This window comes from Brassica napus, chromosome C4, assembly GCF_020379485.1.
Source record: "Brassica napus cultivar Da-Ae chromosome C4, Da-Ae, whole genome shotgun sequence".
In the NCBI taxonomy this organism is placed as follows: Eukaryota; Viridiplantae; Streptophyta; class Magnoliopsida; order Brassicales; family Brassicaceae; genus Brassica; species Brassica napus.
The window spans coordinates 61,449,627-61,584,134 of NC_063447.1; the positions used below are offsets into that span (position 1 = coordinate 61,449,627).

General features: G+C 34.0%; 29 protein-coding genes, 1 long non-coding RNA gene and 2 pseudogenes across 38 annotated transcripts in view; 20 read left to right on the forward strand and 12 right to left on the reverse strand.

Moving 5' to 3' along the window:
- The first annotated feature begins 1,225 nt into the window (after window positions 1–1,225).
- Window positions 1,226–5,206, forward strand: LOC106392197 (protein NLP8). 2 transcript variants are annotated; one of them, XM_013832992.3, is made up of 7 exons: window positions 1,226–1,487; window positions 1,864–2,759; window positions 3,005–3,043; window positions 3,325–3,900; window positions 3,976–4,096; window positions 4,188–4,457; window positions 4,532–5,206. In XM_013832992.3, exons 2-7 carry the CDS (start codon window positions 1,989–1,991, stop codon window positions 5,071–5,073), a joined length of 2,319 nt encoding a protein of 772 aa, XP_013688446.2. In that variant the 5' UTR covers window positions 1,226–1,487; window positions 1,864–1,988; the 3' UTR covers window positions 5,074–5,206. The 2 variants fall into 2 exon arrangements, with proteins under 2 accessions (XP_013688446.2, XP_022557304.2); XM_022701583.2 differs by lacking the exon at window positions 1,226–1,487 and having other exon boundaries at window positions 2,115–2,247; window positions 2,343–2,759.
- Window positions 5,207–7,285: 2,079 nt separating this feature from the next.
- On the forward strand, window positions 7,286–11,288 carry LOC106424020 (protein NLP8-like). Of its 2 annotated transcripts, XR_007322693.1 has the most exons (5): window positions 7,286–7,423; window positions 7,565–8,847; window positions 8,989–10,137; window positions 10,233–10,506; window positions 10,581–11,288. XR_007322693.1 is itself a non-coding variant. In XM_048755263.1 (4 exons), the coding sequence occupies exons 3-4, from the start codon at window positions 9,864–9,866 to the stop codon at window positions 10,736–10,738; spliced, it is 801 nt and encodes a 266-aa protein (XP_048611220.1). In that variant the 5' UTR covers window positions 7,286–7,423; window positions 7,565–8,847; window positions 8,989–9,863; the 3' UTR covers window positions 10,739–11,288. The 2 variants fall into 2 exon arrangements, 1 of the variants encoding a protein (XP_048611220.1); XM_048755263.1 differs by having other exon boundaries at window positions 8,989–10,506.
- Window positions 11,289–14,772: 3,484 nt separating this feature from the next.
- Window positions 14,773–15,476, forward strand: LOC106392423 (defensin-like protein 4). The gene is made up of 2 exons (XM_013833239.3): window positions 14,773–14,914; window positions 15,070–15,476. Exons 1-2 carry the CDS (start codon window positions 14,848–14,850, stop codon window positions 15,294–15,296), a joined length of 294 nt encoding a protein of 97 aa, XP_013688693.1. The 5' UTR covers window positions 14,773–14,847; the 3' UTR covers window positions 15,297–15,476.
- Window positions 15,477–18,091: 2,615 nt separating this feature from the next.
- Window positions 18,092–19,096, forward strand: LOC106394511. The gene has a single exon (XM_013835071.3). The coding sequence runs from the start codon at window positions 18,404–18,406 to the stop codon at window positions 18,896–18,898; it is 495 nt and encodes a 164-aa protein (XP_013690525.2). The 5' UTR covers window positions 18,092–18,403; the 3' UTR covers window positions 18,899–19,096.
- A 4,095-nt stretch (window positions 19,097–23,191) lies between these two features.
- On the forward strand, window positions 23,192–25,437 carry LOC125585708. 3 transcript variants are annotated; one of them, XR_007322694.1, is made up of 4 exons: window positions 23,192–23,818; window positions 23,904–23,972; window positions 24,065–24,143; window positions 24,232–25,437. It is a non-coding gene; the product is annotated as an uncharacterized LOC125585708 (long non-coding RNA). The 3 variants fall into 3 exon arrangements; XR_007322696.1 differs by having other exon boundaries at window positions 23,194–23,818; window positions 24,103–24,143; XR_007322695.1 differs by lacking the exon at window positions 24,065–24,143 and having other exon boundaries at window positions 23,207–23,818.
- Window positions 25,438–27,776: 2,339 nt separating this feature from the next.
- LOC106391834 (defensin-like protein 2) lies at window positions 27,777–28,420 on the forward strand. The gene is made up of 2 exons (XM_022701585.2): window positions 27,777–27,865; window positions 28,019–28,420. The coding sequence occupies exons 1-2, from the start codon at window positions 27,799–27,801 to the stop codon at window positions 28,252–28,254; spliced, it is 303 nt and encodes a 100-aa protein (XP_022557306.1). The 5' UTR covers window positions 27,777–27,798; the 3' UTR covers window positions 28,255–28,420.
- A 186-nt stretch (window positions 28,421–28,606) lies between these two features.
- LOC106391833 lies at window positions 28,607–29,287 on the forward strand (annotated as a pseudogene).
- A 2,538-nt stretch (window positions 29,288–31,825) lies between these two features.
- Window positions 31,826–32,542, forward strand: LOC106391830 (defensin-like protein 197). Its single transcript, XM_013832550.3, has 2 exons — window positions 31,826–32,029; window positions 32,104–32,542. The coding sequence occupies exons 1-2, from the start codon at window positions 31,882–31,884 to the stop codon at window positions 32,313–32,315; spliced, it is 360 nt and encodes a 119-aa protein (XP_013688004.2). The 5' UTR covers window positions 31,826–31,881; the 3' UTR covers window positions 32,316–32,542.
- Window positions 32,543–33,231: 689 nt separating this feature from the next.
- LOC106391828 (peptidyl-prolyl cis-trans isomerase FKBP16-3, chloroplastic) lies at window positions 33,232–35,329 on the reverse strand. Its single transcript, XM_048755264.1, has 6 exons — window positions 35,125–35,329; window positions 34,641–34,873; window positions 34,436–34,519; window positions 33,875–33,924; window positions 33,638–33,761; window positions 33,232–33,534 (listed from the first exon to the last, which is right to left on the reverse strand). Exons 1-6 carry the CDS (start codon window positions 35,162–35,164, stop codon window positions 33,415–33,417), a joined length of 651 nt encoding a protein of 216 aa, XP_048611221.1. The 5' UTR covers window positions 35,165–35,329; the 3' UTR covers window positions 33,232–33,414.
- A 4,369-nt stretch (window positions 35,330–39,698) lies between these two features.
- LOC106394823 (PR5-like receptor kinase) lies at window positions 39,699–42,844 on the forward strand. Its single transcript, XM_013835377.3, has 5 exons — window positions 39,699–39,917; window positions 40,003–40,696; window positions 41,273–41,301; window positions 41,398–41,430; window positions 41,528–42,844. Exons 1-5 carry the CDS (start codon window positions 39,842–39,844, stop codon window positions 42,679–42,681), a joined length of 1,986 nt encoding a protein of 661 aa, XP_013690831.1. The 5' UTR covers window positions 39,699–39,841; the 3' UTR covers window positions 42,682–42,844.
- A 2,266-nt stretch (window positions 42,845–45,110) lies between these two features.
- On the reverse strand, window positions 45,111–46,477 carry LOC106391825 (endochitinase At2g43590-like). Its single transcript, XM_013832544.3, has 2 exons — window positions 46,138–46,477; window positions 45,111–45,695 (listed from the first exon to the last, which is right to left on the reverse strand). Exons 1-2 carry the CDS (start codon window positions 46,475–46,477, stop codon window positions 45,292–45,294), a joined length of 744 nt encoding a protein of 247 aa, XP_013687998.1. The 3' UTR covers window positions 45,111–45,291.
- Window positions 46,478–47,223: 746 nt separating this feature from the next.
- On the reverse strand, window positions 47,224–49,990 carry LOC106394862 (endochitinase At2g43610). Its single transcript, XM_013835415.3, has 2 exons — window positions 49,396–49,990; window positions 47,224–49,053 (listed from the first exon to the last, which is right to left on the reverse strand). The coding sequence occupies exons 1-2, from the start codon at window positions 49,844–49,846 to the stop codon at window positions 48,659–48,661; spliced, it is 846 nt and encodes a 281-aa protein (XP_013690869.1). The 5' UTR covers window positions 49,847–49,990; the 3' UTR covers window positions 47,224–48,658.
- A 6,506-nt stretch (window positions 49,991–56,496) lies between these two features.
- BNAC04G49110D lies at window positions 56,497–58,369 on the forward strand. The gene is made up of 4 exons (XM_013832538.3): window positions 56,497–56,656; window positions 56,785–57,037; window positions 57,603–57,857; window positions 57,936–58,369. The coding sequence occupies exons 2-4, from the start codon at window positions 56,825–56,827 to the stop codon at window positions 58,206–58,208; spliced, it is 741 nt and encodes a 246-aa protein (XP_013687992.1). The 5' UTR covers window positions 56,497–56,656; window positions 56,785–56,824; the 3' UTR covers window positions 58,209–58,369.
- Window positions 58,254–59,601, reverse strand: LOC106391824 (signal recognition particle 14 kDa protein-like). Of its 3 annotated transcripts, none has more exons than XM_048755266.1 (5): window positions 59,520–59,601; window positions 59,131–59,195; window positions 58,867–58,960; window positions 58,667–58,776; window positions 58,254–58,563 (listed from the first exon to the last, which is right to left on the reverse strand). In XM_048755266.1, the coding sequence occupies exons 2-5, from the start codon at window positions 59,131–59,133 to the stop codon at window positions 58,399–58,401; spliced, it is 372 nt and encodes a 123-aa protein (XP_048611223.1). In that variant the 5' UTR covers window positions 59,134–59,195; window positions 59,520–59,601; the 3' UTR covers window positions 58,254–58,398. The 3 variants fall into 3 exon arrangements, with proteins under 3 accessions (XP_048611223.1, XP_013687993.1, XP_048611222.1); XM_013832539.3 differs by having other exon boundaries at window positions 59,131–59,211; window positions 59,520–59,596; XM_048755265.1 differs by having other exon boundaries at window positions 59,131–59,581.
- A 152-nt stretch (window positions 59,602–59,753) lies between these two features.
- LOC106395809 (something about silencing protein 10) lies at window positions 59,754–62,623 on the forward strand. Its single transcript, XM_022700392.2, has 8 exons — window positions 59,754–60,037; window positions 60,119–60,172; window positions 60,284–60,591; window positions 60,671–60,737; window positions 60,830–60,898; window positions 60,985–62,102; window positions 62,203–62,443; window positions 62,530–62,623. The coding sequence occupies exons 1-6, from the start codon at window positions 59,834–59,836 to the stop codon at window positions 61,114–61,116; spliced, it is 834 nt and encodes a 277-aa protein (XP_022556113.1). The 5' UTR covers window positions 59,754–59,833; the 3' UTR covers window positions 61,117–62,102; window positions 62,203–62,443; window positions 62,530–62,623.
- A 4,738-nt stretch (window positions 62,624–67,361) lies between these two features.
- Window positions 67,362–68,110, forward strand: LOC106395881 (major pollen allergen Ole e 10-like). Its single transcript, XM_022700696.2, has 3 exons — window positions 67,362–67,519; window positions 67,619–67,859; window positions 67,945–68,110. Exons 1-3 carry the CDS (start codon window positions 67,388–67,390, stop codon window positions 67,974–67,976), a joined length of 405 nt encoding a protein of 134 aa, XP_022556417.1. The 5' UTR covers window positions 67,362–67,387; the 3' UTR covers window positions 67,977–68,110.
- A 1,839-nt stretch (window positions 68,111–69,949) lies between these two features.
- Window positions 69,950–72,706, forward strand: LOC106394194 (AAA-ATPase At5g17740-like). The gene is made up of 4 exons (XM_013834788.3): window positions 69,950–70,132; window positions 70,230–70,470; window positions 70,556–72,034; window positions 72,200–72,706. The coding sequence occupies exons 3-4, from the start codon at window positions 71,249–71,251 to the stop codon at window positions 72,626–72,628; spliced, it is 1,215 nt and encodes a 404-aa protein (XP_013690242.2). The 5' UTR covers window positions 69,950–70,132; window positions 70,230–70,470; window positions 70,556–71,248; the 3' UTR covers window positions 72,629–72,706.
- Window positions 72,707–78,016: 5,310 nt separating this feature from the next.
- On the forward strand, window positions 78,017–80,978 carry LOC106391821 (protein IQ-DOMAIN 14). The gene is made up of 5 exons (XM_013832537.3): window positions 78,017–78,310; window positions 78,758–78,829; window positions 78,989–79,082; window positions 79,193–79,888; window positions 79,977–80,978. Exons 3-5 carry the CDS (start codon window positions 79,008–79,010, stop codon window positions 80,820–80,822), a joined length of 1,617 nt encoding a protein of 538 aa, XP_013687991.1. The 5' UTR covers window positions 78,017–78,310; window positions 78,758–78,829; window positions 78,989–79,007; the 3' UTR covers window positions 80,823–80,978.
- A 207-nt stretch (window positions 80,979–81,185) lies between these two features.
- Window positions 81,186–85,701, forward strand: LOC106395637 (probable L-type lectin-domain containing receptor kinase V.3). The gene has a single exon (XM_013836035.3). It carries the CDS (start codon window positions 83,103–83,105, stop codon window positions 85,083–85,085), a length of 1,983 nt encoding a protein of 660 aa, XP_013691489.1. The 5' UTR covers window positions 81,186–83,102; the 3' UTR covers window positions 85,086–85,701.
- On the forward strand, window positions 85,264–88,976 carry LOC106394189 (annotated as a pseudogene).
- On the forward strand, window positions 88,567–90,178 carry LOC106392139 (protein FAM136A). 2 transcript variants are annotated; one of them, XM_013832916.3, is made up of 4 exons: window positions 88,567–88,691; window positions 89,026–89,370; window positions 89,537–89,674; window positions 89,828–90,178. In XM_013832916.3, exons 2-4 carry the CDS (start codon window positions 89,239–89,241, stop codon window positions 90,008–90,010), a joined length of 453 nt encoding a protein of 150 aa, XP_013688370.1. In that variant the 5' UTR covers window positions 88,567–88,691; window positions 89,026–89,238; the 3' UTR covers window positions 90,011–90,178. The 2 variants fall into 2 exon arrangements, with proteins under 2 accessions (XP_013688370.1, XP_022557308.1); XM_022701587.2 differs by having other exon boundaries at window positions 88,583–88,691; window positions 89,090–89,370.
- An 8,386-nt stretch (window positions 90,179–98,564) lies between these two features.
- On the reverse strand, window positions 98,565–100,094 carry LOC106394185. The gene has a single exon (XM_013834779.2). It carries the CDS (start codon window positions 100,092–100,094, stop codon window positions 98,565–98,567), a length of 1,530 nt encoding a protein of 509 aa, XP_013690233.2.
- A 240-nt stretch (window positions 100,095–100,334) lies between these two features.
- LOC106395806 (jacalin-related lectin 24) lies at window positions 100,335–100,935 on the reverse strand. The gene is made up of 2 exons (XM_013836158.3): window positions 100,741–100,935; window positions 100,335–100,646 (listed from the first exon to the last, which is right to left on the reverse strand). Exons 1-2 carry the CDS (start codon window positions 100,933–100,935, stop codon window positions 100,335–100,337), a joined length of 507 nt encoding a protein of 168 aa, XP_013691612.2.
- Window positions 100,936–101,065: 130 nt separating this feature from the next.
- LOC106391818 (cysteine synthase, chloroplastic/chromoplastic) lies at window positions 101,066–104,063 on the reverse strand. 2 transcript variants are annotated; one of them, XR_007322697.1, is made up of 11 exons: window positions 103,615–104,049; window positions 103,359–103,468; window positions 103,226–103,283; window positions 102,884–103,147; window positions 102,679–102,816; window positions 102,543–102,594; window positions 102,370–102,449; window positions 102,179–102,238; window positions 102,003–102,083; window positions 101,245–101,440; window positions 101,066–101,153 (listed from the first exon to the last, which is right to left on the reverse strand). XR_007322697.1 is itself a non-coding variant. In XM_013832533.2 (10 exons), exons 1-10 carry the CDS (start codon window positions 103,846–103,848, stop codon window positions 101,348–101,350), a joined length of 1,170 nt encoding a protein of 389 aa, XP_013687987.1. In that variant the 5' UTR covers window positions 103,849–104,063; the 3' UTR covers window positions 101,195–101,347. The 2 variants fall into 2 exon arrangements, 1 of the variants encoding a protein (XP_013687987.1); XM_013832533.2 differs by lacking the exon at window positions 101,066–101,153 and having other exon boundaries at window positions 101,195–101,440; window positions 103,615–104,063.
- On the forward strand, window positions 103,918–105,147 carry LOC106391819 (molybdopterin synthase catalytic subunit). Its single transcript, XM_013832534.3, is given in 3 exon segments — window positions 103,918–104,130; window positions 104,315–104,688; window positions 104,691–105,147. Coding segments are annotated over 2 exon segments (576 nt in total). The 5' UTR covers window positions 103,918–104,130; window positions 104,315–104,351; the 3' UTR covers window positions 104,930–105,147.
- An 18-nt stretch (window positions 105,148–105,165) lies between these two features.
- Window positions 105,166–107,183, reverse strand: LOC125586239 (probable polygalacturonase At2g43860). The gene is made up of 5 exons (XM_048756099.1): window positions 107,070–107,183; window positions 106,691–106,980; window positions 106,386–106,611; window positions 106,107–106,304; window positions 105,166–105,414 (listed from the first exon to the last, which is right to left on the reverse strand). Exons 1-5 carry the CDS (start codon window positions 107,181–107,183, stop codon window positions 105,166–105,168), a joined length of 1,077 nt encoding a protein of 358 aa, XP_048612056.1.
- On the reverse strand, window positions 105,891–110,967 carry LOC106395894 (probable polygalacturonase At2g43860). The gene is made up of 4 exons (XM_013836221.3): window positions 109,977–110,967; window positions 109,598–109,887; window positions 109,293–109,518; window positions 105,891–109,208 (listed from the first exon to the last, which is right to left on the reverse strand). The coding sequence occupies exons 1-4, from the start codon at window positions 110,442–110,444 to the stop codon at window positions 108,960–108,962; spliced, it is 1,233 nt and encodes a 410-aa protein (XP_013691675.2). The 5' UTR covers window positions 110,445–110,967; the 3' UTR covers window positions 105,891–108,959.
- A 918-nt stretch (window positions 110,968–111,885) lies between these two features.
- On the reverse strand, window positions 111,886–114,317 carry LOC106395774 (polygalacturonase). Its single transcript, XM_013836136.3, has 4 exons — window positions 113,463–114,317; window positions 112,874–113,163; window positions 112,421–112,649; window positions 111,886–112,330 (listed from the first exon to the last, which is right to left on the reverse strand). The coding sequence occupies exons 1-4, from the start codon at window positions 113,892–113,894 to the stop codon at window positions 112,115–112,117; spliced, it is 1,167 nt and encodes a 388-aa protein (XP_013691590.2). The 5' UTR covers window positions 113,895–114,317; the 3' UTR covers window positions 111,886–112,114.
- Window positions 114,318–118,375: 4,058 nt separating this feature from the next.
- Window positions 118,376–120,322, forward strand: LOC106395608 (polygalacturonase). The gene is made up of 4 exons (XM_013836011.3): window positions 118,376–118,883; window positions 118,974–119,263; window positions 119,344–119,572; window positions 119,663–120,322. The coding sequence occupies exons 1-4, from the start codon at window positions 118,440–118,442 to the stop codon at window positions 119,879–119,881; spliced, it is 1,182 nt and encodes a 393-aa protein (XP_013691465.2). The 5' UTR covers window positions 118,376–118,439; the 3' UTR covers window positions 119,882–120,322.
- Window positions 120,323–123,219: 2,897 nt separating this feature from the next.
- On the forward strand, window positions 123,220–126,132 carry LOC106391816 (polygalacturonase-like). Its single transcript, XM_022702107.2, has 4 exons — window positions 123,220–124,631; window positions 124,754–125,043; window positions 125,129–125,357; window positions 125,441–126,132. Exons 1-4 carry the CDS (start codon window positions 124,185–124,187, stop codon window positions 125,657–125,659), a joined length of 1,185 nt encoding a protein of 394 aa, XP_022557828.2. The 5' UTR covers window positions 123,220–124,184; the 3' UTR covers window positions 125,660–126,132.
- Window positions 126,133–126,145: 13 nt separating this feature from the next.
- LOC106429312 (probable thiocyanate methyltransferase 2) lies at window positions 126,146–128,581 on the reverse strand. Its single transcript, XM_013870062.3, has 8 exons — window positions 128,377–128,581; window positions 127,938–128,068; window positions 127,708–127,794; window positions 127,530–127,630; window positions 127,355–127,454; window positions 127,225–127,271; window positions 127,006–127,084; window positions 126,146–126,310 (listed from the first exon to the last, which is right to left on the reverse strand). The coding sequence occupies exons 1-8, from the start codon at window positions 128,471–128,473 to the stop codon at window positions 126,272–126,274; spliced, it is 681 nt and encodes a 226-aa protein (XP_013725516.2). The 5' UTR covers window positions 128,474–128,581; the 3' UTR covers window positions 126,146–126,271.
- A 4,542-nt stretch (window positions 128,582–133,123) lies between these two features.
- The window catches only part of LOC111215419 (probable thiol methyltransferase 2), a 1,565-nt gene continuing 180 nt past the window's right edge, over window positions 133,124–134,508 (reverse strand). Inside the window, exons 1-8 of the mRNA XM_022718905.2 lie at window positions 134,501–134,508; window positions 134,281–134,411; window positions 134,107–134,193; window positions 133,884–133,984; window positions 133,705–133,804; window positions 133,583–133,629; window positions 133,399–133,477; window positions 133,124–133,321 (exon numbers count right to left, since the gene is read on the reverse strand). The exon at window positions 134,501–134,508 is cut by the window's right edge and continues 180 nt beyond it. Coding sequence (XP_022574626.2) covers window positions 133,262–133,321; window positions 133,399–133,477; window positions 133,583–133,629; window positions 133,705–133,804; window positions 133,884–133,984; window positions 134,107–134,193; window positions 134,281–134,411; window positions 134,501–134,508 — 613 coding nt within the window. The 3' untranslated portion in view covers window positions 133,124–133,261. The remainder of the gene's footprint in view (window positions 133,322–133,398; window positions 133,478–133,582; window positions 133,630–133,704; window positions 133,805–133,883; window positions 133,985–134,106; window positions 134,194–134,280; window positions 134,412–134,500) is intronic.

The window sequence follows — 134,508 nt, forward strand, 5'->3', positions numbered from 1 at the left end:
AGCTTTCGTCATCTTTATAATATACATAGAATATAATATGTAAGAGGAGAAATAGTCATTCGTGACGTCATCATAATAATAAAAAGTGCTTAAAACACATATATTAACATGCAATAATGGTTTAAGATTAAAAAAATGATAATTTATTTTTGATTAGGGATTAACAAATGGGTAATGTGTTCATCAATAGCTTTCCACATTGGATGAGATGTGAATACATGTGCCACCTCGATTTGTCATTGCTATAAAGACTGGTAATAAATTAATATATTCATCTCTAATCATGAGGGCTAATACATCATAGCTTTTTACATTTTAATACTCTTTCCATTTCAAATTAAATGATATAGTAGAAAATTTATGGTTTTTCAAAATATAAGATGTTCTGATGTTTTAAGATTAACTTCAATTTTATTGGAAATTGTTCAACCAATTAAATTTTACAGTTTTTTTTTATAATTGGTTGAATAATTTTAAAATTATATTCTTAAGTGATTTTTAGAGAAAAATAAATTTTTCAATCTTTGTGCACTAAACTAAAACATCATATATTATGAAATGGAGATAGTTTTTTTTTTCATTTTTAAAACATATATTAGTGAACTACACTTGAAAAGCGGATATTTTGTGATAATTTTTACATTTCTATTTATATGTGATTTTTTTTATAAGTTATTGCTGCAATTTTGTGATTATATATTTGTTATATATCTATTTATCAATAGTAAAATTTGTTTGGTGAAACATACAGTAGCACTAATATAACTAAGTGATGTTAGCTAAGTAATAAAAAGTAAAATTTGGAGTAATTGGTAAATTCGTCGATTTTGATTTGATCTCTGCTGTAAACTAAATTTCCGTTTATATGGTTGCATTAAAAACTAAAATACTTATTTGTATTAAATTTTTTAGAGATTACCCAAATATCCATAGTTATCAACCAAAAAGTACACCAAAAATATGATATGATACCTTTTTTTTTTGTGCACCTCATATGATATAATACCTAACCTTTCGAATTTGAACCGAACAAAATCAGCTAAACCAAACTGAACCAAAAATTTTGGTTTTCGGTTCATTTTTTATCTTAAATTTCGTTTACTTCGGAAGCTTTTGAAAATATTTTAGTCTTTTTGTGCGGTTCGATTTTTGATTATTTTGTTTTCGGAAAAATAAACTATCTAAAACAACCGAACCAAATTAACCAAACCAACTAACAAAGTTAAACCGAGAATATTATAACTGAAAAAAACCGAAACCGCATAGAGACCTCTCAATGATTCCTATAAAAACATCATCATCCTTAATCAAAACACGCATCTTTTTTATTGCATACGCAAGCACAAAAGTTTCAGAGAGAAAAACCGATTAGATTCCCTGTCTGAGTAGACTTTCTCTCCTTCCTTGCAAAGCTTACGACTTTAGATTTAATAGAATCTGCCTCTTATTTCACTCAGCTCACGTAGCTTCTTCTCAAGAGAACTCAAGTGTGTACGCCTCTTTCTACTTTTAGCATAAAGCTCAACTTTTTAAACTTTACTCTGTTTTCTCTCCGGGAACACCATTCGTGTAGTTGTCGTCTCTGTTTTTGTATTGTCTTAAGGTCTGTCTGTAACTCTGAACTTTACTCTCTTCTTTGTCTTTGCTTTGCTCTGTTTTCTCTCGCCTCATGATGTAGTTGTCGTCTCTGTTTTTGAATTGTCTATGGTCTGTCTCAAACTCTCAACTTTGGTCTCTTTACTATTAAAGTTTTGAACTTTTACAATTCTTGTTTTAACTCTTTTGTCTTTATTTTCTGCGGTGAGTTTTGTCTTCTTTGAAGTCAATTAGTGAATTGATTTTGTGACGTCTTCTCTGTTGTAGGGTACTTACTGGTGGAGGTTTGATTCATTAACTTTGCTACGTGTGGTGGGTTTTCAAGCATCTCCTTTTTGTAATCAAAGATCCTGTCTTTGATCTCAATCAGTTCGTATCAAAATCAATACGAGATGGAACACCCTTTTGCTTCCAGAGAAAATGGGTTTGGCTATCAAGAGCATATGGATGGTTTAACCATTGGTTCTGGTGTTTGGAGTTTCATCTCTGATGACATGCTCAGCTCCTCTCCCACCTCTGAGCTTATGAATTTCAACTCTTTCCCCACGTGGTGCAATATCCCTTTTGACACTGACATGTTGTTCTCCCAGTATGGTCAAGAAATGAGCTCTCGGAGTCATCATCACTCATTAGATATCGATGAGATAAGTGGTAAACGACGCAGTGTACTGAACTGTACTATCCCCAGGTCTTTGAGCCACTCATTAGATGAGAAGATGCTTAAAGCACTAAGCTTGTTTATGCAGTTCTCAGGTTCAGGAGACGGCGTTTTAGCACAAGTCTGGACTCCTGTCAAGACAGGAGACCAGTACATGCTCAGCACATGCGGTCAAGCCTATCTGCTTGACCCGAGGCTCTCTCAGTACCGTGAGGTCTCAAGGAAATTCACGTTTGCTTCCAAACCAAATCAGTCTTCTTATCCTGGTCTCCCTGGGAGAGTCTTCATCTCTGGAGTGCGCGAGTGGACATCAAACGTGATGTATTACAAGAAGGATGAGTATCTGCGTGTGAAGCACGCAATAGATAACGAAGTCCGTGGCTCCATTGCCATACCTGTCCTTGAAGCATCTGGGACATCTTGTTGTGCTGTCATGGAGGTTGTCACATCTGATGAAAAGCTCAATTTTGATGTCGAGATGGACTCTGTTTGCCGTGCTCTCCAGGTGGATTCTCTTTCTCTCTATCTCTGCCCCTCTCTTTTATTTCCATTGGCTTATGCAAACTTGATTTAGGGTCTGAGAATCTTTGTTGGCTTAAGAACAGCCTGAGTCCCCTCTGCCAAAGCTTCCCAAGGGCAGCTCTGAAGACAGTTTGTTGTGGTTGAAAGGTTACACAATGCAGTTACTGATTCCTTGTTTTGTACTAAATATGTTGAAAACTTATTGTATACTTTCTTTTTCTTCTTCAGGCTGTAGACTTAAGGACATCAGTGGTCCCTCGCCCTCAGGTAACATCTGAACCAAACAAAAGCTTAAGCTATGTGCAACCCATTATTTCTCGGTTAGGTGTTGTTCGTTTGTCCATCTGTCATCTCCATCTAGATGATCCATCTGAATGTTATCCGGGACTGTTCGTTTCTTCATCCAGATGGATCATCTAAATGAACTTTTGCTCGTTTGCTTTTTTTTTTTCCATCTAAATGAGTTTAGTAAACAAATGAATTATATATACATTTGTTTTGGTTCGGTATCTTTCAAGTAATGACTAATGGTACTTTCTTATTTCCAGTACCTTTCAAGTAACCAAAGAGACGCCTTAGCTGAAATACAAGATGTTCTTCGAGCACTATGTCATGCACACAAGTTGCCTTTAGCTCTAACATGGATCCCAAACTCAGGTGTTCTTTGCGTAGAGGAGACAGCTTGTTATGTGAATGATATGGACATGGAAGGCTTTGTCCACGCGTGTTTGGATCATCCTCTAAGAGAAAAGGAAGGAATCGTTGGCAAAGCTTTTGTATCCAACCGACCGTCCTTTTCTTCTGATGTTAAGTCGTATGACATCAGTGAATACCCTCTTGTCCATCACGCTAGAAAGCACGGTTTGAATGCTGCGGTTGCTATAAAACTGAGGAGCACTTACACTGGTGAAGATGATTATATTCTTGAACTTTTCTTGCCTTTAAGTTTGAAAGGAAGCTTGGAACAACAACTTTTATTAGACAGCCTTGAGGTTACTTTGCAGAGAGTTTGTCGAACTCTGAGAACTGTTTCAGATGTGGAGGCAACTAACTCTACCACAAGCATATTTTCTGATAAGTCCTCTGATAAAGATAGTACAGGATCTCAAGGCACTTGTGAGCAGGTATGTTGATGTGTGCAATTTAGTTATTCTGTAGATGTTTACTAGATTGAACATTGATATTTTTTTTGTTTATAGGATATGAGCAAAGCTAGAACAGCAGAGAGGAAGAAAGGTACCATAGAGAAGAATGTGAGCTTAAGAGTTCTCCAGCAACATTTCTCTGGGAGTCTTAAGGATGCTGCAAGAAGCATTGGTGGTGAGATTTTCAAATAGTCTCATGCATGGATGTGTTTTTCATTACCAGACAAGCTTTCTAAATCTTAACTAACTTGGATCTAATCTTGCAGTTTGTCCCACTACACTGAAACGGATATGCAGACAACATGGGATCATGAGGTGGCCATCTCGCAAGATTAATAAAGTGAACAGGTCATTAAGGAAAATACAAACAGTGCTTGACTCTGTCCATGGTATAGAAGGAGGACTGAGGTTTGACTCAGCAACTGGAGAGTTTGTTTCAGTTTGCTCTTCTAATGGTAACAATGCATCATGTGAGCTCTTGAAACCTGAATCAGTCGACAATACAATTAAGTTAGAAGATGATATCATCACAAACGGTGAGAATCATCTCTATAACCATAAACCTTAGATGGATAAGACTACAATCTTAAGCCACTTTCTGTTTGTGCAGGATCATTCATGGAGGTTAATGCTAGTGATCAGCAATGTGCTTTGAAGGCTGAACAGTCTGGCTTCAATGACAGCTCTCAGGCAATTGCAAGTGGCAATATTATCGAACCTAACCGGTCCACGTCAGATTCATCAAATGTCTCAGGAGCAGTTATGCTTAGAAGCTCATCTCCTTCTATGGACCATAGGAACCAAATGAGAGCACACAAAAGCAATAGCAGCGAGAGTGGATCAGCAACGCTCACTGTAAAGGCCACTTACAGAGAAGACACAACACGTTTCAAGTTCGATCCATCAGTTGGGTGTCTACAGCTCTACAAAGAAGTTGGGAAACGCTTTAGACTGCAAGAAGGGTTGTTTCAGCTCAAGTACTTTGACGATGAAGAGGAATGGGTGATGCTGGTTACAGATTCTGATCTCCAAGAGTGTTTGGAGATGTTAGTTGGTATGCAAAAACAGACGGTGAAGTTTCTTGTTCGTGATTTGCCTGCGCGTATAGGTAGTTCTGCTGGTAGCAATGGTTACCTAGGAGAAGGTTTATAACACCTACTGCTCAGTTATGTCTTCTCCTGTGAAAGAATGTTGTTGTTTTTTTGTCAACGAAAGAATGTTGTTTAGTTCTCGGTATATTAATTTGCTTGTAAAAAAGGCATGAGTGGGAAAGGTAATTTTGGTATTAGTGGATCATGAGATTGTAGATGATATTCCATCGGTTCCAAAAAAAATTAGAAAAAAAAATTGTTTCAAAAAAAAAAAAAAATATATATATATATATATATATATATATAATGTATTGTTAACAAATAATAACACTGATTATAAATTTCAAGAAAATTAATTGAGTTGGTCTAATTTTTATTGGTTTAAAATTATGAAAATAAACAATACAAAAATTATGCATTAAATATTAAAATTTAATATGCTTTATATATTAATTGATAATGACTGCAACATTTGAGGTACTCACGTGTCATCACTATGATGATAAAATTTAGACTAATAAGTTTGGCCCTTTAAACATATATTATATTTTTTACTAAACTAACTATCAAATTATTAGTAGTGTACAAAAGAATATTCTATATTTTTTCTTTAAACAAAAGTTACAAAATTAGCTATAACAATTAATGATTTTGAATAATAAGGATTTGATAACAATTATTGTATCTTTCCTCTTTTTGTTTAATTTTATATTCTTAATAAAATAAAGAATCACATTAATCATATAATAAAAATTAGTTTTTTATATGTTGTATTTAGATTTTTTTAAATGACATTAAATTACTAAAACATTTAAAAGTCTCACACTAAATTTTTTTTGATCAATAATTTAACTTTTTTGTTATAACAACATACAAATGATTATAAAATCATACGAAAATAAAGTCTCATTTAATAGATATTCAGATTAAAAATATATGTATCTATTTCAACATCATTTAAAATAAACTATACACCATATAAAAATACATAAATATGTGGCACTAAAAAGTATTGAGTCCTTAATATTTTGATTTTCAAAATTTGCATTGAATTTTTAAAAACGATTATAAATTTCTAAAACTATTAAAAATCTCAAATTGAAAATTTTGTGGTCAATGTTTAAATTTTGTTATAGTAAATATACAAATGTTAATAAAATAGGAAGCTTCAATTAATGAATATCCATATTAAAATATATTATATATCTATATCAATATCATTTAAATTTAATTATATATCATATAAATAAATAAAATAATTTTTTAATTTATTTACCAAAATATTATTATAAATAAACAAGAGGCATTGTTTTGATTTATGTACTCACTCGAATTTGACTATATACATATTAGTTATTCACTTCTCAATTATTTAATATATTTATTACTTCATAATACCTAAACGAATACAAAATAAATAATAATATGTAAAAAGAATTCGTATGCATAATGTTCATTTTGCGCAAAAACGAATCTTAATCTAGTGTTTTATTAGTTGGTGTGATAAAACTAAAACATGTATCATTTTGAAGAGAGAGAGAGAGAGAGAGTAATAACTTTGTATATATCAGAGAATAAAAGTTAGATGTTTCTTTTCCAAATTACTATGTAATCACCTGTTTAGTCTCTTTTCAAGAACTTAACAAAAAGCAAAAAGAGAAAGCCCTCTGCAAGGGAAATAGACTGTGTCACTTGTCCGTTTGATGTGCCATAGTGTTAAGAATGGATTTAAGGATCTGAGCAAGAGATTGTTGGATTGAGGTATATATATAGCTGAAGAGGGAACGTAGAGAGGTGGGATGCATTTCATCAGAATGATTTATGGTTTCTTGAAGAGGCATCTATTTGTGAGATGAGGGATGTGGAGAGTTACAGGGCGTCATGATTTGATGGTTTATTGAGGAGCATTGAAATTCCATCAGAAGCATTACGCAGGAGGAGTTGGAGAGACAAACAAATTCGGCCATGAGATGATTCAAGGTGACTAAGTTTACAGTGAAGATACTAGCTAGTAATAGAATTAGGGGTGAGCAAAAAAAACCATAAACTTTTGGAAATGGGTTGGCTATTTTGATCTGGATGGTTCAAGGTCCATCAGGTTAACATACGTGATGACGTGGTTAAATGATTGGATGAAAATATTTCAGGTGATGTGACACTTCTATAAAACTAGAGATTTAGTTTCTTTTATATAGCTAAATGATTGGATGAGAATATTTCAGGTGATGTGACATCTTTAAAAAACCAAAAATTTAAAGATAAATAACATAATACAAATTGATTAACACATACCTTAACTCAAAAGTAAAACAGAGAATTGAGAGAAGAAATATAGACAGAGAAGTTAGCCATGGATACGAAGTCACTTTCTTTCTTCGCCGTATTTTTCATACTCTTTTTGGTCATATTTGGTAATTAACTATCTCCATATATTTTCACAGATATTTGTTACGAAAAATTGTGTTTAGTATTATTAAAATGATCCAGAAAGTATTTCGCTAGTTGATTTCTATTTTCTCGTGTATTTATCTAATATAATATATACTGAGCAGAGGTGCCGGAGATAGAAGCTCAGCTGTGCATGAGAGAATACGTTGGTGAATTTCCCTTAAGCAACTGTTCCGTTCTGGAAATTCAGCTTTGTCATACAAAATGCCGTGAAAACAACGGAGCTAAAGGTGGGATTTGCTATGTGGCAGGAGAGGGAGAAGACGAACAGCGTACCGAAAGCTTTAAGTGCTTATGCAACTTCTGCAGCGAGTACTTCTGTCAGATCTAGGTGGTCTTTGAATAATCCTGCATGTGTCATGGTTTGTATGATAATAAAAATGAAAGTCGTCCAATTAATAATAAATATGTGAAAAAGAGCCGGAAGTACCTTAAGGCCCACATGGTTTGATCAACATTATATGGTTGGTATCGTTTTATTTAACTTCTTCACAACTTTGCATAAGCCATGAAGAAAATATCTACTCGTGTTTAAAATCTTTAATTTAGCATCTAGGTCTAGATATCTGACTGCGATTGACTACTCGATCTACTTGTTACATTTTAGATTTTCAATACACATTTATTTATCTCTTATTTTTGTCAATATGTTATTTGAGAATCAAATAAATTAATATTTTTAGTAAATCAAGTTAATTATATAATTTGGATCTGATTTATGAAATGTTTTTGAATCATATTTTATATGAAGCTATTTTCTTATTATGTATGTCGGTTAAAAATCATTTTATATTAAAGAAATCTACACAATAATAAAAATAGTTTTTATTAATTATTTTAAAGATTCAGAATTTAAAATAATTTTAATTTTTCTAAATAAAATTTGCATATATGTAATTTTATTTATGATTATTTTCATTTTTTGTTACATCATTTATTTGTGTCTCATACAAATATTTAGTTTCGATCTGCCTTCGTGGTGTAGTATTAGAATTAGGGGTGGATCACAAAAAAAAAAAACAAAAAACCTCTGAAAATGGGCTGACAATTTTGATGGATTTGGATGGTTCAAGATTCATCAGCCTAACATCCGTGATGATGTGGCTAAATAATTGGATGAGAATATTTCAGATGAGATGGTACCCTATAAAACTAGAGATTTATTTTTTTTATATAGCTAAATGATTGGACGAGAATAATTCAGGTGATGTGACACTCCTAAACCAAAGATTTAAAGATAAATAGCATAGTACAAGTTGATTAACACATACCTTAACTCAAAAGTAAAATAGAGAGTAGAGAGGAGAAATATAAACAGAGAAGTTGGCCATGGCTACGAAATCACTTTCTTTCTTCGCCGTACTTATCATACTCTTGGTCATCTTTGGTAATCAATTAACTCCGTATGCATTCACATATATTTGTTAAGAGAAATTGTGTTTCATATAATTAAAATGATCCAGAAAGTATTTCTCATGTTGATTTATATTTTCTCATGTATTTATCTAATACAATATATAATGAGCAGAAGTTCCAGAGATAGAAGCAGAGCCGTGCTTGAAACAATACGTCGGTGGATTTACCTCGGATTCCTGTTTCGGTCAGGCAATTCAGGTTTGTTATTGGAAATGCCGTTTAAAAAACAAAGCTAAAGGTAGAATTTGCTATTCGGGAGAGGGCGCCGATAACTATAAGTGTTTATGCGACTTCTGCAGCGACAATCCTTCATGTGTAGGTGGTCCAAGTCATAATGATTAGTCCTGCATGTGTCATGCTTTGTATGATAATAAAAATGAAAATCGCCCAAGTAATAATGAATATGTGAAAAAAAGAGCAGGAAGTACCTTAAGTCTCACATGGTTTGATCACATTATTATCTGGTTGGTATCGTGTTATATGCGAATATAATAATTATTTAACTTCTTCACAACTTTGCATAAGTCACAAGAACCCGATGCAAAGAAACTATCTACTTGTGTTTAAAATCTTTAATTCAGCATCCATGTGTAAGATATCTGAATGTGATTGACTACTCGATTAATTTACTGTCAATCGACGATCATAAACAAAACATAACTGTGGCGTGTGAACAAGTGATTTAATAGATTTTGTTCCGTTGACATAACACATTCTTTGGGTTGAACACACAAAAAAAAAATCTAATGGATGAAATGAAACACACAAAATGAACCTAACAGAGAGATACATCATATGTTGGTTGGTATAGAGGAAGACAATAACTTTCAGTCCCACAAGTAGAGAGACTCACTCACCGAATTAATTAAAAGTATTGCATCGATAATGTTGAAAATTCTGGTTTTGTAAACACATTAGACCATCCGACGTAGTTTCAACTGTTGAATATTCAACAATAAGATTGTTTAAATTTTGTAACATATCTAGATGGAGTTTAACCTTTGGTTATCAAGAACATATGGATGGTTTAACTACTCTTCCACCTTCGACTCTTTCCCCACGTGGTGTGACAGCCCTTCTTCGACTGATACCTTGGTCGCCCAATATGGTCTATCAGCCTCTCCCCCTACGCCCTTTGGAGTTACTATCACTTCATCTCATGCAGCTGCGCCGAGGGATTCTACTTGGTCAAGCTCTTACTATGGTCAAGAAATGAGCTCTCGGATTCCTCATCACTCATTAGATATCAATGAGCTAAGTGGTAAACGACGCAGTGTACTGAACTGTACTATCCCCAGGTCTTTGAGCCACTCATTAGACGAGAAGATGCTAAAGGCATTAAGCTTGTTTGTGCAGTTGTCAGGTTCAGGAGAGGGCGTTTTAGCTCAAGTCTGGACACCTATCAAGACGGGAGACCAGTACATGCTCAGTACATGTGACCAAGCCTATCTGCTTGACCCGAGGCTCTCTCAGTACCGTGAGGTCTCAAGGAAATTAACTTTTGCTTCCAAACCAAATCAGTGTTCTTATCCTGGCAGAGTCTTCATCTTTGGATTGCGCGAATGGACATCAAACGTGATGTATTACAAGAAGGATGAGTATCTGCGTGACAAGCACGCAATAGATAACGGTAAGTTTCATCTCTATGTCATAAAAGCTTAGGTGGAGAAGACTACAATCTTAAGCAATTTTCTGTTTGTGCAGGATCTAACATGGAGGTTAATGCTAGTGGCATGGATACAACAATCAGATGCAGTGGCGATATTATCCAGCCTAACGGTCCATGTCAGACTCATCAAATGGCTCAGGAGCAGTTATGCTCAGAAGCTCATCTCCTTCAATGGACGATAGGAACCAAATGAGAACACACAAAGGCAATAGCAGTGAGAGTGGATTTCGAACACTCATTGTAAAGGCTACTTACAGAGAAGACACTATACGTTTCAAGTTCGATCCATCTGTTGGGTGTCTACAGCTCTACAAAGAAGTTGGGAAGCGCTTTAGACTGCAAGATGGGTTGTTTCAGCTCAAGTACTTTGACGATGAAGAGGAATGGGTGATGCTGGTTACAGATTCTGATCTCCAAGAGCGTTTGGAGATATTAGTTGGTATGGGAAAACACACGGTGAAGTTTCTTGTTCGTGATGTGCCTGGGCCTATAGGTAGTTCTGCTGGCAGCAGCGGTTACTTAGGAGAAGGTTTATAACATCTACTGCTCAGTTCTGTTTTCCTCTGTGGAAGAATGTTGTTTATTTCTCCATATACTAGTTTGCTTGTAATAAAAGGCACGAGGGTTTGATTACCAACAAAAAAAAAAAGGCATGAGGGAGAAAGGCAATTTTGGTTTACTGGAGTCAGGATACTGTATATGATAATCGTTTTATATAAACTGAGAATCATCTTTCCAATCAATGTTACTTTTGTATTTCCGATTCCTCAAAATTTTAGAATACATCTGCAACATTTCCATATCCGAAATCTCAAATATCCGAAATATCCTAAATAACCGAAACCACCGCACCACCGAGAACCGAACGGATAATCGAATATATAAAAATATTAATTATACAAACGTAACTAAATATATATTTATAATTTAGCTCTTTCAAAGTGAAAATCGTTCCGGTGGCCGGCGTGCATCTCGCCGTCGGTCGCCATCTCTGTTTCTATTTTGTTTTTTGTTACCTTTGTATCATATAATCGATCTTTAGATCGAAATAAACTTCCGGTTAGCGGATTACCCTTTCGTAAGGCGACTTTTGTTTTACCGACCTGTTCGGGTTTCATATCATCCCTTTCACTGATCTTCATTTCAATTCCGATGGCTATTGATCTGATATCTTTTTTCATCGTTTCAACTTTATCTCTTCCTAAAAGAATCAGTCTTCACATGATATATCAGCCGTGTTCTATGTCGTCGAAGTGAAGCATCTTGGACTGGAAGAAGAGTGAGTTTGATGGATTTATTAAGTCTCTATGAAGAAGATTCAGCAGAGTTGGCGTTTGACAACGGTCCAACAAAGAGTCTCCTTTCATCCCGACTTGAACTTCCTATGTGTTTAATTAACGGTGAATCAAGGTCCCTCTGATCAGTTTGTCTCGGCTTGAGTGAAAGGCGTCTTCCAAGTGAGCACAAGCTTTAGTTGACTTGAAGTCTTGCGGAGGTTCTGATGGAGAGCTTCCCCGGCGAGCTACTCCTATTCGGTGGTGGAGCCAAGGTTGGTGGAATCAACAGGTGTCGAACATGCGTCCTACTATCTAGCCACGTAATGCCAACATATGGGGATCTGCTTACACGTGTTCGTTAGATTGTATGCTCTATTTTCAGATTGTTCACGTGTTGACTTTAAGTCTAATTAAATATTGTACTCATGTTTAGCCAAAAGGCTTAATGAAAAGTATGTTGACAAAGAAAAATATATATTTATAATTTAATAATCTATTAAAAGTATCAAACATTTGAAAAAAAATCTAAATTATTATAAAGTATTGAACTATCCGAAAGTATCTAGATATTTTTATCTAAAATAATCCAAAATATCCTACATTTTTATCTGAATCATCTTATTTAACCCGAATTACCCGAACTATCCAAAATAACCAAACCAGAATCGGAACCAAATAAGAATCTAATTTTTTTAGATATTTTTTTGTTCCTAGTTTTACTATCTGAACTGAATCGAACCCAAAATTATCAAAACCAAAAATGGGTTAAATAGTAAATAGATCTTTTAGTCCTTTACCTGAACTATTTGATACTCGAAATATCCAAACCAGACCGAACTGATACCTGAAATATCCTTACCCAACTAAACCAATCCCTACGCGAATGCTCCAGACCTAGTAAGGTCTTTTAGAAATATATTAGGTGGACGCCCGCGGTTTCGCGGGTTTGAATTTTTGTAACAATATATTTATTATAATTTTTTAAATTAAAATATGTTTTTATCATTATGTGTTTTTGTTAAATATTTTTTTAAGAATAATTGTTTAAAAAGGGATAAATATGACTATTTTAAATATTTTTTGATATTTGTTTCGATAATTGTACTAAAATTAGTTATGTATAATATTCATGATGCAATTTTTAATAAAATTATTTAATTTTTGAAGGTATATAATACTGAAACTTTTGGAATATTTTATATAGTTTAGAAATACTTGATTGTTAAAAATGATTTTATGAAGCATTATATATATTATATAAATCACATATTTAATTACCATAAATTATTTTGTGAAATATATTTATTGTATATGGCCTTATATTTGTATATAAAGTATTATAATAACTATTAATATCTAATAAAATTAATACATGCCAAATATAAAAACAGATTTTATAAATTAATTTTTGAGCTTGTATAAATAAATTAAAACCTCTTATCATAATTTAAAACATATGATAAGCCAATATAAATAATTTTATAAATGTATTTATAATTTTTATAAATGATTTATAAAGCATGTATGAATTTTATTAGATATTAATAGTTATTATAATACTTTATATACAAATATAAGGCCATATACAAATATAAGGCCATATAAAAATATAAGGATTTATATAAGAATATAAAATTATTATAGCGATTTAAAAAAACTTTTTTGTTTACTATTTTATGTAGTTTATAAATATATAAAAAATGATCAAACATTATTACTCTTTCTATAGTTTCAACAAATTAGTTACCATAAATAATTGTTTGTAATATTATGTAGATATTTGGCAAGTGATATTAACTGTTTATAGACTTATTTTTCTTTTAAATCTAATTAAAAATAAATAAAAATTATAAATTCTCGATAATCAATTTATAACAGTTCTTTAAGATTTCATAAATGATCGACACATAACCAAAAATCTCTTAAATGACTTCTCAATTAATATATAGTATGATATCTTATAACAAAAATCTCTCTTTTTTTCGATCCAGTTACTCCAATAGCTTTGATTTTAAGCCCTTATAGATGACTTACAAACTCTTATAATAATTTAAAAATATACAATAAGCCAAGATAAATAATTTGATAAATGTTTTTATAGATGATTTATAAAGCATATAATATGAACTTTAGGAGATGTTAATAGTTATTTTGATAATTTATATAAAACATAATGCTTTTAAATAAGAATATAAAATTATTATATTGATTTATATAAACAGTTTGTCGTTTATTATTTTATGTGTTTTTAAATATAAAAAATCATCAATTTATTTCCCTTTCTATAACTTCAAGAATAAGTTACCATAAATCATTATTTGTAATATTATTATGTAAATTATTTGGTAAGTGATGTTAATTGGTTATAGACTCGCCTTTTCTTTTTAGATCTAATTAAAATAAATAAAAATTAAAAATCATCGACCAATCAAATTGTAACAATTTGGTAAGAGTTCACCTATGATCGACACATAAGCAAAATTCACTAAAGTGAATTCTCAATTAATATATAGTATGATATGATAATTTATATAAAATATAATGCTTTTAAATAAGAATATAAAAGCATTATATTGATTTATATAAACGGTTTGTCGTTTATTATTTTATGTGTTTTTAAACGTAAAAAATGATCAATTTATTTATCTTTCTATAATTTCAAGAGTTAGTTACCATAAAACATTATTTGTAATTATTATGTAAATTATTTGGTAAGTGATATTAATTGGTTATAGACTTATCTTTTTTTTAGATCTAATTAAAATAAATAAAAATTAAAAATCATCCACCAATCAAATTATAATTAACAATTTTGTAAGAGTTCACCTATGATCAACACATAAGCAAAATTTACTAAAGTGACTTCTCAATTAATATATGGTAGAATTTATATTACTGATGGCAGCTAACTCTTAGAATGATAATTTATTACCCCCAACGAATAAGATAAATAGCTTAGTGTACGAGTTCATTTACAGACGTTAACTCCAAAGTGAAACAAAGAAAGTTGAGATATAGAGAGAATATGGACATGGCAACGAAGTCGGTTTCTTCCTTAGCTGCATTTTTCATCCTCTTTCTGGTTATCTTTGGTAATTAACTAACTCCGTATTTATTCACATATATTTTGTTTTTATTTATGTGAATCATAGCTAATTCAGTAAGTATTTCTCTCGGCTATCCAGTAAGTTGCATTATATATGTGATTTCTATTTTCTCAAATATTCTCTATATATAAAATGAGCAGAAATGCCGGAGATAGAGGCGCAGGATAGCGAGTGTCTGAAAGAATACGGTGGTGATGTTGGCTTCGGTTTCTGTGCGCCTAGGATATATCCGTCGTTTTGTGTCCAAAGATGCCGTGCGGACAAGGGAGCTCTAAGTGGAAAATGCATTTGGGGACAGGGCGGTAATGTTAAGTGCCTATGCAACTTTTGCCGCCACGAACCTGGTCAGATTCTAAGTGGCATTTGATCAATCCTGCATATGTGATGATGGTTTCTGAAATAATACTGGTGAAAATGGTCCAAGTAATAATGTAGTAATGTGTATGAAAAATAAAACCGCCGAAAGCATCTAAGGCTTACATGGTTTGATCATATTATATGGTTTGTATCGTGGTAGAGGCGACTAAAATAAGTATCAACTTTCATATTTCACAACTTTGCATATGCCAAAAGAACCCGAGCCAAAGAAAATCTAAAATCCTTCATTTAGCATCCGAGAGCGTCTTTATCCCTAAACTCCATTAAGGTTTTTTATTATTTTTATTTTTTTCTGATTTTTTTAAAAAATTAAAAAAAAACTCACTAACCTCAGGTCGTTATATGTTCGTGGGGTCCGCGAATATTGTAAAAAACACACAACACACGTCTTTTATTTTGTACACATAACATACTGTTTTTTTTTTTTAACTGTGGGTCCTTTCCCCTGAGAGACGCTCAAAAGTGAACGATAAAGATGCTGTAAGTGAAGATATTTGACTGTGTTTGATTGTCGGTCGACTAATTTATGGGTAATCAACCGTCAGAAATTGAATGTATCTGTGACGTGTTAACAAGAGATTTAAATAGATTTTTCCATCTCTAGAAAGTGCTTATGCGACTTCTGCAGCGACAAAGTTTGTGACCAGTTTACTAAGTGTCACTTGAATCCTGCAACAATATTTATAGTACTGATGACAGCTGAATGATTCTTCAACAATAATTTATTGCCCCAACGATACAAGATAAATAAATATAATACATGCGTTAACTCCAAAGTAAAACAAAGAGAGTAGAGAGAAAGATTGGTGAAAATGGTCCAAGTAACAAAGTAGTGATGAATATTTTTTTTTTTGAGAATAACGTAGTGATGAATATGTGAAATAAAAAAAAGCCGGAAGTATCCAAGGCTCGCATGGTTTCATCATATTATAAAAGGTTGGTACTTGGTATCGTGGGAGAGGCGAATAAAATTAATTTTAGTTAACTTGCATATTGTGTTCAAAAAAAAAAAAAAAAAAAGTTAACTTGACATACATCACAACCAGTGCAGGCCCTTGGTAGAAGCGAAGGAAGCACCTACTTCCAGCCTTTTGTTTTATCTGTTATTTTCGACCACATTTTTTACAAGTTCTCATTACTCTAGTGGTGATCAACAGTTGTTGCCAGGTCAAACAACCAAGGTTCGAATCTTTCAGTGGGCATTTTAACACTTTCTTTTATCTTACTTTTTCCCCTGTTAAAAAGTGGCCAAATTTTTGGCTTCTTGTCTTTAAATTCTTAGGACCCGGCTCTGATCACAACTTTGCATATATAAGCCCAAAAAGAATTCGAGGCAAAAAAAATATCTACTTGTCTGAAATCTTTCAATTAGCATCGACGTGTAGATATCTGACTGTCGTTCGTTTATTTATGGTTAATTAACGGTCAGAAACTACATGTAACTGTGACGTGTGAACAATATCGTTGACAGCTAAATGAGTCTTTGATAATATTTTATTTGCCCAACGATAAAGAGAAATAGCATGGTACGTGTTCATTTACACATACGTTAACTCCAAAGTGAGACAAAGAGAGTAAGAGTTATATAGAGAGAAGATGGCCATGACAACAAAGCCAGTTTCTTCATTCGCCGTATTTTTCATTCTCTTTTTGGTTATCTTTGATAAATTAACCAATTAACTCCATATTTGTTTAATTTTTAAAATAAACTATATAATTTAAAATTTGTTTTCATTAGTTTAAGGTAGTAAGGATTAATCATTGTTAGATAATCTAATTTTGTTATTTAATTTTTTTTTTTATAATTTTAAAAGTTAACATCAACAAATATTTAAATATTTAACATATGGAGTTATAGTATTACAACATTAAATTATATCTATTTAATTTATACTATCTATAAATTCAATCGATCATTTATTGTTTAAATCCAATTATTAATAGCCAAAAAAAAAATTTTATTGGCCAAAATTTACATAAGCCAGAGACAAACAAAATATTTTAAAATTTTTCATCGAGCATGCACGTGCACGTGAGGCATCTGATTGTCGTTCAATTAGTTAATTAACGGTTAATCAAGTTCATAATCAGATGTAATTAATTGTGACTATGAACAAAAAAATCATTTGAAAGACAATTTATACGCATATTAATAAAAATAAATACACATTTTATCTATTAATTTTTAGTTTTATTTTAAGGTTTTATTTTAAGGTTTTATTTATTTCCTAGTAAATTTATAGCATTTAGAATTTGATTTATATTCTATTTTAAATTAAAATACATTAATTAAAATCTAAAACATTAGTCTTTTAAATACAAAAGTAGAAAATTGAAATATCAGTCTCTTATATACGGAGAAAATAAATAAATATTGTTCGATATCTAAAGTAGATTTATACAGAATGACAAACTTAAAGATCAGTTTCTAAAAATCCAAATAATAATATGCGAAATTACTGTAGTGCAATTCTAATAATAAAAAAATGTATAAATACATATATGAATATATGCAGAGATTTTTGTTAAGGTAATACACAATACATATTTAACCGTTAAGCGTAAGTGTCAATTGAATCCTGCATGTGTCATGGCTTGTGTAATAAGAGTGAAAATGGTCGAAGTAATAATGAATATGTGAAGAAAAACATATAAAATAGTTATTTTAGTAGTATATGTTTATGAATGTCACAACCGTCAGATTAATTTTATGTCGCAAGGATAGGGCCTACTTGGCTTCATCCTGCTACATTGTCTTAAACATTGTCTCCATCCTGCTACTTTCATCCATGTGACCTTGGATTTTTATTTTCTAGTGGTTATTTCTGTTCTTATCGGCCTATGTGCCTGTCTTTCAGCCCTACTGAGTTTGCATTGAACTTTTGTTTTCCTTGTTTTTGCATGGTGTATGATCACCAATGCCTTACCTTGTATTTTGGCTTTTTGCGTTGGATGGAATTACTCAGTGTTAAAAAAGAAAAAATTACAGTTAATCCAACGGCTATGGATAAACATCAATACTGACGCGTGAACGACAGAAAATAATTAGGTTTAATCCGCACGTAACTCACGAGAAGAGTGGAGAGAGAGAGAGAGATGGGGATATCAGGTTCAAAGCGAGTCAAGACGACTCTATCCAACTCGCCCGAGTTCCACTCGGCTTGTGACTCAGCGTACGAGGAGTCTCTTTCTCTCGCTCAGCATGCTTTCGCCGGCGTTCGCCCCTACCAACTCCTCTCCGCCGCCGCCCACATCCACCGGAACCTCTTCTCTTTCCCTCTAATCATCAGGTGGGTCCCTTCTCCTCCGAGTCAGTCCCAAGTCGACTCAGCTCTCCGAGTCATCACCTCCCGAGTCACGGCGGCGGATATTCTCGGGCCGGAGGACTTCAAGGAGTGGGCCATCGAGGTTTTCACGGGAACCGTTGTGGGAAACGCGAGGAAAGCGATAGCGAGTCGGATTCCGTTAGGAATCGCCGGAATAGCTGGGATCGGCGCCGTGACTCGGTCAGGACAGAACCTGATCGGAGCCGCGATTGGTGTGTACGCAGTTGGAGTTGCAACTTCGGTTTTTCTCAGCCTCTCTGACTAAAAAAAAACATTAGTAGTGTTATGTTTTGTTCTTCGCACGTGGTTCTGTTTCAAGAAATGTACGGAGATTTTCTTTGTAAACTGGTTCTGACAACTGAAATGAGTTTGGTAATGAACTATGTGATTGTTGTCTTTAAATCTTCCCTTAAATCTTGTATATATCGGTACCCTAAATTCTTAGCAATCATCTTTCTCAGCATATTCATACATTTAACTCCCCAAACTTGGTAAAAGACATTAGGCAAACACTACTTTTTTTTGTCGGCAAAATGGTATTAACTTAAAATAGGATGTACGTTTTAAATATGTGTTGACTGCTCATATGTTGCAGAACTTTTTATATGGATTTGGGTTACAAGAAGAATGGGTTTGGCTAAACTCTATCACCTTTTTGATAGTTTAGACATTGGATTTGTATGAGTGCCATAATTCTTTTTTTTTTGGTCGGTTGTTAATTTATTATTCATTTTGAAGTACTCAACTTAGAAAGAATCTCAATATATGATTTTAAAATTTTGAATAGCTAAGTATTGATGTTCAAAGTATCTAATTATATAAAGGAGTGTTTTGCTAACTCCGTAGACTGCCACCTAGGATTCCAGCTCAGAAAGTCGCTGTACAAAGAGTCGATACGTGTCCCACCTGTCAAACGTCGCGTTTCATTAAAAGAATCAGCGATAGCAGTCAACCCTAATAGCACAATGTTCATCTCCGCTCTTTGTTCTTCGTCGTCTGATCTTCTTTTTCATCAACCAAAACGTTACCAGTTACAGATTCGTCTCATTAAACCTTTTCTTAACTCCAGCAACCATGATCTGGCCTTGAATGTGAACTTCTCTTCTGCGAGACGGTGTCATTGCGAATATAAGAAGTTAAACCTTCATCTTCTCAAATCCATCTTCTCGATCTGTTGAATCAACAAAGTAAACTTATTTTCTCATACATGGCTAAGGTCCTGTTCGTTTGCTCACCCAGATGATCCATCTCGCTGAAGATGCAAATCAATGTTCGTTTTGTGCATTATAATGCTACATCCAAATGGATCACCCAACTGAATTTTTAAAAACTCATCTCAAATTCTCACCAAAATGAAAGTGAGTCTTGATGGTGCATGGATGCAGATGCATCTAGTTGAGTCCAAAATGATAAATGACAAAAATAACATTTTAAAAATAAAATATTATTTTCAAACCCTAAATTCTATTTTTTGCATATACATTTTTCTGATATAACCAAAAAATGCATTTTCTCGCAAAAAGTAAAAAACACACTTTCCCGCCAAAATCGCAAGATGCGTTTTTCCGCAAAACAACGTAAAACACACATTTCCATAAAAACACATTTTTCGGCCAAACCAGTAAAATCGTACTTTTCGACCAAAACCGAAAAATCGCATTTTCCCGTCAAAAAAAAAAAAAAACATTTTCTCGCCAAAACCCAAAAAACACATTTTCCTGCCAAACTCCAAGAAGCATTTTCTGGCCAAAACCGCAAAAAACATTTTCTCGCTAAAATCGGAAAAACACAATTTTCTCGCCAAAACCGGAAAAACGCAATTTTTTCGCTAAAATCGGAAAAATGCATTTTCTCGCTAAAACCAGAAAACACAATTTTTCCGCCAAAACTGGAAAACGCATTTTCCCGCCAAAACCGGAAAAACACATTTTCCCGCCAAAACTGGAAAACATAATTTTCCCGCTAAAACTAGAAAACAAAATTTTCCCGCCAAAACCAGAAAACACAATTTTCCCGCCAAAACCGGAAAACACAATTTTCCCACCAAAACCGGAAAACACAATTTTCCCACCAAAACCGGAAAACAGAATTTTCCCGCCAAAACCGGAAAACGCATTTTTCCGCCAAAACTGGAAAACGCATTTTCTCGCCCAAAACTGGAAAAATGAATTTTCTCGTCGAAACCGCAAAAATACTTTTCCCGCCAAAATCGCGAAAAAACTTTCCCGCCAAAATCGTGAAAAAAAACTTTTCCCGCCAAAATCGTGAAAAAAAAACTTTTCCCGTCAAAAACACTTTTCCCGGCAAAACCGCAAAACACACTTTTCCCATCCAAACCACAAAACGCATTTTTCCGCCAAACACATAAAAACGTATTTTTCCGCCAAAACAACAAAAATGCACTTTTTCGCCAAAAATACATTTTTCCTCAAAAACCGCAAAAATATTTTCTGCCAAAACTGTAAAAATGCTATTTTTCCACCGAGACGTAAAAAATTATATTTTAATCATTTTATTAACAAGTCCACCTGGATGTAGATGGAAACTAAAAAATGAAAAGCAAACGAACATAGTTGCATTCAGATGATTCATCTAGATGCATAACGAACAACACCCAGATGGTCCATCTAGATGGAGCATCTGGATAAGACATCTAGATGGACCATCTGGATGCATCTTCCAAATGTACAAACGAACAGGGCCTAACTCGAAAGTTCTTCTCTCTGATTTGAAATCTAGTAAATGTTCCTCTCCGGTTGAGGTTAGGTTGATGCGGTGATTTCCTCTCCCTGGCAAAGGGAAACATGAACGGTTAGTGGCTACACTCAGTCGATTCGTCTGGACTTCTTCTTAAATCGTTATGGGCATCAATATGCTTCTCCTTGAAGCCAAGGTTGCTCCGGCGATTTAAAAAATAAAGGCCTTGTTCGTTTGTACATCTGGAAGATTCATCCAGATGGTCCATCTAGATGTGTTATCTAGATGCTCCATCTGGGTGTTGTTCGTTTCTTCATTTCGTCCATGCATCCAGATGAATCATCTGAATGCAACTATGTTCGTTTGTATTTCATTTTTTAACTTCCATCTGCATCCAGGTGGACTTGTTAATAAAATAACTAAAATATAATTTTTAACGTTTCGGCGGAAAAATAACATTTTTACCGTTTTGGCGGAAAATATTTTTGCATTTTTGAGGAAAAATATGTTTTTGGCGAAAAAGTGTATTTTCGTAGTTTCGGCGGAAAATACCTTTTTATGGGTTTGGCGGAAAAATACGTTTTTGCGGTTTGGACGGGAAAAGTTTATTTTTGCGGTTTTGGCGGGAAAACTGTTTTCGACGAGAAAAGTTTTTTTTCACGATTTTGACGGGAAAGTTTTTTTCGTGATTTTGGCGGGAAAAGCTTTTTCGCGATTTTGGTGGGAAAATTGTGTTTTCCGATTTTGGCGGGAAATTGTGTTTTTCTGGTTTTGGCAGGAAAAATCTGTTTTCCGGTTTTGGCGGGAAAATTCTGTTTTCCGGTTTTGGCGGGAAATTGTGTTTTTAAGTTTTGACGGGAAAATTCTGTTTTTCGGTTTTTGCGGAAAAATTGTGTTTTCCGGTTTTGGCGGGAAAATTGTGTTTTCCGGTTTTTGCAGGGAAAATTGCGTTTTTCTGGTTTTGGCGGAAAAATTCCGTTTTCCGGTTTTGGCGGGAAAATTGTGTTTTCCGGTTTTGGCGGGAAAATTGTGTTTTTCTGGTTTTGGCGGAAAATTTGCGTTTTTCCGGTTTTGGCGAGAAAATGCTTTTTGCGGTTTTGGCCGGAAAATGTTTTTTGGAGTTTTGGCGGGAATATGTATTTTTGGGTTTTGGCAGGAAAATGCGTTTTTTTTTGGAGTTTGGCGGAAAAATGCGTTTTTTCGGTTTTGCCAGGAAAATGCGTTTTTTCGATTTTGCCGGGAAAATGCATTTTTTCGATTTCGGTCGAAAAGTGCGATTTTACTGGTTTGACCGAAAAATGTGTTTTTATGGAAATGTGTGTTTTACATTTTTTTTTGCGGAAAAACGCATCTTGCGGTTTTAGCGGGAATGTGTGTTTTTCAGTTTTTGCGAGAAAATGTATTTTTTGGTTATAGCGGAAAAATGTATATGCAAAAAAAATAGAATTTATGGTTTGAAAATAATATTTTGATTTTAAAAAGTCATTTTTGTCATTAATCATTTTGGACTGAACTAGATGCATCTGCATCCAGATGCACCATCAAGACTCACCTTCATTTGGGTGACAATTTGAGATGAATTTTTAAAAATTCTGCTGAGTGATCCATCTGGATGTAGCATTATAATGCACAAAACGAATATCGATTTGCATCTTCACCCAGATGGATCACCTGGGTGAGCAAACGAACATGGCCAAACTCAAGTTTTTTCCTGTAAGATTTACAAATAACGTGATCTTAATTAGTTCCTATAATGTTTGCTTCTTCATTTTGTTAAGCTCCTCTGTCTTTTTAATCTGACAATGGCTCAAACAAATGCAGATGATGATTTAAAGTGAAAGTCTTTACAAGCTGAGTTTGGTGAAAAGGGGAGCTTTGGTCGTGGTTTCTGTATTACAGTCAAGAGATTGCCACGTATAAAAAAAAATTACTAATGCTCTACTTCATAGAAGGTATGAAGCTACATATGGGGAAATTCATTGATGGTACTGTACTAAGATAAAGTCTGCTTAGTATATTCAGACGAGAGTCTATAGTGGGGACAGATAAATCTCATATGTTATATATACCATTTGAGTCAAATATCATATGTTAATTTTTTGCTTGAGTCGATTTTAGTTTTCAACAATGTTTTTGTTTTAAAAAATAGATTATTGTATGATAGTTTTAAGCAATCTGCAGGATATTACTGAAGAAAACAAATCTCATCCATGCCCAACAGAGTGGTTATTCCGTGTTGATATTGTAAATAAATGGAAAGAGTCTTCAACGGTTTCAGTGCTGCTCAGATGTTTAGAGAATATCAAGATGTCTGATACGGCCTTCCTGGTGAGAAGAGCATTGTCTTTAAGCCAATATACTTTGTTTTAGGATCTTCTGGAGATTCTTTTGTGAAAAAGGGGAATAGAATTCTTTTGGTTCAATGGAAAATTAGCTCAGAAGTCCAGTGAGAAAGTGTTGAAGGATGCAATGAAACCATCACAAAACAGTAAGTAAATTGATAAGTTTCTGACAAAAACTCTGTATGAATCAAGAATAAAACTAAATATCTTTATGATTATATGATGTATCAGGTTCTGCTTATGTCTATGAAAGCTGGCGTCGAACTGAATCTAACCGATTCTTCACACGTCTTCTTAACGGTACTGTTTATCTTTACGCCTACGTTCAAGTTCTTCTTGATTATGAAGAGTTAATGGCTGCTCTGTTTTTTGATATGCTTATGATCGAGCAGTGGAAGAGCAATCAATAATATGAGAATTACTCGCGTAGGGCAGAAAAGAATGGCATGTGGAAGAAGCTTCATTGTTAAAGTAATACTATAAATTGCATTCTCATTGAGCTTCTTGCATCATAAGTAATATATTTCTCAGTAACATGGTCTGTTTTTGGATGATCTAGACCAGGTCACCTTCTACACTCCTGGGCATGACAAGTCAGATAATAGGAAACACAAAAGCTTGCCACGTGTCTCTCTAAGGTAGCTTTGTTTCTTCATGAACTGGTCTAAACAAGCAGAAGAAGAAGGCTAAGGGAAACCGGAACGTTATCTTCTGGTTGGACACAGACGGTAAACCGAATCAATATTTTAACCATCCAAACTGTTTTTTCTAATCAAACTGGTTCTACTTAACCGGGTTATGGTGTTGTTGTAATATCTTTAAGCGCTTGGAATGCATTTGATCGCTTGGTGCAAGCAAATTTTATGTCTAAGAAACAAGAGGAGAAGAAAGTGGCAACTAAAGTGATGGAAGATTTAACTCCATTAATGGAGCTAGAATAGGAGGAAGCTTTATGCTTGGGTCGACAAGTTCTGGAACCAAGTCTCCACCCATAAATGTAGACAAGACAATCAGTTTTTATATTTTTATTTTGCAATTATGATTTAATCCCAATAGTCCAAAAACTACGGTTGATATTGACGAAGCCTTTTTCTTTTGTATTTTTCTTTCACTATAAATTAAAATTTCAAATTTCTTCTTGATTTTGCCTTTATGTGACAGATTAAAACAATGGATTTTGTTTGGTATGTACAAGCAACTGTTACTTTTATGTTAGTTTCATTTGCGATTAGTGTTTGATGTTGTTTGAAATGTCAATTTGATCTCTTCCTTTTGCAATGGTGCAGCTGAAAAGTTTCATGCAGGCATAAAAGTATTCAAATCTGCTTTAAAATTTGTGGCCAATATAGTGGATATTTACTCTTGGGTTGCGATAGCTACTGTGATTCTCGATATTGTTTACGAAGGGAACGGTGGTACATGATCAAGCAACGGGCTATTGGTTGTCACGAGCCACAAGAGCCACGGTAGTTGCATAAGTGATTTTACATGTTCTTTCTGAATTGTGGTTTTACATGTTTTTCTGAAGATTAATATTACGTTTGAATCATTGAAAAATGGTAATAATTTTCATGAGATTAACATAGCATAAACCCATTTGAAATTAAGTTGTGAGGGTTTTAGGAAAGACTTATTTTTGGGTTCATTAGGGTGAACTTCTAGGTTCTCCTACCAATAGAATTTTGTTATTTCATATTCGATATATTTTAAAAAATGAAATAAAATATTGTCAAGTTATACTATGTTTTAAAAATAAAAAAAAGTAAAAAAATAAATAAAAAATAGTAATAGTTACAGATTATTTTTTTTAAATACTTTTAACATCGTCAGCAAAAAACCTAAACCCTAAACCCTAAATTCTAATCCCTAAACCCTTGGATAAACTCTAAACCCTTGGATAAATCTAAAATTCTAAATAAAAAAAACTAAACACTCAAAGGTTTAGGGTTTAGGATTTAGTGTTTTAGTGTTTAGTGTTTTTGATTTAGAGTTTATGATTTATCCAATGGTTTAGGGTTTACCCAAGGGTTTAGGGTTTAGGATTTTGGGTTTAGTATTTATGATTTAGGGTTTAGCGTTTTGTTGACGTTGTTAAAATTTTTTTTTTAAAACTTCTTTTCTTTGTAACTACTATTATTTTTTATTTATTTTTGTTACTTTTTTATTTTAAAAATATTATATAACTCGACAATATTTTATTTCTTTTTATAAAAGATATTAAATATGAAATAACGAAATTCTATTGGTTGTTGAACCCAATAATAACTCTTTAGGAAAATTGGATATTTAGTTCCAAAAATAGAGCAACGACATTAAGATTTTTTTTTTGTTAAAACAATGTTAAGATTTGTTATCATATAAAGATTTGTACTAATAGTATTGTCATATTAACATATGTACTTATAAAAAATCACTCTTCAAAAATGTTCAATTGTATCAAAAATGGTAGGATACATATTTATTTGTGTATGTACGTGACTTTTATCGTATCACCCTTCAAAATTATAGTATGCAATAATGCTGACTTTCATTTTACTATTGAACCCACTTCCAAAATGCGTTCCACTAAAAATTCTAACAATGTGAATTTCACCATTTATTTATAATATCCCATAGAATAAAATAATAAAATCAACAGGAACTAAAAAATATCCTAATAAACAATGATTTTAAACTCATTTTCAAACGGAGATAATGTTTCATAAGCTCAAACCAACGAAAAGATCTCTAATCTCACAAATATTTTTTCTTTTGTGTTACTAAACTCAAAAACCAAAAATTTAATATTAAAATTGATGGAAAAGCAAAATGAGCAATTATACATAATCAAACATATTGCTTAAAAAGAGTAAAATAAAATAAAATACAAACATCGACACACTTTTAAAGAAAGCAAAACGGCATCGTAACATCGTCTCTTGCACTTTTTAATTTAAGAAATTAATTGCAAAGTTTTGACGAACCGTATATACAAGAAATCTAAAAAAAAAATATGATAATGGATTACCTCAAATAAATCAAACAAAAAAATAAATACATCGTCTCAATAAAAATAAAATATTATATCATTCCAAGAATCACAATAATATAATTATGCAATTTGGTCAACAACAGCTAATTCAGCTCTCGATATCATTAGATATTATATAAACAAAGATCACATGTAAATAATGTTACACAAAAACAGATAATTATTATCTTGAAACTAAAAAAAATGTCGATCTAAACATTTAATTACGTCAAAACCCAGCGCGAACCCTAGTTAAATATATATTGATATAAGTTAACCAATATCTTCCTCTGTGTTTGTTCCTGTTCTTAAACTTCACCTGTCCACCATTTGTTGTATTTAAATCGCCTGAGGCATCACCGTTCACCAGCAAGCAATTTGTTTTATTTCTCTCTTTCACAACCAGCTTAGACTTTCTTCTCGTCTCCATAACAATAATTCTCTCTTTTAGTTTGGCCAAACTAAAAGACTTCCTCCAAATTGCAGTATAGTTCTTTGGTCTTAATTGCTTTCATGACCAATCTCATAGCCATATCTCACAGACATTAAAAAAAAAAAGTAATGGACAAACTCATGAGCCGTATAAAGTGGCTACAGTTTTGAATAATTGATTGAAAACAAAAAACAAAAAACAAAAAACAAAAAACAAAAAACAAAAAACAAAAAACAAAAAACAAAAAACAAAAACCAAAACAGTGAAGATTCACTTTTATGTTTTGAATAATTGAGAGTGTTGAATTATTGGCAAAACGTTTGTTCCCCCGTTCAGCCCAATGGTAGGGTTTGCTCAATTTTTGCCAAACACATTCTTTTATGTTACTCAGGTTTGCTCAATTTTTGGTTCAATACGGTTTCATCAATATTCATCTCTAGAATGTATTGGGCTTTTAAAACAACACTGGGCTGGGACTAAAAGTAACATTTTTCTTTCAAGAAATGACACTGACATTAAAAGAAAAACAATTTTCACGTTTTCTAATTAGGAATATGGAAAACTCCAAAAGTTGTTACTCTTCTTATCAATTATCACAAGCTGCATGGCCTCTTTATAACAAGATAAATATCATAGAACATTTACACACACTTTAACTCCAAAGTGAAAGAGAGAAAGAGAAGATGGCCATGGCAACGAAATTAGTTTCTTCCTTCACCGTATTTTTCATGCTCTTTTTGGTTATCTTTGGTAAATAACTATCTCCGTATTCATTCACATGTATCAGTTAAAAGTTGTGTGATTCGTAATAAAAATGATCCAGAAAGTATCTCTACGTGATAGTTTCATTATAAATGTGATTTCTATATTCTCAAGTATTCTCTGTATATATATCATGAGCAGAAGTGCCAGAGATAGAAGCGCAGGATACCGAGTGCTTGGTAGAATACGGTGGTGATGTGGATTTCGCCTTCTGTGCGCCTTTGATATATCCACCGTTCTGCTATACAAGATGCCGTGAGGACAAGGGATCTAAAGGTGGAACATGCGTTTCGGAGGGCAATAGAGGTAAGTGCTTATGCGACTTCTGCCACGACAATTACAAACCACCTTTTGATCAGATTCTAAGTGGTATTTGAATAATGTTGCATGTGTCATGGTTTGTGTAACAATCAACGTGGAAATGTCCGAGTAATATTGTACTAATAATGAATAAAAGTGAAATAAAAAAAGCCTGAAGTATCTTAAGGCTCAAATGTTTGTTGGCATCATGGTTAGTGCCGAATAAAATAACTCTCTTATCTACTCTGCCATCCATCCACTTGTAAGTAAGTTGTACATATGTTAATGTGTGTGACTACCGTCAACGGCTGTGGATGAAAATCAATAGTGACGTGTGAGCAACAGAGAGTCAGAGAGTAAACTTTAGGTTTAATCACATCACGTAACTCACGTAAAGAGAGGAGAGAGAGAGAGAGAGAGAGAGAGAGAGAGAGAGAGAGAGAGAGATGGGAATATCGGGTTCAAAGCGACGACTCTATCCAACTCGCCCGAGTTCCACTCGGCTTGTGACTCAGCATACGAGGAGTCTCTTTCTCTCTCTCAGCATGCTTTCGCCGGCGTTCGCCCCTACCAACTCCTCTCCGCCGCCGCCCACATCCACCGGAACCTCCCCTCTTTCCCTCTAATCATCAGGTGGGTCCCTTCTCCTCCGAGTCAGTCCCAAGTCGACTCAGCCCTCCGAGCCATCGCCTCCCGAGTCACGGCGGCGGATATTCTCGGGCCGGAGGAGTTCAAGGAATGGGCCATCGAGGTTTTCACGGAAACCGTCGTGGGAAACGCAAGGAAAGCGGTGGCGAGTAGGATTCCGTTAGGAATCGCCGGAATCGCTGGGATCGGAGCGGTGACTCGGTCAGGTCAGAACCTTATCGGAGCGGCGATTGGTGTGTACGCAGTTGGAGTTGCAACTTCTGTTTTTCTTAGCCTCTCAGACTAAAAAAAAAAAACATTAGTAGTGTTATGTTTTGGTCTTCACATGTAGTTCTGTTTCAAGGAGTGTACGGAGATTTTGTATTGTAAACTGGTTCTGACAACTGAATTGAGTTTGGTTAATGGACTATGTGATTGTTGTCTTTAAATCTTGTATATATCTGTACCCTAAATTATTAGCAATCACCTCTCTTCAGCATATTCATACATTTAATTCCCCAAAGTACAATAAAAATGAGATTTAAGACATTAGGCAAACTCTAAGCATGATATGGTATTTGTTTAATTTCTTTTGTCGGCAAAATGGTATTAACTTAGAATAGGAGGTACGTTTAAAACATGTGTTGGCTGCTCATAGGTTGCAGATTTCTTTTAATAAGGTTTTGGGTTACAAGAAGAATGGGTTTGGCTAAACTCACGTTTTTTTTTATAGTTTTAGACATTGGAATTGTTAGAGGCCATAACTATTTTTTTGGTCGGTTGTTAATTTTATTATTCGTTTTGAAGTACTCAACTTAGAAAGAATCACAATATATGATTTTAAATTTTTTGAATAGCTAAGTATTGATGTTCAAAGTATTAATATATATATATATTGATCAAGTTAACCAATATCAAGTATTAATATATATATATTCCTCTGTTTCTGTTTCTGTTTCTGTTTCTGTCCTTAAACTTCACCTGTCCACCATTCGTTGTATTTAAATCGCCTGAGGCATCACCGTTAACCAGTCACCACCAAGCAATTTGTTTCATTTCTCTCGTTCACAACCAGATTTTCTTCTCGTCTAGATAACAAGAACTCTCTCTCTTTTTGTTTTGGCCAAGCTAAACAACCCGCTCCGTGGGACCCAGGCTCACAGCGCTGCAGCGTGCCGACTCCAACCTCTCCATTATGGAACACCTTCCATAATTAGGTTGTTGGTGAGCGTCGAACCCACGACCTCACCCTTTAACAGCCTTCCCACAAGACAAGCTGTCACCAATTGATCTGCAGTTGGTGACAGCTTGTCTTGTGGGAAGGCTGTTAAAGGGTGAGCTCGTGGGTTCGACGCTCACCAACAACCTAATTATGGAAGGTGTTCCATAATGGAGGGGTTGGGGTCGGTGCGCTGCAGCGCTGTGAGCTTGGGTCCCACGGGGCAGGTTGTTACATAAAAGTCGACTTTTATTATGACAACCCGTCCCGTGGGACCCAGGCTCACAGCGCTGCAGCGCGTCGACCCCAACCCCTCCATTATGGGAACTACTTGCCCCATAATTAGGTTGTTGGGGAGATTCGAACCCCCGACCTCACCCTTTAACAGCTTTCCAAATTGCAGTATAGTTTTTTGGTCCTAATTGCTTTCATGACTAATCTCATAGCCATATCTCACAAAGACATAAAAAAAAGTAATGGACAAACTCATGAGCCGTATAAAGTGGCTACAGTTTTGAATAATTGATTGAAAAAAGCAAAAACCAAAACAGTGAAGGTTTCACTTTTACGTTGTGAATAACTGAGAGTGTTGAATTATTGACAAAACGTTTGTTCCCCCGTTCTGCCCATATTTTTTCTCTGCGGAAGTCAAAAATATAGTAACATTCAACTCTATTATAAAGTTATTTTATTTTAGAGAAAAAAATAAAAAAAAATATTGGAAATGATCTAACCGTATCTACTTCCATATGAATCGATAAATGTATGTGGACCATGTAATAATAATGTCCAACATTTTCATCGACCGTCAATTTCATCGACCGTCAACCACTGTCACTTTGTTTGTATGTGTTGTATCATTGTATCATTTCATGTATGTTTGGGTTATAAATTTATAACGATCCATTTGCTAAAATAACCATCTTCTTTTTATGAAGTTTAGAGTGGTTTCTTTTTCTTTCAAGATTATGGTTAATTACTACTATTATGTATGTACGTGCCCTAAATTTAGCATTAATCATCTTTCTCAGCTTATTCGTTGATTTAACTCCCCTAAAGATTATTCAGAATGTAAACAATATGCTAAAACCTTACTGTAGATTAAGTCCTTAATCTAGCCGGTTACTCTGGCGAATTGTAGTCAACACTTGGCCTTTTTTTTTGAACGGCTGTCAACACTTAGCCTTTTTTTTGAACGGCTGTCAAAACTTAGCCTTAGAGAGAGATTAAATCAAGGACATTTATTCTTCATTAATTCGGAGTCTTTTACTTCTATATATTTTTTTTTTTGAAGAACTTCTATATATTTGCTTCAAAGAGGTTCATGAAGCTTGTAACCAAAAAAATGTTTTGGTTTTTTCAAGTAGCAATGTGTCTAAATGATATCATGGTTGAATGGTTCTAATAACTTAAATATTGAATTGGCTATAGAGTGGCACATCTATATTCTTTTTGGTTGGTTGTTAGTTTTATTATTCGTTTTAAATTACTGAACTTATAAATAAACATATGATTTTTAATTTATAGATAGCTAAAGGTATCGAGCTTCAAAGTACCATTAACATCTTTTTAAACGAAAAAGTACCATTAGCAACCAAAATATTGAACTAAAAAAAAAATTATACATATTTCTACGATCGATGGTGCATACAAAATTAAAGTAATGGGCAAACTCAGGAGTTTGAAATATAAAGATAGTGGAGCTTAAAAAAATCACGTGAAAAATGTCTGTAACTATAAAGGCAATCATGATAGTACTCTCAGTCTCTTCTTTTTCTGATACGTCATAATATGGATGGACCGTTCGTGTCTCTAGATATTTTATTTAACACAGTTATATTATTAAAAAAAAAAGTGTATGAAAAAGAGGTCCAATCATTTGCATGTCACTATAAAACATCACTGGCAGATACATCTCCACACCACAATAAACAGTAAACAAAGCAAAATGAAGTCTGTTTACATCTTCGTAGCATTGTTCATCTTCTTCCTCGCCGTTCTTGGTGGTAAGTACATTATTACGAAACTACCACTCTCACAAGTCACAATTTATATAAGATTAACTATAATTAACATGCAGAGTCGCCGGAGAAGATAGGAGCCGACGAGAAGTTCAAATGCCTGGAGGAGTACGGCGGGGACGTAGGTCCCACGTTCTGTAACCCTAAGTTCTTCCCCACGTTGTGTCGTCAAAACTGCAGGAGTTTCAAAGGTGCTAAAGGCGGTAAATGCGAGAAGAAACACAAAAGCAAACCTATCAAGTGTTTCTGCGACTACTGCAAAGACGATTAGATATATTTCAAGAAATCATACACCGCTTATTATTACTGTTTAAAACGCTAAACGCCAACCGCTCAACCCGCTATATATTGCAAGCAAAAGACCCCTTTCCCCTAAGCGTTTTATACTTTGATATAAGTTTATGGTTGTATGTGATTCATGTCATAATGTCCGTAGACGTATAAGTATTATTATCCCCTTAATAAAAGCATACATGTATATGCTAATTTATGATCCAATGATTCCGAACTCGTATTAAAAACGCATTTGGTTTAATTTGATCCAGAGTTCTTCATTAATTTTGCCAAAATACAAACGAATATGCAGTCCTGCTTGGATTTTTGGCACACTATACTATAACATCTATAAATCATACTCAAGCCTATTATCTTCTTTATTTGGATTATATTGATAAATGACAATATCTTGATGGTAATCTTTTTCAACGACAAAAGATTTGGGAAGTTAATATTCTTCACTGAAATGAAGTAGAATGAGATATCATAGAATTTTGAAATGGTATTGCAGATTAAATTTTAGTTTGATTCATTTCTAAATACTAAAAATTTATGATGACTATTTACACTGGATAACAAGAATATAGTAAGCATAATTTGCAAAATAACCAAGAGAATATAAAGCAAATGATGAGCTTCCTTTTAGTCCCATACAATTCCAGGACTTGGAGGCGTTTTAGAATTTTGGCTGGACCAAACTTTCAAGATGAGGAAATATAATAAATAACACAACTAGTAGTGGATGAGAGACTACGAATGAGATTTTCATGTGGATAATGTTTGAATAAACTCTTTGTGATAATCACATATTAAAACATTCACTTCCTCACAAAAAATCTATAACTCAGACATCTCATGGAATTTAGAACATTCATCTCAAACTCTGAAAAAATGATGAGACTCTTGTAGTCTTGTGTTATCAAACATCATCTTTCTTCAACTATAGAAAACAAATAGAAAGTTTGGGGGTCAAATGGTGAAGGAACTGAAAAGCTTAGGCTTTTTTTACAACAAATAAAAATAGAAATGAGACACCATCACATAAAAGCATGTGTATGTATTTCATATTTTAATCTGAACTTTAATAAAGAGTTTCACTCTTCATCTGACTCGAGCCCTGGTATGTACTCTAAGCTCACATCAAATACAACTGGACTGTTTGGTGCAACTCGTGGCCTCCCCGGAGCTGAGACTAGACCCTTTGGAAACGCCAACTTATGATTCACAGAATCAAAATAAACATAAATTAGAAGCTTGGTTACCAATAAAGTCCATAGCAATGATGATTACTATAATCTTGATGAGAAAGGAACTTACAGGCCCTGGAATGTAGAGTCTGCGTTTGCCACCAGCTTTCATAGTCAAGAGTCCTTCATCAAGTCCCTTGATCACCTGGCCAGACCCAACTCGGAACAGATATGGTAGACCTTTCTCCAAAGAACTGCAAGTTAAATGAATGTCACCATTTGATGATAGTAGATTCATTCAGTATTAAAACATACAATCAACATCAAAGTGTTTTGTTTTATCTAAATATGTATTCAGCAAGATCACCTGTCAAAAATCTGCCCTGAAGGAACCATAGCTACATAGTTTGCAGCAACCTGCAACATTTGAACCGTTTTATCTCAGCAACAAGCAGGACCGGTCCTGAGCATAGGCCGGTGAATCATTAGCCTATGACCCCCAAAATTTTAAGATAAAATGTATACTTCCTCTATATCAATATAAATGATTTTTAAGGGTTTTGCACATAGATTAAGAAAATACAAATTTTTCTACAATTTACCTTGGTTAAACAAAAATATCATTAAATGAAACTAGTTTAACCAATAAGAAAAAAGACTATTTTGTAACTGGTCACAAAATTCAAATGCTATTAAATTATATCTAGAATAGCGAGAACATCGATTATTTTGCAACAAATTTTTTTTCTTTAAACCCCATTTAAAGTGACACGGAGGGAGTTTACTTTTATCAAATTGTTTATAGCCTCCAAAATTTTAAAATTTCAAAATTGTATACGGAGGGAGTATACTTTCTATAGTATACTTTTAGGCACTGGCAACAAGGTTGAGAATATGGTTTCATGAAAGCTTGATTCAGTTCCTTTACCTGATAACCAACAGGGGGACTAGGGCCTTTACCAACTTTGATATCTTTATACTGAAGCCCTGACTCTGTAGTTACCATTGGAACCTTTATTCAATCAAAAACCAGCAAGAGAATCCAAAGGCAGAGTCAATTAACAATGTCATGAACTCAAAAAGATTCTATGGAAAATCCAAAAGGTGGGTTTTGTGTTGTGATCTCACCATACATTTTCAAGCTCTTTCTCGCATTCAGCTTCACAAAGCCTCGGTTTATCCTCTGGAGGCAAACCAGCGGCATAAGCCGCAGGCAAGTAGTTCATTGAGAGTCCTGACACGCCGAGAACCAATAGCATTGCGTCTCTACGGCTACAGCTTTTGTTTCTTGTTTCTGAAGCTAGGATGACTCTTGTAGATATACATCTTGGAGTCTTGATGGTTGTACCGTTTCTAGATGCTGAACCTAAAATGCATAACAAGAATCTCAGATTCTCAAAACCCAACACACGAGTAAACATTACAATTGCATTTGTTCAAGCCATGGATGAAACCGGTTTAGTCTAAACCAAGAAAGGTGAGATCTTTCAATGAGATTAGGGACTTAGCATAAGAATCTAAGGAACTGAGACATTCAAAACTCAAAGTAGATTAAAAACAGAGGAATAAAAATCTCGTCTTGGAGAAGAACAGCTCAGAAAAAACAGAGGATCTTACCTAGTGGTAGAAGGAGAGATGGAGAAGAAGAAGCTGCCATTTTCTTTTTGGTTTAGCTCTCTCGATAGAAAAGATTTGAGGATTTGGCAATGTGGCAGAAGAAGCTAAGTGGATAACGATATCTCTGGTTTTGTTTGGTCTTTGCTGATTTGGCTCGTAATCCTCTTTGTTTTGTTCGTTGAGGATATAGGAAACATAAACGTCAGAGAGTGGAACATCCGTGAGCTAAAACGGCACGTATTTTGTTTTCCCACGATGGGATATAGTCCCTTTTCTGTAAACGGCGTCGTTTCATATTCTTTATTCATCTGACGCTTGTATTAGAAAAGCATGCATGCGTTCCTTGGAATTGTATCAATACCGATAGTTTCAATTATATACTATATTTTGATCCGCGCAATTGTGCATGTGTTTGTTTTCACTTTTCTATACATAAATTATTGTTTTTAAACATTAGTGGTATATATTTTTAATGTTAATCATATACTTAAATGTTTGTATAACTATTTCAAATACAATAATTTTATAATTTACATGTTATAATTAATCAATTGTTTAAAACCATATGTATTTTCACTTCTTATTATATATTTATCTTATTGTACTTGTATTTAGTTATTAAGCAAATTAATATATTCATGAGAAAACCTATTTGAAAACTATTTTGCATTTACTTATGCTAAATTCTGACTCGTGTTTCAAAGCTGTATTTCTTTTTACTAATATTTTTATGCTTCTTCATTTTAGATAATATATTATTGTATATACAAAAGTATAAGATATGTTAATTTTTAGACATGTATTATATGGTTTGCTAATTTTAAGCCATTCTATCATCATATTATATTTTTAAATAAATAATTTATATTTATGAAAATAAAATTTATTAATTTATCAATTGAATATACTTTTATCATATTTATTTAAGTATAATAATTGTATTTTAACATGATCATGACTATAAAGTAGATAAAATAGGATATAATTTATTTATTTTTCATTTTATAAACGATAACTTAAAATACATTAAATTATTGTTTATAAAATGATTGATTATGATTATATAACATATAAAATATTACATAATTTTTTATTTTTCATTTTATAAACGATTACTGAATTTATTAATGTATAATAATATTTTAAACTAATTTCGAAATTAGTGAAAATATTTAAATATAATTTCGAAAATGAAGATCTTGTAAAAATCTTTTAAAACAGATTTGTTAGAATTTTAAAATAAATATATCTTATATTTAAAATAAAAACATATCTAAAAATATTATGATTAAAGTATTTTAAAGATTCTATGTATTATTAGTCTTAATAAAATACATTTAATACGATTTCTAAGTGATGGTCCAAATTAAAAAAAAATTATACATGAAAGAAGTCATGAATTCGATTTTAATATATAAGATTTGGACGCTACCAAATGACCAATATATATCAATTAGGTGTAACTGATAAAATCATATTGTCAACTTAATTAAACGGATCCTTAATTGACATAAACAATGACATTGTGCATTTGTGCTCCTGCTCCATGAGGAAGATGCTTGTAGTATGATCCTTCGACATCTATGCTGTAAAAGATCAACAAAGATTTTCAAAAGCTATCTATAATCAATCATCAAAGACTATATATACTATATAATGTTTATCAATGATCATATACATCAATTCACGCTCGACCCAGGGGCGAATCTAGACATAAAATTTACTGGATGCATCAAGTGTATAAAATAAATTAGTGGGTGCAATAAAGAGAGTTTTCTATCGTATCTAATATTTTCTACCATTTTACCTTAAAAAATAAACCAAAATTAAAAAAATAGGGGGTGCACATGCACCCAGTGTGCTGGCCGTGGCTTCGCCCCTGGCTCGACCTTATGCATAAATGGAAATCGTTTCATTGCATTGTTACAATGACATTAGTACACTGGTATGATACTTTCTCTTCTTTGATTTCTTATTATTATATTGTGAATTTTTCAAATTCTTAGAAGACCCATCAACAAAATACGATTATATTTTATGTTTATTTTTAAAAACTGAAGATTAATATAATTTTACGTTGAATCTTTGATAAATTACCAATAATGATTAGTCTTTTGACGACAAAAAAATTAGACCTTTGTTGCCCAAAAATTAGACTTTTATAAGAAAAGCAAAACATCCGGGCGCTCGGGTCGGATTCGGGTAGGGTCTTGTCGGATCCGGGTCTTTTGGGTCTTGAAAATTTGGATCCATATAGATACCTATAATTTTCCGAGTCGATTCCGGGTCGGGTTTTCTCGAGTCTGGATCGGTTCGGGTCTATAATTTCAATACCCATAAAATACTTGTACTTTTCGGGTATATTTCGGATACATATAAGTTCAGGTATTTAGGATTCAAAAAAGATTCGAAATACCCGAATTGGACCCAAAAACTCATAAAATACCCGAAAACTCCATAAATACTCGAAGAACCGCAAAAATACCCGACAATTTACCAAAAATCAGACCAGAAAATCTAAAAGATACCCAAAATTTTATCCGAATAACCAAATTATAAGTTTTTGAAAATCTAAAATTTTACCCGAAATCTGAAATTATACCCGAAAATCGGACCTGAAAATTTAAAAAATATCTGAAATATCAAAAATACTCAATTACCTAAATATACCTAATATATACAATAAATTTCGGGTACTTCGAGTACCCGTTCGGGTCTCGGGTAGGATCCGGACCCGCAGGTCTATAAAAAAAAGATCCAACAGGTATTTAGCATGGATCTGGATCCGAACCTATATTTTCGGATCGGTTCCGGTTCGGGTCTTCGGGTCCAGATAAAATACCCATGCCTAGATGGACCCGTAAAGTATATGTTTTGTGTAAAACAAGTATATAAGCCACGAAGACATTTTAGTGTCCTGTTTGTTATGTTACGTAGAAAATTTCCAAACTGGAATAATTGTTATATCTTACATAAAGAGGCCTGTACATCTTATATACTAAAACAGAAGTCACAACTTTGATTCATTTGTGATTTTTTAAAAAATGGACTCTCACTAGAAATCATTTATCATTCATTTATCACTAATAATATGGATTAATAATATGTCATTCTTAATATAACATCAACTCCTAAAAACCCGGATTTGTTAACAAACTCACCTTGATTCTTGTGTGATATTTTAATTTGGATCATCATTTAAATTTTTTATTAAATGTATTTCCTTAATGCTAATATATAATCTTTTAACTACTTAAATCATAATATAATTTGATATCTTTTAATTTAAAATATAAATATATATATTTAATTTTTTTAACAAATGTGTTGAAAAACATTATAACAATATCTTAATTATCAAAAATTGTATATAAATATTTTCACTAATTTTGTAATTAGTAATGAAATTAATGTTATCATAAATTAATATATATATACTCAGTTATCTTTTATAAAATGAAAAAATTATATCAAATGTTACTATTTTATAGTTATATCTATAATTTTAAAATAAAACATTGTATTTAACTAAATATGATAAAATTATTTTAAACTAATAAATTAATATATTTTATTTTCACAAACATTAAAAATTTATGCTAGAAATATAATATGTTGGTAGAATGAGTTAACATTAGTAAATTAGATAATTCATGTTTAAAATTAACTTATCTTAAATTTATATATATATATATATATATATATATATATAGTTATTATCTTAAATGAATAAACATAAAAAATATTGATAAAGAAAATCTAGCGCTTTGAATTACGGATCAAAATATAATAATTGAATAAAAATAATTTAAAAATATATATAATAAAAAATACCAAATATATGTGATTATTTGAAATAATCAATTAACTTACAGCATGAAAACTATCAAATTGTTATATTTAAAATAATTATATATAAACATTTAAATATATAAGTAACTTAAAAAATATATTCTAATTATGTAAAAATATATATAAACACGAAAATTAATATCCGCACGGTTGTGCGGGTCCAAATCTAGTAAATTAGTTAAATCATTTTTTAAATGTCGACCTGTTAAATTAACATTCTTTTTCCAACAATAAAATGTTCATGGCTTCATGCACTTGGATGTGAATACAGATATATATATATGGCTGTTGGCTGTTGCTAATAAGTTCACAATGGTAAAAAAAGAAGAAGTTCACAATGGTTAATATACAATGAATAGATTTATACAAGAAACTAAAAGAGCTTCACAAGCTTGCCTTTATCTCTTATTCTTTCTCATTTCTAATTTTGTTTTATGATAGATAACAGAGAAAATTTCAACAATAGAGATAAATCTCTTTGAAAGAAGATTTGTGCATGATTCGCTAATAATTTTGCATGATTATTTTCAAGTCAAAGAAAATGCCGTGTTTTTGTTTCGTTTTGTCCTTTTGTTTTAGTTGTCAAACTAATTTGCCACTGATTATGAGTTTATGTCCCATTCGTATTCTAGCTAGTTTCCTCTTCCCACCGGCATTGAGCTGGTACATGAGCATTACTAGGGTACAGGACCGGGTCAGACCATGAAGCTTGATTTGATGTACACCTACCAAAACAAAGATCAAAAGAAGAACAAAATTCTCATTTTACTTCTTCCTTGGCAAGTTATATTTTTCTCCCTCGGAAGTTTCTAATTAATACCATGTATAACGTAGTTAGTTTACAATTAAATAAAGTTTTTATTTCATGTTCTTCATCTTTAACTTGATGGCACTGAGAATTGCGTTGCTTCTCTTCCTTGCTTCACATTTATCGGTCTCGGGTAGGTTACTATATACAAGTTAGTGAGATCTGGTTTAATATTAATCACTATCTGCTATAATCCATTTATTATTTGCATTTTCTAGTGACGTCGAGGAGCTTTACGATAGAAAACAAATGTGACTTCACTATATGGCCTGCGACCTACAACTACCAGGGCTCGGTCGACACAACCGGTTTCATTCTTGAAAAGGGAGAAAAACGTACCATCAATACGACGTCGTCATGGAAAGGTTATTTATGGGGTAGAACGCTTTGTTCCAGAGACTCATCAGCAGGGTATTTCTCATGTATCACCGGAGACTGCGACTCCGGCAATATAGAGTGCTCCAAAGAGGCCGTGCCTCCCGCAACTTTAGCCGAGTTTAACCTAGTTTCTGACGGTGGTAATGACTATTACGACGTCAGCGTCATCAATGGTTACAACCTCCCTGTGCTTGTAACACCGGAGAACGGATTGTGCAAAAGCATAGGATGTGATATTGACATTAAAAAGACGTGTCCGACGGAGCTGTGGATGCCCGACATAAAATCCAACGATCCATACGCATGCAGGACATCGTGTCAGAAAAACCAGACGAGGGAGCTTTGTTGTGTCGGACATTACCAGGAAGTTGGCATACCACCGCAAGAATGCAAGCGGACGATTTACTCGGAGACTTTTAACCGTACGTGCCCAGGCGCTTATAGCTACGCCTACGACAGTAATAGCAGCACGTTCACATGTCCGTACTCCTCCAACTTTGTCATCCAGTTTTGCCCTGGTCCCAACAGAACCACGTAAATTCACATCCCGTCGTCTCTATTTCAATTTTTAAAGAATTTATATTTATATCCATCACTCTCATCATTATGGTTTACAGTATTATATCTTTTAGTGTGTAAGGTTATATAAAACGCTGACAGTCGTTCTAAAGATAATTTTAGGTGAACTTTATCACTTAGATGCACTATGCATGTGTAGTTTAATAATAGTTGTAACCAACTTAGAGTTAATTTAGTTGATAAAACTCTTTGATTATCTATTAAGCTATAAGGAGTCATATGATCAAGTCCCTTTTAGAGAAATTTCCTCTGTAAAGGAAAGTGAATTTAAAATGGTTTGGGTATTGCCATGCGGTTCCAGAACCTCCTAATCATTAAAAATAGTTGTACTAAAAGTAAGTCAAGTTTGGTAGAACTCATAATGTTGACCCCAAGAAAAAGGCAACATTCATGTTTACTGGATCCATGTATACATAGTTACTAATCAATATATGAAATCTATAATGGGTTAATAGATTCTTGCACTAAAACAAATGGGTTGGTACTTATATGTATATTGATGCAAGTTACTTGTTGCGGAAGCAATAACAGGATCCCGAAAACTGGAGCAGGAGAAAAAGGTAAGTTTATTCATTATTCGACTTATGGCTCATTGAAAAGTTTGTATATACATTTTCTGTTAATTAATTGAAATCTTTATTTGGTAATTTTTGCAGGAAAATCTTTATTGAAGTTAATACTCATAATTGGTACACTTCAATTAGCCTCAACCGTGTGACATTACTCACCAATTTTTTACTTACTAATTTATGAAGTACCTAACTTTCGAGGCTTATTCTCTTGTAGGAGGTTCATCAGTTTTTGCTATGATCATCATTATTGCGATTGTGATAAAGGCGAAAGCAAATGATAGGAGAAAGAGTGATTGGGATGGGAAGAACATCGAAGCTGTTGTAATGTTAAAAAGATTTAGTTATGTACAAGTCAAGAAGATGACAAAATCATTTGCGGATGTTCTTGGGAGAGGGGGATTTGGAACTGTCTATAAAGGAAAGTTACCCGATAGCAGCCGAGATGTCGCGGTGAAGATCTTGAAAGAGTCAAACGAGAATGGGGAAGATTTCATCAACGAAGTTGCTAGCATGAGTAGAACCTCTCATGTTAATATTGTTTCTCTGCTAGGGTTCTGCTATGAAGGGAGCAAAAAAGCTATAATATATGAGTTCATGCCAAATGGATCCCTAGACAAGTTCATCTCCGATAAGATGTCGGAGAAAATGGAATGGAAAACGTTATACAACATTGCGGTAGGTGTGTCACGTGGCCTAGAGTACTTGCACAACCGTTGTGTAACGAGGATAGTACATTTTGATATAAAGCCGCAGAACATACTCATGGATGGAGAATCTTGCCCCAAGATTTCGGACTTCGGTCTTGCTAAGCTGTGCAAAAACAATGAAAGCATCATGTCAATGCTAGACACGAGAGGCACGGCAGGGTACATTGCACCAGAAGTGTTTTCCAAGAATTTTGGAGGAGTTTCTCACAAGTCGGACGTGTATAGTTACGGAATGGTGGTTCTTGAAATGATTGGAGCAAGGGACAAAGAAAAGGCTCAAAAATCTGGATCCAACAATAAGTCGATGTACTTCCCCGATTGGATTTATAAAGGTGTTGAGAAGGGAGAAATCATGAGTTTTTTCGAAGAACAAATAACTGAAGAAGATGATGAGATATTAGTAAGGAAAATGGTATTGGTGGGTTTGTGGTGTATTCAGACAAATCCATTTGATCGTCCATCAATGAGCAAAGTCGTTGAAATGTTAGAAGGAAGTCCAGAGGCTCTAAGGATTCCACCTAAGCCTCTTTTATCTATACCTGCAATAACAGTTCAAGGAAGTGCTGGTGAGGTTCAGGACACTTCGAGTCAAGATATTTCACTTTATTCCGAAGAAGCAGTTCAAGAGATTACGGAAGAACATAGCTTAAGATCTTCCTAAACCAAGGCCGGCAAGTAGGATCATGGAATCTTCTTTCCGGTTTGTTAATGTTCAAATTATAATCCTCTATATAATATTATTTGAGGATTTTTTTTAAAAAAAATGTAACCTCAACTTTGTATTAATTACATAATAATAAATTTGCCGAGGAGTCGATACCTAACATCATTTTATTGTTTATATGACAGTTTTAGAGAAATTTTGGACAAACCTCGTACTATAAATTTATTCTCTAGGAAAATTCTACTAATGTAACATAACCAGTACGCCTTTGTACATATTTATAAAACAAAATCTATATTAACGCTTCAAAGCTTTGTCACCATCACATGTAAACCCTAAAACCAAAACACATCGCCGTTATTATGATTTTGTGCATGTTTCCAAGGATGATATGAAGAGACCAAAGGTGAAGCGGGGATGAGACAGTGAGGTTAGTGAGGATAACGAGACGAGCGAGGTGGAGTCCTAAGAGCTCTTACGGCAACGGATGAAGGACGAGACGACGAAGAAGAAGTGGAGTGAGCCAGCCAGCCAGGGACACGAGGTCATGGGGAAGAGGACGTGCGAGGAGTAGGGGCTTTGAAGATTTCTACGGAGGATTTGTTTGGTGTTGTTGTTTTTTGGGTGGTACCTTTGATTTCGATTGCATGATGGACATCAGCATATATGAGATTGAAGTCTCTGTTATGGCTAAAGTTGATTGTATTTCGAGGTCTTATCTTTGTACTGAATGTTTCTGTTTATTTAAAGCTGAAACTGTTATGCAATGTTGATGAGCTTGAAAGTTTCAAGGTCTCAAAGACCTTAAGAGTTCAATCCACTACTTATGTGAGACTGCAGTCTAAATCCAGTGGCCTTAGTTCTTATCATGAGTTGCAAAAATGTGTTCTTGTGATCTCAAGGCAAAAGGAAACTCTTTGACCGTCTTATATATTGTGTACTGTGATTATAGAGTTGAAATTTTTAGGATTGTCCAGTCTTATTTCTCCATAATTCACTCTTTTTGTTTGTATAGTTCGCTGAGATGATACAACCCATTGAAGAAAGGATGTGTAATGTGCATAACTATGTTAAGGTAATTGCAGCATTCTTTGAGTTTTTCACAGAATGAAGATAGTTGAACATATAATTCACAACCCAAATCGTTCTATATGTATACATGTTTAATCTATGTATTGTACATTTTTTATATAATAACTAATAAACATAATGAATTAAAATATATATTAAATTTCATTATTTTCTATAAATATTCACCATGCGCCGACGGAGATCTATACATAGTTTGTTAGTATTCACCATTGATAATTCCTGTGGGGATAACACCCGAAAGTATTATATGCTATTAATAACAGGTGATCTTATAAAATGCAGACTTGAAATGATATATATATATATATATATCACATAAATACACATAATATTAACGACACTTCCAGTTGATGAGAAGGACTAAGGATCTGAATGGTGATAATGAATCGGAAGAGGCAAAACAAACAAATCTAGGGCTGGACAAAAAATCCGAATCCGAAGAACCGAACCGAATTCGACCCGAAAAAGTAGTACCAAATCCGAACCGAAATTGATTAAATATCCGAATGAGTTCAAAATTTGGATATCTAAAGAACCGGAACCGAATCCGACCCGAACCGAAGTATTCCGGGTACCCGAATATATCCGAAATTGATTTCTATACCCCCTTATATAAAAATATTTTAGATTTATTGTCTACTAAAAACATCCAAAATATATAAAATATTTTTAAATTATCCAAAATACTTGTTGAAAATATATACAAATAGTCAAAAGTAAATGTCTAAAATAGCTAAAATATACTCAAAACACCAAGAATATTTGAAATATCTATTGATTATCTATCCAAATATTCAAACCAAATCAAATTATATGTTAAGTTTAGGTATTTTGACATATGTTATTCAAATTTTTATGTAATATAATATTTTTTTATAGATTTTGAAAAAAATTAAAATATATAATGAATTTTAAAATTTTAAAAATAATTTTAATGAGTTATTCGAACCCGAACTGAACCTGCAAAAATCCGAACCGAACCCGAACTGAATCCGCAAAGATCCGAACCGAACCCAAACTAAAACTTAGAAATATCCGAATGAAACTGAAATCTTTAATCTCGAAAACCCGAAACCCGAATAGACCCAAACGGGTACCCGTTTGGGTACCCGAACGTCCACCCCTAAACAAATCAAACAGAATAATGGTTAATGTGAATCGGTCAGCTGACATAATAGTAAGTGTGATTGAAAAATATAGTATTTTTATTCACTGAAATTTCAATAAAGTTGATATCATAGAAATATATGGAAATTATTCACAAGTGACGTCTCATATTTATGCATATACATCACAAGTTTTGAAATATTTTTATATTATATATTATTATATTAGTATAACTCTGTTTTTTTTTTTTTGAAATGTCCACAAATATAATATTCAAATGAAAAGAGATGCTCTAGCAAACTAAAAATTAAACCTCCCCTTATGTAAATTACCATTTTTATTTATTAAATAATGACAAAATAGCCTAGAAAATTATGGTTCCGTGAAGAAAAGTCGTTGTTGACATTTCTAGCAAGCGATGTTGGCTCCTGGGTCCACACCCAGCTGTCTACAATAGTCTCTATAGAATCCCGTCCTTGCACTAACGGCACCCGAGTTCCCACCGTCACATTCCCTACCATTGATGGCTCTAATGGTGGCTCCAAATCCTTCCTTCAGTACCGGCCTTAGGCTCTTCATCCAAAACCGCAAACCCGTCCTGAAAGATACAGTTGAGTTGCTACCTACTAGTTCAGGCTGGCTCAGGAGGGGGAGTTTGAGAGTATCGCCACACTCTCCGTACATAGAGTTCCATGATAGTTGGATAGGACCACGACCGTAGTAGCCTTTTCCCGGTACACATGGGTATTGCCTGTTGCTCTCGTCGCAGTAGTCCCGTGACGTCCCATTTACCTCCTCTATGTAGCAGAAATCTAAAGGTGGAGAGACATATCAAGCTCATTATTGGTACCAACTGAGATCAATATTTCATATATATATATGTGTGTGTGTTTGTTTTTGTATATGAAATAATATATAGGAGTCTAAATCTTTAGATATTTCAATGATTTTTTTTTTGTCACGAGATATTTCAATGATTTATTATTGCAAATTTATTGAATTCTATACCTAGCCGCTTTCATCCCTAACTAAGACTATTTTTTTCTTAGAAATAGAAAGAATATTATGAAGATAAATTTTGATTTAAAAAAATTATTTTATCTCTAAATAAAAAATGTGAATAGTATTTTCTATATTTTTTTCTTAAAAATAGAGAAAACATATTACAATACTTTAATTAAAGTATATCCGAACAAACAAAAAAAGAAGAAGAAAGAGAAAAAAAACCTATTGAAGGGAATAGCTCTTACGCACGTTCGGTCTCGTGCGAAAAATGAGCAAACATGGCAGCGATCTCGAGCCGGGTAACAATGCTATTGAAGTTTAAGGTAGTATTAGCGGCGCTAAGAAAAGATTCACGAGTGTAGAATCTTTTTCCGGCACAGCCATTACGGGATTGGTTAATAATTCCGTCAAAGAATTTTTGAGTCACAATCTCGTCAACAGGTTCTCTACTTGTTCTGCAAGGACCTGATTGGCAACCGGAACCACAGTGCTGGTCGGTGATACCGCAATAACCATGTTGACTGCAGGTTTGGGAGTAAAAACCGAAGAGGCAGATGAGAAAAACTGATGAGATTTTTGTGAGAGCCATGTTTGTGGATGAGAAGAATGGGAAGAGCTTGAGATCGTTTATAGTGGAAGCTGTGTGGTGGTTTCTTCTTGTTTGGTCATTTAATTTGACTCTTCAGCCTCAAAGATTATTCAATCACTACAAGAAAAAGTTCCGAACTGCGACAAAGAGTTCCGAGACATTGAGTTCTCAGAAAATCTGCGACGGTTGACCGAGAAAATAACGAGGACTTGTTAAATTCATCGGAAAGTTGTAGGATTTTTCCGACAAAAAATGTTTCTCAGAAACTTGTCGTTAAAGTTCTCGGAATATTGTCGGATTGTACCGACATATAAGATTTCTCGGAAACTTATCGTTAAAGTCTTGGTTTATACCGACATATAAGATTTATTGGTACTTAGTCGGAGTTATCATCGGAAAATAGACAGTAAAAAGGTAAATTGTATTCCGATGAATTTTCATAATAATATATCCGATGTGTAGAATATAATAATCTCACTTTCTAATCCACGTATGTGGTCCAGTATCAATTACATGCGTTTTCATGTATGTAATAATTTTTTTTTTTAATATAACTCAGACCTCTATTTTTATTCTCTGCTATCTTCTCTCCCGCATCTCCATTAAAGAACAGATATGTTTTGGAATCGAAGAGCAGATCATTGTTTTCCTTTTCTTCTCCTCCTTTCCTCATCTTTTCATCCTTCATTTATTCCTTTTTTTCTCCTCTTTCCTTATTCCCCTTCTCTTTTTTCTTTCTGTATTTCTCAGATCTGTGATTTTTTTTGTAAGATCTGTTAAAAAAAAAAAGAGAAAGATGTAAGATCTGTAAATCTGTCGAAACACCACTACCACCACTCAACTCTTTCCAGGACTGCCGTCACCACCGCAACTCCTTTCACCGTCATCGGCACAACTTCACCTTCTTGCATCGCCACCACTGCAACTCTTTTCACCGCCGCCGGCCGTGCGCTCACACCACCTTCACACCCTACACTGACTGTCGGAGATACACCATCCTGAACCTTCATCGCCACCGTCGCAACTTACACCGATAGTAAATTTAGTTTATTTTTTTGTTTTAATTTTTATAGAACTTTTATGGTTAATTTATTTATATGTAATAGTATAATAAATATTTAATAGTAATTCAATATTATTTGATTTTTATTTATATTTCATTATTTTGTTTTTTTTTATTTAAAAACATTAAATTCTCGGAAGTTTATCGGGAAAGTATTCCCCAAAGTTCATCGGAATGTTCCGATATACTTTCGACAAAGAGTACCGACAATATTAGTAATCGGAATGTACCAACAAATTTCCGAGAAACCGTGATTTCCGAGAGTCAAACTCCGACTAAAATTTGATTGTCTGAAAATAATAGGAAATACTAGTTACCGAGAAACTGCCGACTAATATGGCTGTCGGCTATTATGCATTATTCTTGTAGTGAATGGTTTGGCAATTCAATTTTCATTTTTTCCTCGAACAAGATACATATGGTAAATATTCTCATTTTTGTATCATTACTGAATACTATATACATATTACTAGGATTTCCTGAATAAATCGAACAAACAAAAATTTTACATTTTTATAGCAAAATTATCCACTCATTAGTTTATATACACAAACATTTCTTACAAAGAATTTGATTCAGGCATTCCTGAGTTTTTATATATTAACGTAATGCTTAATAGACTACCACAGGTCCATAGTTGTTGCGTCCACACCACCACCACCATCTCGCCGCCTGGACCGTGGTCAACATCATATCGTTTCGAATTGGTTAACCTCAAAAATTTACCTTCGTGGTTCAAATCCAGCATTTTCTTATTCTTTTGGGGTTCTGCCTACTATATATTTTTGGATAATATTTCGGAATACAATATTTTTATTTTATAACATCAAGATAATTTCAATCGAACCATATTATGTATAAAATATAATCGGATCATAAGTGTTCTATTGTAGTCAGAAAAGTGTTTTATGTGTAAAAAGGAAATATGTTTATTGGATAATGACTTGTACAAACAACACATTATTGGATAATGACTTGTACAAACAACACAATATTAGTTACCTCAAGACACATCACATAGTGTATGACCTGTAGTCTCTTATTTTCTTTATTATTCGACACATGATATCTTAAAAACACACACACACATTTAAAAACCACATTGAGTAGTAGTGTCATCAACACTTGAGGTTGGTTCCAGGAGTGACCCCAAGCTTCTTGCAGAAATCCAAGTAATGGTTAACCCTGCTCTGCACTGCGGCTGGACGCCCACCGTCGCATTCACCACCGTTGATCCTCCTCGTGGTGGCTCCGAACCCTCTGCTCAAAACCGGACGCACATTCAAGTTCCAGAACCACATGGCACACTTGAAAGCGACGGTTGGGCTACGAGCCACCATATCTGGATCCTTCAAGAGAGGAAGTCCAAGGAACTTTCCAGCTGCACCGTAGTTGTAGTTCCATGTGATTTGGATGGGACCACGACCGTAGTAGTTCTTGCCCGGTTGACATGGATACGTTTTGCTCGGTGAGCAGTACCTTCCTCTAGCTATTTCTTCTTTGTAGCAAAAACCTTTACATAACCGAAGAAAGACATTTTTATTTCAACAAAACATGAAATGGATTACCAAAAAATTATATATGGAGTATGTTTTGCAATAAAGCTAGCAGCCTTATATTTATGAGGATGATTCCTGTGTATGTAAATTTCTGGAACTCTCGAGATTAGTCTCTAATATAACCAAAGGTGTTTGCATATATTTGCCTGGAATTTTGTTATTTAAAAATTAATCTCTACTAGATGATAATTTATAACTATAACTATAAATTATTTAAGACCAAAAAAGCATAACTATAAACTATCTATATAATATTTTCTGATGAAAAAATGATAAGAGTAAACGTTGAAACATACTTCCAGATTCATGAGAGAACTGAGCCAACATGGCTGCAATCTCACGCTTAGCGACGGTTCCTTTGTAGGCCGCAAACGATTGAGCGGCCGCAATGAATGCCTGGCGAGTGTAGAAGCCTTTGGCTGGGCAACCATTTCCAACTTTGCTCATGACGCTGTTAAAGAACGCTGGTGTGACAACGCTTGCTATGGTACCACGAGGACCAGCGTTTAGACCGCCGCTACCGCTGGGAGTAGGAGTAGGTTTAGGTTTTGATTTGCAAGGTCCACTCTGGCATCCCGTGCCGCAGTAGGCGTTTGTGGTGCCACAATATCCCCACCTGCTGCAGCACATGTTGCCTTTACATCCTGTTTTACCGCAGTTCTGAGAAAACGCGGTTTCTGCCAGGATGGTTAAGGTGAAGAGGGAAAGGATGAGGGCGTTTTTCAGGAGCGCTTTGTGGGTCGCCATTTTTATATATTTTTGATGGAGTGTTTTGGAGGATGAGTTGTGTGAAGAAATGAGGAGGGCTTGGGGACGTATTTATAGTGTAAAATTTGTGATATCGAATTATGTTTGGAAAAGTTTAAATATGTTTTATAAATAAGTGACCCATTCCTTTTTCTTGTAGTTGTGATTCAAATAATATGATCATTTGAATATGGACTTGGTCATAACGTTTAGCTGAATTAGACTAGGAGACGAAACTGGGGATAATCTTAAAAAAAAAATAAAATAAACAAGTACGGGATTGGGTCGGTTTAAATAAACTGACATCCTATACTATTGAAAAACAATTTTATATCTCGATATGTCTAACCAGGAACAAAGAATGTTGTAAATGTGTGCATTCGTATCCCTTATATATTATTAAAAGCATTACAACTTCTTTTTGTAGCCACATGTCATCACTAAAATGATTCTTAGAATCATTAGAGAAATATATTTGTCCATCTAATTATATAATAAGCTTTTTATTAAACTAACAATAAATTCATCATTAATGTACTTTATTATTTCTTTAAATAAAATTTACGGAATTGCCTAATGTGGCTAAAATATATATGGCAATTAATGATTTTGAATAATAAAGATTTGATAAAAATAGTGTATCTTCTATCTTATTTGTTTAATTTTAAGCTATTAAATAAATTAAACAAGCACAATAACCATATAATAAAAATTTAGATTTTTATGTATATGTTATATCTTGAATTTTTACAAACGGCTATAAATTACTAAAACTGTTAAAAGTCTCACATTCAAATTTTATGATCAATGGTTTAAAATTTTTGTTATGAAAAAATACAAATGATTACAAAAATTATATAAGTAAAAAGTCTAATTTAATTAATTAATAAGATTAATATATATATATATATATATATCATTTTAAATTAAACTATAAACCATATAAAATATAATATTTTAGTTTCAAAATTTACTTTGAACAATTTTTTTGATAAAAGTTTTGAACGATCATTGACAACTTATTTTTTTTTTAAATTACTAAAACTATTAATCCCACAATGAAAATTTTGTTATCAGTAATTTAAAATTTTTTCTATAAAAGATACAAATGATCAAAAAATTATATGAGTAGAAATCATTATTTAATAGACATTAATATTAAAAATATACTAAAATATATTATCTATGTTAGTATCATTTAAATTTAATAACATATCCTATCAAATAATTTTTTTTTTGGATTAATACAATTGATTTATATGTTCGCACCAATTTAATTATATTTTTAATAGTTACTGACTTTTAATTATTGAATATATATTTATTATTTGATAATATGTAAAAATATTTAATACATAAAATAATTTATATATATAATGTTGATCTTAACCTAGTATACAGTTAAACTGATTAGTTCAAAAGCCTCGATCCAATGATCCATTATTGTTTGACTAAAACTGAAGTCTAAGTTTCTTTTGTCAAATAATTCAGATGAAAAGTACTATAAATTTTACATCATACATGATTACCATAAAAACAAAATTTATATATAAAAGGTTGCTTAAAGATGTTATTATTACATAATGTATGCATGTGTTTGTAATATGTTCCTGCAGGTTCTACGATCGCTTGAGACCTCCGTATACGAACTTTTTCTAGTAAATATTACAAACAAAAAACTGTACATATGGAATTGTTTTTTTTGGTCTAATATGGAATTGTTTATGGTAATAAAATCATAGTTAAAAGAAACAATGGAGGGTGATGAAAATGACTAAGTTAAGAACATCAACCATGTTGGGTTCATGTCGTGGTATTTTTATTTAAGTGTTTAAGACTTACTATATATTAATCCTCTTTAATACATACGATGTTATCCAAAAATATATAGTTTTGTGTAAAAGTCTTTTTCTTCGGCGAGTAGATCAAAGCCATTGGAGTAAAAGATTTGTTAAGGTACGCATGCTGGTCAACTTAACTTTACGAATTCGCCAAATATTTATAAAATAGTTACAATTTAACCGCTAAGAAATAGAAAACCATTCTTTTCTGGAGAATTTCAAAACATCGAACCATATATTTCTGATTGGTTGCGTGGAGAACGTTCAATTCAACATGGTTAAATTATTTTTATAACATGAATACACGATAGATTGTTATTAGACGAATATATATAATGCTGACTTGCGGTGTACGTATAAAATCAAGGTATGTGATACGATTGTTTTTCAAACCTATATAACACGATTAATTTAAGTTTAAGGTACTTGAATCCTCATAATAATCGAAATCTATATGCATATTAGAGGCGAATATATCATTAGATTAATATAAGCACGTACAAGTAAATGATAATGTTAATGCTTCTTACGTGATGATAGTTAACATTCTAAATCAGCTTATAATATATGAATATCAAGGGGATTACTTCGCGAGTCACGACAATAGAGAGGTTTACTTAGCGCTAATTAAGGATCCTTGGAATGCGTTGACTTGGCCCTATCCATTGAAAGTCAACTCAAGCATGTCACATGCTCACATGGATAAACTCTCTTTTCTTTTGTCTGGTCAAGATGTAAGAACTTATTACTATTTCTTTTAGACATTCATGTGCTTTTTCTAAGAAAATAAGTTCCAGTCTTTCGATTCGTAATTTTAAAACTGAAAGTGTAATATTTACGATGATTTCACGTTACACAAATCATATATTCAAATTCGGATTTGACCTCGAGTGATCTTTTTTTTTGTAAACTGACCACGAGTGATCTTATTTGTTTCTTTGAACACATGCCATATAATGCCGTCCTGAATGGTACCGTTTTTATTTTATTTTAAGTTAATTATTCAACAGATTATTTGTTTACATTTATTGAAAATGATGGTTAAAACAAGAGGAAGAATACTAGCTAGTTTTCCATTTTTTCAGAAAAGGGTAAGAAGACTAGCTGATTGGGATCTTCTTCCAACCAACGGATTTCATGGAGTTAGATAATGTGATTTCATTTTTTTTTTGTTTTTGAACAACAGATAATGTGATTTCAAATATCGATTCAAACAACTTATTGCACGTAGTCATATCGTGGGCAGGGGGGCCAGTGGCAAACCCTATAGTCTAACTTATTTGCATATGTAAAGTACCTTGCCGGTTTCATTTTTTCAAGTCTATACTTTATATTTTTATAAATCGAATATGACGGGCCGTATTGTGGTCAAATTAGTTAGACACCGGAACTGGGACTGGAGAGGAAGCTGAAAAATATAAGTGGAGGTTAAAAAACAATGGAGCTTAAATGGGAAACTTCCAAGAGGATACATATCACAGGTATATATATATAAACTAGTAGTTTTCCTACGCCATACGCTAATATAAAATATTTAAAAATATTATATATAAATAAAATTTTCTATTTTTATATTTTAGTTTTATTAGTTTAAAAAATAAAACCATAATGTAATATTTTTTTAGTTTGATTTATTCAAGTTTACTTTGACCTTTTAATTTTGCATTATCTAACTTTTGACAAAAATAATTGAAAATTATAAAGTTACTTTATTATATTATTATTTATTTAATTACCATTTTTAAATATGTCTATTTGTAAATATATAAATTATTTCTACTAATATATACATTAAATAAAAATAACTTATATACATTGATAAAATATATTTTAAACTACAGTTATTTTAATAATAAAAATATGATTCATATATTGATGTAAAATTTTAATATTCGTAATTATTATTTATATATAAAAGCATATTATTTTAATTGATATAGAAAAATTATTAGGTATCATAAAATCTTACCAAAATGAATATTTACTGAGAAAAAATATTTTTGATATAAAATTTATTAGTTATTACTTTATTATGAAACTTTTCCAAAAATATAAATCCGTATATAGAAAATCATCATTATTATATTTAAGAAATCTTACCAAAAACATGAATCTAAATATATAAATTTTACATGTCACAATTAGATTTATGACATGTCATATTTCTATTAAGTCATATCATCATTTTTTTGTAAAAATTAACGCAGTGATGACACATATACAAATCACTTCTCAAATATAGTTTAGGGGACTAGAGGATATTTTTTAAATACAACACTAGTCGTTAGTAAGATATGAGATTTGCTTGGAACAAGACTTTTGGAAAATGAGAGAATATATCCTTAATTAGTTTTCTATTTGCAAAAAAGGAAAACAAGTTTGAAAAATAAGAAAATTAATATCCATATTTAAAATACTGAGAAGCAAATAATATGCGTGGGAGAAGAGTTCTGAACTGTAAATTAAGTACAAGAACTTAATTATGTAACAAATTATAGACACATAAACGTAGAGAGCAATAGAGAAAAACGATTATGAGAGTATGAAAGGTTTCAGGAACAAAGATTTAGGGATTGTCATCCCAAGAGGGTTACAGAACTTCTTGTAAATAGTTAAATGTGTGATTGCAAAACATTCATGTGTGTCTGCAGCAAAATGTGAGTATAAAACTAAGAGTATGCTTTAACATATGCTAATTAAATAATTTCGGCAATAAGACTAAAAAGTAAAAAATTAATGTGAAAATAGTTGTCTTTAGAGAAGAATCAACTCTCTAGAAATTTTAGTAAGGTATTTGTGACCACTCCAATTTTTTATTTTATTTTTTAAATCGAGGCACATCATTTCTCAGTGTAGATTTTATCAATCCCCCATTTTATTCATACACAGTTTTTTTTTAATAAAACTTCATAGATATGTTCATGTAAAATGTGATTTATTTTTTATTTAAAAATAAATGAAATAACTTTTTTACTTTCCATAAAACTTAAAAGTATCCTTTTTTTCTTTGAGCAACACTTAAAAGTATCCTTAATATATAAATCAACTCAAAAGGTTAAACATATGACTAGACATAAAACCAAATTCTTTCGGAACTTTCTAAATTTAAAGCACATGTCAGTGTAGAATCAAAATTAAACCGAACTTATACTAAAACGAAAACATCGATAAAATCAATTGAACCGGTTTGGTCCACCAACCCAATTTATACGACACAGTAAAATCAATTGAACTGCCTCGTTAGCTCACTGCCCCTTCGTCTTCTCCGGCTATTATTTCCCTTTTCTCTCGAATTCTCGTTCTAAGAGAAGAAGCATTGGGAAAAGAGATGAGTTTCGCCTAACGACGTCGTTTTCCACAGGGGTTTTGCTTCTTATTCGATCTCAGCTTCTTCTTCTTCTTCTTCTTCTTCTCCGGTCTCTCACGACTTCAACGTGACGGCGGCATCCACAATCTCGTAAACGAATTCTACCCTTTCACCAGGTTTTCTTCTACCCTTTTTTTAAATATAAATCTTCTACCACAATTTTTACATTTGCTGTTCATGCAAGGATATTGTATTTCCCCTAGTTTTATTTCTACGACGACATGCATAGTTTTATTTCTACGACATGCATAGTTTATTATTCAGTTGTTTAGTTTTGCTTTCTGCTGCAAGTTACCTCTGTACCTTCTGACACAACCGGAAAAATGGTAATAAATATCATTTTTCAAAAAAGAAAAAAAAAATGTTGTAGTATTTTTACACTTGCTGTTCATGCAAGGATATTGTATTTCCCCTAGTTTGATTTCTATTTAAACTCTTACTTGTTTTCATTTCAAATCATTTCAATCATTTTAATAAAAATCTTCTTTAGTGCTTAACGACAAGAATTGGGACAGAGATGAGCTTCACGAAAGCTAATTGTTCTCGACCATCCTGCTACTCTCCTGCTACAAGGTAGTAAGCTTGATTCTGTAATTAATTTATTCTATGAACCGAACCACGCTACACAGTGTTTGTCAGCTCTCTAATCGCATTTTCTTCTTTTTTTTTTTTGATAAAAAATATATTCTAATAACAATGTCAAATTAATGTGAAACCAATTTTTCTTCTTTTTTTTTATACAGAGTTTTTTTCGATAAAACTTCATCGATTTGTTCATGTAAAATGTTATTTGTTGTTTATTAGAAAAAATGAAATGGTCGTCAAAAAATAAAAATAAATCAAAATGAAAACTTCCCATAAAAAATATCCTTGATATATAAATCAACTCAAAACTCAAAAGGTTAGAAATATGAATATAGACACAAAACTAAATTCTTTCGAAACTTTCTAAATTCAATGCACATATCATCAGGTTCTTGATTCTTGTAACTAGCTATCTTTTACAAGAAAATAGTTGCGTTAGAAAAGATTCAACTCTAGAAAATTTAGTATGGTATTTGTGACCACCTCAAAACGTATTTTAAAATCCATGCACATTTCCCAGTGTAGATTCTATCAACCCCACATTTTACTAATTAATACAGAGTTTTATTCGATAAAACTTCATCGATTTGTTCATGTAAAATGTTATTTATTGTTTATTAGAAAAAAATGAAATAGTCGTCAAAAAATTAAAAAAAAAAATTAAAACTTTCCATAAAAATATCCTTGATATATAAATCAACTCAAAACTCAAAAGGTTAAAAATATGAATAGACACAAAACTAAAAATGCTTTCTAAACTTTCTAAATTCAATGCACATGTCAGTGTAAAATCAAAGTAAACCGAACTCATACTAAAACGAAACATCGATAAAATCAATTGAACCGGTTTAGTCGACCAACCCAAGTTAAACGACACCGTAAAATGCCTCTTTGGAGATGGATAAAAAACATAGGGATCGCTTCACCGTTGGCTCTTCATTTCACAGCTCTCCGTCTTCTCCGGCGATTGTTTCCCTTTTCTCTCGAATTCTCGTCCCCGTTAAGGCTTTCTACAAGGTACAAATCATCGTTTCTAGCGAGCGTTCTCATTGTTCTTACCCTCATCGTATTGGATTTGAAATAGCTTATTTTGATAGTTCTCGAGCTTCTGGTGATGCCCATTAGGTCAATTTTGATTCTTGCAGTTAATGCACTAAGAGAAGAAGAATTGGGGGAAAGAAAGAGATGAGCTTTACTCAGGCTAATTGTTTTCGACCATCCTACCACTCTCCTGTGACGAGGATACGTCGAGCTAATGGTGTCTCCACCAGTGTAACTGCTTCGGTGTCTACTCTGTTTTCGCCTCTGTTAAGTCACAGGCGTAGTGGGAAATGGAAGCAGAGTTCTGCTGTGTGCTTGTTTGGTGGGAAAGATAAGTCCAATGGTGGTGGTGACGAGGTCTGATATTCCTTTTCCTCACTTTGAAAAGTTGTGTTCTTTTGTGTGTGTGAATGATATTTGTAACTAGTTCTGTTCTTCTCTGTCTGAATGATTTTTACTTTGTAATTAGTTCTGCTCTTCTGTCTGAAGTGATTATGCTTTGTAACTAGTTCTGTTCTTCTCTCTGTCTGAATGATTTTACTTTGTAACTAGTTCTGCTCTTCTCTGTCTGAATGATTTTACTTTGTAATTAGTTATGTTCTTTTGTGTGTCTGAATGATTTTGCTTTGCAACTAGTTCTGTTCTTCTCTCTGTGAGTGATTTTAAACTTTGTAACTAGTTCTGTTCTTCTCTGTCTGAATGATTTTTACTTTGTAACTAGTTCTGCTCTTCTCTGTGTGAATGATTTTACCTTGTAATTAGTTATGTTCTTCTCTGTCTGAATGATTTTTACTTTGTAATTAGTTCTGCTCTTCTCTGTTTGAATGATTTTGATTTCACTTTCTAACTGGAAAGTGATTTCTTTTAGCGGCAGATCTTTGCTGTTCTGTTTCATTTTGTTGTGATGACTGTTTGACATCAGATATCACCATGGAAAGCAATAGAGAAAGCTATGGGGAAGAAGTCAGTTGAAGATATGTTGCGGGACCAGATTCAAAAGAAAGACTTTTATGATACTGAAAGCGGCGGCAACGTTCCTCCTCGTGGAGGAGGCGGTGGTGGTAACGGTGGAGAGCGTCCTGAAGGGCCAGGAGGAGGAGGAGAAGACGGTGGTTTCGCTGGGATTGCTGAGGAGACTCTGCAAGTTGTTTTAGCCACCTTAGGCTTCATCTTTTTGGTAAAAACAACACAACTTTCAAACTTGGAATATACAAGTAATCATGCGTTGATTGATCGAGTGTTATGTTTTTGGCAGTACACTTACATTATCAATGGAGAGGAGTTGATGAAGCTTGCGAGAGATTACTTTAGGTTTCTTTCGGGAAAACCTAAGACTGTTCGGTTGACCAGAGCCTTGGATGGTTGGAATAGATTCATGGAGACCATGTCGAAGCCGAGAGAGTATGACGAGTACTGGCTAGAGAAGGCGATCATCAACACGCCGACCTGGTATGACAGTCCCGACAAGTACAAGCAAGTCCTCAAGGCTTATGTCGACTCAAAGACTGATGAACAACAGTTCGATTAAACACCCCTTGTCAGTTTCGCTTTTGTTACTTGAAGAGATTCATAATCATAATTAAGGTTTCCTTTTTAGGTTCGTCTTCAGGTTTTTCAATAAATTGTCTTGTTCTTGAATGTCAATATCTTTTCAAAATTCAATTTATAAGCAACAATTGCAGATCAAAATGAGATTACATAAAAGAAAAAAGAGGAGATCAAAGTTTCTTGGGTTTAGTAGTGGTTGAAGAAGTGCTTTCTTTCTTGTCTGCTTCTGTTGATTTCTTCCGGTCTTTCCTCTCCCTCTTCTTCAAAGCAGTCATGTGAGCTTTAAGAATGGTAGCATATGGTGCTTGAAATCTCTGGTGATCCTTGGCACCAACCTTAAAACACGAAAGCATTGGCACAAGTTAGCTTCAGTGTGAACTTAAAGACATTATTAGTCTAAAATAAATTATTGAGAGATCAATGAGTAGAGACACATACCGAAGTAGAGATCGTTTTCTTAGCATCAGTAGCTCGAATAAGGCATCTGTACTCTATGGATTCTCCAGCAGCGCTCAGTTTCCTCTTCTGCAGCTTAGACTTCAAAGATGCTAACAGAACAAGTAATATATACATGAGATAAGATATCCTTCAGCTAAGATTTTTTGGAAAGAAGGTCCAGATGAGATTGTCAAGCTTACATCTTTTCAAAGTAAGCCACACAGAGCCTTTCTCTTTGCTTTTCTCGAACATGCTCGTGAGTTCATTCAGAAACGGATCCAACTGTAGTAAAACCTGGAAAAAAAAAAAACACACAAGAAGATATAAAAAAAAGTTTGTTCCTTCATCATTTAGTGCTGAATTAAAAATCCCAGCAAACACTCATAACACTCATAGCTAAGAGCGCAACACACACGGACACACTGTTTACAATTCTTCATATAGCTATGGGATCGAAAAATTACCATTGTTGAAAATCTCAGGTGGATACTTGTTGCAGATCCTCAAAGCACTGAAAAAGAAACTTCTTCTTCCGTTTTGGATCACTGAGGAGAACCAAAAAAACATAACCACAATGCAAACAAAGGGCAACAGTTAGAGATCTGATGCAAAATTGACTTTGCCTATATAACATCACAGTGAACCAAATTGCTCATAAAAATTCAGATCCTGATCGAATTCGAAGCTAATAAGACGGTAAAACGTAAAAAACCCTAAGATCATCAAAGATTCTGAACAAATCTACAACATGCAGGGAGATGGTAGAATTCAATTATTTTTCAAAATCAGATTGAGCTACAACGTTCCATTATCTGAAAACCTAAAAGATGTAAGAATCAAAAAATTCACGAACCGGAGACTAGACAAGCTGATGGTGTCTGCTTTCGAACACCCACCGGTCGGAGAAAACTCAAAATATATTCGGTAGCTGTAAATAAAAGAGAAGAATAATAAATAAATATAAAACTTGGTGTGAAAGGACTTGTGGGCCTTTAAATCCAGACTAATGGGCCTTTTAAGCAAACTAATGGGCCTTCTTAGCGACAACAAGTTCTAAAAACCCTAGCAAGAGGTTTAAACGCTGCGCGCGCTCTCTCTAACTCAGCTTTCTTCGTAGCTGATGAATAGAAAACCCTAATTTATACAACCTCAGAGGAAAACATAACGATGGGGAGTAAAGTGGGGCTTCCGAAGAGAGGTAGCGTAAGCACGAAGACACGCAAAGAAATCGACGAACACGAGATCGAGCTTCCACCAGAGTCTCTAGCGACAAGTATTGCTGACGGAACAGTGCAAAATGTTGTCAAAGAAGATGCGACCTCTTTACCCGTTTCTTCTTCAGCCGTTAGAATCACACAAGACACAGTCGAGGTATAAGTTGCACCTCACTTTGAGTTATTCTCTTACGAGTTGTTTGACGAAACTTCCTTTGTATCCTCTCTGTTGATACAGCCAGTTAAAATCAATAAATCGACCAGGAAAAAAGGAGACAAACGCAAGCACCAGGTGAAAAAAAAATTCATCCAAGTTCTTGCTTACTGCCACCGTTCCTTTGTATTTTTTTTTTTTTTGTCTGTTTAAGTTGAACTAATAATCACATGCTTTTCTTTGTAGCAGAATGATCAAGTTGATGTTCAGAGTGAGGAAATGTTGAAACTCCGAGCTGCTCTACAAGGAAAGTTAAGAAGCAATGGAGTTTTCGGTTCTACTGTTTCCAAGTCTGATAAAGCTCAAAAACGCCACAAGTTAGCTAAACGTAGAAAGATTGAGCTCAAAGTTTTGGCTGGGGCTGGTGTGAAATCAGAGGAAGATAGAAGGAATGAAACTGAGGTATTTGAATCACAAGGCTCAGAAGATGAGTTTTACAAACAAGTGAAGCAGAAAAAAGAAGCTAAACGAGCTGCCAAAGCAGAGATTTATTCAAGGTGTGATTTGATTATGTTATGCACTACTTTTAACCTTTGGCAGAGACCGTTACATATGATGTGTGCAATGCTGTTTCAGGGAATCATCATCCAACTTGTTATTATTACCAGAAAGTGTGGAAGGAAAACGTTTGATTTCAAAAGAGGTTAGAATGTTCCCCAAACACACATACAACAAGATCTTCTGTTTCATCTCTAAACTTTCCTTTTTTTTTTTATTATCTCCACCAAAACCTAGATTTTGAGTAACAGAGGATTGACTCGACATCGCAACAAGGACAAAAAGAACCCCAGAAAGAACTACAGGGTAAAATACTCTTGGATTGCTAGTTTGTCCGGTGTTAGTTAATTTGCCTCAGATGACATGTTTTGGGACCTTGGTTTTGTTTGCAGGACAAGTACACTGACAAAGTCAAGAGACGTGGAGGTCAAGTCAGAGAAATCAGGAAACCTTCTGGTCCATATGGAGGAGAAGGTTTAGGTATCAATCCTAACATAAGCCATAGCATCCGAATCAAGAATTAGCCTCTTCTTCCTATGTCATCTACTTCTTTGTTTTGTGTCTTTAATTGGATCTTTTACTTTGTGTTTCACTCTGCTTCATTACTTGAGAAAAGCATTGCTTTGTAAAACTTGTTTACCCTTCAAGCAAAGCTAGAGAGGAGCTATTTTAATGTTCATCCAATTTCAGAGACTTTTTTCTTTTTAGATTTTCAAATATATGATTATTAGATTGAAAAGGTATTGTACTATTAAAACTTGATTATCCATTTAATCTAATAAATAGTCTAGGATGTTATGAGTTCAAATGTGTTAATTAAAATCTAAGATATATAGACACTTTTGTTTAACAAGTAAACTTTTGTGAAATCTGGAAAACTAATAAGAACTCTAGTTTTTTCTTGACAAATGATAAGTTATATATATATATATAGTATACATAATAGAAGACATAAATACTTAATTATTTCGGTTTGTACACTTTCTAAATATTATAATAAAACATTTAAAGCTATCACCATAAAATATAGAAGTCTAAATTTTGTATTTCTATTTTACAGAAATGCTTAATATAAGCAAACTGAAAAACGTGGTTGTCTTTGATAAAAAAAAGATTAGGACGATACATGTTGCTGAAAATAATGACAGTTACTTTTGTAAAGTTTGGAAGATTATGTTTACATTCGGTAATTACTGTAATTGAATTGTCAATTTTTGAAAGGGATGCTTATTTTATCAATTCCACAAACAAATAAATAAAATTCAAAAGAAATAATTTCATTCCAAATTTGATCATGAGTAAATAGAATGAAATCTATTCAATTTTTTACATTTCATTTTCTCTTTATATATATAATAGAACTTAAATCTAACTGTAAATGGCAAAGCAGAGCTGTAGAAGAGTTTCCAGACGTCAAGAAAAATCAAATATGCCTAAAGCACACATAAGTCTTTGTTTCATCATCTTTTTATGTGTTTCATCTGAAATTTTCATGAGTGTAAACTCGCAGGTACGTGTTTATGATTACTCCAAAACAATTTCAAAATGTACAAAAACTTCACTCATATATAACATTTTTTTTTTTCATTTGAACTTGCTCTTTGTTGCAGAGCCAGGGAGATTGGTGTATAGCGAACTCTATTACGGATAATGATAAATTAATAAAGAACATAGACTTTGCATGTTCTAAAATCGATTGTGGAATTATTATGGAAGGAGGTTCATGTTATGATCCTAATACTCCTCTTAATCACGCTTCAGTCGCTATGAATCTTTATTATCAAGCCCAAGGAAGACACCTAAGGGATTGTTATTTCGATGGCTCTGGTCTCATTACCATTATTGATCCTAGTGAGTTGGCTTCTCTAAGAAATTATGTAACTCTTCTCTGTCAATCTTCAATCAAATATCTTATGATATTTTTCTCTTATTTTCAGGCTATGGGTGTTGCAAATTTCAGTATCGTAAGTAAAAGTATGCAAAACTTTGTATTGGTTACAAAATAAAAGGAATAACAAAAAACTTTTCATGTTTGATATCTAAAGTTTGAATGGTTCAATTTATAATATGCTACAATATTTGACTTTCTATCACAGTCATAACAATAAGTAAATAGTTTATTCATTTACAAAAACTGCTAAGCTTTATAGTTTTTACATAAAAAATCAATTAGTAATGAACTGAATGGTACATAATCTTTATGATTTACTCAATATATCATCTTAGTAATTTGAAACAACACTACACTAGTACAATATATCAGCCTAGCTACATATACAAGACAAAAAAATTTAATATTTATTTTTCTAACCAGAAAATGTAGAATGGAAAATAAGTATTCATTTAAAACATCTGAAACGACTATAAATGACAAACTCAGTTCAAAATATCATGTGACTACAATAAAAGAAATCCAAAGTCACACCTATATTCATAACAAAGAAAGTTATGCAAACTTTGGAAAACCACGAAAACATATACTAAAACCATTGACAAAGCCAAAGCACAAAAGAATGAAACAGAATATCCAAATAGAGTTTCATGGTTCATGGTCAACACAATTCATAAGCAGAGTAAGATTTTTTCTTGCTTCTTAGCTATGCTGCTTTGCTTGACACATGAGGAAGATATCAATTCAACACCACATCTCTATGCTTTTCATCACACTTGATCTCTATAAACTCTTGGATATCATAAATAACCTAAAAAAACAGAGAATTCAATAGAACTTTCATAGAATGGTCTTTGTATCCAATTGGTTGCAAGAGCATATAGGCAATCTCACAAATTCTACAAATGTTTTGCAAGAGTATATTCTATAGAGAACTTTTAGGAACTCAAAAAACAAATAATTCAATAGTTCAATGGTTTGCAAGAGCATATAGACAATCTCACAAATTGTACAAATCTTTTGCAAGAGTATGTTCTTTAGAGAACTTTTAGGAACTGAAAAAATGGAAAATAAGAGTTACGAAACTAGCATAAGCCAACCTGTGAACATATAAAATAAAAAATATGCAAACTTATTAATTAACATCGGTTTACAAATTTGTGCAGTTTTTTAAAACTTGCATCTATTATTTCTAGAATGAACAAAAAAAATTGAATATACTCTTGCAATTAATTGAACACAAAGACACTAGCTATTCTCTTATTTGATTCATCAAAATTACTAGATGTTGTATTGAATACAAAGTCATTTTCTCTATATTTTTTTCAGGTTATCCATGATCTATTCAATGGAATCAAGTTGGAATTAATTTAAGTTCAACAAGGTTGCCAAGAGTATAAGCACATACAAGTAAGTTTTTTTGATAAAACATCATAGATTTGTTCATTTAAAATGTTATTTATTATTTAGAAATAAATTAATTAACCTTATACTTTCCATAAAAGTATCCTTTATATATAAACAACTCAAAAAGTTCATAAAAAAGAGGGTGTTATTGGTCTATGTATTTTAGTGGATTTGAAAAGCTAAACCAGATATACATAAAACTAAATGCTTTTGAAATACTTTATACATCTAAAACACATGTTAAGTGAAAAATCAAAATTAAACCAGAAAACATCAATAAATGCAATTGCAAGCAGGTCAATTATCGGTAATCAATTGAACCGGTTTGGTCCACCAACCCAATTAAAACGTTGCAAGCATGTCAAGTATCGGTAATCAATTGAACCGGTTTGGTCTACCAACCCAATTAAAACGGCACCGTAAGCTGCATCTTTGGAGATAGCTAAAAACATAGGGATCGCTTCACCGTTAGCTCCTCACTTCACTGCTACTAGGTGTTTTCCTGCACCATGTGCAGTGAAATTTTTTTTTAAAATTAAATTATATTTAAAATAAAATTTATTAATATTATATATTTTATTATTTTTGACTAATATTTAATATAAAGTTGATTATTTAAGCATAAAATAAACAAATATAATAATTTTGTTTAGTTTAAATTACATTTAATAATATATCTATTTATTTTGGTTAAATGTATTAAATCAACTTGTATAAAATTACTAAAAAATCATATTAAAATTGTATAGTTATTAAAAATTATAACTAAATAATATTTATAAAATTTGTAGATATCTAAAAGAAATAATGAAATTACGATTAACAATTTATTAATATTTTAAAAAAGATGTAGAAAATTTTGAAAATATTAGTAATAAAAATTGTATAATTATAAAAATACAATTAAATAATGTATTTCAAAATTTATAATGCATATTTCAATATATTTATTTTAGTGATGATTTATGAATTATTACCATATTTTAAGAAGTTTACTAAAAATATAAATCAACATTAAATGTAATGTATTAGTTATTGTCATATTGTATAAAGTTTACCAAAAATATATATCAGTAATAAATGTGATTGTCCATGTCATATTAACTATAAGTCTGTCATCAATCTTGTTAACCATGTCATCATTGTTTTTGTAAAAATAATTATAGAAAGAACATATGGCAAAATCATTTCGCAAATATAGTCTAGGGGATGTCGTACAAATCATCGTTTCTCACTCTGTATTCTGGTTTCTAGCGAGCGTTCTCATTGTTCTCACCTTTTTAATCACCCAACCCTTGCCTTTCATAGGAGCTCCTGATTTGGATTTGAAATAGCGTATTTTGATTGTGCTCAAACTTCTGATTAGGTCAGTTAAGATTCTTGCAGTTAACGTCAGACAGTTAATGCACTAAGAGAAGAAGATGAGCTTTTCTCCTGTGACGAGGATACGTCGAGCTAATGGTGTCTCCACAGGCGTACTGGGAAATGGAAGCAGGGTTCTGCTGTGTGCTTGTTTGGTGGAAATTGCACCTTTCTGAAGATTGTGATGTATATTAATAATTTTTAATCCCGGATGTTACCAGGAAGCTAGAGACAATCGATGATTATGTGGATGATGCATCAGATGAGGACAATGAAAAGCATGATGATGATTATGTGGCAACACGTGACTAGTCTGAACCACTTCTGTATAATTCAAAAAAAAGAAAAGCATGATGATGACATGGTTGATAGTGATGGCAAATCAGAAGGCTCAGAAGATGAGTTTTACAAACAAGTGAGACAGAACAAAGAAGCTAAACGAGCTGCCAAAGCAGAGTTCTATTTTCAAGGCGAGATTATAAAATGACTCTGACCCTGTGCAGACCGTCACATGTGATATGTCCATCTCATTGACATGATTTGTGTCGTTTCAGGGAACCATCATCGACCTTGTTATTACCAGAAACCGTGGATGGAAAACGACTGATTTCAAATGAGGTTAGAATGTTTCCAAAGTTACATACAACAAGATCTTTTGTTTCTCTATCCTGCATCCGTCTCTAAACCTTCTTTTTTGATCTCCACCAAAACCTAGATTTTGAGTAACAGAGGATTGACTCGACATCGCAACAAGGACAAAAAGAACCCGAGAAAGAACTACAGGGTAAAGTAAACTCACTTGGATTGTTAGTTTATTTGCCTCAGCTCAGATGTTTTTTGGTTGCAGGACAAGTACATGGACAAAGTCAAGAGACGTGGAGGACAAGTCAGAGAAATCAGGAAACCTTCTGGTTCATATGGAGGAGAAGTCTCTGGTATCAATCCCAACATAAGCCACAGAATCCGAATCAAGAATTAGCATCTTCTTCCTGTGTCATCTTGTTCTTCTTTCTCTTCTTTGTTTTGTATCTTTTATTGGATCTTCTACCTTGCATTTCACTCTGCTTCATTGTTTTGTAAAACTCGTTTACCTTTCAAGCAAGCTAAAGAGTAGCTAGCTAAAATGTTCATCCAATTTCAGAGATTTTTTTCATTTTAGATTTTCAAATATATGATTATTAGATTGAAAAAAATAAAATCTACTATTAAAACTTTATTATGCATTTAATGTAATAAATAATTTAAGATATCATGAGTTTAGATTGCTACGACATTTTGTGTTGTTAAAAATTAATAATAACAAATAAACTTTTTTATGTGAAATCAGACAAGTTAATAAGCAATCTCGATATTCTTGAGAAATGATAGCTATATACAATAATAATCATAATTACATAATTTTGGTTTCATAAAGTTTCTAAATAGTATCTTAAAATATTCATAGCTATTAGCATAAAAATATAGGTCTTAAATTTGGTATTTGTATTTTACAGAAAGGCTTAATATAAGCAAACTGAAGAACGTGATTGCAGACAGTTTATATCTCCAAGATTAGGACGACACATGTTACTGAAAATAATAACAGTTACTTTTGTTTACATTTTGTTATTACTTTAAATTAATGTCTTCAACTATATTATCAATATTTGGAATGAAATCATATCAAAGTGCAACTGGAATATATTTTTTGGAATAAAATCTTGGTCAGTGCTTCATTCCTTTGTATTTCTTAAATTACTCACCAGTTAAAATGAAAAAAATGGAAACAGTATTCCATTTTATTACATATCATTCCATATGACTGCAGAAAAAATATTCCTTTGAGAAATCCATGTTAATTCTTTTTACCATTTGTAATAAATGGAATGAAATGCTTATTTCATCAATTTCACAAAAGAAGTAAACAAAATTCAAAGTAAATCATTTTCATTACAATTTTGATCATAAATAAATAGAATGAAATATATTATATTATTTCCACATTCCATTCTTTTTTAGTTCACTAGTTTCATTTATATTTACCATTTACAGATATATTACTTTTTTTTTTGTTCAAAACAAATATATTACTTAAATGTTATTTTTGGGTGAACGTCTCTGTGTGCATATATAAGAGAGCTTAAATGTAAGTGTATATGGCAAACAAGAGCTTCAGAAGAGTTTTCAAACGTCAAGAAAGATCAAATATGCCTAAAGCACACATAAGTCTTTGTTTCGTCATCTTTTTATGTCTCTCCTCGCAAAATTTCATGAGAGTTAACTCACAGGTACCTGTTTAAGATTTCTCTAAAACAAATTTCAAAATGTTAAAAAAGTCCGTTATATATATATATATATATATCCATCTGAATTTCTCTTTGTTGCAGAGCCAAGGATCTTGGTGTATAGCGAACGCTCTTACTGATAATGAAATATTATTAAAGAACATAAATTTCGCATGTTCACAAATAGATTGTGGAATTATTTTGGAAGGAGGTTCATGTTATGATCCTAATACTCCTCTTAATCACGCTTCTGTCGCCATGAATCTTTATTATCAAGCTCAAGGAAGACACTATTGGAACTGCCAATTTGATGGCTCTGGTCTCATTACCGTCATTGATCCTAGTGAGTTTTGCCTCTCTACACAGTTATGTAACTCATCTTTGTCAATCTTGAATCAATATCTTATTTTATTCTCTCTTATTTTCAGGCCATGGGAGTTGCAAATATCAGTATAAGTAAAAACATGCAAAGCTTTGTATTGGTTACAAAAATAAAATGAATAACAGATAACTCTATTTATGTAATTTCATGTTTGCTATCTAAAGTTTGAGTGGCTCGATTTATCATATTCTACCATATTTGAGTTTCTATGATTCTACTATCTTCGTCATAACAACAAATTAATACTTCATCCATTTACAAAAAAAACTGTTAAGCTTTATAGCTTTTACCTTAAAAATGAATTAATAATAAACTGATTGGTACATATTCTTTATGATTTACACAATATCTCATCTTACTTCTGATATGAGATATTACTTTTAACTTGTCTTCTCGAAATGATGATTCATGGCTTGTGTGTGCTTTAATTACTGCTTTATCGATTCGGGTTAGTGATCGATTTTTATAAGTTTATGATACAATCCACATATGAATTTAATGTAATGACATAGGTAGGGTTAATTAGGTGTTAATGCGGTAAAATCTAATCTATATATCTCACACACGAGCCAAGGTGGCAGCATACGTAGACGAATTATAATGGGAAGGGAATGTGGGAAGAAGACTTGGCTTGTCACTTAGATAAAACATTTTAATATTCTGGCTTGACTAGTTGAGTTTATATATTTGTTTTTATCAATTTGAATTCCAAAGTTACAATATAGTGCGTTTAAATTAGTAAAACCATTATTATTCAAGTTCTTAGTATAGTTGTCCATAGTGGAGAAGAGTTTGTACTCATTTGAGTAGTAATTCAAATGGTAAATAAGAGTTACGAAGATTGAAGAGAGTTCTTCTAATGTTGGTAGCAATTTTGTTTTGTGTTCTCATTTTGATCAAAAGAGTTTTTTTAAACAAAAACATTTTCTGTTTTGGTTAATAAGTTCTAAGATAAGCGAACCTGAACATATATAACTAAAACTGGTTATCTCAAGAGAAATCAGGAAACCGGTTCATATGGAAGAGAAGGTTCAGGTATCAATCCCAACGTAAGCCGCCCGTGCTTGAATATTGTGGACCCTTAAGCATAAATTTTTTTTTGCCCATAAATTATTAATTTCAGAAAAAAATGTTTAAAATCCTATAACTGTGTTTTGAACCCGCGACCCTAGAGTAAAAATAAGGATGGTTACCAACTGTGTTGTAAGCAACTCATGCAACAAAATTGGCCCCTAAAGCTATATTTCTGATTTTTTACTTCAAGCAGATGTTGACCAACCTATTGCCAGGCACGGCTCTGATAAGCCGAGGCATCCTAATCAAGAATTAGCCTCTTCTTCATATGTCATCTCTTACTGGATCTTCTACTTTGCATTACACTCTATCTCATTAGTTGAGCAAATCATTGTTTTGTATTTTTTTGATGTTTAATCTGTCTTCATACATTTGCATCTCAAGAAGAAGAAAAGTTGTTATCCTTCAGGCAAGCTAAAGAGTACTCTAAATGTTCGCCCCAATTACAGATATTCTTTTCTTTTAGATTGAAAAGGTAAATTGTAATTATTATGAGTTTAGATGTGTAACAAAATCTAAGATAATACGACAATTTGTATTGGTTGTTTTTTTTTTTTGAACAACCATGCTGGTTGTTAAAAGTTAATAATAACAGAGAAACTTTTGTGAAATCTGGCAAATAAATAAGAGCTCTAGTTTTTTTTCTTGACAAATGATAGCTATATATAAAAGTCTATATAATCATATAGACATAAATACTTAATTAATTGTTTCGGTTTCATACAGTTTCTAAATATTATCTTAAAATATTTATAGCTATTATCTTAAAATATAGAAGTCTTAAATTTGATATCTGAATTTTTCAGATATAAGAAAACTGAAAAACGTGATTGCACACACTTTAGTTTATATCTCCAAGGTTAGGACGACATGTGTTGCTGGAAAAAATGACAGTTACTTTTGTAAAGTTTGGAAAAGAACTTATGTTTACCTTTTGTAATTACTTCAAATTTATAATACTTAAATGTATTTTTTTTTAGGTAAACGTCTCACATTACATATATAAGAGAACTTAAATCTAAATGTAAATGGCGAAGCAAAGCGGTAGAAGAGTTCTCGGACATCAAGCAAAATCAAATATGCCTAAAGCACACATAAGTATTTTTTTGATCATTTCTGTATACCTTTCTTCGGAAAATTTCACAAGAGTAAACTCACAGGTACATGTTTAAGATTACTCCAAAACAAATTAAAAATGTAAATAAAAACCAGTTTTGTATATATATTTTTTTCATTTGAACTTGCTCTTTGTTACAGAGCCAGGGAAATTGGTGTATAGCGAACCATGTTATGGATAATGAAAGATTACAAAAGAACATAGATTTTGCATGTTCTAAAATCGATTGTCGGATCATAATGGAAGGAGGTTCATGTTATGATCCTAATACTCCGCTTAATCATGCTTCTGTCGCCATGAATCTTTATTATCAAGCTCAAGGAAGACACCAAAGGGATTGCTACTTCGAAGGCTCTGGTCTCATTACAGTCATTGATCCTAGTGAGTTAGCCTCTTAAAAAAAATATGCAACTCTTCTCTGTCAATCTTGTATCAATATCTTATTATTATTTTTCTTTTATTTCAGGCTATGCTTGTTGCAAGTATCAATATCTTAAGTAAGAGGATGCAAAGCTTTGTATTGGTTACAAAAATAAATTGAATAACAAAGAACTCTAGTTATGGAGTTTCATGTTTTGATATCTAAGTTTGAATGGTTCGATTTATCATCTGCTACAATATTTTAGTTTTCTATCATTGTAAGAACAATAATTACTTTTTTAACATTTATACCAAAAAAAAAAACAATAATTACTTTATCCTTTACAAAAACTGATGAGCCAGTTAGTAATAAACTGACTGGTAGTCTTCTACTTTGCATTTCACTCTGCTTCATTACTTAGCAAATCATTGCATTTTAATTTTTGATGTTTAATCTGTCTTCATACATTTGCATTTAACGGAAAAAAAAATTGTTTGCCTTCAAGCAAGCAAAAAGATTAGCTAGTTAAATGTTCACCCAACTTTTAGATTATTTTCTTTTAAAATTTTAAATATATGAAAAAGTAAGGTGGGTGTTTCAAAAAAAAAAAAAAAAAAAAAAAAAATGAAAAAGTAAGGTGTCTGGTTCGAATCCGAGTGAAGCCAGCTTTTTCGTTTGTTCTCTCTCTCTATATATATAAAAAAAAAAAGACTAAACCCTGAGACGATGCCCTAATCTGTTTAGAGATCTCCCTTGTTTTGCATCGACTTTCTCGGCAGCTGCGGTTTATATATCATAATGATCAAATTGATCAAATCAATGTTTCAGGCAATAACTCGTCCGATTCAATACCTGATCATCTCTTATCTCCGGTATGTTTCCGGATCTCCTTCATTGACTGATACAAAACATGATCATTACGTCACCACGCTTGTCATCGAACACTCATACAAGTTTGTGAGGGAAAACATCCTCTATTCCTCCACTCACGCTTATGTTTTCAATAAGCTCGGCATAATTCACCCGGTCAATTACCATGTCGGCGAACTCACATTAGCCGATAGCTACCAAGGGATCGAGCTCAGCTGGAGAATTTTCTATAATAAAAGTATCGGAAGGGAATCATTCGAGCTGAGATTTGACAAAAGACACAAAGACTTGGTCTATAACTCTTACCTACCTTACGTAGAGAGCACGGCAAAGGAGATGACGACAATTCCGGAGGTGCACATATATTCTCACTCCTTTGACACTTGGGAAACCAAGCCCCTCGAGCACCATTCGACCTTTGAAACAATTGCTATGAAGGAAGAGCTCAAGCGTGGCCTCATCCACGATCTTGATATGTTCGTCCGAAGGAAAGATCTCTACGATAGAGCTGGGAGACCTTGGACGAGAAGTTACTTGCTGTATGGTCCACCGGGGACAGGGAAGACGAGCCTGGTGGTTGCTATGGCTAAGTACCTTAACTTCGATGTCTACGACCTACAGCTCTCGAGAGCGGTGGAAAGCTACTTCAATCCAAGAAAACTGCTTTCAGGAGTCATGAACAACTCTATTCTCCTCGTAGAGGATATAGATGAGGTTAGCCTATTATTTTTATTTTATTTTTATGCATTACATTTATATGTCTTTTTCTTATACTTGGAAATCCCAAGCTTTGATTATTATATATATATATATATATATATATGTTCAAACTGTTTGGTGTATTTTTTTTTTTTTTTTCCTGGTGTGATCGATCGATAGGGATCGACGGTGTTGGTATTATCGAACCTGTTGAGTAGCCTAACACTAGGGACACCATGGGGAGAAGCACGCATCGTAATATTCACGACGAAAAACAAGGATATGATTGACCCAACATTGCTAAGTCGTATGAGTATGAAAATTTACATGGGACATTGCTGTTTTGAGGGCTTCAAAGTGTTGGCGTCTACCTACTTGGGCCTCTCTCATGTCGACAATGATGAGCCACACCGTCTCTATCCAGACATCAAGCGTTTGATTGATGGACAAGTTATCACACCAGCTCAAGTCACGGTGGAGCTTATGGAGAGCGAAGATGTTGATGTGGTACTCGAAGGTCTAGTGAGGACTTTGGAGAGTTTAACATCAGATAAGATTGATGATGATGAAGATGAGGAAAAACATTTGGCATGTTTAAGAGACTTATGAGCCAGTCATATACACTTGAAGCGAGTCTTGCTAATCTTCCACAACATCTATTTTTAAAAAAATTAATTTACAAGTAACCAATTTTATGTGTCTATTTTTAGTTTTTTTTTTAATTGGAGAAAAAAAATATAGAGATGTTTTTGTTGAATCTTTGCCAATTCTAATACCAAAAAATCAATGAACAATACAGTATGATGATGGTGCCAAAACAATGACCTAAATAAGTACCCTTCACAAATATTCCAAACAATGATCTTTGCCAATTCTAATACCAAAATATCAATGTACTATACAGTAATGCTGCTTTGAGGAACCACAAAGAAGCTGAGCGAAGAAGAAGAGAGAGAATCACTTCTCATCTTATTATAACAAGCTCCGTAACGTGCTCTCTTGTAATTCCAAGGTAATATAATTTTACCTAATTTTTAATTCATGCTAAATTGCTAATACTCTTTTCTATGGTTTATACAATAAAACTCTATAAATTAATAATGTTGAAGCTATGATATTTTATTAATTTACAAATTTTTTTTAGATTTTTATTTTTTGAATATATATATTTTTTTCTAAAATAAAAAAAAATATTTAATTTTTGTGTATATACATTAAATAAATTTTTGAAATTTGACATTCATATTATTTCTATTCAATTGTTTGGTGTATATAAAATATGTTTCATAGAGGTCAAAAGTGGTTTTATATATAATTTTCTAATCTCATCAAATATATAAAATGTTAAAAAAATATAAAGATAATTCTATTGTGAATTTAAATAAACAATATAATGGTTTGTTTATGCATATATAAAATGTATATACATATAAATTATTAATTTTGTAATTTTAATGGGACCATATATTTAGATATGATTTTCTAAAATTTTATTATCTTATTATCTTATCGATTTGTGTTATATTTTGAACCGGTCAAACTTGAGATCAGAAAAAAATTATTGATTCATAGTATTTATTAATTTATAGATTATTAATTTATAGAGTTTCTATTGTATACATCTTCACATGATTGCACACACTTATTTTATATCTCCAAGATTAGGACGATACGTGTTGCTCAAAATATTAACTATTACTTTTGTAAAGTTGAAAAGACGATGTTTACATTTTTTTAATTAATTTTATGTATGCAACTAGATTGTCAAATTTTGGAAGGAAATAATATGGAATGATCTATTCCATTCATTCCTAATTCCACAATTTTTTTTAACCATTTGAAATGAATATAATGGAATGTTTATTCTATCAATTCCACAAAATATAGAAAATTTAAAAGAAATCATTTCATTACAATTTTGGTCACTGATTAATATAAAATGAAATATATTACATTTTTCATATTCCATTCATGTTATTTCATTCTTTTTTAGTCCATTAATTCTATTTTATTTAGTAAGTTACCTATATAATACTTAAATGTTTTTTTGGGTGGACGTCTCTCTTTACATATATAAGAGGACTTAAATCTAAATGCAAATGGCTAAGCAGAGCTGTAAAAGAGTTCTCAGACGTCAAGCAAAATCAAATATGCCTAAAGCACACATAAGTTATTGTTTCATCATCTTTTTATATCTCTCCTCGCAAAATTTCATGAGAGTAAACTCACAAGTTCATGTACGTGTTTAAGATTACTCGAAGCATAATATCAAAATGTGAAGAAAAAAAATCAGTCTATAATTTTTTTCCATTTGAACTTGCTCTTTGTTGCAGAGACAGGGAGATTGGTGTATAGCGAACCATGTTACGGATAATGGAAGATTACAAAAGAACATAGATTTTGCATGTTCTATAATAGATTGTGGAATTATATTTGTAAGAGCACCCATATCAAAGAACCCCCTCTTGGGGTTCATCTTTTAAATTTTTTATTATTAAATTTTTTTTCTTTTTCTTTTCGATTTTTTTTAAAAAAAAAAAAAAAAAAAAAACTAGACCAATCGCGGACCGCCACGACACGTGGGGCCCACGCTACAGTGATGAATTTTAGGAGAGAGGAGTTCAGCCAATAGAGCTTTAGAGCACCCACATCAATGAATCCCCTCTTGATGTTCATCTTTTCAATTTTTTATTATTAAATTTTTTTTTTTCTTTTTGATTTTTTTTTTTAAAAAAAAAAAAAACTAGACCAATCGCAGGCTGCCACGACACGTGGGGCCCGCGTTACAGTGATGAACTTTAAGAGAGAGAGGTTCATCCCAAAGAGCTTTAGGAGAGCGGGGTTCATGGAATTGAATTATTTTATTATTTTTTTTTCTTGATTTTCGTGTGAACTACCCCCTTAAACTCTCAATGCGGGTGCTCTTAAGAAAAAGAGGTTCATGTAATTGAATTATTTTATTTATTTTTTTTATTTCTGTGTGAACTCCCCCATAAATCTTCAATGCGGATGCTCTAATACTCCTGTTAATCATGCTTCTGTCGCCATGAATCTTTATTATCAAGCTCAAGGAAGACACCAAAGGGATTGCTACTTCGAAGGCTCTGGTCTCATTACCGTTACTGATCCTAGTGAGTTAGCTTCTCTAAACAATTATTTAACTTTTCTCTGTCAATCTTGAATCAATATCTTATTATATTTTGTTTATTTTCAGGCTATGAAAGTTGCAAATATCAATATCGTAAGTAAAAAAAGAAGAATGCAAAGCTTTGTATTGGTTACAAAAATAATATGAATAACAGAGAACTTTAGTTATGGAGTTTGATGTTTGATATCAAAAGTTTGAATGGTTCAATTTATCATATGCTACAATATTTGAGTTTCTATCATTGTCATAGCAATAAATAAATAGTATATTCATTTACCAAAAAAACTTTTAAGCTTTATAGTTTTTACATTAAAAAATCAATTAGTAATAAACTGGCTGGTACACATTCTTGATGATTTACTCAATAATTCATCTTAGTAATTTGAAACAACAGTACACTACTACAATATATCAGCCTTAACGTATACAAAACATAAAATTTGTAATATTTTTCCTAACCAGAAAATGTAAAATGAAAAATAAGTATTCATTTAAAACACCTGAAACGATTACTATAATATAAAATCACAATAAATAAATGAATCATTGTCGCAACAGAAAAAAAGTAAAATTTCAAGGTTAACGTTGTATCAAATTTCTCAATTTTTACTTCATTTAGCACCATTCTAAATTTCTAACAGAACATTCTAAATTTCTGTTTTTTTTTAATATATCTTAACGTTGTACCAAATTTCTCAATTTTTACTTCATTTAACACCATTCTAAATTTCTAACAGAACATTCTTGAGAGTTAACTCTAACAAGGCACACAAAATAAAGAAGTACTAGGATAGGATAACACATGTGCCCTGCACAGGGTGAGTTTATTTGTATATATTATCGATAATTTCTTTTATATATTTGATCATTTTATTTATACATATACAATATTTTTTGTTATTATTATATAATTTCTTTCCGATGGATCAGATCAATTTTTATTAAAAATTATGGAACAAAACTATAATTAATATATCATGGGTTGATCGGATTGAACATTAAACAAATTATGACATAAAAACCTTATTTTTTCATCGAACACATTCTTGAAAAAAATGAACAGTATTTTTTCGACAGTTGAATTATTTTGACTTTTATCTTCCATATGGTTTTGAAAGCTTTCAAATCAACCATCAAATTGATATATGTCATTTTAATGAATTTAGTCGTGTATTTAAGGAAAACTTACATTTTTGTAATTAAAGTCGTTTTAAGAAATTCAAAATATAGCATATAAGAAAAAATCTAATTTTTTTTTTTATTTTATGGTTAATGTAATTGTTTAATTTTTTTAATAATATAAAATTAAACGAAAATGAAGAAGGATGCAATTTTTTTTATCAAATCTTTATTATTCATAATCATTAATTGCCATATATATGTAAATCATATTAGGTAATTCCGTAACTTTTATTTAAGGAAAGAATACACACTTCTTATATTTTAGGTTAATATAATGTTCTCTAGTGTTATATAATTATGAAAAAACGGGACAACGCTAGATTAAACTATAGTTTATATTAGGTGCTCTAGAATTCTTAGAAATAAAATTTAGAAGACATTTAGATGTGTCACATAAGCAAGAAGTTTTTTTTTAATTAATACAAAATTGAAGTTACATATTTTCAAATGCTTCTCAATTAATATACAAGGGATTGACAGAAACAGTTGCAATATAACATGTTTTTTTTGTCATTAGTACTAATGCGTTTTAAAAAGATCGATCTGAACTCAACATCTCCAAGACGATTGATCAATTATGATGAGAAAATTATGCAAAATTTTTAAGTAACATCTGTTTAAAAATTGTGCTGTTTTAATAAAAAAAAAAGTTACATCTATTATTTCTAGATTGAACAAAAAAATGAATATACTCTTGAAGTCAATTGAATACAAAGACACTAGCTATTCTATTATCTGATTTTCAATGTTCTGTAATAATCTGTTATTATGGATGATTCCTTCGTAACTTTCATCTTCTTTGCTACATCACTGACTTTGGTGGAACCGATGTGTTCTTGCACATCATTGTGAAACGGATTTCAAGTACCGCTAAGATTCTTATCTTCAATGATAGACAATTCAATATCAATATTGAAGAAGAACGAGCTCGAAGAGAAAACAAAGAAGGTAACCGATGAACTTCTGCATTGAAGCCGGAATCGTCGCATGGAAAATAGTTTTGGTTGTGACGATTTAGGCTATGATTGATGCACAGAATGAGTAAACATCTATCTCCAGAGGAAACATTCTCTGAAATTTTTCAGCGCGAGAGAAAATAGTTAGGAGTATTATATTTAGGATTCGATCGAATATGTTCCAATTAATACAAATAATTTTTTACTCTATATAATTTAAGTGGATAAACTTACTTATAAACATTTTAAAAACTTATAAGTGGATAAACTTACTTATAAACATTCAAAAAACGTACTTAGAAATGTAAACAGCTATTTTTTTTTATTTCTACATATAATTTGTACCATTTAGCATGATTATTTTACTTAAAATGTTAATTAATATCATATATAAACATGTATAAATTTTTTTAAAAATAAATAAATTTATTATCGAATATTCGTTTAGTTTATTTCTAGGAAAAGACTATTCTCCATATAAAACACTACCAAGTTTTTTTTAGTTGGCATAGACTATCAAATGATCCAATAAAAATCTACTAGTCTAATACAAATCCACCATACTATTATGTGTTACCGTTTGGTATACTAGTGAAGAGTTTTTGAGTTTGTGGTTACAATGAGGTAAAAGAAGTGGTAGGCCAAGGTTGAGTGATAAAGTGGCCAACTGTTCCTCTATTTTCATGATGATAATCGAGCTAATTAAAAAACAAAAAATCAAAAGGTAAGAGAAAATAGAAAAGAAAAAGTTTGAAATCATCCCTTAACCAACTAGTCCCAGATCCAAAGTTGCAGACTTTTCAACAATTTCAAAGTAATTTTACCCATAAACACAAAGAAAAGATTAGAAGACTAATACTTTTCTTTAAATGCCCATTATAAAAATACAAATTAAATAGTTTCCTACTTTGTATGTGAGAGCTGAGAGGAAACAGAGGAAAATCACCAGACCAAGAGTTTTTCTTCTCTGGCTGCTTCTGTGGCCTCCTCTCTCTCAGAATCGAGGTATGTAGTTCTTGTTGCTTGTGAATTATTTTAGTTCTCTTTGATTTAATATTCATTTTTTTTCACTTTCTAGTGTTCTGGATTGTTTCAAAAGATCTGTCTTTTCTTGTTTTTGTTGTTGTTGTCTTCATGTGTTTCACTAATACAATTCTCTAAGCAAAGTTTTCAACTTTCAATTTTGTAATATCAGCATATTAAATTTCAGAGCTTTTACACTTACAAAACTGTCTCTGTCTCTGTCTTCTGCATCAAACAAGCAATTTTTTGTGATGGTTTAGTCAGTTCACCTAATTTAAAGAGAAGATATATGGTTGGCCTAAGATTTGTCATAAAAGTTAAAACTTCCTTTTTCATGGAAGCTCAACAACTTGTAACATATCTCTCTTAGGCAGTTTTTGTATTGTGTTCTTGGATCTTTGTAACTGCTGTTTCATTTAAATCATGCAGGTAAGGCTTTTTGTTGTGGGGAGCAATCATGCTAACTTGCAGCTTCTTGCAACATCCTAGCCATCAATATATGTAAGAAACGTTTCTAATGAAATGTTTCAGTTTTAATCAAGTACACAATTTTATGCATAGATCTTTAAGACTAGCATAAAGGTTATTCATCCTTTGATGTGTCTGAAAGAAAAAAAAAGAGCTTCAACAAAGGTTAGAGTTATGTTTTTATTGTGACAGGTAAGGGAATGTTGGAGAAATGGGGAAGAAAGGTAGTTTGTTTTCTGCAATCAAAGGGGTTTTTACTCCACATTCCAAAGAGAAGCTAGTCAATGTAAGCTGATTACTCTCAACAAATGTTGGATTTAAAGAGTTTTTTGATGGTGCTTGTCTGCTTGATGATGAGATTACTTTGGCTCCTGGTGGGCAATTTTTTGGTAACAGGAAGCAGAGAGAAAGAGTGGCAAAGAAAAGAGGAAGAAAGGCTTTGGGAAGCTAAAGCGTGGAGAGAGCAGTTCATTTCTTCCCATCTTCAGAGAGCCTAGTAGTATTGAAAAGATTTTGGCAGATGCTGAGAGAGATCACAATCTTGTTTTCAGGCCTCCTACTCCTCCTGATCAATCAAATCCACCCTCAGCCTCTCCGCCACCTCCTCTGAGGCCTGCTTCTCCGCAGTCTCCTCCTCCTAGAGATATTGACCTTCCAAGATTGGATTCTTCAAGATCGCTTTCACTGAAGCCCCCTGATGAATCAAATCCATCATCAGCCTCTTCTAGTACTCCTCTGAAGCCTGGAGTTCCTTCCCCTCCCATAGTTCCTTCTCCAGAACCAACTTCACCAAGAGTTGTCTCCCCACAAGCAGTCTCTATAAAGCACCCTTCTCCAAGACCAACTTCACCAAGAGTTGCTTCCCCACAGGCTGTCCCTCCAAAGCCGCCTACTCCAAGAGAAGGCCAACTAAGGTTGGAACTACCTTCACCAAAGACTCCTCCAAGAGTAGATGCTCCAAAAGTAGAACCATCAACTTTGGATGCTCCAAGAACTGTACTGCCACTGGAGATTGTTTCTAGACCAGAGCCAACTCTCTTGGTCCAACATGCTTCTGCAGCAAAGATTCAAGCAGCTTTCAGAGGCTACACGGTACGTATACACACATTCTTGTTTCTGTTTTAAAGTTACACTAGCCTCCATATCCAGAACAAGAGAGTTGTTGATTCGTATGAAACAGGCAAGGAGGAGTTTCAGAGCTCTCAAAGGTTTAGTCAGGCTTCAAGGAGTGGTGAAAGGATACAACGTGAAGCGTCAGACGGTAAATGCAATGAAGTACATGCAGAAACTGGTCCGTGTTCAGTCCAAACTTCAGTCACACCGCATAAGAACGTCGGAAAACCAAACACAAGTTGAGAAAGACGAGGCAAACACAGGTGGTAATGATCATTGGGACGACAGTGTGCTGACAAAAGAAGAAAGGGATGCGAGATCACAGAGGAAAGCTGATGCAATCATCAAGAGAGAACGTTCCATGGCCTATGCATACTCTGACAAGGTAACACCCAAGTCTGCTCATGACGTTGGGCTCCCTCTATGGTGGAACTGGGGAGATCAACAGCTTCCTCCTGCTAGTCATGTACCGAGCCATTACATGCTAACACCAACAAGACTAAGCCCAAGATATTCAAGAGGAAGACTAAGAGGTGGTTCTCCTTTCAAGGATGATGACAGCCTCACAAGCTGCCCACCATTCCCAAGCTACATGGCTCCAACGGTCTCTGCCAAGGCCAAAGTTAGACCAAACAGCAACCCAAAAGAGAGAGTTATGGGCACACCATCATCGGTGAGAAGCGAGAAGAGGAGAGTGTCGTATCCACCGGTGCAACGAGGTGAAGATGTGTTTAGATGGAGCAAAGGATCATTGCTGATGAGCAAGAAAGGATGTCCTGGTTCTTCTTCACCTGGAGGTGTGGTGGCTATTGAGAAGCGCAAGACAGTTAAATCTGTAGGGAATTTGAGCGTTGATTCTACTGTCTCCATGCCAGCCACAGTTGGTAAGAAACGGTTTAACAGATATGTGTGATTTGTTTTTGATGGAACAAGTTTTTTGAATGTTACGTTTGCTTCATTTGTTGGTGGTGTTGGTTTTTGAGTGCTGCTGTAATCTTGATTATGAATTTACAGATGTAAACATAATGAAAAGGAAAAACAATGACAGAGGATTTGGTTTGAAGGCATATATGATAACACGAGAGCTGGTAATGATATTGATGAAAAAGATCAAAGATCAATACAACTATATATAAGCACACACAGTTTACTTAAAACTAGAAAACTTGGATCTTGTTGAGTTTATGTGATAAATACGTTCACTGCAAGTCCGAAAAGATAAGGGCTACGAGGATCACCATGACAAAGGCCACGGGTACCTCGAAAGAAGCCATGGAGAGAGCCATTTATGCCTACTGAGTAGAGTAGACAGTGGTGGTTTGACACTCCTTTATCAAATCAAGCAAGCGAGTAGGAAGTCCGTTGGCCCTTTATTTTTGTGATCTCCACTTACAATTTAACCACTAAAAACTGGGCAGAGAAATCAAGATATATTGAAGATATTAACATATTTTGTTACTTACCTTTTCCTTTTCTTGTAATTTCCTTATCTCACAGATTAGGTTAGATTTCTTTGTAACTATATATGCCTTTTAAGGCTAGTGAATAAACAACTTCTTCCGAGTAGAGACATTGGAGGGTTCAAGTGCAGAATAAACAATTGCATGATGAAGGATGCAAGTTTTGGATACATATTAAGAGACATCTACAACAAGTTTTCATACTACAAAGGCAGAAGTGTTACAAATCAAGGATGTTCAAGTACAAAGTAAGTTTTCATGAATTCTTTGAAGATTGGATTAGCTCTCTCATGTCTCTGCTGCCATCATTGGAGTAGTTTCCAAATGATAAACCAGCGGTTCATGAAATATCAAGAACTCGACAAGCAACAACCTCTCTCACGTGTACTCTCTAATCTTTTCATAAAATGATCAAAACCACAAGTCAGTTAAAAACAAACGTGTGCTTACGTGTTTATATTAAATTAAAGTTTTGGTCGCAAAATAAGCTTAAGAAAGTGACCAAAGTCGAATAAATAAGCTTAACAAAGTACATTGATCACAGTGGAATAAAAACGACGCATTACAAATAACAACTATAAAAGAAGAGTGCGTTTAGTTCAGTTCAGTTCATTCATCAGACAGTAGTAGAAAGAACCTTCTCAACCTGAAACAATGTGTCGATTTTAAGCAGTTCATCAAACCAATCAACTTTCCCCCAAATTTCACTAGTGTCACGCCGCCTTTCAAGCGCAATCTCGGCACACCAAATCTCCTTGTAATGGCTAGGGTAACTAACACCATGATCACCCAATCTAATAAACCCTCTATCACGAGTGATCTTAGGCAGTCCTACCAAACCCCGCAAACCTCTCCACCTTCTTCTTTTCTGAGTATCGTACCATTTGAACACTCCGTTAGAAGCAGAGTACCAAACGTTCTCTATCACGCAATAAGCATCTGAAAACATACACCCACCCATCCGATCCCCGACCATGTCCCATCTACCTTCCTTGGGATCGTAAGCAAGAACCTCTTTGTTAGTCACCACATGGAACTTTCCGTCAATAGAAACAGTATCCAGACTCTAGGTAAGGCGTTCTGGGACGTGGGCGTGGCAATACTGTAGATGTTAGAACCAACCGCCTCCAGACTCCTAAAACTCTTATTTAAGAGTCGGTTCTTATTTTTTGTAGTTCAAAGTTAAGAGACGGGTTCTTATTCCGATAAGAACCCCACTCTAAGAACCCCCAATAATCATGGTCTTAGGTTATCCCATGATCCATGGAGGACGTCCGCATAATGAACGCTGACGTTGACTCTGCAACATAGCTAGCATCATACTCTCCAACTCTAACAAACAAAAATAAACTAAATACAATAACAGTCTCTTTTATCTTTGCAGGTCTTGGCTTAGTTCATATGATCCTTGAGTAAAGTAACTAGTTTACTTTTTTCATGTTTATTCTTAAAGATACAAACTTGCTTAAAGTGTTGCAGGCATTGACTAGTTCTTATGTTTTCTTTGAGGGAAATCACTAGTTTACTTTTCATGTTGCTTCTTAAAGATATACACTTGCTTAATTAATTGGTTGCAGGCATTGACTTTGCAACATGTAGCCATCTAACTCTCTATTTTTAGTCTCTCCAGGTCTTTGACTAGTTCATGTGTTTTTTTTTTTTGTGGCTTAGTTGTCTTTCATCAAGCTCTCCGGGACATGAATGATTACAGAAACTAACTCTTCATTCCATCAATGATCATGTCTAGTAAAATCCCATCACATGTCGTTGTCTTGATCCTTGTTCTGTTCTCTTGTACTGAACATACCCACGGCAAGCTGATAATGCAGGGATCAGCCGGATTCGTCAAAGGTTTCAGAACGTTGACGAGCACCAAGAAGCACACATATGGGCAAGCCTTCCATGACGAGATACTCCAGTTCAAGAACTCCAACGGTACCATGACATCTTTCTCCGTCACCTTCTTCTTCGCTATCGTCCCTCAGCATAAGCGCAAAGGCTCTCACGGTATGGCCTTTGTGATCTCTCCAACAAGAGGAATGAAAAATGCATCTGCTGATCAGTACCTTGGAATCTTCAACAAAGCAAACAACGGGAACAGGTCTAATCATATCTTTGCTGTTGAGCTTGACATAAACAAAGATGATGAGTTTGGTGACATTGATGATAACCATGTCGGCATCAACATAAACGGCATGAGGTCTATTGTATCTGCTCCTGCTGGTTACTATGATCAAGAGGGGCATTTCAGAAGCCTCTCTTTGATCAGTGGAAGCCTACTCAGAGTCACTATCTTGTATAGCCACAAGGATACACAGATCAATGTCACTTTATCATCACCAGAGGAAGGTTATTACCCAAAGAAGCCACTTCTTTCTCTGAAACAAGATCTCTCACCGTACTTTTCGGAGAAAATGTATGCTGGCTTCTCAGCCTCTACCGGCTCCGTTGGAGCAATCCATTACATGTGGGTTTGGTTCATCAACGGCTACATTACTGTTCCAAATCTTGACTTAGGGATACCAAAGTTTCCATCATATCCCATAACAAAAACTAAGGTAGCTCTGATAGTTTTGGGGACAAGCTTGGCCTTGGCTCTTTTTGCTGCACTTGTTGCTTCAGCTTTGAGTCTCTTCTACTATAAGAGACATATGAAGGTTATGGAGGTTTTAGAGGAATGGGAGATCGAATGTGGACCTCATAGGTTTGCTTACAAAGAGCTTTTCAAAGCCACAAACGGTTTCAAACAGCTTCTAGGCAAAGGAGGGTTTGGTCAGGTCTTTAAAGGCACACTTCCAGGTTCCAACGCAAAGATTGCTGTGAAACGTGTTTCTCACGGCTCGAGCCAAGGGATGCGTGAGTTCTTAGCTGAGATAGCTACCATTGGTCGTCTTAGACACCCGAATCTAGTCAGGCTTCTTGGTTACTGCAGGTACAATGAAGAGCTCTACTTGGTTTATGACTATATGCCCAATGGTAGCCTTGACAGGTATCTCTATGGAGGATCATCAGATCAAGAAGAGCTTTCTTGGAGTCAACGTTTCAAGATCATCAAAGATGTTGCCTCTGCACTAGCCTATCTCCACCACGAGTGGTTACAAGTTGTGATTCATAGAGACATCAAGCCAGCAAATGTACTAATAGACGACAAGATGAATGCAAGTCTTGGAGATTTTGGACTAGCTAAGCTGTATGATCAAGGACACGAAGCTCAGACGTCAAGCGTGGCTGGAACGTTTGGTTACATGGCACCAGAGCTCATGAGAACGGGGAGACCGACGACGGGAACAGATGTTTACGCCTTTGGTGTGTTCATGCTTGAAGTTTCTTGCGGTAGGAAGCTCTTTGAGCCGCGAGCTGAGCCTGAAGAGATTGTTCTTGCGGATTGGGCGATTAACCGTTGGGAGAACGGTGATATCATAGAGGCGGCTAGTGAAAGAATCAGACGAGAGTATGATAAGGGACAGCTTGAGGTTGTTTTGAAGCTGGGAGTGTTGTGTTCTCACCAGGCTGAAGAGGTTAGGCCGGATATGGCTACGGTTGTTAAGATCTTGGAGGGAGTTTCTGAGCTTCCGGATAATTTGCTTGATGTTGTTAGGACTGAGAAGTTGGGGAGATGGTATGAGATGTATGGAAAGGTGCTTGATGTGGAGGTGACAATGGAGTCTGGAGGTAACTTGACGGTCACGGAACCGTTGACTTCTGTAGGACGGTAAAAAGTGGTTGGTGAGGGTTTAATAACATGTGAGACGGTGTTTGCTTCTACAATTGTTTTTGTTGTTGTTTGAATGCATCATTTGGTTTATGTGTTTGTGTGTTTAGTCTTATGTTGAAAGAAAAACTTGTCTGCATTTAATATGGGTTTGGGATATGTGAATTTTTTTTTGAAAAATAATGGACAATACTTTGGTTTTTCGGTTATAGAGAACCGAACCGAACCGATGACCAAACCGATTCATTTTAAAAGCATTGCCGATCGGTTCCTCTCCAATAACCGGACAATAACCGATTCCCCTAAGTGTCGGTTCGGTTCGGATCGGACCACTCGGTTCGGGGCAAAATCCCAGCGCTAATACTTAGCTTATTAAGGCTTAGAAAGGTTTAGGTTTCTTAAAGCATAAAAAGATAGTATCAAACGTATACAATAGGTGGTAATGGTATTGTAAATTTGGATTTGAAAAAAAAATCGCCAACAATGATTCTAAGTTCTAACAAATCTATATTATAACCAGGACCCGATCATTTTATTTATATATATACAATATTTTTTTTGTTGTTATTATATAATTTCTTTCTAATGGACCCGATCAATTTTTATTAAAAATTGTGGAACTAAACTATAATTAATATACATGGGTTGATCGGATTGGACATTAAACAAATTATGACACAAAAAATTATTTTTTTCCACCAAACATATTTTTGAAAAAAATGAACAGTATTGTTTCCACAGTTGAATTATTTTGACATTTCTCTTTCATATGGTTTTGAAAGGTTTCAGATCAACTATCAAATTGATACATGACATTTTATTGTTTTTACTCGTATGCTTACAGAAAATTTACATTTTTGTAATTTAAAATCGTTTTAAAAAAATTCAAAATATAACATATAAGACAAAATCTAACATATAAAAAAAATATAACATATAAAGTTTCTTCATTTTTGTAATTTAAAGTTATTTTAAAATATAACATATAAAGTTTTCTCATTTTTGTAATTTAAAGTCATTTTAAAAAATTCAAAATATTACATATAAGAAAAAATCTAATTTTTTATTATTATATGGTTAATGTGATTGTTTAATTTTTTTAATACAATATAAAATTAAACAAAAATGAAAAATGATACAAAAATTGTTATCAAATCTTTATTATTCATAATCATTAATTTTTATATATATGTTAATCATATTAGGTAATTCCGTAGTTTTTATTTAGGAAAGAATACACGCTTTTTAACCGTAGTTCTTCATTTTTGTAATTTAAAGTTATTTTAAAATATAACATATAAAGTTTTCTCATTTTTGTAATTTAAAGTCATTTTAAAAAATTCAAAATATTACATATAAGAAAAAATCTAATTTTTTATTATTATATGGTTAATGTGATTATTTAATTTTTTTAATACAATATAAAATTAAACAAAAATGAAAAATGATACAAAAATTGTTATCAAATCTTTATTATTCATAATCATTAATTTTTATATATATGTTAATCATATTAGGTAATTCCGTAGTTTTTATTTAGGAAAGAATACACGCTTTTTAACCGTAGTTCTTCATTTTTGTAATTTAAAGTTATTTTAAAATATAACATATAAAGTTTTCTCATTTTTGTAATTTAAAGTCATTTTAAAAAATTCAAAATATTACATATAAGAAAAAATCTAATTTTTTATTATTATATGGTTAATGTGATTATTTAATTTTTTTAATACAATATAAAATTAAACAAAAATGAAAAATGATACAAAAATTGTTATCAAATCTTTATTATTCATAGTCATTAATTGTTATATATATGTTAATCATATTAGGTAATTCCGTAGTTTTTATTTAGGAAAGAATACACGCTTTTTATATTTTTGGTTAATATAATGTTTCCTATTAATTGAATTTTGACCAACATTTTTTCAATTGATTTTTAAGTGACATCCTAATTAAATGACACCTAAGTAGTGTCTCTTTTAAATTAATACAAACTTAAGATTACAACTTTTAAAATAATTCTCAATTAATATATAGATCCTGAAGGCGACACATCAGGCGTCAGCATCAGATGGGTCATACTTTAAAAAATGTGAAAACGTCAGCATCAGGTGGGTCATACTTTAAAAAATGTGAAAAAATGTCAAGCTCATGATTCAAACCCGGATTATTGAAATACAAACACCAGAATTTATAAAACTAAACTAAAGAATAATTTGTACATTGATGACCGAAACTAATATATATTTATGAAGGTCGGAAGCCCTCTGCTCTCTCTCTCTCCGCTCTCTCTCTATGCTCTCTCTCTCTCCGCTCTCTCTCTCTCTCTCTCTCTCCGCTCTCTCTCTCTCCCTGCTCTCTCTCTCTTCCCGCTCTCCGCGCCCTCTCCCCGCACCCGCTCTCCGCGCCCTCTTCCCGCTCTCTCTCCCCACTCGCTCTCTCTCCCCGCTCGCTCTCTCTCCCCGCCTCTCCGCGCCCTCTCCCCGCGCCCGCTCTCCGCGCCCTCTCCCCGCTCTCTCTCCGCTCTCTCTCCCCGCTCTCTCCCCGCTCTCTCTCTCTCCCCGCGCCCTCTCCCCGCTCGGTCTCCCCGCTCAGTCTCCCCGATCTCTCTCTCTCTCCGCTCCCTCTCACCTCGCGCTCTCTCTCACCCCGCGCTCTCTCCCCCGCGCTCTCTCCCCGCTCGCTCTCTCCCCTCCCCCGCTCGCTCTCTCTCTCTCTGCTCTCTCTCTCTCCTCGCTCTCTCTCTCTCCCCGCTCTCTCTCCCTCTCTCCCCGCTCGCTCTCTCTCCCCGCTCTCTCTCCCCGCTTTCTCTCTCTCCCCGCTCTCTCTCCCCGCTTTCTCTCTCTCCCCGCTCTCTCTCCCCGCTTTTTATGGTGAAATGCATCTCCACTTTTAGCATTGAGATGAGATTCTTGAAACGTATCATGATGTTACGTCTGTTTTCTTTCTTTAAAGACATTACGTTGGACTTCACGCTTCTTATTATAATAGAGAGCTTCCTTGAGAAAACAACTGGCGTCTATGCATGCTTACTTCGTAGCCTCTCTCTCATTCACAGGATCCACGTACAGAGAACAACCCTTACCTCGACTTCATCTACACATCATTCCAAGAAAGAGCCACCTTCATCTCCCACGGCAACACAGCTCGGCAAGCCAAAGAGCACGGAGACCTCAAGCTAGCTCAAATCTGCGGGACAATAGCTGCAGACGAGAAGCGGCACGAGACAGCTTACACCAAGATAGTTGAGAAGCTCCTCGAGATGGCACCGTGGTGGCCTTTGCGGATATGATGAGGAAGAAAATCTCGAATGCCGGCTCACTTGATGTAAGATGGGCGTGATGATAATCTCTTTGACAACTTCTCTTCCGTGGCTCAGAGGCTAGGTGTTTACACTGCTAAAGACTATGCGGACATTCTTGAGTTTTTGGTTGGGAGGTGGAGGATTGAGAGCTTGAAGGGGCTTTCGGGTGAAGGAAACAAAGCGCAAGATTATTTGTGTGGGTTGTCTCCGAGGATCAGGAGATTGGATGAGAGAGCTCAAGGAAGAGCCAAGAAAGGACCTAAGGTTCCTTTCAGCTGGATACATGACAGAGAAGTGCAGCTCTAAGTAAAAGACTTAAAACTCTTTTTTCTTTCTGTTTCTCATTTGATATGTCTGTTGGGTCTAGTAGTGATTTAGTAGATTTGTTTTTTTTTTTTCTTCCTGTTACTTTATGTTTGGTTCTTACATAAAATTTCTAGTAGTGAAAGTCTGGTCTGTACTCAGTTTTGAAGCTGTGGAGTTTTGTTTCAGTTCAGGTTAGTTTTTTTTTTTTTTGTGGTTTTCATCTGTTTATAGAACAAGAAGTTATGTGGCTTTTAGCAGTTTTGAAGGTTTAAGAACAGGTTTTAGCAGAAGAGATGGTTATTGAAAAGTCTACACCTTTACTCCTTAAATGTAGATAGAAACAGAGAACAAAAGAAAAATCCTAAAGAAGAAGCTTCTCTTCTTTAACGACTCTCCAGGCCCAAATTCAAAGACTTTGGCCCAACCAGTTAGATACTGCCATGGGAGGCGGTGGAGGCTACAGACTATACCCAACAATGAACTCGGGGAAGGAGTAAAGATTCGAACTTTTCTCCTCTTTCTCCACATCTTTGGAAAGAAACAGAGAATGGATCCAATAGAGGTGGTGGAGGAGGAGAAGAAGGTGAGAGAGAGAATTAGACACAAAGTCAACCAAGTCAGTTCGGTCTCGCAGTCTCTTCTCTCTCCATTACAAGACCACATCAACTTCACCCTTCAGGTTACTTTTTAACTCTTTCTTTGTCGGAACAAAGTTAGTTTTCACATACCCTTTTACTCTGTTTTTCTCCCCTCTAGTTGCTAAACGGTTAAAGTTAGCTTCTTTGTGTATATTTTGTTAGTTCTGAGATTATGTAAAGATTATGTTTTTTTTGGGATTGGTGCAGAAAGCTTACTTCAAATGTGCGTACGAGTGCTTTGATAGGACAAGAACACACGCTGAGATTAGTCAATGCGCAGAGACTTGCAGTGTTCCCATCACAAACGCTCAGAATCATTTTGATAATGAGATGTCTGCCTTCCAAGTGAGTCTCTTAGAGATTGAAGTCTGAAACTTTCAGTGAAGATATTGTTGGTTGTTTGTCTATTGTTGATAATCACTTAGTTTGATCACTTAACTGATTCAACTTTAACTGATGAATGTTTTTTTTTTTTTTTTTTTTAACTGATGAATGTAGGAGAGGTTGAATAGATCACTTGTGGCTTGTCAAGATAAGTTTGAGGCTGCGAAGCTCCAGAGGACGAGGAATGAAGCTGTAGTTGGTTTGGAGCAGTGCGTGAACCAAACCGTTGACGACGCTGTGAAGACGCTGCCTAGTCTCGTGTCAAAGATGAAGAAGGCTTTGTCTGTATCAGACTGAGAAGCTCTGCAGATTCTATTATTTTTATCGTGACCAAGAAAGACTTTCCGATTCTATTATTTTTATCTGTTATTGATATTTTTGAACTCAACTCGGCCAAAATGCAATACCAACTTCTTCAGATTCTTTTTATATCTAGCAAAGAAATGAGATTATTGTTGAGACAAATGAGTCCAGGTTAAACTATTCTCGACGAATCCAAACTGTATGGCTGTTGCTGAATAATTGTCAAGTGAGACAATGATGAGCGAGATTGCGGTGCGGCCTGTCTCATCCCATTCATCTTCTCTCAAATAACTCGGGTCGCCAAGCGGTCCCATTCTCATCCTCCCCATGTATCTGAACTAAGGCCTTTAAGAAAAAAAGATGTTAGAGAGGAGATATATAAATAGGGTAAACTTTGTGGAGATTAAACAAGGTTCCGATGAGTTTTTTTTGTGTGGGAAGCAAGCAAATAAAAGTCAAACTGGATTTAAATAAGCCTGGAGAATTGTGCTTAAAATGACTCTTCCTTTGGAACTAGAACACTGTTACAGTTTCCTATGTAGGTCTGGTATGTAATAAACACAACTTTTAGTGTCTTTCTTGGTCTGTATAAACGAGCCAAGTTCTTGGGAATTGAGATTAAGAAAAAATAATAAACAAAGGGTTCCCATTGTGCCCGTGAGGCTCAAGTCTTGAGTATGTAACTTTGTATCAATTTCAATCAGCTTTTGGTCTTCAGTTTGTCCTATTACACCATGCCAAGATAACTTGCAGTGCAAGGTGCTGTGTTGGTGACAACATATGTATGTATTGATTTGAATAATATGTTCTCCTACTAAAAGATTTAGTTCACAACTGATGTATGTATTCTAAGATTGATTTCTCTTTATAGATGTCATTCTAACTTCATAATTGATAAGAGTAAAACTAGTATTCTCAACTATATATTGTGCCTTGCCACAATATGAAGCTTCTGATTCTATCACAAATGCACAGAGCTATTTCAATAACGAGGTGTTTGTGTTTCAAATCAGTCTATATGCTACGTTTAGAGTTAATAAAAAAGTAAATTTGAAAACTTAAATGAATACTGAAATATTAGTGATTGATGTTTGAAACTTTGGTTTTAAACGAGTTTATGAAGTTACCATGTGTTGTCTCTTGGATAATTGATATAAGAATAATTGCTTAGTTTAATTACTACATATCGGTAGACCATATTCAAGTTTTTGAATTTTTTTTACTTAAACATGTAGGAGAGGTTGAATAAATCTGTTGTGGTTTTCAAGACAAAGCGGTAAATGATTAGGAGCAGTGCGTGAAACAAACAGTTGCTGTTGAAAAAACAATTGACAATCACAGAGTAAGCTCTGTAACAAGCTAAGAGACACTTTGTGATCATTTTATTTCATCTCTTCTTGATCTTTTCAAAACCATTACAGCATAGCTAACAAAGACATAAAACCTGGAGTGATGTGAAAGTTGATAAAACATCAAAGCAGCAAAATGTAACGGCTTGTATGTTCATGTTATTTCCACTTTAATCTTGACATCAGTGTGGACAGGCCTTACATGGAAACCTATTGAGATCAATCTCAAACTGTCAAATGATCCAAAGAAACCTCCAAATTCACAACGTTTAAGGATACCTGAACGTAACTCTATCTTCTGAGGTTTTTGGAATTTTGAATCGAATGTCAAGTGAACCACTTCGTGTTTCCTTAGATTTGTATGAAACGTCAGAGAGGTAATATAACCATTGCACGTCTCCGCGCTTAAACCGGTTACAAACTCAGACTCATGCTTCAGCTTCACCTGCAGGTTTGTGTAATCAAACAAATATTATCTCACATTATAAAGCAAATAATAAGCTAGACATAATAATTAATGAGACTTACGATTCGGCTGCTATAGCCAACTGGTGATGGTCCGAAAGTTTTTGACATGGACAAAGCTCCATTGTTGATGTAACCGAACTGGATGGATCTTACTCCACTGTCGTCATATGAGACGATTATCTGTGAGATTACATTGTTCCTCATCTCATTCCATAAGGTTTTGCAAGAGTAAGTTATCCCCATTTTAATCGTCTCAACGAACTTGCTACTAAAAGCATCTCCAACCCCTAGCTATTTTCACCTCTATATGTTATAATAGAGGTAAAAGTGCTACATCCCATCTCTATTTCCACCTCTAAAATAGAGATTGAGGAAAAAATAGCATTCCTCTATTATATAGTCATATTTTTTTATTTTCAAAATAGTCCTTTTAACTTTCTAATTTTTATAGTTGTAACCAAAATAATTATATTTATAGAGAAATACAGTTTTTGTAGGAGTATAATAACATTTTTTATTTACATAATAGTCTTTTAACAAAATTTTAGTTTAAAAAAATTCATAAGTTTATGAAAATATTTTAAAAGTTAAAAATAAATAGAGTTAGTTATCAACTTTTATAAATAAAATGTATCTTTTGTAAAATTAAAATAGAATCTTTTGAGAATATTCCTTTATACAGGCAAAAATAGAGAAATACATTGGAGATAAACTCATCTCTATTTTAGAGATGCTCTATTTTAGAGGTAAAAATAGGGGAATACATTGGAGATGGTTTAAGAACTACGGTAAGAGGACATATAAATAGGGAGAATTTGTGGAGATTAAAAAATGACCGAGGAGTTTTCATGGAGTTGTGTGTATGTGGGAACAAAGCAACGCAAAGTCCCAAAGTGAATTTAAGAAGCCTGGAGAAATGTGCTTGAGATGACTCCTTTGAACTATTATGATTATTGTGATGTCAAAAAAAAAACTAATATGATTATTGTATTACAATTTCATTTAGAATTCTAATAAACATGTTATGGAAATTCTCTATTTATGTAGAACGAAACGAGCCAACTTCGTTGGGGGAGGACTATGCAAGAGATCAAGGTATCTTCATTGACTTGTTACTAATGGTGTTCATGAGAATTAAGAATAGCAAAGTAAAGTACCTTTATTTCAAAGCAAAAAATGAAGATAAAAGGACATATAATGTGGTTTGTCAATCGAGCATAGAGCTCAATATGATGTATTTAAATTAAAAGACCAAAACTTTCTTGCGAAAAAGACTAAAGTCTCGAAATTCACCAGCACAACGAATCATAAAATACTGGAATGCATTTGAAACGCATGAATCATGATAATAAAGGCTAAACTTCACGACGCATCGTGTTTACTCCTCGGAGGACAGGCTTAGTATAGAAACCGATTGATAACAGACGAGACACGTTAGAAGTACCAAAGAAACCCCCAAATTCACACCGATCATGTATCCCTGAATAAAACTCTCTCCTATTAACCTCCTCCTCAGAAACTGAATTGGAGCGAAAAGCTTCATGTACCTTCTCGTTCGTGTGGAAAGTCAGAGATGTAATAAAATCATAGCTCCACTCTCCTGACACCCCCGTCACAAACTCGGTCTCATGATTCAACCTCACCTACATATTTGATGTATATATTTTTCATTATTTTTTTTTTGTAACACATATTTATCATTAATAAGAGGGACGCAAAATTTACGCTATGAAGTATGAAAGAAAGAGAGAGAGAGAGAGAGAGAGAGAGAGAGAGAGAGAGAGAGAGTACAATTCGGACGCTGCATGAATACGTCTCAGATAAGCCATAAGGCTTAGATATGACAAGCTTTCCGTTCTCGATGAATCCGAATGAAAGGGAGATTACTGATGTTTCGTCGAAATAAACAAAGATGTGAGAGATAACGTTGCGCCCTTGTTCATTCCACTTGTGTCCGTGGCTTTCACCTAACCGTCCCACCACCACATAATCCATGATGTAAGTTGAAGAGCAAACAAAGCCCTAAACTTAACCCTAGTTTTATGTTTTATGTATATATATTGCCGGTGGAAAACAAAACCCTAGTTTCTGTTTCAACCATGAAAAAGAAGCTACTAGTATTGTTCGTAAATGGGCCTATATATGTCTTCTTACATTTAAGTCACTTCCAGTTTACAAAGCAAAAAAAGTACTTCCCAAAGATCAACCAGTCAAACAGAATCTCCCAATTGCTCTTGTTTCGAATATTCAGTGCCATGCCAATATAAATTGACAGTGCATAAAGAAGCGAGATCCAAGTGTTGTAGGTTAACTTATTTTGTTTCGGCTCTTTTCGGAAGTGTAAACGACAATACAATCCAAAAAGTACATAATATTGAATGATTTGTGTGATAATGATGTAACTTTTGCAGTGTTTTTGTAAGCTTTTAACACATAAGAAACATACTTAAATTTTCCAAAGGAAACTCGAAAGGAAGATTCTTTATTCAAATGGTGTAGCAAAACAAGAGTTCTGAAGTTGAAATGATAAAACTGCACCGATCATACGTTTTCCTGTTTTATAGTGGGTACACCCGAGGGGACAGGCCTTATGCAGAGACCAATGGAACTAAGTCCATCACTATCGAAAGATCCAACGAAACCGCCAAATTCGCAGCGGTCACGTATTCCAGAATGAATCTCTATCGTCTGATCTGGTCTCAATTTCGGTGGATTGAATTCTTTCTTGAATGCCACATGCTTTCTCTCGTTTGTATGAAATGTAAGAAAGGAAAGATATTTATCTCCGCTAATCCCAGTGATATACTCAGACTCGTGGTTCAGCCACACCTTACAAATACCATTCATTAATTTATACTTTCGAGATATATAATGTCTGAAGGAAGAGTGAAGAGACTTACTATGCGAGTACTATCCTCCGGTCCTTCAGAGCCGTGCTTCTTGGACAAGACCAGAGCACCATTTTCAACATATCCAAATTGAATGGAATTTACTACGTAGCTGTCATAAGTGACGAAAATGTGACTTATTGGGTCACGGCAAGTTTCTTCCCACTTCGTCTTTCCGTAGCTATAGAATCCTAATGGCCCAAGTTTCATTTCCAAGTTTCATTTCCATTATGCCAGAGATGAAACTTGCACTTCAAGTTGAGAGACTGAGGATAGAGAAATGGATACTACTTATATATGTAAGCGGGTTTTGGGGAGATTTAATGTGCAAGAAACCGAGGAGTCTCTTTGACTTGTTATTTATGGTGTTCGTGAGAATATCAAGCATATCAAAAGTCCCAATTACATTTAAGAATTTTGGAGCATAATTAACAAACCGGTCCAAGGCTTTTTAGATGGAATTTTGGGGTCGATCTCAACCAGTTTCAACTTTTCCACTTTATGGAATATGAAACTTGTGATGCAAATAGATATAATGCATATAGAGAAATTAATATATATATATATATATATATATATAGGCGGCTTTCGGGGAGGATTGCGCGAGAAATCGAGGTGTCTCATGAGAATCAAGCATAGCAAAAGTCTGAAATTGCATTGAAGAAACCTCAAGTCATGAGCTAAGGATGGGTCACTTACTCTTTGCTTTTGCGAGAATATCATATTATCATTTTACAATTCCATGCATAAGTCTAAGAGGTTTTAAAGAAGCAAGTCAAGGTGCACGGTTATAAGCAGATGCCGTAGTGAACAATCATTCAACCAAAACAATTAGGTTAACTTTTTTTTTTGAAACACAACTTATATTAGATCCCACTAACCAACGTTGGGCACAGCCATAAAGGCGAGTTCAGTAGATAATACATTTTTTGCCAATCCATCTGCTATACCGTTTCTCTCACCTGAGATCCAGTTAAAGGAGATTGATTCAAAAGAGGATGCAATAGAGTTAATATCAGCTAAGATGCCATATAAACCAACAAGAGGAGAATTTGCATTGATAGCTTTAATCAGGGTGGCCGAATCCGATTCACATCTGATCTTCGATAGTCCAATGTCCCTGCATTTCAGCAAAGCTTCCCGGAGCGCCAGACCTTCAGCTGCAAGCGGTGTAGTAACATGGTGCGCAATAGAGGAGAAGGAGGAATCCCTGCCTTGTCGCTTTGTCATCCATCCCAGTCCTGCAAGATTTAGAGATTCATTCCAGGCAGCATCTGTTCTGAGCATTAAACAATTAGGTTAACTGAAAACTGATTTTTATTTAAAAAATGAAAAAGATGAAAAACTCCTCCATTAAAGTACGTGGCTTCTAGTTCAAAGCACAGGAAAAAAAACTCAACAGTACCAAACGTCTTAGCAATGGACTCCACTCAACGCAGTCACATATTCCTCGTTTTCTAGTCTCACCTGTATATGGTTTGCCTTAATTTCATTAGAATACCAAAAAAAAAAAAAAAGTACTGTAAACATTCAACATAATCGGAAGCTTCCTGTTATATATGATATATTTAATGTCAAAGTGGAATAAATACTTGGTTTTATAACTAAGAAAGGAAAAAAAACTTACTCTTTTGATGTGTTGACCTCCGGAGTAACCATGCTTTTCAGACTCGACATGAACTCCCTCATGAAAATATATAAACTGGAGAGATTGTATGCCATAGTCGTCGAAAGTACCATATATATTAGAGATCATGTTTTTCCCCTTCTCGTCCCAACTCCTATCGGTACTAAAAGGAGTTGACCCCATTGGTTCCAATTTGAAAACAGTAAAGGCTCCGACTGGTGACGCTTTTCGGGAACACGAGGAACAAATAGGAAATGAACGTATAGGAATAAAATTGCAGGAATGAAAATGAATGCTTGTTCCTTATCAAATTTAACAAGGAATGTTTTTGTTCTATATTTCTCTACAAAAAAAGGAATGGGGAGGAACAAGAAAGAAAAACTATTCCTTGTGAATGGTGATTTTTTTTTGGAATGCTAAGGAATTCAGTGTTCCCTTTCGTTCCTTGGTCACCATTCAAAGCCTAAGTTTACTAAAATAAATCTTAATCTCTTCTTGTTCATTTTTTATTTTATTGTTAATGTATTTGTATCCTCTTTTATTTGTGCTTTCCTTTTTTTTAACCTTTAATTACCTATATTTATCTAATGATATACTGATATTATATGATACTAAACTATTTTTGTTTCCATTTTTTCTGCCGAGCTTCTTTGCAAACAAACCAAGACGCTGATTCTTTAGAAGATTTGTTGGGAGCAAGAGAAGAGCAAAGAAAAAAATCCAAGTAAATTCAAGAATTAACTCTCGAGACTCGAGGGACTTCTGTTTATATAAGACGACTTCCCTTAACTAAGAGTAAAATAAACAACAAAATCGAAAATGCTAACTATTGAGCGTTGCTTAGTTTATTGTTTTGAAAACATGTTTTTAACATCTTCAGTAATTTGTCAAAAACAACTCATAAAAGAAGAAACAAGAACCTTTTTATTAGTTGAGAGTTAAAAATTAAAAAGACAACATATAAGAGGGACTTCCCATAACTAAGAGTAATCGAAAAGGCTAACTATTGAGCGTTGCTTGGTTTATTGTTTTCATGCTTAACCACAGTGCCGGTCATTGGAGTAGGACTCACGTAGATACCAATCGCTGACAGGTGGTCACTATTGTAATTCCCAAAGAAACCACTAAACTCACTTCTATCACTTATCGCCGGATCAATTTCAATCTTGGAACAACTTGTATCGGAATCATCGCTTGAACGTCCAATAGGTCCGTGCTTCCCACGGTTAGTGTGGAACGTCATATTTATGATTCGCCCCGTCGTCCTTGATACAACTCCATTCAGTCCAGTTACATATTCATCTTGATTCAGTCTCACAACTTACAGTTCGAAAGCTTCCTTCAGAGAAACCAAACGTTTTAGACAAGACTAGGGCTCCATCCTCCAAGTAGCCAAACTGAACACATGTGATGTATTCGCTGAAAGAAACGAATATATGAGAGATCATGGTGCGTCCCTTTTCGTCCCATCGGGAGTCGTAAGATGGAACTTTGTATCCCAGTAGTCCTGCCTTAATCATCTCTCTGGTTAATTGTATTGTCTTTGTTTATCGGATGATGTGCTATTCGTATGAGCATGTCTATTTATATACCTTGAGATTTCCTATTCCTTATGTCTTTTGGCACAAGACATGCAAGTATTCGTAGAAAAGGAAAGTCTTCATTATAACTAATCACTTTATTTTAAATTAATAAATTTATGAAAGAATAACTAGTCCTTTCTAATGAATTGGTTCCCATATACAGTTCATAATGGGAATCATTTTTTTGTCTCACCTATATTAAAGGTAAGGTTTACATAATTTCTATAAGAAAATTCCCAAATCAACATATATATATATATATATATATATATATTATTTGAGAAGTCAGTTTCCTACGTGTCGCTTTCACGTTAACTCTCACAATGGTCGATTACAATGATACCCTTAATGAATCAAATATTAAATATATCTAATTGCTTTATTAAAAATATTTTATTTTTCCTTTTTATTTATTTTCCTTTTCTTTATAAAGTAAAGAATATTTATAATATTTTAAAACGAAATATAATTTAAATATAATATATAGTTCATAAAAAAAGAAAAATTTACAAAATAATATTTTATTTCAAAGTAAAGAAATAATCTTCCATTAAAAAGATTTTTTTTTTTTTTTTGTAACACTTACTACTTGCATTAATAATAAAACTGGCCCCAGGCCCATATGTTAGCCCATTAAGGGTTTGTTACAGACGAAACTGAATGATAGAGAGATAGTTTAGCGAGACAATCGGCTTCCCCGTTGAAAGATCGAGGGACGTGATTGAAGGTAATCTCGACAAACACAGAGGAAATTTGCTGTATATCCTTGACGATACCATAAATTTTCTTGATCTGTGCGTCGTTGTTGATAGCTCGGATGAGCGTTGCGTTGTCAGAGAGCATCTTGAGCTTCGGAAGCTCGAGAGTCACTGCGGAGATAAGTCCGGCACGGAGAGCTAGCGCTTCCGCTACCAGAGGAGAGTTAACGAGTTCGTGGGTCATGGATCCTTGCTGTAGCGGATTCCCCGAGGCGTCGCGGATGATCCATGCGAGCCCTGCTCGATTCGACTGTTGATGAAAGGCCGCGTCTGATTTGCATACTGGTAATGATTCCATCTCTAGCCCTGATCGATTTGATCTTAATGGAGTCGAAAGAGCACTATTTTTTTCCGGCTGAGACGGTTGCGCATTAATCCACTCTCTTGCTAATCTTAAGGCTTTTGTTGCAACCTCTGTAGGTGTGAAGATCTTCTTCTCAAAGATATGAGTGTTGCGTGCTACCCAGAGAGCCCAACATACCCAAGGGAGGATTGATGTTGTTATACCTGATGGCGGGAGGCAGATGGTGTTTCGAAACGCCACCACTGCCCTTTTAAAATCACACCCCGTAGCTAGGTGAACTACTTGTTTCAGAGGTATTGATTTCCAGACTTCCACTGCAAAAGAACAACTAAAAAATGTATGCATTGCTGATTCTCTTTCCTTACATTTGACGCACAGGGCCTCTGCTTGGATTCCACGACGTTGCAGAGCTTCTCCCAAGGGAAGGGCTTCTTGAGCAATCGACCATAAGAACAACTTAACCTTAGGTGAGCACTTCACCGTCCAAATATCCTTGATCCAATCAAAGGAGTCAGAAATATCTTCTCGTTGTGTTTTCCTCATTGATGCTGTGTAGTACCCTGATTTAGTTGTGTACTTTCCAGATTGGAGTGGCTGCCAAGCAAAGATATCCTCTGTATTTGTATTGCCTGGTTGAAGCATCTGGATTTCCATAGCCATCTGAGGTAGCAATTGCTCTACTCTACTCTTATTCCACTTCATATCCGACGTTAGGAGATCAGAGACTGTTAGGTCTAGAGCTGGTTCTGGAATAGGTCCAAAAGGTCTGATGTCCTTGTCCAATGCAATCCAGGAGTCTTTCCATATTTTGGTTGAGAGTCTGTTTCCTATCACCTTGCTTATGTTACCTCTTAGGAGGTCTCTACCATGTAAAATACTTCTCCAGCCATGAGAGCAGACCGTAGGGACTGTCACTTCCATAAATGACTTGTTGTGACAATATTTTCCTAGCAACACTCTAGCTAGTAAGCATTCGGGATTAGTCAGTATACGCCATGCCTGTTTAGCTAAGAGGGCTTGGTTGAATAACTGGATGTCCTTCAGACCCAAACCTCCTCCTGCCTTAGGTTTAGTAAGTTTGTCCCATGCCACCCAGCACATCTTCCTCACTCCATCAGATGAATCCCACCAGAAACGAGTAAGTACTGATTGAACTCTCTTCCATTAAAAAGATAAGCTTGAGTAATATGTCATATCATATGGGTCAAAAACAACACAAAAGATAAGAAATAAAACCCTTTTTATTAGTTGAGAGTTAAGAATTAAAAAGACAACATATAAGACGACTTCCCTCCATTTAAAACTAAGAGTAAACTAAACAACAAAATCAAACAAGGCTAACTATTGAGCGTTGCTTGGTGTATTGTTTTCACGTTTAACCAGCGTGCCGGTCATTGGAGTGGGACTCACGTAGATACCAATCGCTGACAGGTAGTGACTATTGTAAGTCCCAAAGAAACCACTAAACTCACTTCTATCACTTATTGCCGGATCAATCTCTATCGTGGAACAGCTTCTACCACAACCATCGCTTGAACGTCCAATAGGCCCGTGCTTCCCACGGTTAGTGTGGAACGTCAAATTTATTATTCCTCCCATCTTTTCCACAACGCCACTCAATCCAGTTATATATTCATCTTGAGCCAGTTTCACCTGCATGTGTTCAAAAAGAAAATAAAAAAAACTTCATTAGACCAAAGGAAAAGTAAAAAAAAGGATTTTTTTTTTAACGGATACAAAAACTTACAGTTCGAAAGCTTCCTTCAGAGAAACCAAACGTTTGAGACAAGACTAGGGCTCCATCCTTCAAGTAGCCAAACTGAACACATGTAATGAATTCGCTGAAAGAAACGAATATATGAGAGATCATGGTGTGTCCCTTCTCGTCCCATCGAGAGTCGTAAGATGGAACTTTCTTTCCCACTAGTCCTGCCCTAATCATCTCTCTGGTTGATTATTATACTGTCTTTGTTTATCGGATGATGAACTATTCGTATGAACATGTCTATGTTTTTTTTTTTGACATCGAGCATGTCTATTTATAATTACACCTTGAGATTTCGTGTTCCTAATCTTATCGATATTATGATTATTATTTCTCCTATTCCTTATGTGTTTTGGCACTAGACATACGAGTATTCATAGAAAAGGAAAGTCATCATTATAACTTATTTTAAATTAATAAATTTATGAAGGAATAATTACGCCTTATTGCATTTTTTTTATTAAATAAACACCAATTGCGTTGCACATTGTAAAATGCAAATATACAGTTTGACATAGTGAGAGGGAGAAAACAAGAAAGAAAAACAAAGAAGAGGTTCCTTGTAGGTCAAGAAACTACGAGAGGAAATTCAAATCTCAGGCTGCATTTTCTCGCACTCTTCTCGGATCGACTGGAAAAGCATTGTCGAGAGGTAACGTTCCCCAAAGCTCGGAAACACAACCTGGCAACAAAGATTCATCAACTCACACATCAAAGTTCAATCAAAATCTGTTCCTCATTCTTTTCACTCAAGAATAGCTAAAAATTTCACTTGGTTCCCCACTTTGGGATAATACTATAGACATCTAAGCTCCATGATCTCTCTTTTTTCCTTTCTGGTCAAAGGGCTAGGGTTCAGTGAGGCCCTTTCTGATCAAAGGGTTAGTGAGGCAAAGAGATGAAGCCAACACAGAGAGTAGGTATCTAAAGGCCTTAAGTGACTAGACGTGTAAAGTAAATCAACTACTTGAGAAAGAAAACAAAGCTCAAGTGCAGTAAGACTAGGCTAAGGTTCCTTCATGATTTCTATCTGCTGCTGTGTTGTACATAGATAATAACTCAATAAATCTATTTAATTAGTGGTCGGTCACAGAGACAGGACAAGGGTTTAGGTGAGGGAGATGTGATATGCCAAACAGGGAATCGAATCCTTCTGATGAAAAGACTTAACAAATCAATTCTTATCACCTACTTCCATCTAGAAAAGAAGATGAAGAGCAAAGATGGAAGCATTGAGGACTTACAGCTATGAGTTTCCCGGCATTTTCAGGTCTCTTTGCGACCTGGATTGCAGCTGCAGCAGCTGCTCCAGATGATATACCAACCTGAAAATAGTTCACTAGTCATTAGAGGGTTTCTCGTATGCATTCAAAAACTGTTTTCACTCTAGAGATATTTCAAACAGGAAAAAAAGACTAACCAACAAGCCTTCTTGTAGAGCTAGTTGCTTTGCAGTTTCAATAGCCTCATCACTAGATATCTGATAAGAAATCAAGGAAAACATGTAAACCTTTGAATCTCAAGACCGCAGCTCAGTAAATGACAAAAACTAACAAGAAAAATAGCACATGCCTTGTTTTAGAGAACCAACATAAACAAACAGATCATTACCGATATGTATTCATCTACAACAGACTGATCCAGATTCTTAGGAATAAATCCAGCTCCAATCCCTTGAATCTTGTGAGGTCCTGCATTCCAAAACACAAGACAAATCAATCACAGGTTCAGAGAATAATATCTCAGAGATGCAAGTAAGCAAAATGTTCAAATGCCTCTCTTACCTGGTTTTCCTCCAGCAAGTATTGCACTTTCCGTTGGTTCAACACCAATAACCTAATACACATTAAACATCAACTAAAATTAACCATAAGTTTTCATACTAAATAGTTTTTAACATCCACATCCTTTGCTAGGTACCTTGAGTTCAGGCTTTCTTTCTTTAATGAACCGACCAACACCAGTAATGGTTCCACCAGTTCCAATTCCAGCAACCAATATATCCACCTTGCCCCTTGTATCTTCCCAAATCTCAGGACCAGTAGTCTCGTAATGAATCTGCATTTTCTCCACATTAAAAAAACACTAACAAATACTTGCAGCTTAAAGAACAGGAACCACAGACCTTGGGATTGGCTGGGTTATCAAACTGTTGGAGCATGTAGGAGTTTGGAGTGTTCTTCAAAATCTCTTCAGCCTTCTGAATAGCTCCGGTCATGCCTTTGGCAGGCTCAGTCAACACAAGCTCAGCTCCAAACGCCCTCAACAGAACCCTTCTCTCCAAACTCATGGACGCAGGCATTGTCAAGATAAGTTTATATCCTTTCGAAGCAGCTATAAAAGCAAGACCTATCCCTGTGTTTCCACTTGTAGATTCCACAAGAACACTCTAGCAAAAAAAAAATATATATTAAATCAAATAAGAGGACTTACAACACCAAAGAATAATGAGGTTTTTCAACAATACCTTTCCAGGTGTGATAAGTCCTTTTTCCTCAGCATCAGTGATCATACTATACCCAATCCTGAAACCACCAAAACAACATAAGCTCAGAGTAAACATATGTGAAGATATTAACCCATAAATTAAAATTGGTTACCTATCTTTGACACTGCAACAAGGCTCCATGATCTCAAGCTTAGCAGCAACACTTGCAACACAGCCCTTGACTATATTGTTCAAGTACACCATTGGAGTTTTCCCAATAAGCTGAAAACAAATATTAGACAAAAGAAGTCAAAGTCAGAGACTTTATACTCAGTTTAGTTACTGTCTCCCCCCCCCACAAAGTAAGAAACTTTATCACCAATCTAGCTTTCCTTTCTCACTACTAATGAAGACAAAACACATCTAACCTGAGCAGCATTCTCGGCGATGTTGAGACCTTCAACCCCAGCTTCAACCTTTGCAGACACAGCCTTGCACACAACATCACTACACCTCTGGCTCTGGCTATTAAGCGTGAAAGCAGCCGCCTTTCTAGAGGATAAGGAGAGAGAAGCTAGCTGTGGAGAGTAGTTGAAAGGACGGTGGCGAGAAGTCAACGGGTTAAGGAGGAAACCAGAGGAAGAAGATGTAGCAGCAGCCATGGTTTGATGATCTTTCGTCCCTCACTCACTTTCCCAAAATTGTATCCACAAAGAGAGATGCTTCTCCTTCCTTTGAAGAGACGCTTCACTGTAGCTTCCGAAAACGACGTCGCTTTGGTAAAAAAAAAAACAGAGAAAAAAAAAAGAAGAGACTTTCACATTAAACGTTTGTGTTTTGTCTTAATCTGATTCTCGCTCACCAACCTATTAGTCCAAAGGAGAGGTGATTGTGGAAGCACATGCTCTTCTTCTTCATCATCTGTCCCTACCGAACCCCGAAAGGTCAAGTTCTAATCTTTGTTTTTTTCAATGTTTTGTTGTCTGTGTAGCTGTTAAAGAGAGAAAAGTATCAAACTTTCATTGTATTAAGATATCTCTGTGTGTTCTGTTCCATTAGATCTTTGACTAATTGTCTGATTATTAGCTTTCTTTGATAAGTAATGGTGTTTGTTGATTGGCTCTACAGTTTAGAGTTCGCTGTACTCTCTCATAAGAACTAAAAGATGTCTTCAGAGGAGAATAACCTTATAGAAATCTTGGAGGAAGGTCACAAAGTAGACATAGCCAAGTACTTTGACTACGTCAGCACCCCACAAGCCGGCGCCATAGCAACATTCTCAGGCACCACAAGAGACACATTCGAGGGGAGAACAGTTATGGAGCTGAGGTACGAAGCATACGTACCAATGGCAACAAGATACCTCAGCTCCATCTGCGCATCCGCTAGATCAAACTGGGACATCCACAAGATCGCTGTCGCCCACCGTCTGGGGCCAGTTCTTGTTGGGGAAACCAGCGTGTTCGTGGCGGTCTCGTCTGTTCACCGTGGGGACGGTTTAGACGCTTGATTGATGAGCTGAAGGCTTCGGTTCCGATATGGAAGAAAGAGGTGTATGCTAATGGAGAGGTTTGGAAGGAGAATGCTGAGTTTCTGGAGAAGAGGTTGGAGCTTGCAGAGACAAGAGGCAGTTTAGTGAAGAAACATGTGGCTGGAGAACATAAGAGAAGTTGCTGTGGAAGTAAAGTTAGAGTACAAGAAGATGAAGATCATACAGACATAGCAGGAGATAACAAAGAGTGATGTTTGTTTTGCTTTCTCTAGTGTTTTTAAAACCGGACCGACCGGTGGTTAGACCAGGTTCGACCATGAACCAATCACATAGTTGGGTTGGATCTAATAATTGGTTCGGTTCCGCTTCCGGTCCGTTTTTGAAAACATTGGTTTTCTCTCAATAAACAAAATGTCTTAAAGCACATAGTTGAATCTAAAGACTTTAATTCAAAGTTAGTTGCAAAGCTTTCACAGGTTTAAAACTTTCAGATCTCTCCCAAGAAGATATCTTTGTCGCTACTGCAAGAACCAACGATAGGCTCAGTAGGGTGAAACACACACTCATTAACAGAGCCTTTATGTCCCAGGAGCTTATAGAGAATGCGCCGAGTGGTTGTGTCCCATACATGAACCATACGGTCCGCGCTACCAGCAGTGACTTTAGCACCATCAGGCGACCAAGAACACTTCCGCAGATTCTTCTCAAAGTTCTGCTGATGATACCCTTCAAATACCTTCACGCACCGATCAAAATACAGTAAAACCTCAATAAATTAATAATGTCGGGACTTTGAAAATTTATTAAATTATAGAGATATTAATTTATAAAAAAAATTTTATTTAGATTTTTTATTTTAAGATATATGTATTCTAAATTAAGAAAAATATTTGATTTTACTGTATAGAATTTAATTGTTATTTTTTGAAATTTGACATTTGTATTAATTTTATTATATTATTTGGTGTATATATATAATATATATTGCATAGAGTTTAAAATATTAAGTGTGAATATAAAACAAACAATATAATAATAGGTTCTTATTTATATAAAATATGTATACATATAAATTGTTAATTTATAATTTTAATGAGACTATATAATTATATAAAATTTTATAAAATATTATTATTTTTTTATTTTATAAATTTTTGTCTAATTTTGAATCAGTCTAAGTTGGGACTGATGAATTATAGAAATTATTAATTTATCGATTATTAATTTATTGAGTTTCTACTTAAGCAGCAACCTAGAAATCAAAGGGAAAAAAACAACTAGCAAACAATACGACGTCGTTCACTGATTCAGCTTCATAAACTCATCTTCAGTCAATGAGCAGTCGGGACAACATCTATTCGGTGATCCTTCCATATATCATATCAAAAGCATGTCTCTCTTCAGACAAGGAGTGAACGGGACAACGACATCATTTGCTAATCCATTTGCATTATTGCAAGAAGCCTGAGCCGATCCATTAATCCTTTGCAAGACGAGATTCACATTGCGCATTACAATATCGGTACATGGTTTCTCCCTACTGCAATCCAACATAACCGCCACTTCTGTATTCGATGTCCCTTGTATATCTTCATATCTCACATTCGATATTTCAACTCCAGATTCCTGTAATAAAATATACAAATTAATTGACTCGATATAAATAATTAGGGGTACTAAGATACGGTTATTTAATTTAATTTTTACCTTTTTAGGGCAAGGTTTGTCAAGACAATAGTGTTGGTTAATGATGATAGGGTTCTTCACCATCTTCATTTTAATATGTTGGAAAACAATGTTTCTAACAAAACTCTTGCTATATTTTCCCCATGTCTTGATCCTTACTCCGTTATCCGTTGACGTGAAATCCACGTTACTCACCAGCACGTTCTCCACTCCTTGCTCGTCCTCTGATCTTCCAAGACTTCCAATACTATGTTGGAGGATCCACAAACCAAATTAAGTTGAGATATTAAGTAACTTGTGTGGCAAGAAATGAATTTTTGTGTTACCTGATGCCATGGCCTGGACCGCATTGAATGCCTTGTATAGAAACACGAGTGGATCCTGGACCGATGGAGATGCAATCGTCCCCGGTTCCAATTCTTGAGTTAGTGATATTCACTAAATGAGACTTCCCGATGTGAATCCCATCGGTGTTAGGGCTATCCGCATCAGCAGAAACTTTAACGCCGTCAATCTTAACGTTATTGCTCTGGTCGATAACTATATGGAACTTCTGGCTATTGATCGACGTTAAACCGTAGATACTGATGTTATTCGAATCAGTAAATAACAAAGTCTGCAAAAACAGTTCACAAACAAGTAAAGTTAATATATAAACTGCATGTATATCAGGGAAGTTTATAGTTACTTGTGGGTCAAGCGAACCTTAGCACCAGTAGGGCATTTTTTGCCACCACTGTTCTTGCATTTCCACAAACTAGAGCCTTGTGCGTCAAGTACACCACCGTAGATTGAAACATTAGTGACTCCATCGAACATGATCCATTGTAGTGAGCTTGCGATAACTCTAAAATCCTCCGGTGCAATAATTGAACCGGCTATACGAAACGATATTGGAGCATTCGTACATTTGTTGCCTTGGAATACAAGGTTTCCGACCAAGAACCGTCCTTTTGGTACAATAATAGTTGTCGGATTAGGAGAGGCACATGCGACTTGCCATGCGGCTAAGAAGGCTTTGGTTGAGTCTTTTGAGCCATCTGGTTTAGCTCCGTAGGTTAAGACACTGAGGGATGTGATTGGGGTCGGTTTGGCTAATGATGAGATTAGGATGAAATCAAGGAAGATGAGAGTCAGAGGAAGAAGAAGAAGACCTGATGTTTTGTGAATCATTTTTTGTGTTTTTTTTCAGAGAATGTTAGTCTATTGAGGATGAATGATATTGAGAAGAAGGTATGTGAGAGGGGAATTTATAGGAATGTTATGTTAGTTTAGTAACGTAAAGGTTTAGTTTGATGCAAAATAGATTATGATTGTATATGGAAGTTTATATTTTATTTTATTAATATATAATTTCGTCGACTTGTACCCAGATTCTGTAATATATATGGATATTATTGATTTAGTTCAAGAAAATACTAATTATTCACAAGATAAATTTCCATGTACAACAGCATTACCGGTTACAGTAACTGTGCACTAAACTAGAATAGTCCAATTTGAGAAAGATTTATGAATGATTTGGGGTTTATTGAATAGTTAGTATACTTAATTGGTGAATATTTGGTTGAAACTGATTAGGTTCTATAGATTTGGTAGTCTTTCTCTTTTTAGATTGATTAAAGATTGAGTAAATGAAAAATATTTGGTATATCTTATGAATTATATGATTGTACGTTTTCCCTTGTATGTATTTTTGTTATTATTTATTTTTAAATATGAACCAATGACTATTAGTGAATAGTGATTTAATAAAAGTTTCATCATGTATACATATCTCACATGCATGTTCAAATTCTTTGACTAAAGTAAACCCTAAACTCCCTGGTGAATAACAGAAAATCATAAGTCATTTGAATTGACAAAGATAAATAACATACAATACTAGTAAGCGGAATTAATTGATTAGTAATGATCAGTCAACGTTTTGAATAGATTACGAAACAGGTTGATTGTTAATTAGACCTAAGAGGATTCACCAATCGATAGAGAATATAGAAATGTAGCAATGCACATTCACAACATTTTACAGAAGGTAATGAATAAATATAGAGTTGTGTAATACAGGAAACATGCATTAAACCAAGGATGTCCGTAGCTTTGCTTCGTTAAATTCACAATTCATTACGTAAGATTTTGTTTCTTGATTTCTTTATGTATTCATATGTCAAATTTTCTATAAAAAGTTAGTTCATCTATTACATTTTTGGTTCGATGAGTAGTATCTAATAGTCTCTACTACATAACCCCCCAAAGAAAAATCATAGCTAAAACTCATAAAGAAGACTACTATCATTTGAAACCTTTTATAATTTTAGAAAGTGCAGTTAACATTTTGCTTATGTGAACAAAGTTTATCCTTACGTTACTGAAATATAATGATCTGAGCCAAAACTTTAATCATTACTTTAAAAGTTCATACCATAAGTTCGAGTACAAAAATTTTAAAGATCAAAATAAGTAGCAACATAGAAACCAAAGGAAAAAAAAAACAACTAGCAAACAATACAGCGTCGTTCACTGATTTAGCTTCATAAACTCATCTTTAGTCAAGGAGCAATCGGGACGACATCGATTCGGTGATCCTTCCATATATCATGTCAAAAGCAAGTCTCTCTTTAGACAAGGAGTGAACGGGACAACGACATCATTAGCTAATCCATTTGCATTATTGCAAGAAGCCTGAGCCGATCCATTAACCATTTGCAAGACGAGATTCACATTACCCATTACAATATCGGTACATGGTTTATCCTTACTACAGTCCAACATAACCGCCACTTCCGTATTCGATGTTCCTTGTATATCTTCATATCTCACATTTGATATTTCAACTCCAGATTCCTGCAATAAAATATACCAATTAAATGACTCAATATAAATAATTAAAGGTAATATAATATACGGTTAATGAATTTTTTTTATTACCTTTTTAGGGCAAGGTTTGTCAAGACAATAGTGTTGGTTTATGATAATCGGGTTCTTGACCATCTTCATATTAATATGTTGAAAAACAATGTTTCGTACGAAACTCTTGCTATCTTTTCCCCATGTCTTGATCCTAACTCCGTTATCCGTTGACATGAAATCCACGTTACTCACCATCACGTTCTCCACTCCTTGCTCGTCCTCTGACCTCCCAAGACTCCCGATACTGTTTTGGAGGATCCACAAACAGGTTAAGATATTGATATTAAGTAACTTGTGTGGCAAGAAATCAATATTTTTGTTACCTGATGCCATGGCCTGGACCGCATTGAATGCCTTGTATAGAAACATAAGTGGATCCTGGACCGATGGAGATGCAGTCGTCCCCGGTTCCAATTCTTGAGTTAGTGATATTCACGGAGTGAGAGTTCTCTATGTGAATCCCATCGGTGTTAGGACTATCCGCATCAGCAGAAACTTTAACGCCGTAAATCTTAACGTTATTGCTCTGGTCGATAACTATATGGAACTTCTGGCTATTGATCGACGTTAAACCGTAGATACTGATGTTATTCGAATCAGTAAATAACAAAGTCTGCAAAAACAGTTCACAAACAAGTAAAGTTAATATATAAACTGCATGTATATCAGGGAAGTTTATAGTTACTTGTGGGTCAAGCGAACCTTAGCACCAGTAGGGCATTTTTTGCCACCACTGTTCTTGCATTTCCACAAACTAGAGCCTTGTGCGTCAAGTACACCACCGTAGATTGAAACGTTAGTGACTCCATCGAACATGATCCACTGTAGTGAGTTTGCGATAACTCTAAAATCTTCCGGTGCAATAATTGAACCGGCTATACGAAAAGATATTGGAGCATTCGTACACTTGGTGCCTTGGAATACAAGGTTTCCGACCAAGAACCGTCCTTTTGGTACAATAATAGTTGTGGGATTCGGAGAGGCACATGCGACTTGCCATGCGGCTAAGAAGGCTTTGGTCGAGTCTTTTGAGCCATCTGGTTTAGCTCCGTAGGTTAAGACATTGAGGGATGTGATTGGGGTCGGTTTGGCTAATGATGAGATTAGGATGAAATCAAGAAAGATGAGAGTCAGAGGAAGAAGAAGAAGACCTGATGTTTTGTGAATCATTTTTTGTGTTTTTTTCAGAGAATGTTAGTCTATTGAGGATGAATTGATATTGGAGAAGAAGGTATGTGAGAGGGGAATTTATAGGAATGTTATGTTAGTAAGGTAAAGGTTTAATTTGAGGCAAAATAAATTATGATTGTATATGGAAGTTTATATTTTATTTTATTAATATTTAATTTCGTCAACTTGTACCCAGATTCTGTAATATGAATATGATTGATTTAGTTTAAGAAAATACTAATGATCACGATATAAATTTCCATGTAAAACAGCATTACCGGTAACCGTAACTGTGCACGAAACTATACTAGTCAAATTTGACAAAGATTTATGGGCATTAATGATTTGGGGTTTATTGAATATAGTTAGTATAATTAAGGGTACTATAGATTTGGTATCGTCTCTTTCTCTTTTTAGATTGATTAAAGGTTGAATAAATGAAGAATATTTGGTGTATCTTATATTTTTTTGAGCAATGGTGTATCTTATATATGATTGTACTTTCCCTTGTATGTATTTTTGTTATTATTTATTATATAAAGTTAACTATTAGTGAATGGTGAGTTAATAAAGTTTCATCATGTATACATATCTCACATGCATGTTCAAATTCTTTGATTTTCGGATCACTAAATTAAATCCTGGACTCCCTGGTGAGTGGTGAATAACAGAAAATCATTAGTCATTTGAATTCAATTCGAAATATAACTAACTTAAAATATTAGTAGGCAGAACTAAAGATAATTAGTAGAAACCATGTTATAAATTGCAAGATCAGTAGATTAATGATCAGTCAACGTTTTGGATAGATTTCAAAACGGGTTGGTTGTTAATTAGACCAAAGAGGATTCACCAATCGATAAAGAATATAGAAATGTGACAATGCACATTCAAAACATTTTACAATAGGTAATGAATAAATATAGAGTCGTGAAATACAGGAAACATGCATTAAACCAGGGATGTCCGTAGCATTGCTTGCGTTAAATTCACCCTTCATAACGTAAGATTTAGTTTCTTGATTTCTTTATACAAGTTGTATCGATCGTTTCTCTTTAAAAAAATAACAAAGGCCTAATTATTTTTTTGTATTTTTGGTCAGTCAGCAAGATCAAAATGTTTTTAATTTATTTGAGACCTAAAATAAATTTTGTGAACAAAATAATCTATAAATTTTTATTTTGTAAAGAGTGGAATGATAGTGACTTAAAAACTGTTAAAAATCTTCTTTACATTGAAGAATAAAATGAGGTACCAGCAAAATAATGCAAGTGACAACCGAAACAATTAGCAGACCTTTGTTATACAAACAGAAGAAAATTGCACGAAATTGATGAGACTTGTCTTTTTTAGAAACACTGATGAGACTTGTCTTTTAATATATTTTCTCCAAGAACAAATCACAACCGTAAAAGCCATATAATCAAGAAAGTTAAAAAAAAAAAATCCCAAATAGGTAAATAAAAATAATATTAAATCTAACAAATAACATAACTTACGCAACACATATGAAATCATCAATGCTTGCTATGAACCATATCCCTACAAAGCAAGGCCAGGCTCTCGGCCTAGTGGACCGTCAACAGCCACAGGCTCATGCATCTCAATTTACAATACTTTTTAATTTTATGTAAGAATAATTAAAAAAGAGAGACATATATTCATTTCTGTCATAGGCAGTTTGGCTGAAACAATCCAGCTTCTATCCCTCCGGCATGAACACAAGCCGACGCAGCCGGTTTATTACGGTACTTTAATTTCACATCCTTAAGTCGAATTCCGGTACACGGTTTCTTAGGACTACAGTTAAGTCTCACTCCAACTTCAGTTGCCGATGTTCCATGTATATCAACGAACAACACATCGCTGATTTTGATACCCGAAACCTGATTTTTAAAAAATAAAATTATATGAATAAACTCCAATATTAAGTACCATTATGTATCTGTATTACTTAATCAAATTAGGTATAGTACCTGGCGAGGGCAATTTTCGCTACGAGGACAGTAGTTTTGGTCAATAATTATGGGGTTGTCTACGTTGTTCATTACACAATGTTGAAAGCGGATGTTCCTAGCGAATCCACTACTGGGCCTGGCCCATGATTTGATCCTCGCTCCGTTTTGCGTCCCCGTAAACGTCACCGTTTTCACAGTCACGTTCTGTACACCTGACTCCACTGCATCTTTTCCCAGGCTCCCAATGCTATGCAATATCCCATCCAAAATATTGTCAAAATTTTAATTTTTCTTTTATCAGATCTACTGATATATGAAAGCATATCAATAGAAAATATAATTATTAATAGTATTTTATATTCATTTATTCGAATATTATGTTTATACGTGATACTGACATGAGTTATAAATTTTCACCATATGACAGTTTTGTAGTTCATTGAGAAGAATCCATAATAAATGTACATATACCTGATGCCGTGACCGGGACCACATGCTACATTTTCGATCCATAGACCGTTGGTTCCGGGACCGATGGAGACACAATCGTCGCCGGTGGAAATTTTGGTACTGAAGATAGAGACGGTGGAGGAAGACTGAATGTGGATACCGTCTGTGTTGGGGCTGTTTCCTGCGGCTAATACTTTGACTCCTTGAAGCTTTACGTTGTTGCAACCGTTGATGACGAAGTGGAACATCTGGCTGTTGAGTGACGTCAGCCCGGAGACCACAACGTTTCTTGAGCTCTGAAACCCTATGGTCTGTTGATTCACATGATAAAACGTCTCATTTAAATTAAATTATAGATGATAAAAAAATAGTATAAAATAAATAAAATAAATTATAGATGATATTTGATGTATCTATGCATATGGTGTCATGGTTGGTCACTTGGTCCATGTGAATTAGGAATGGTTGAAATGTTTTTAATAAATCGTCAAAACTTCATAATTCAGAAAAGTGTGATTAGTTATATAATTCTTATTTTTGAAATGAATTTAACTAAAGTTTAATTAACTGAATTGAAGGCAAATTGGTCAATCTCTAGCACGTTACGTACCGTGGCTCCTCTAGGACAATTCTTGCCGGATGTTTTACAACCCCATAGAGAAGTTCCTTGAGCGTCAAGAACTCCGCCGTAGCCGTAGACGGTGACTCCGTCAAGATGCTGGAAAAGAATCCAGTAATCTTCATTACCGATAACTCTATAATCAGCCGGAGCCACCAATGTACCGTCTACACGGAACGTGATGTGCTTGCGCTTGCACTTGGAACCGTCGAAATTAAGGCTCCTTAACAAGAACCGGCCTTTAGGAACCACAATGGTCACGGGACGAGACGAGGCACAAGCGGTTTTCCAAACCGCCATAAACTCTTTGGTTGCGTCTGTCTTTCCGTCCGGTTTAGCTCCAAAGGACAAGACATTGTAGGATTGAGCAGAGCAAGAGGAGATGAAGAAGAAGAAGACGAAGAGGACAAGAAGTGAAGCCATTGTATGTCGCTAACTTACACTTGTTCAGAGATAGTTAAAGGAGAGAGTGGAGTAGTGCTGTAGTGGTGGTGGTGTTAGAAGTTTTAACGGTTATGGAATGCATTTATAGTGCTTGTCTTGTATATGAAGAGTGTTTTGTTTGTTTATATATTGGTTTTGGCATGTATAAGAAATTAGGTGTGAATTTGTTTTACATGATTGTTATTATTCATTTAAAACGCATCACATGCAAGTTGAATACTAAGCTCCAAAATATTTTTAAGAAAGTTTTGCTATAGGTGTGAGTAAAATTAGAGCAACGCTGAGCTAAAACTGACAAAAAAATAAATATCATAATTAAATAGCACTTTGGCAAAACATTTTTAGCTTCGGATTTTACAGATTTCAAAGACTGAATTCGAGTTTAGTCCTGAATTTTATAAAAATAAAAACTGTTATTAACATGATAAACTTTTATATAAATCTTTTTTGTTCATTTATAAGAGATTAGATAGAAAAACCTCCATCTTTTTATTTATTTTGATAACTACGTATGCCGTTTTTGTGAAAGAATACGTAAAGGACAAAACGTATGCCTCAATTTTCTTTACACCAAAATAGAGTGTGAATGAAATGGCAGGAGAAGAAGAATAAAATGTTGAAAAGTGAAACTGCAATGGTCAATATATTTTTATTGGAGAGCTACATGAAACAATGTACGTGGAATTGCGGGGAGTTAGTTAATTTATGAAAAGAGCACGCAAAGTCTCTGCACTTTTGGCTACACCTCCAACGTGATCAATGCCGCAAAATTAATCTACTTTTGTTTATTTTATTAAATCTAACTTTATTAGCGCAGATCACGCAGTGTGGATACAATCAATATATCACAAATCCATTTTAGACCTTTGGGAAAATGGTATTTTCCGTGATATGATTTATGCTTAATTAGTGTTTTTCTAATTACGCTCAATTACCTAAAGTTCCCGTACTAATATTGTCTGCACAATGTGATTATTCTATTAAAACTTTAAAAATGTATGGTTGTAAGTATTTTCTGTATCTGACCAGGTCGTAGTCAGTGGAGAAAAGGAAGAGTTGAATTCCATATTATGATAGAAGAATTCGTTAGGGCAACCTCAACGCATAGAAACTGTGTTGGCTACACTAAAGTAAAAATAATAAATAATTTTAATTAAGAAAATAACTGACCAATAAAAAAAGGACATATGGCAGAAGGAAGTTCTAATGTAATGAGGAAAACATCTCTGCACATCCCTGCACTGGGCCTCCCTGCACTCGTACGGTTTCCTCTTTTCTTTCACTTTTTCCAATATTTTTTATTTTTTTAATCTTAATATGCTTAGTAAGAGCCTAGCGTTGGAGCTGGCCTATAACCAAACAAGAAGTTCCTGCACTGAGTACTGCTGACTAGCCTGACTTGGTCCGAAGTCCAAACAATGAGTTTGTTATATATATGTTTTGTTAATAAGCGGAAGACTAGGTGACATTTTGAAAAAGAGAAACCATTTTCCACGTATTTGATTTTCTCTTTGTTGTAGCGATCTGAGATCATAATTTATGTTTTGTTTCCTTTCCTATTTAAAGAAAAGGATTAATAAATGAAGAATTAACCCATCAAAAACAACGGCTATGGTTCTCTCGTTTATACTTTTGCTGTTACGTCAAGGTAGCACCAAGTGATTTAAGCGTCTTGCGCATTGATCTTTGGCAATATTGTGGATTCAAATTGTAACTTAAGACAAAAGGGTTAATGGTTGAAAAAAGAGGAAACTAACATTAAATGGTCATGGTTCACGTTGACTATGCTGTCTAGTGCCTATCAGCCTATGCAATATACACAAGATCAACGCATGTGGCCAAATATTTTAGTAAACGATTGGCTTTAATGACAATTTTTTGTCAAAAATAAACGGGGTAAATTACTAGTCAAAGTTCATTAATGAAAATATGTTTGTGAACTTTTGACATAAAAGTCTTAATTTTTTTGTACAAATAGGAAGGATTGTTGCGTACCGTGTACCTAGGTCATATATATAGCAAATGAACAAAAAATATTTGTGCTAAGGTAAGATAATATCAAATTATTCTGAAATATGTGACATGTGTGATCGTGTGTTCCCACTCTTTACAAAGCATCCACATGTTACAGTCATTGTCAAACTCAGAGTAACTGTATAAGATCTAAAATCAAATTAAATTGAAAATGTGATGAAAGGTTAAAAAAGACAGACAATAAATCATAAACATATATGGGAAAACAATATTTGGATGATTGGATATTGTAGACCATAGATATAGTGGACGGGTGGAGTAGAGCAACATGTTTACGGAACGTGACAAGTGGAAAATAATACGGAGGAGATATTGGGCCAATGATCACACCGAAAGGTTTTTCAAATTTCCCCTATATTATATGGTTTCCTTATACTTGAATGTTTTCTTAACTCAGACATTTGATTACTCATATTTTTCAAGTTCATGCACTTTCAGTTGACGTGCCAATGGAGAGAAACAGTAAAATATAAGATGAGACGAGACGAGATTTAATTAACTAGTTTGCCGCGTATACTTTTACCAGTAGTTAATTAACAATCTCAATGGAAGGATCATGTTGCGCCGTATCAATACTAACTGGCATGTTCATGTTCAAGGATCCAATTTTGAGTGTGACTCCATCTTTCCTTACACCGAGAAGAATGGTGCTCCTAAAATTTATGTAATATAGGAAATATATATAATCCAGATTTTGAAAGTCATTCAATTCAAATTTCCGTTGGAAGAGTTTTGTTCTAAGAGAAGTTAAATTATATGGTTTGTATCTAGAACAAAAAAATAGTTTGCATCTCGTTTTAGAAAATACCGGCATAGAGATTCAAAATCTCTTAGCCATTCAAACAAAAATAAATTTCAAATATTATTTGTGTATGCTATAATAATGGTGTCTAGTGCTGATCACATGCATTGCAAGATCTCAAAAATATACTATGCTTAAGTTCACGTAACACATTTATTACGTCTGTATATATGCTTTGCTGCATTTATTGGTAAGGACATCATGTTGTGTTCATGTTTCTCTTTGATTGTCACGCATTTGTACACAGTAGCACCATTGTGGATATACCATACTTATAAAAGTTAGCATAGACCCAAAAATTAGTAATTGACCAAACATCTACGTGTTGTTGGAGACTGATTTTGATAAACAATTTACGCCTAGTCAGTATCATTAACCTTTGGATTTTACCGGTTTAGAAGGAATTGCTATATTAATTCACATAGGGGATTCAGCGCATGTCCAACATTTTCAATTTAGTCTTAATCCCCTATGCGCATTTCAAATTTTATGTCCTTATTATTCATGTAAAAAAAATTTTAGTGTTCTCTTTGCAGCTAAAATTATTACTTAAAATCATGATGTCCTAAGTGGTCGGTTCTTTTGCCTAGGCTCCGGACCGGCCCTGAGGGAGGGGATTATACGTGTGACAAAAACTCAAGACGATATAATATCCTTAGGAAAGAATTCAACACACACGCATCTAACCATATTATATCATTTTACAAGTAGTATGTTTCTGGACTCCGAAACAAGTTGGGCTTGGGAAAGTAAAAAAGACCTTCGTTCTAGATCTAGTACAGTGAACATCATCACTTAAGCAAATGTTGTTATCCGGGCGAATAAACAAGTAATCTGAAACAATGCATAAAAAATGAGAAGTTCATTGTGTCCAGATCTAGAACGTGACACCACAAAAGTATAGGCATTTTGTTGTGCTAACTCTCAAGGCTCATGAATATCTCATTCAAGACTAACCAACAATAAAAAAAAATTATTATTAAATAACAGATTCAACTACCGAGGGTTTAATATTGTTTCCCATGGACTATATAACCGATTCAAACTAAACAAATTTTGCATGAGCCATGAATTGCATATATTCCCGCCCAATTATCCTGCAGAATTTTCTCCATGTGACACTACAATAAATTCCAACTGTCACAGATAGCTTTTGATTATAGGTTTCTTCTCAACTTGATAAATGTTCTTGTTTATTACCGAATAAAAACAACACTTCTACATTAACGTATCGTGAAGCCTTCGTATGTATTACCAAACTATTTCAAAACTAAACAATATAACTTTAAATATCAGACTTTAAATGTTAAGAATTTTTTTTTTTGAAAAAATGAGTTAATTTGAAAAAGAAACTCACTAAACATTAGCATTCATATACATATGCATATTGATAACTTGGAAAGTGACAATATTATCTTGCAGACTATTATTCGTACAATAACAATGTGTACACAAAGAATCCATAAGTACATAATGATTATAAATAACTTGGAATCAAGTAAAACTTAGGTCACGTTTATTTTAATGCACCGCGTTTGACGTGATTAGTCATTAATACACCAATCCTCCGATCTATAACAAAAAAATCTGTTCTCCCTGCATAGTGTATATATATAACTCGCCATTATTTCTTCTAAATCATTACAATCATACAAAGCCATCAAAAACTAGGAAAAGAAAAATTTAAGATGGCTAAAAATATCTCTTTTCCTTTAGTCATCATACTATTTTCCATTGTTTTCTTTTTTATTAACTCGTCCAACGCAATGCCTTCGTTTAACGTACAAAGATACGGAGCTAGAGGTGATGGACGAACTGATTCGACCAAGCCATTTTTGACGGCTTGGTCATTAGCCTGCCGCTCTAAGGCTCGAGCCATGGTCTACATTCCCCGCGGAACATACTTGGTTACAAACCTAGTCTTTTGGGGTCCTTGCAAAAATCATATAACTTTAAAAATCGATGGAACACTCGTGGCTCCGGCTAATTACTGGAGTATAGGTAATTCTGGTTACTGGATCCTATTCGCTAAGGTAAACAGGATCTCGGTTTCCGGTGGAACCATTGATGCTAGAGGAGCTGGTTATTGGTCTTGTAGGAAGAAAGGTAGTCACTGTCCTCAAGGTGCAAGGGTATGTTTATATCAAAACATGATTAATTCTTTAGCTAGCTATTTTGGTATATATATATTAATCAAATTTTTGATATGGTTTCTTCTGCAGTCTATATCGTTTAGCTGGTGCAACAATGTACTACTAAGTGGCCTAACGTCATTGAATAGCCAGAATATGCATGTCACGGTTCATCATTCTTCTAATGTAAGGATTCAAAACATAAGGATTAGGGCCCCAAGTGGAAGCCCTAACACCGATGGTATCCACGTCCAGTCTTCTTCTGGAGTCACCATTAGTGGTGGAACAATTGCGACCGGTGATGATTGCATTGCTCTTAGCCAAGGATCTAGGAACATATGGATCGAACGCGTGAACTGTGGACCTGGACATGGAATCAGGTAACTAAAATAAACAATAATCGACTTAAATATTATTAATGACCTAATTAACTTAAGGGTTGCTTGCAAATCTTATTCAGCATTGGGAGTCTTGGGGATTACGTTAATGAGGAAGGTGTGCAGAATGTAACCGTCACGAGCTCTGTTTTCACCAAGACACAAAATGGAGTAAGGATAAAAACGTGGGCTAGACCGAGCAGAGGGTTTGTGAGGAATGTGGTATTTCGAAATTTGATTATGAGGAATGTCGATAATCCAGTGATAATAGATCAAAACTATTGTCCTAATGGAAGAGGCTGCCCTCGTCAGGTGAATAACCTAATTGATTTGGTGTAACTCAGATCTCTTACATAGTTTTGAATTATTTCTTATGGACATTTTTATGATTTAATCAAATAGAGCTCTGGTGTGAAGATAAGTGGTGTGACGTTTGCAAACATAAAAGGAACATCAACAACACCAATAGCTATGAAACTGGATTGTAGTAGAAGCAATCATTGCACAGGAATAAGGCTACATGACATTAGACTTACTTACATGAGAAGATCATCAGCTTCTTATTGCAGGAATGTCCATGGACGAAGATCTGGAGTAGTGATTCCAAGGAACTGTCTCTGAGTCAGGATTCCAAGATTTGACAATTGGGATTCTATATATAAACCCTATGATTAATTGCTGGGTGTAGATATCTTATAAGGTGATGTTTGTTTGATTTGTCTGATGTTTCTTAACCTCAGATTCATCTGAATTTAAATGTGTTGAATTCTTTGGTGTGAATTGAAATGAAGAATAACAGTGATCTATTCGGTTGTTATCTTTATCAATGTGCTTGTACCAATTCTGTTTTGCATGAAATTTCATATACAATTGTATAACACAATTTGGCCATTTATTTATAATATATTATCAAACATAAATCAAATTTATTATTTGGCGTCCAACTAGACTGATCCAAGTGATTTTTAAAAATATTTATATGATTAAAATACTGGCATTACAAGAATATTGATGAAGGCAGATCTAGATTTCAATAACTCTCTTGGAGAAAACAGTACATATAATGAACCGATGTTCAGCCTGTAAGAGCATATAGAACCATGTCAAGAAAGAAAAGAAGAAGGTAACATATACATATTTGATATACTCTCTTCCATATCATGTGGAGTTGTTATAAATCATTGGCTGCGATTTATTTGACGTTTTTACGTTGACTTTAGTAACGCAAAATTCGTGTAGACGACTAAGATCGGATCTCCTCCCTGCGATGACCACATGTCACATGACAATATAACATAATAAATTCTTTATGCTTCATTTTCTCCGCACGGAAGCTTCAGCGTGCGCTTGTATTCACTTGCACTCACTTGGTGATAGCCGCATGTACGAGCGTTTCCATTGGTTCCAATCCTTTGAACTTATTATTAAATTATGTCCTCTTTACATTAAAAAAAACTCCTCCAAAGTTCTGATGTGATATTGTGTTCAAAACTTCATAATAATTTACTGTGTTTATGTTTCTCAAATTATTCACTTTGAACTATCATCTTTCGTTCACTTTAAATTCAGTTTTAACATATGCATGTAATTAGGTTATAGTATTTATTGCAACATTATGACATTCATAATCCAATGGAATTGGATTCTAATGGTAGCCACCACTACACATAGATTAAGTTAAAAGATATATATATTTTTTTTTATGTTTTGAGGTTCTCGGTCCGAAAATACGTAGATTCCATAGAGTGAAATTCAAACAATTTTAAAGTAACTTTCATTTGGAGAGCCGATCTTTCCAATGAGAATTGAACTCATATTCCCTTAATAGTCCTACTAAGTAAACTAAGAGTTTTAACCATTAAGCCAACTCCTGGTTGCTTAAGTTAAAAGACATTAAACTCATTTTCATGAAAGATCAACAACTTCTTACTGCAAGAACGCCCCTGGACAATTTTCTGTAGTTATGGTTAGGGGTAGGCGTTCGGGTTTGGGTCGGGTATTTCGGATTTTCGGGTATTTCGGTATAGAGGTATAGAACTTGTTCGGGTATTTCTGAACTTCGGGTCGGGTTCATGTATTTTTAGTTCGGATTCGGTTATTTCAGATCGGGTTCGGATATTTAGATTTTGAAAAAAAATTAAATTTTTCATTTCTCAAATTTATTGTATTAAAAAATATAACTTTCACTTAACTAATTTTTTTATTTTTAATAGATTGAGTGGTTAATAGATTTGGATATAACATTTTGAAACTAAAAAGACATGATCTTTGGTTATTGTTTTTAAAATTTGGATGTAACTTTTTGTTAATTCTTGAAATAAAAAGTTTGACATGCATTTTAAGTGAATAGCAAATCATTTTCTCCGTAATTGTATATATATCATATGAACTTAAAGTATGTGTAGTATCAATATAAACATCCCTTATATACTAAAGCACAAGTCACTCAACCAATCAAATTTTGACACATAGAATATGTTTAACAATCTAAATAAAATACAAATGCTGAAAAAAAGTTTTACAGAAAAATGCAAATGCTGATTACGTTTAGTGATTTCTATTTATTTTTCCTTTTAAAATAAAAATTTAGATAAGTCCCTTATATTTCTCACACTACCATGAATCATGATCACACGATTTAAAAAGTTCCAGTTACCATTCCTATAGAAGGGAGTTGACTCACGATGCTATAAATTTGTCTATATCTGCATTCAATGTAATTTTCTAATTTCTTTCCAGTGGCTCCATTGATTCTTTTTGTGAAAGAGTGATGAAATTATAATTTCCAACCAAACACAAACATATCGATATGGCTTATGACGATATTTTAAAACAAAAGTGCTTTTCAGTGATTGAGAATAAAACACAATTTTTTTGGTGAAGCTTAGTGTGAAGTTGACAGATGAAGATGAAATCCAGGTTGGTAAGACTAAATACTCTCAAACCTTTCAATACTCAAACTGAATTTGCATCATGTTGATTTTTTTCATGAATCTTTACCTCTAACCTACTTGCATAATATTTATCCTTTTAAAGTAATACTTGATCAATATCATTTTAAAAATAGACTAAATTAATTTTCTATTTGCTAAGAGATGATTATTGATGTTTGCTAAGAAATGATTATTGATGTGGAGATGATATTCGAGGAAGGAAAATAAGAAGCTCAATTTAAAGACGATTCACAATTCATAAGCAAAAAGAAAAAAAAAGTGTGGTGATAACCAGAAACGAGGACTTATATTTTCCTTGGCCATCTATAGACTTGGCAAGAAAACTTAAATTTCTATTGTTATCTTGGTGATTAGTCTTTGGGCCTAGAAAATTTCTAGGATCACTCTGAGATTTTATAAAAAAAATATATTATGTGTGTTTGCTTTTGATACACTTTTGTTTTCATTTTTCTTACCAATTTTTGTAGATTTACTCATAAATAAAAACTTTGAAATAAATATACCATTAGAGAGAAAAAAAAGAGGGAGGAGTACTAAGAGAGAAAAAAGTACACATGATAAGAACTAAGAAGTGAGAACGTAACCCTTTTTCAAAAAATGAAGTAAGAACGTAAAGATTACAAGAAAAACTGACGTCAATTATCTAGAAAAGTAACGTCAATGTTTTAGTTGAGATGCTTTACCTGAATTTTCATATCTAATAACTTTTTATTGTCTTGGAAAAGAAAAATAAATATTTTATATTGATCTTCTTTGTTTGATATTGAGCTATATTGAGCTTGACGGAGTACGGGAGATAATACTAATTTTATATAAAATGAGAGATGTAACTAGAAATATCCATGTTCTGTTATCTTTAGATATCCATTCGAGTTCGGATATTACCCGTTCGGGTTCGGATATCCAATCTCTCCTAATTCAATATCCGTTTGGTTGTCCAATATATCTAAATGAATCCCCCCCCCCTTTTTGCTTTCCGTAAAGCTTTTTGTACCTTCGGTCTCAAGCCAACGTGTTCGTATAATCAAATAAAAACAAAAAAAAAACAATATATTGTAAGGTCAGTTGCAGAAGAAAGCCTTTCAAAGACTTGAGACAATAACCGATATTGATAACGGTACGGTCCACCATCCATTCATCATTCACGTAAGCCCATGTGATAATTATTCTAATTATATGTTAATTTCTCAAATGACCGTATGTTTATATTATTACATTACATATCCCATGTTAGCTGATTCTTGTGACGTGGTAAAGTTAACATTGGTTGACTTTTAGGAACCCTTCTTTTTCTTGACTATGCAGCGAGTCATGGCCGTAGGATACGGAGGCCTTTCTTCTTCTACGGCTAGGATTGAATATAACATCTCCACAGTCCACATGTCACATGTCACATGCCATAACTTATGCTATACATGAAACCTGATATAGTGGTTCTCATATTCGTTTTAATTGTAGATAAATCTTTTATTAAATACCATTTATCCGAAGAACACTAGAAAAGTCTACGAATACACTTGCATAATTTGTATTTGTTTCTTTTGCAATGACCAATGACTTAACACTACATCACATTTTCCAATTAAATTATTTATATAAATTATGCAAGTGAACATGGATCACATGCTTTCTTGTTTATAGATCATCAACGTTACTTGCTTAAGGGAACTCACAACTGCTTATCATAACATGCGATTATGCGAACCGTACATTTCATTCATTTGGATTTCATCATATACATATGATCAAACAATCATTAGCATTATTATATAATTAAAATAAAGTCAACGTATTCAAATACAAATATTTAACTATACAACTGTGTCTACAATTACATATAAATAACCTTCGTAGCCGTATAATTTTCCTTCATCCTCACACTTAACTTAAACAACAACAAAAAAACAGATATCCTTTCAAATCTAAATATCTACAAATATTTATTTATCTCTCTTTGTAAGAAACAATCAATGGATCATACTAATAAAAAGCTTGTGGCGGCTTTGCTGATGTTCTTCTCAAGCTTCTTGCTGATGGGTACGTCAATGGCTGCTTCCAACTACAATGTTGTCGACTTCGGTGCTAAACCGGACGGTCGAACCGATTCAACAAAAGCCTTTCTCAGCGCGTGGAAATCTGCTTGCCGCTCAGCTGCAAGTGTCACAGTAACGGTCCCTAGAGGGAGCTTCTTGTTAAAACCGGTGGAGTTTCGTGGTCCATGTCGCAGTAGAATCACGTTTCAGATCGATGGAACGATTGTAGCTCCTTCAGACTACCGTGGTTTGGGTAATTCCGGTTATTGGATCTTATTCGTTGAAGTTAACCGGATCTCGATCAATGGAGGAACTTTAGATGCTAGAGGTGCATCTTTTTGGGCTTGTCGAAAATCCGGAAAGAGTTGTCCAGCTGGAGCCAGAGTAAGATAACTGATTTAACTAACTTTTTTTTCTTTTTTTAAATAGTAAAAAAAGTTTTTAAATGTTTTATGTTATCTCTATGAAAAAAATTATAAATTATGGTGGTGATGATGTTGTTGCAGTCGATGACGTTTAACTGGGCAAACGACATTGTAGTGAGCGGCCTAACGTCAATAAACAGCCAAGTAACACATTTAGTGATAAACAGCTGCAACAATGTAATTGTCCGGAAAGTGAAGTTAGTGGCTCCAGACCAAAGTCCCAACACAGATGGCCTCCACGTCCAAGCGTCTACTGGTGTGACCGTAACCGATAGCACGTTTCAAACGGGAGACGACTGTATCTCTATCGGTCCGGGAACTCGTAACCTCTACATGTCTAAACTCAACTGCGGACCAGGTCATGGAATCAGGTATGACAACTGAAGATAGCTTGGAGAGCAAGATTCAAATATTTTGAAGTTATATACTGATTTTTATGATATTACTTTGTCGCAGTATTGGGAGTCTAGGTAGAGATGCTAATGAAGCTGGGGTACAGAACATAACGTTGACAAACTCTGTTTTTTCGGGTTCGGATAATGGTGTTCGGATCAAGACATGGGCTAGACAAAGCACAGGTTTTGTGAGAAACGTTTTGTTTCAGAATCTGGTCATGAAAAACGTTCAGAATCCAATCATCGTTGATCAGAATTATTGTCCGACTCATCAAGGCTGTCCTAAACAGGTAAAGCTATTAACCGCTAAGGATACAATGGAATATTTATATCAAATTAACCTGATTGGTTTTGTTTGATTATATTTTGTTAGGGTTCTGGTGTGAAGATTAGTCAGGTCGTGTATAGAAATATTCAAGGGACGTCTCGAACACAACAAGCTTTAACGTTTGATTGCAGTCGTAGTAACCCATGCCAAGCAATTAGATTGCACGATATTAAGCTGACGTTCAACGGACGGTCGGCTACTTCGACGTGTAAGAATATTAAAGGAGTTAAGGCGGGTGTGGTAATGCCACAAGGTTGTCTTTGATTTCGTGAATTCAAAGGGCCACCACAACAACCGTCGTAGGCGCAAGAGTATTATGATGCGTCCGTGATCTGAGTTGTTCTGTTTTACGTCTAAGTATGTATTTATATTGTGAAAGTGTAATTTGTACTTTTTTTGGTACAAAGTACTAATATGAAATGTTAAAAATGAATGAAAAATTTGACCCAAAAAAAAGTGTGAAATTATAGATTCCAAATCAAAGTTAGTATTTGAACCAACATGAGCGTGGTCGGAGCTCTGTTCCTCTTCGTGGTTGGTGTTGGCTTCCATGGAGGAAAGATTGAGAAAAGAGAGTAAGAAGAGAAGGAGATCAAGAAAATGTAAGAGGAGTAGAGATGGAGCAGAGTGTTCGGCAAGTAATCGGAGATTTCTCTTCTCTGTAATACGCGCCATTTTCTCTACTCTCAGTTTTTTTTCAAATTTAAATTTTGTTATCAAATAAAATTAGTCTCTCTTAATTGAATTATATTATCACAAACATCAAGTTTATTATTAATAATCGGCAAATTTGTAGAATATTCATTTCATACTTAATACATTGGTAGAATATGCATATAAGACTCTTAGTAAAGAGTAAGAGAGATCTTTCTTGGATCAGTTGATCTTCTTCCACCTAGCAAGCTTCTCTTTACCCTATTCATTTTTTTTTCAAAATACATATACCAATCCAATGAAGTAATGAACAATCAGTTAAGTGTATTTAAATTGCAACTAAATTCTGATTATGTAATTAACCAAATAAATAATCGAACAGTTTATCTATAATTTGTAAAAAATGTTAAAATGATTTTACGAATATAAATAGTAAAATCTGACTAATTTTGCTTTCTTGAAAACACCATTTCTAATATAATACAAGAAGAGTATTAGTTATGTTAGTTTGGTTACAAAAGGGTAAGAAAATATAATGTTAACAAATTATTAAAATTTGGTTATAACTAGTTATATTGTTAGAAGGTACATCTATATTAAAACTTACAATAGAAACTCCTAATTATTCAAAATTTGATATATGTTTGGAATTGTAAGTAGATAAATGACATTGTTCTGTTCAATATGGCCTATACTGTAGTCCATGTACTAATTTCTTATATATACAGTATAATGGTATTGGGATATGTATTTACACAAAGTCATATAGTTCCAACTTAGACTCTAGTATAAGTATATACATTTATGTGTATGAACCTGGGCACATGAAGCATAAGAAGAATGATTAGTGTAACAATGTGATACGGTTTTGATAAGTTCAATCTGTTCCATTCCATACGGCTTAACTAATGCGAGCTTAAACTATATGTGCCGCAAAATGTGGTCAGTGTATATACCTTACGAGTGGCAATGGAGTATGGATTCTCTTCAATGGACACTGCCTTGAATCCTACCGGAACCAAAACATCTTCGTAGCTAAACCACAAGAAACACAAGCAAAATTAACAGTTTAGTATTGATTACTTAAGCTACTTGTTACTGTAACTACAGATTTTCATGTCATAAATATTAGAATAGCTATGTACATAACGAAAATTAAGAGGCTATTTACGTACGTAGAGACAGCTACTTTGTATGGCGGTCCACCATCATGATCGGTAATCTAATAAACAAAAAGTGCAAGATTTTTTTTAATATATGATTGATTAAAAATGGAATAATTACACAAAATATCAAAATAATTACCGGATACATGAGAGTAATGAGTTCGCCATCGGGTTTTAAGAGTTCATACATGGCTTTGGCCCATGCAGGTCTCGTCTCCGGCTCAATGGCACAGAAGACCCTGTTACTTGGAATATTGGTTTCTTTTTTTTTTTTCTGATTTCATAGATTATGTTAAAATAGTTAACTAACTCACACATAATCGAAAATAAGATCGAATAATTCGTTAGGACGCCATGTGAAGAAGTCTTCCTTCACGAACGTAAAGTACTTGGCCTTCGGTGAGGAGCCGTAAGTCTATATGTAATCCGAAGGTAATTAATAAAAAATTCAGTAATTGACGATGAAAGTAACATAGTGAGAATATGAATAACCTCAGCAGCTTTCTCGAGGGCACTTTCAGAAATATCCAAACCAACAACGTAACGTTCGGAGCTTGCCATCGCAACCACATCGTGACCCTGCTCCAAATATGATTTTTTACAAAAATAATAGATAATTACCTTATGCACAATTCAAACTAGCTTGGATCTTAGTTTGGTCAGTATATTTGTTCTCTAAACCGAGCCAGAAAAAATATATGAAGAGTAAGAAGAAGACTAACTCCTCCACAGCCGGGGACAAGAGCACGACCAAGAGGAAGAGAAGAAGATTCAACAAGATGGACAACGAGAGGTGTGGCTCTTCCTTGGTCCCATGGTGTTACTCCGTCTTCCCAACATTTTTCCCATCCACCTTTTTATTTTATTTAATAGTATTCACATTAGTATTACTATTTTTTTTCTCTACCAAACGAAATCCAAAATAGTTCCATCCATTTTGTGGCTATGGATAAGGAAACCATATAGCGAGAAAAAAACAGAAACCATATAGATCCAATCAAAAAGCATATGATATTGATTAGTGTGACTCATATGTCACAAATCCGCAATGATCTTACTCATATTACTAGAGAACAAAGACCTAAAACTCTGTTACAATTGTATAAGTAATATTGATCAAAAAAAATTTTATAAGTAAATATTGAGGGAGGAACGAATCACCTTCTTCAACAGTTTTGGGCAGGAACTTAGCAACATCTTCTGGAGGGATGATGTTTTCACCATTGATGTGAGCTGAGTTTTGTTGTCCCTCAGCCATTTTAAGGTTTCTCTCAAGCTCTAGCAATTCTTTTTTTTTGTGTGGATATTGAAGATGTGGAACTTCAAGCAGATGTGATGTAATTTATATACCCTACAGTGGCCAGGATATTATATTAATAAATGTAAAAATAAGAAACCAATAATTGAAAATTTAATTTTTGTATATAGCCATTAATTATTGTCCTTTCACCCTCAATGCTTTTGCCCATTTTATGTGTGTTCTCAATGCAGCACGTAGATATTTTAGATTTTTTATAACCATATATTTTAGATTTTTCCTCGGCCAAAAATCATCATCATTAGTTGAACTAACACTGAAGAAGCAAGAAACAAGTAACAAGTAGGAATACGTACATTAAACTAATGTTCAAAAAAGAAATACGTACATTAAACTATGGTAGTAATTGGAATACGATCAATGGTTTATGCAATAATAATTATGTTCGGAGTTGTATGCTAAGAATAAGTTGTATGGATAAAAAAAAAGTTGGAGGTTGCTCCAACTTTAATAAAAGGTAATATATGTGGGGGTTTATAGATGATTGCAGATTTGTTTTCCAGCTTTTACTCACCGAGTTTTAAACATTATTAGCAATTTCAAATATGGTGGAATACTGGTGGAATTGTTTACGATTTGGTGTTTTGATTAGGAAAATTGAAAAAAAAAAATCTAGTTGAGTTTTTGCTCACTTCTCAGTGTGCCACGTCAGCGTTTTATGGGTTCCACTTTTAAAAAGTGTGAAAAAGTGTTAAGTCCATGACTCGAACCCGGGTTTTTGAGATATAAATACCAACACTTATACTACTAAGCTAAATGATATTTTGTACATTGATGGCCGAACTTAATATATATTTACGAAGGTCGGAAGCCATTGTTTCTTCGGCTTCCTCTGAAGGTCGGGTCTACAAGTGTATTATGAATTTCATTTTTTAATGGAATTTATCACGTTATATGAAAATAGCTCTAGTTTTCAACAATTATGGTTTTCCTATATTGTAAACTGTTGTCGTTTAACATGAGTTGGGGTTCTTTTCATCATTGTCTCAAACAAGTCTGAGTTACAGAGTTGCGCCGTGTGTGTTTGTAATCTATTTTTTCACCGGTGAACTCTTCATCTCCCCATCTTAATTCGCTTTATCATAAATATTCCTGATTTATAGCCCGTCTGTAAACCATATATATATGATTCTCATCTTTGATGAACCCAATCTGTATCTCCACAAAACTCATTGATTCCTCTTAGATTTAACCATCTTTTAGAAAATGTTTCTCTCTGCCTCTCCAGTTCCTCAAACCGGCGTCCCGGCGTCCGTTGTCACTCAACCTTCGAGTCTCTCCGTCTTAGTCGTAGTAGTCAGAGCATAGCCTTTGCTTCCTACGCTTATGGGATTCCCTGAACTTCAAGAAAAACAGGGAGTTTGTGGGAATCACGGTTCTCTTCCTTGATGAAAAGGTAAGTTAATCTCCGATCTATCACACTTATTTAACATAATTGTTTTAATTGATTTTCTGATTCTTTATTGAATAATATTATTTGCAGATTCCGTGATTCATGGGTTTACTCCCGTCGGACGTGCTAATCATTACAGGTCATCTTTGAAAGCAGGTTCCTTTGGCTTCCTACGCTTATGGGATTCCCTGAACTTCAAGAAAAACAGGGAGTTTGTGGGAATCACGGTTTTCTTCCTTGATGAAAAGGTAAGTTAATCTTCGATCTATCACACTTATTTAACATAATTGTTTTAATTGATTTCCTGATTCTTTGTTGAATAATATTATTTGCAGATTCCGTGATTCATGGGTTTACTCCCGTCGGACGTGCTAATCATTACAGGCCATCTTTGAAAGCAGGTTCCATTGTGAAAGTCGATCATTTTGAGGTTGCGAGGTGCTCAAGCATGTACAAGATAACTGATCATCCATTCCTCATTCGTTTTATCTCACTAACCATTATTGATGAAGTCATCACGGGTGCTCCTGAGATCAATCTCCAGTCAAGATTAGACTGTTCGACAATCTCCAAGTGATTACGAACACAAACCTAGAAACTGGTAAACATACCATATTTGGCAGCTCCAAGCAAGATTACAATTATGCAAATTCAAGTGGAATGACATACCAGCAACTAAAACTGGTAATTAGTCAACAACTTATCCCATACTAACAAGTTCCATCACCCTCAACTTTGAACATATAAGATATAAAAAACATCAACATATGACTTCGTCGTTCATTCTTATATCAAACTCATCAACCTATGTAATTTCCAAAGTTCCATCCATCACATTATAGACAAAAAAACAAACAAACAATAAAATCCCGTAAACAAAACTATACAATGCACCTATAATATAGCCGGCCATGCGCTTGCGCGGAGACCATGCACCTAGTATTATTAGCGTTTCTCCATATCTCGAGTTTTAATATGAGAAATTGATGTACTTAAATACATTTTCAATTGTAAGAATTTGACTAAATATCCTAATAAATCTCGTTATCCATTTCATAAAAAGACCAAATTATTTAGTTGTAATATCCTAGATCTTTATATATAAAATAGACTTTTTTCCTTCGTTCTGACAAGTGGTAGGGAAAATTCTGACACATGTTCCTCAAGGAAATTCACTTTTAAAGATTCAAAACTATACAATACATGTTGTTTACCGTGTACAATACTATATAATTTAACAAGCCAAACCAGTATACAATATATTGGTTTGCATTTATACTAAAGATATCCAATATACAATATATTCACAAACTAATATACAAGATTCGACAGCTTATCGTGATGAATAAAAATTCCAGTGTACAATACTTTATATATAAAGATATACAATATACAATACTATACAATATACAAGATATTCACAAACATATCTATTGTGATATTATAACCAATAATTGACTAAATTTTAACGAAAAAATAATAAAAAATACACCATATTATTATATCATATTATTTTATTAACTAAACATTCTTTTGTTTGCATTATATTTAACATTCGACTAAATTAAAAAAATATAATATTATATTATAAGTGACCATAGCAAAATTTATTGACATAAAATAGAAAACATAGCTATTGTGATATTGTAACCAATAATTGCTAGGTTTTGGACAAAAAATACTAAAAAAACCATATTGATATATCATATTATATTATTAACCATTCATTCTTCGGTTTGCATATGATTTAACATTTGACATATTTTAAAAAATAATATTATTTAAATATGATTTTTTTGACTTTTTGAAACTAATTTAGTAAATTCCTAATTGTAACAGTTAATGATAGCGTACTATACCATCTTTAATAAAAATAGCTTTAAAATGGTAAAATGACACATATAAAAATAAAAGACAAACATTTTTTCATGAAAAATAATTATCGACAATCCCGACAATCCCGTGCGTAGCGCAGACACCCCCTAGTAATGAAATACACATTCATTTATATCATGCATAAAACGTTAAGATCAATTTCGAAAGACCTTGTGGTAACAAAACGCGTTCTTATCCATAGTGTGAGCAAAGTGGAATCAGTGGCCCTAGTTTCACTCCATTATTCACAAGTGAACATTCGTGGCTCCAGAATCATCGCTGGACACTTTTCTAAGGTCACAAAGAGAAGCGGGCCACAAATTTCAATATGAGCAATAAGATAAAGACAATGTACAGCCTAGATTCCACCCACAGTTTATTATCCAGCATTTTAGTACACACACTTATAGTCGAAATGAACACGACACTGTTTGTTAAAACACAAAACGACAAAAAGTTTGAAGTGTGAATGTGTTACACGTCTCATTGTCTTTTAGGTGTGCCAGTTTCATCAACGTGAAACATGATGCATGGGACACTGCATTCTTTTTCCATCTGCCAGCTTTTTCAGCCCCTTGAAATTTTAATATCAAATGTTAAAAAACTTTTTAATCTTTCTTGTTTCACAATGAGTTTAATTACGTGATGAAGTTGGATTGTTTTTCTACCTTGCATATTTCTGCAGCAATTTGTAATCAACAATAGAGGTTACCTAAAATACTAAGGGAATCAAAAGCTCCTCAGAGCTGTAGAAACATTTAAGCAAGTTTGACTATCTTTTAACCAAAGAGAAGCATATAGGGGAGTTTCAGAGTGATGAAAAGATTGAGAAGATAAAGATTAATTACACTGAGACTGATACTTTGTAAGGAGGTCCATCAGGCGCTATCATCTAACTGTAACATAATTCGATAAAATAACATATCTTAAACGCTATGATTTATATATATGTATCGATGATATACATGTTTTTAATGATTTTATCGTACAGGAAACATGAATGTTATAAGGTATCCATCAGGATTTAAGAGATCTTGCATACGTTTCGCCCATATAGGTCGCGCTTTAGGTTCAAAGGCACAGAAGAAGCTGCAAGAATCATCAAAATTGTTGATAAATCAGCTGGCGTTTGTTGTTATTTCATATGAAAAAAGTAACCAAAATGTTATCTGTACAAAACATCAGGTAACCAAGTGTCTATAACCAATGCACCGTAGCAGCTATGAAGCATGAATAAACTCAACAAGACTTTCTCAAACTGCTGGATACATATGACAAGCACAACCCAAACTGAATTTTCATGCTTATTACTAACTAAGAAGAGGGAAAACGTTTTGAATATTACTCACATTTTTATTCAAATATTGTTTGTACAAATGCACGTTTAGTTTACCAGTGAAAAAAAAATCACAAAACATCCAGATTAAAAGCTTATAATTAAAGCTTCAAATCATCACATTTCACAAGGTGGAGCGTAACGTTGGAGATCTCTTCTTCCATCTTCCAATCTTCTCTACTCCCTGAACAAGGATTCCAAAGGTCAACATTATCTAATCATCTTAACGCTTATTAAAAAGTTTCATGTTGATATTTTTACCTTGCGTGGTCTTATAGCAAGTTCGTTATCCACAATGGAGATAGCCTCAAACCCCAGTGGAATCAGAACCTTCTCGTAACTGCAACATTTTAAAGATCACAGAGTGAAGATTTCGCCACAGCGTGTCAGTGACGTTGCTGCTGGTAATTAGTAAAAGAGATAACAGGGAGAACAAACACATTACTCAGACACAGATACTTTGTAAGGAGGACCTCCAGAACGCTCATCCATCTGCCAAAAGACATCAATAGTTTTTAAGGTTTCATCAGAAACATATAAGAGAATAGAGATGGTATGATTGCTTACAGGAAACATCAATGTTATAAGCTCTCCACTAGGTTTCAGAAGCTTTTCTATTCTCTGTGCCCATAGTGGTCTCACACTAGCTTCAAATGCACAGAAGAAGCTGCAAGAATGGTCATGTAAAAAGCAATAGCCTATATGTTGTATCAAACCAGATACAGAGTAAGATTAAACACACATACGTATAGTCGAAAATGAGATCGAATTTTTCATCTGGCTCCCAAGTGAAAAAGTCTTCACACAAGAAAGAGAAGTATTCTGCATTAGGCAGAGTGGAAAATCTCTACATTAGAGATTAAAACAAAATGTGTTAGATCCTGTTAAATGCAACACAAAGTGCTAATAAAAGATGTAAAGACAAGACTCTTGACTCAAAAAAAATAGAAAAAAAAAACTGTTCACAACCTTTGATGATTGCTCAACCACAGTTCTTGATATATCCAAACCAATGACATAACGATCAGGACAGGCCATTGCCACCACATCATAACCCTACAGAAAACAAAACATGTTTCATTGCAACACACAACAGGAAGATATTCAAGAATAGCAAAGAGACAAAAGTCCAAGAACACATACGGTTCCACAACCAGGAACAAGAGCTCTGCCTTTAGGCAACGAACCAGTCTCAGCGAGATGCTTAACGATCGGAGTTGGTCTACCTAAGTCCCATGGGGTTGCTCTTGCTTTCCAGGTCTTCTCCCAACCACCTTCAAAACACCAATACACACATCAACAATGACCAAGATCGCTTCAGGGAAGAAGAAAGATCAATTTAAAGAAAATTATGGTTCATTACCAGAAGAA

Bases quoted from the DNA above. Each gene is read 5' to 3' on its own strand.
- LOC106395881 (XM_022700696.2), top strand. From the start codon at position 67,388: ATGGCAAACAAGAGCTTCAGAAGAGTTTTCAAACGTCAAGAAAGATCA. The intron at 67,520-67,618 runs GTACCTGTTTAA...TCTTTGTTGCAG, and splicing joins TCATGAGAGTTAACTCACAG to AGCCAAGGATCTTGGTGTAT. The intron at 67,860-67,944 runs GTGAGTTTTGCC...TCTTATTTTCAG, and splicing joins CATTACCGTCATTGATCCTA to GCCATGGGAGTTGCAAATAT.
- LOC106395608 (XM_013836011.3), top strand. From the start codon at position 118,440: ATGGCTAAAAATATCTCTTTTCCTTTAGTCATCATACTATTTTCCATT. The intron at 118,884-118,973 runs GTATGTTTATAT...TTTCTTCTGCAG, and splicing joins ACTGTCCTCAAGGTGCAAGG to TCTATATCGTTTAGCTGGTG. The intron at 119,264-119,343 runs GTAACTAAAATA...AATCTTATTCAG, and splicing joins GGACCTGGACATGGAATCAG to CATTGGGAGTCTTGGGGATT.
- LOC106391830 (XM_013832550.3), top strand. From the start codon at position 31,882: ATGAAAAAGAGGTCCAATCATTTGCATGTCACTATAAAACATCACTGG. The intron at 32,030-32,103 runs GTAAGTACATTA...ATTAACATGCAG, and splicing joins CTTCCTCGCCGTTCTTGGTG to AGTCGCCGGAGAAGATAGGA.
- LOC106429312 (XM_013870062.3), bottom strand. From the start codon at position 128,473: ATGGCTGAGGGACAACAAAACTCAGCTCACATCAATGGTGAAAACATC. The intron at 127,455-127,529 runs GTGAGTTAGTTA...TCCAAGTAACAG, and splicing joins GATCTTATTTTCGATTATGT to GGTCTTCTGTGCCATTGAGC. The intron at 127,272-127,354 runs GTAATTATTTTG...TTTGTTTATTAG, and splicing joins TCATTACTCTCATGTATCCG to ATTACCGATCATGATGGTGG.
- LOC106391834 (XM_022701585.2), top strand. From the start codon at position 27,799: ATGGCCATGGCAACGAAATTAGTTTCTTCCTTCACCGTATTTTTCATG. The intron at 27,866-28,018 runs GTAAATAACTAT...TATCATGAGCAG, and splicing joins GCTCTTTTTGGTTATCTTTG to AAGTGCCAGAGATAGAAGCG.
- LOC106392197 (XM_013832992.3), top strand. From the start codon at position 1,989: ATGGAACACCCTTTTGCTTCCAGAGAAAATGGGTTTGGCTATCAAGAG. The intron at 3,044-3,324 runs GTAACATCTGAA...TCTTATTTCCAG, and splicing joins CAGTGGTCCCTCGCCCTCAG to TACCTTTCAAGTAACCAAAG. The intron at 4,458-4,531 runs GTGAGAATCATC...CTGTTTGTGCAG, and splicing joins AGATGATATCATCACAAACG to GATCATTCATGGAGGTTAAT.
- LOC106391821 (XM_013832537.3), top strand. From the start codon at position 79,008: ATGGGGAAGAAAGGTAGTTTGTTTTCTGCAATCAAAGGGGTTTTTACT. The intron at 79,083-79,192 runs GTAAGCTGATTA...TTTTGGTAACAG, and splicing joins CCAAAGAGAAGCTAGTCAAT to GAAGCAGAGAGAAAGAGTGG. The intron at 79,889-79,976 runs GTACGTATACAC...CGTATGAAACAG, and splicing joins CAGCTTTCAGAGGCTACACG to GCAAGGAGGAGTTTCAGAGC.
- LOC106392139 (XM_013832916.3), top strand. From the start codon at position 89,239: ATGGATCCAATAGAGGTGGTGGAGGAGGAGAAGAAGGTGAGAGAGAGA. The intron at 89,371-89,536 runs GTTACTTTTTAA...GGATTGGTGCAG, and splicing joins ACATCAACTTCACCCTTCAG to AAAGCTTACTTCAAATGTGC. The intron at 89,675-89,827 runs GTGAGTCTCTTA...TGATGAATGTAG, and splicing joins ATGAGATGTCTGCCTTCCAA to GAGAGGTTGAATAGATCACT.
- LOC106391825 (XM_013832544.3), bottom strand. From the start codon at position 46,477: ATGGCTCTCACAAAAATCTCATCAGTTTTTCTCATCTGCCTCTTCGGT. The intron at 45,696-46,137 runs GTGCGTAAGAGC...CTCCACCTTTAG, and splicing joins TTTTTCGCACGAGACCGAAC to ATTTCTGCTACATAGAGGAG.
- LOC106394185 (XM_013834779.2), bottom strand. From the start codon at position 100,094: ATGTGCTGGGTGGCATGGGACAAACTTACTAAACCTAAGGCAGGAGGA.
- LOC106395637 (XM_013836035.3), top strand. From the start codon at position 83,103: ATGATCATGTCTAGTAAAATCCCATCACATGTCGTTGTCTTGATCCTT.
- LOC106395774 (XM_013836136.3), bottom strand. From the start codon at position 113,894: ATGGCTTCACTTCTTGTCCTCTTCGTCTTCTTCTTCTTCATCTCCTCT. The intron at 112,650-112,873 runs GTATATGTACAT...GATATTGCATAG, and splicing joins GGTCCCGGTCACGGCATCAG to CATTGGGAGCCTGGGAAAAG. The intron at 112,331-112,420 runs GTACTATACCTA...TTTAAAAATCAG, and splicing joins GCGAAAATTGCCCTCGCCAG to GTTTCGGGTATCAAAATCAG.
- LOC106392423 (XM_013833239.3), top strand. From the start codon at position 14,848: ATGGACATGGCAACGAAGTCGGTTTCTTCCTTAGCTGCATTTTTCATC. The intron at 14,915-15,069 runs GTAATTAACTAA...TAAAATGAGCAG, and splicing joins CCTCTTTCTGGTTATCTTTG to AAATGCCGGAGATAGAGGCG.
- LOC106394511 (XM_013835071.3), top strand. From the start codon at position 18,404: ATGGGGATATCAGGTTCAAAGCGAGTCAAGACGACTCTATCCAACTCG.
- LOC106395806 (XM_013836158.3), bottom strand. From the start codon at position 100,935: ATGATTAGGGCAGGACTAGTGGGAAAGAAAGTTCCATCTTACGACTCT. The intron at 100,647-100,740 runs GTAAGTTTTTGT...GAACACATGCAG, and splicing joins CTGAAGGAAGCTTTCGAACT to GTGAAACTGGCTCAAGATGA.
- LOC106391824 (XM_048755266.1), bottom strand. The intron at 58,777-58,866 runs GTAAGCTTGACA...TTGTTCTGTTAG, and splicing joins GTGGCTTACTTTGAAAAGAT to CATCTTTGAAGTCTAAGCTG. The intron at 58,564-58,666 runs GTATGTGTCTCT...TCGTGTTTTAAG, and splicing joins AGAAAACGATCTCTACTTCG to GTTGGTGCCAAGGATCACCA.
- LOC106394194 (XM_013834788.3), top strand. From the start codon at position 71,249: ATGATCAAATTGATCAAATCAATGTTTCAGGCAATAACTCGTCCGATT. The intron at 72,035-72,199 runs GTTAGCCTATTA...ATCGATCGATAG, and splicing joins TCGTAGAGGATATAGATGAG to GGATCGACGGTGTTGGTATT.
- LOC106424020 (XM_048755263.1), top strand. From the start codon at position 9,864: ATGGAGTTTAACCTTTGGTTATCAAGAACATATGGATGGTTTAACTAC. The intron at 10,507-10,580 runs GTAAGTTTCATC...CTGTTTGTGCAG, and splicing joins CAAGCACGCAATAGATAACG to GATCTAACATGGAGGTTAAT.
- LOC106391818 (XM_013832533.2), bottom strand. From the start codon at position 103,848: ATGGCTGCTGCTACATCTTCTTCCTCTGGTTTCCTCCTTAACCCGTTG. The intron at 102,817-102,883 runs GTCTGTGGTTCC...GAGAAAATGCAG, and splicing joins ATAACCCAGCCAATCCCAAG to ATTCATTACGAGACTACTGG. The intron at 102,239-102,369 runs GTAATGATCTGT...ATTTCTTATCAG, and splicing joins TTGTAGATGAATACATATCG to ATATCTAGTGATGAGGCTAT.
- LOC106395894 (XM_013836221.3), bottom strand. From the start codon at position 110,444: ATGATTCACAAAACATCAGGTCTTCTTCTTCTTCCTCTGACTCTCATC. The intron at 109,888-109,976 runs GTTCGCTTGACC...CTGTTTTTGCAG, and splicing joins AATGCCCTACTGGTGCTAAG to ACTTTGTTATTTACTGATTC. The intron at 109,209-109,292 runs GTAATAAAAAAA...ATTTTATTGCAG, and splicing joins ACAAACCTTGCCCTAAAAAG to GAATCTGGAGTTGAAATATC.
- LOC106394862 (XM_013835415.3), bottom strand. From the start codon at position 49,846: ATGGCGACCCACAAAGCGCTCCTGAAAAACGCCCTCATCCTTTCCCTC. The intron at 49,054-49,395 runs GTATGTTTCAAC...GGTTATGTAAAG, and splicing joins GTTCTCTCATGAATCTGGAA to GTTTTTGCTACAAAGAAGAA.
- LOC106391816 (XM_022702107.2), top strand. From the start codon at position 124,185: ATGGATCATACTAATAAAAAGCTTGTGGCGGCTTTGCTGATGTTCTTC. The intron at 124,632-124,753 runs GTAAGATAACTG...ATGTTGTTGCAG, and splicing joins GTTGTCCAGCTGGAGCCAGA to TCGATGACGTTTAACTGGGC. The intron at 125,358-125,440 runs GTAAAGCTATTA...ATATTTTGTTAG, and splicing joins ATCAAGGCTGTCCTAAACAG to GGTTCTGGTGTGAAGATTAG.
- LOC106395809 (XM_022700392.2), top strand. From the start codon at position 59,834: ATGGGGAGTAAAGTGGGGCTTCCGAAGAGAGGTAGCGTAAGCACGAAG. The intron at 60,038-60,118 runs GTATAAGTTGCA...CTGTTGATACAG, and splicing joins TCACACAAGACACAGTCGAG to CCAGTTAAAATCAATAAATC. The intron at 60,173-60,283 runs GTGAAAAAAAAA...TCTTTGTAGCAG, and splicing joins GAGACAAACGCAAGCACCAG to AATGATCAAGTTGATGTTCA.
- LOC125586239 (XM_048756099.1), bottom strand. From the start codon at position 107,183: ATGTTCGATGGAGTCACTAATGTTTCAATCTACGGTGGTGTACTTGAC. The intron at 106,305-106,385 runs GTAAAAATTAAA...ATTTTATTACAG, and splicing joins ACAAACCTTGCCCTAAAAAG to GAATCTGGAGTTGAAATATC. The intron at 105,415-106,106 runs GTCGTTGTCCCG...CGGTGCGTGAAG, and splicing joins CAAATGGATTAGCAAATGAT to GTATTTGAAGGGTATCATCA.
- BNAC04G49110D (XM_013832538.3), top strand. From the start codon at position 56,825: ATGAGCTTTACTCAGGCTAATTGTTTTCGACCATCCTACCACTCTCCT. The intron at 57,038-57,602 runs GTCTGATATTCC...GTTTGACATCAG, and splicing joins CCAATGGTGGTGGTGACGAG to ATATCACCATGGAAAGCAAT. The intron at 57,858-57,935 runs GTAAAAACAACA...TGTTTTTGGCAG, and splicing joins CCTTAGGCTTCATCTTTTTG to TACACTTACATTATCAATGG.
- LOC106391828 (XM_048755264.1), bottom strand. From the start codon at position 35,164: ATGGCAGCTTCTTCTTCTCCATCTCTCCTTCTACCACTAG. The intron at 34,874-35,124 runs GTAAGATCCTCT...TATGCATTTTAG, and splicing joins ATCTCTCCTTCTACCACTAG to GTTCAGCATCTAGAAACGGT. The intron at 33,535-33,637 runs GTAAGTTCCTTT...GTGAATCATAAG, and splicing joins GACTCTACATTCCAGGGCCT to TTGGCGTTTCCAAAGGGTCT.
- LOC106394823 (XM_013835377.3), top strand. From the start codon at position 39,842: ATGTTCTTCATCTTTAACTTGATGGCACTGAGAATTGCGTTGCTTCTC. The intron at 39,918-40,002 runs GTAGGTTACTAT...TGCATTTTCTAG, and splicing joins TTCACATTTATCGGTCTCGG to TGACGTCGAGGAGCTTTACG. The intron at 40,697-41,272 runs GTAAATTCACAT...AAGCAATAACAG, and splicing joins CCTGGTCCCAACAGAACCAC to GATCCCGAAAACTGGAGCAG.